Raw genomic sequence first — 144179 nt, 5'->3', positions numbered from 1 at the left:
GCATCACTGATTCAATGAACACGAACCTGGGCAAATTCCAAGGATGGTGAGGGACAGGGAGGCCTGGCGTGCTGCAGTCCATGGGGTCACAGAGAGTCAGACACAACCGGGCAACTGAACAACAACAAGGAAACATATATTATCCTTATTACATTTAACATCTGAAGTCATTATCTGATTCTCATAAGGAGGTGCTCCCATGGTGGCTTATCGGTAAAGAATCTGCCTGCCATTGCAGGAGAAGCAGGAGACGCGGGTTCAGTCCCTGGGTTGGGAAGATCCCCTGGAGGAGGAAATGGCAAATCTGAGTATGTTTGCCTAGGAAATCTCATGGACAGAGGAGCCTGGCAGTTCATGGGGTCACAAAGAGTCAAACATGTCTTAGCAACTGAACAACAGCAACTCATAAACAGATCAGCTTTGACTTTTTTTTTTTTTTTTTTTACTGAAGTTTCTGAGTTTAAACTCAATTTTAATTAACAAAATTGTGTGCTGAAAACATCCAAAGCATAAGGTGCTCTGAGATGATTTTTGTTGTGTGTAGTTTCTATTTTGGTACCTAGCATTTCTCCTGACATGTTGTGGGTTTTGTATTATTCGACTGTATTTTTTTCCAGGAAGCAACACTTAAAAAAACAAACAAAAAAAAGCACTGCTGATATCAAAATCCCAACTGAGCTTTATTCATTTTGATTTATCCCATAACTAGACTCAATGTCTACAAGCAATGTAAACTGGAGAGTTGAACAATTAGCTACTGAACACTGTCCCTGAAGCTACTTTTCTCCCAGTTGTTTCTTGGTGTCATGATTATCAGAATAATTACTTTCTCTTTTTTAGTGTAATTGTAGCCATATCTCAGTGCCTGTGGCACAACTATTTAATAAAATGATCTTGGGGGTCTTACAATTTGATTGCTGGGAAAACACAGCATCTTATCAAGCTCCTATAATAAAAGCATTAATTTTATGTATATAATATCTTGCCTGAAAGTTACAACAGAGAGAGCTTATAATTTCTGACAGGATTTTTCAAGTTGTATCTCTGAATACATCTTCAATGAAGGGATAAAAAGGTTTAAATTTGTGTTTTAGTCACTGAGTAAAAATGGGATAGAATCCTATCATACAAAGTTAGGTTCAGATGTCAATGCTGATGATGCCCCCCACACATAAGAATGTATGAAAAGGTTTAATACTCACTGAATAAGCTTTCTGGGCAGAACAGTGTGGCTATTGAGCAGATCCAAAATGGCTTGAAAGAGCAGAGGAAGGAGACTGGCTTGGGCTTTTCATGGTGGTTAAGGATGGTGGCTTGGGGTGAAGGGTTGGGACACGGGGCTAGTGTGGCTTAAACTTCTTGCCAGAGGGAGCACTAAGCTTTCTTATCCACTTGCCCAGAGGGAGGGCAGAAGGTGAAGAGAGAGGAGCATAGCTTAAAGTCTTCACCAAGCAAACATAAAAAATGGAATCAGACTGTTGAAATTTGCATATAGCATTCTATTCCTAATGAATATTTTAGGTTAACTTACTGATCATAATATGCAAGGTTCCTAGTTGTTAACTAAAACTGGTAATTTTTAAAAGATGAGATATTCATTAATATGGTTTATCAAATAGAAATAAATGATATGCAAGTTGTTATCTATAATGATGATTTGCCTATTTAATTTTTTTTGAGTGTTTGTTTATGGCCTCTGCTATACAGAGCAGAGGTTTTGACACTGTAATCTGGCTAAAAATCACCTGAGAATCTTGTTAAAACACATTGCTGGATATCATCCCCAGAGTTTCTGATTTAGTAGGTCTGAGGTGGGGCCCAATAATTTGCATTTCTAGCAAATTCCCTGATGATGCCAATGCTCTTGGTCCAGGGACCACACTTTGATAATGACCAATCTTGAGTTCTTGATTTTAATAATTTGTTTCCCAGTATCTTGTTCTTTTGAGAAATTTTAGCTTTTTGAATGTGATTAGATGATAAGCTTGGGGTGTTCATATTAAGTCATACAGATGGCCAACAGACGCATGAAAAGATATTCACCTTCACTTATTGTTAGATAAATGCAAATCAAAACTACAATGAGATATCACCTCACACAAGTCAGAATGGCCGTCATCAAAAAAATCTATAAACAATAAATGCTAGAGAGGATGTGGAGAAAAGGGAACCCTCATATACTGTTGGTGGGAGTGTAAATTGATACAGTCATTATGAAAAGCAGTATGGAACAGTCACTTTGGAAAACAGTTTTTTAACAGTTCCTTAAAAAACTAAAAATAGAACTAGCATATGACCCAGCAATCCTACTCCTGGGCACATACCCATGGAAAAACCATCATTCAAGAAAGATACATGCACCCTGATGTTCATAACAGCACTATTGACAACAACCAGGATATGGAACCTAAATGGCCATCAGTAGAGGAATGAATAAAGAAGACAAGGTACACATACTGGCTTCCCAGGTGGTGCTAGTGGTAAAGAACCTGCCTGTCACTGAAGGAGATGTAGAAGATGTAAGTGCGATCCCTGGGTCAGGAAGATCCCCTGGAGGAGGACATGACAACTCACTCCAATATTCTTCCCTGGAGAATCCCATGGACAGAGGAGCCTGGCAGGCTACAGTTCATGGTGTCGCAGAGTTGACTAGGACTGAAAGGACTTAGAATGCACACATTCCCACAAATACAATGGAGCCATAAAAAGGAACTAAGTAGGGTCATGTGTAGCAATGTAGAGAGACCGAGAGAGTGTCATACAAAGTAAAGTAAGACAGAGAAAAACAAATACCATATATTAACACATATATGTGGAATCTAGAAAAAGTGTATAGATGATCTTATTTTCATAGCAGAAATAAAGGCACAAAGAGAAAAAAAATGTACGAATACAAAGGCAAAAAGAGGGAGTGCATGGAATTGGGATATTGGGGTTACCATATACACACTTTGATACTATGTATAAAGTAAACAGCTAAAGAGAATATACTGTGTAGCACAGGGGACTCTGGTTAGTGCCCTGTGGTGACCTAAACGGAAAGGAAGTCCTAAAGGCTGACTCATTAAAGCAATTATATGCCAATAAAAATTAATTTAAATTTTTTTTTTAAAAAAGCAAAAATATTTCAATGTTAAGAATTATTTGGTTACTTCGTAATGTAGGAAACTGATTTAAACATATTGTGACTTGGTAAGCCTTGCTCATTGCTTACTGATTCTCTTCTCACCCAACAGAGAGAAGCACTTACATATCAGACACACTCTTCGCATGAATTACATCATCCAACTGGAAGGGAAGATTTAATTATTGTCACCAACAGACATGTTGTCACATGTTTCAACTCCATCTAGACCTGTGGATAATAGTAAAATATAAAAGATTTAATTAATAGAAATTGTTATAAGCAGATAGAATGTAATACATCAGAATATATTTATCATTTACTGATTATTAGCAGCAATTCACAATTTTTATCATCACAACAAAAAGTTACATGACAATTGGTTCATAGAAATTAGGACTAGGTTCGTAGTATCAGATCCTTTTTCAAAATAAGTTTACTATTATTAAACAGCAACATTTAGAATCTGAGAAAGAAATATACAATTGGCATTTGAGCAAGGAGCACAAACAACAGAATCGGAATCTATGTTTTGGGCCTAGTGTGTATATTTTAGGTCACTACACTCAACATTCAGATGTGTAGATTAGTCAAGAGGGGGCACATCATGTTGTTTTACCTAGAGATGGATTCATAAAAAGCACTGGAACCAGAACTTGGAAAGAATTGGAACAACTTCTCAGGTGAATCATTGTTGGGGAGTGGGGATTGAAATGAAGAACAGGGTTATAAATGTTGGGTTTCCTACAGGAGCTGCCTTCTGTCTAACTACTCTGGCTTCAAGCATCATTCTTCATATGGCACGTAAGGATTAATATATGCTTTCATACTTAAGGAACTGAACCATACAGACTGGGTCCTGTGAGTTTCAAAGAGCAGGCACACTGTCCTTCAGGTGTCATGGGGAGTTACCACAGTTTTAATACCACCGTGTTGATTCCCTGTCAGATTTCTTTCTCTACTCTTGTCAAATTAGGCTTTTTATTTTCTGTCCACTCCTCTGTTACCAGAGGAAAATATCTGTCTCTCCTCTGAATTAATAAAGGCATTTACTATTTGGGTTCTTACCTGTGTGTGTTGCAATAAAGGCCAGTAATATCCCTTAAAAGTTTTTCTTTTTTTAAATGTATATTTCCTGATTATTAGCATCTAACATAAAACCCAATAGTTAATAAATGATGAACACCTTGGTCAAATTAACATTATCTTAAAAGTCTAGTGATTTAAAAATAAATTGAAAGATACATCTTCCCTTCTTTGTTTAATGTTCTCTGGATTTTCACTCTGGTTTTGGTATGAACCTCAGGTTAGTATTGTCATCTGTTAAGGAAAAAAATAAAGCAAGTAGTCCAACTTGTTATTTTCTGGGGAATCTTCCTTTACCCACAAGGTTTAGATATCTGTTGCAATAGTTTTACCGTCTGAACCACCAGGGAAAAGTATAGAACATGTACTGAAAAGAAAGGCTTTTAATCTGATGTTTTAATTAAATTTAAAATAGGAACATGTTTTTTCATGTTGTATAGGAGAATTCACATTTGATTTTTCAAATATATTTTCTTACAGTGCAGATCAGATTTGTGTTAGAGTACAAAAATCTTGAGTCTTTTATGCAAATCTATTTATACTAAAATATTAAATAATTACATATAATTTATCTTTCAATAATAAGTTTCTAATTCTCAATCCTGGCACAGTCTACAATATGAGAGTAAGAACTGTGTTCCCACTGAAAGCAGACTTAGTGATAAGAATGTTTGTTATTTTCCTAAATATAATCTGGGTAAGCAATAATATCAAGTCAATTTATTGACTTGATAATAAAAACAAATCAATAATGTCAATGTCATAGATTTCAATATCATGGGTCAAAAGATGAATTCATTTCCAGTTTTGCTGCTTCTAGCCTGATTTCTTCACCAACTTTTGCCAGAAAATTCTTACCTGAGAACACAATTCTTTTCCTTGATCAGCATTTTCAGTATTTAAACATTGCCAAAAAGATAACATCAAAAACTTTTTTCATGTCATATAAAGTTCTTCACAATAGGCTTCTACCTCTCTGTCACTCTCATCTCTCACCATTTTCTGTCTCCTTGTACTTATAACTGAAAAATACTGAACTGCTTCTCTTTCAACAAAGAGCATGCTCTTCCCAAATTCCTTTCCAATGAGCATCTTACCACTTCCATTTGAAATCTTTCTACATGAACCAACTTAGGTATTTCTTATTCACTTTTTCTGTTTCAGTCTAAATTTTTCTGTTTTGTTTTGCCTTCTGAGGAACATTCTCAGACTTTCACTAACAGAGTAGTGCTTCTTTGTTTCCATGGTCTTAGTACAAATAAGTATCTCAAATTTTGGTAAATTTAATATGAAATGCAGAAATCTGATGATCTGTTTTTCTATAGGTTATGCTGTGAGAAAATTCTCTATGATTTTATCATATTCCTGCAGGATCCAGATCTAAACAAATAGCATGGTGAGGATGGTCATATAACAGACAGCCATGGAAACTAGATATTTTGTCTTTCCAAAGATAAAATCTCCCTCTTTAGAGATGCCTTCTCTCTCTCTCCTTCCATGGGAATTTGTTTAATGAGTAATCTCTTTCTCTGGGGGAGAGGATGGGAAGGTGTGTCAGCAGTCTATAAAATCTGAACGTCTCCTAATTTGGAAATCCTTACCCTATAATACAGACCCACTCCATGCACAGATAAACACTGACCTTCATCCTCTTGCTCTATGGGGATAGTGGCTTTGAGAACCAGAGCTAGAGTATTGTTCTTATCACTGCTTTTTACTGTGACTAATAAAACACCTGTGTTTCTGACCCAGGGTCTTGTGTTCCTCAGCATACACACATGAAACACTGGCAGGTTAACTTGTTAGCTTGCAAGTGGGGTAAAATCTCAGACCCTCCTCAGTTGCTTACTTTATAAGCTCAATACCTGAGTAGTACCTTGCATGTAGTGAATTCTTAATAAATGTATATTAAATGAATGATTGGGCTAGTCAGTGAAGGGTAGAGGAAGACTTTCACTGATATAGCCATATCAGTAAAAATTGTGAATGATATTGAAATTGACTATAAAGATTTTGATGTATGTATCTAGCACACTCTTCTGGGATATCTGCTTATTTCATTGTCGCCAAACTATTTTATTAATCTGTACTGAAAACTGATAGTAATGCAAATGAAAACTCTTTATCCATAGAAAAGCAAACTAAATTTGTCTGGTGAATACGGACCAGTTTTACATCCATTTGTAGATTCATGTCAGCATTGTAGGCTGCTGAAATTGCCTATAGTGTATACTGCCTACATTCACACTTATGTTTGTTCAGATTTTCCTTTGAATTGATTTTAACATCTTATTAGAAAAATCTTGGATGTGTGTTCACTTTATAGTTAAAGTTACATCAATTAAGTTATGATAAAGTTATACTAAAGTTAAATTTTTAAAAGTATCCCTAATACCAGTGATAAAGCCTTTTCTGTGTGTGTGTCAGTGTATGTGTATGAAAGAGCTATTCTATTTCTCTGTTTTAGACTGTCCCCATTTTCTTTCTTTGGCATTTTCTAAACCTACAGATCACAGAGTGTCTATAATCATTGCAATACTTAGACTACCTTGTGGTTTTCATATGTGCTGTAGATTTTGTTTAAATTGTTTTGGGAAAAATACATGGTAAAGTAAACAAAGTGACCTACAAATCTGACCAACCCATTGCATTATAAATCAGAATAATATAGATTTTAGGTTTGTAAAATAAATAAATGAGCATTCATGATACTTTTTAAAACGGAGTCTAAGTATAGCCAGCAAAGGAATAGAAAATATCTAGGTAGAATGAATCATAGCCATGCCTTGACATGACTGAGCACCCAGAAGGCATGAATGTTTGAACGGCTGCTGAGAAGATTCACACTGCTGGCTGCAAATCTTGCCAAAAGCAAACTTATTTCCAGGAAATTATGAAGTTCTTTATCCCAATTCCCCTTAAATAAACCAGTGAAAAGAATGTTTTCCAGAAAAATTTGTATTCAGAACATGAAATTAAAGATAGAAAGCCCTTAATCACTATCACTATACAGACAGATCCTTCTATTTATAAGAAGTAAATCCAATAGAAATAGAAATTCAAGTATACAGAAAAATATTATATTGCAAAGCAAGAGAAACAAACAATAACTACCTTTTAAAAAAATAACTAGTAAATTTATTCTAATTTTATCATTTTTTTTTTCTTAACTAATGTCCTTGAGTTCAGGATCCAATTCAAGATTTCAGACTGCATTTAGGTTTGTTTCTCCTTAATCTCCTTTCAACTGGGAAAGTTCCTCATTCTGCCATGTCCTTGGCACATTTAAAAAGTTCTAGTCTGGAATTTTATAGAATGTCCCTCAGTCTGGGACTGTGTGATGTTTTTTCACAGTTAGATTGCTAACTATGAATAGTAATGTTTTATTGGGATGAATACCAGAGGGGTGATGTCACTTCTGTTCATTACATCAGCTGTTGCATCATGATGATATATTTTCTTACTGGTGATGTTAACCTTGACTGCTTGTCTACAGTGATGTTTCCCAGGTTCCTTCACCGTGTAGTTAGTATTGCTCTCTTTGTAATTGGGAAGGTAAATATTTTAAGAGAGGTAACTGGAGTCTGTGCAAATATCCTATTTTCTCATAAAACTTTGATTCTATTTTTTAGCACCTATTGGTAGATCTTGCCTGTAAGCCAATGCTGCTGAGGACATCTGCTTGGCCATTTTCTATTTTCCTCAGTCCTTCTATGTGTATTGATTGGAAGTCTTCTCTTAAGAGTTGCCTCTTTTCACCCATTTGTTTAATCAATTATTTAGGAATATTTTATTCTTTGAGTTATGATTCAATACGGTCAAAAATTATTTTTTGCTCAAATGATTCCAGCTATGGCCATTTGGAGCTCTTCTGGATTGGCTTCTGTGCCTTCCAGTTTATCTTCGCATTTTTAAAAAATTTTTGGTAGGCAGGTGGGGTGGTGTTTCAGCACAATGATATACTCCAGTACTCCAACATTATTTTATATTTTTCCTTGCCTCAGCCTGAAATCAATCACTTCTCTAAAGAACCTCGGTCTGCTTCTTAGGATATGAAGAATATCTTTTTAAAACTTACTAATTTGATAAATGATCTTCTTCAAGGCTTTATGCAGGAATTTCCTAGTATTTCATAATTGTTCATGATTTTATTGAGATATTCCTGTATGTTTTCATTAGAAAACAATATAAGTAGAGTAATACAAATGAGAAGATACCTGATTTTATGTGGTGGTCTTCTATGAACTAAGAAAACAAAAAAAACTTTTGTTTTCTTAAAAACAACAGCAATGAAGAAAAATAAATAAATTGGAAGTTTCAATTTATTGAAACTTGAAGGGCAGTCAATATTTATTGAATTCTAACCTATAAAGAGTACTGTGGGAAGTGCTGTAATAAGCAAAAAGGTGGCCCCTGCCCTTAAGAAGTTGTGTGGCCACAGTGAGACCAGGTAATCATTTAATAAACAAACAAGTGCTAGGATACTATGGGATCACATAGGTCACATGTTACATTGTTCTCAATGTATACAACATTTCAACATCATATTTTTCCTTCAATTACTTTTATTAGATCTCTTCTCCTATGGAAGAACACCTGCACTTTTTAAGCACCACCTAAAATCCAATTCTTTCAAGAATTTTTCCTTTATGAGTTCATCTGTTCCCAAGATACATACCAAACATCTACCATTTGTAAAGCAAAGAGGACAATATGGCAACTAAGATATCTTCCTTGACTTTAAGGAATGTTTAACTCATAAGGACCAATCCTTTCTGACCCCTCAAGTCCATGTTGTTTCATTTTTTTAATTCTGAAAATACCTATGCAAAGTAATAAGCCTGTGAGAATATGCATGACATTTTCTATTTGCATTATTTTCTATTTAGTCCATGTAGGTTTACTTCATCTCATCATCTTAGAGATTTAATTTGCTTGAGTGAAAGGTCTATATCATCTCTTTTATCCTCACAGCATTGACCAGTGGTAGTTAGCTAATAGATGGATAAAAATGCTAATTATCATTTCCAACATCAAAGGCATTAGTAAACAGAATGTAAATCTGCTGGATTAAAAAAGCTGTCCTAATTTTCTATTTGCTAAACTGTTGATAATACTTCATGGGGTTGCCATGAGGATGAAATGAACTACATATCACGTAACATTTGGAAAAGAATTTAGAACATAGTAAACATTTAATGTTATTAATTTTTAACATGAATTTATGAGTAGCATTAATATTATATGTGATAAAGAGCACAGCCTCTTTATGAGTACCGAAGAGGAGAGTAATAACGGTCAGGTGTGGATAACGGAAGTATAATCATGGACCAACGCCAATGTCACACTACTTGACTCTTCTGTCTCTGTTCAACATTCTCACAAACTTAATTTTTCTTGTTGCAACAGTGTTTGAAGAATTGACTTTTCAAGTAAAATTATTTTTATGAGCTCCATTAAGTTAGTGAGGTCAGTTTTGTTATGCTCACCCAGTGAAGGCAAATGCCTTCATCCTTCCAGGCTCCTCTCAATATTAAGGGTTTGGACCCTTTAGTAAACATCAATTTTCAAAGATGCACACAATGGCATTCAAAATTAAACAACTTTAAATTATTATTATTTAATGCTAAAAGATACAAGTACTTATGACTGGTACATAAAGTATAAAGAACATCTACTACCTACCTAATTTATAATAAATAAGTAAGAAATTGGATTCATTTGTGTAATCTTCCTTCATTCCATCACTTGCCTCTTTTTTCAAAAAGGACTGAATCCCTGAATTGTGTGTTTATTACTTCATCGTTTTTCCTCAAATGTTTAAAATTAAATTTGTATGTCTGAATTTGTCCAATTTTGCAGATTCTTTGATATTGTATAAATGAACACATACTGTATATAACTCGCTCAGTTCCTCAGAATAATGTCAAAACTTATGCATTTGTTTATCTGCAACTATATTTTATGCATTTTACTGCTGTAAAAAAGTCTAATGTATGAATATACCACAGTTTTTTCACAACAACTAATGCTAGAAATTTTGGTTTTCAAGGTGTTTTCAGTACTTTTTTCAGCTTTATTGCATATAATTTTAGTATTCATGGAAGAGTTTTATTGTAAATGTGTTGACTCCATATTGTAAGGTTAAATTATCCATACCTTAAACTTAACCATAGAATTTGTTGCTGTTGTTCAGTCACTAAGTCATGTTTGACTCTTTGCAAGCCAATGGACTGCAGCACATCAGGCTCCTCTGTCCTCCACCATCTCCCAGAGTTTGCTCAAATTCATGTACATTGAGTTGGTGATGATATCTAACCATCTCATCCTCTGTGGCCCCCTTCTTTTGCCTTCAATCTTTCCCAGCATCAGGGTCTTTTTCAATCTGTCAGCTCTTCATATCAGGTGGCCTAAATATACCATAATACTTAATTTGTTAATTCAGGGTACCAATTTACAGTGCAAAAAATATTTCTGTTACTCCTCATTCTTGCCATTAGCTTTCAAGTTTTGTCAATACATGAGGTGTGAAATTATCCTTTGTACTGTTTTAACTTTACAGTTAACTATAATTTAGTAATGAGATAATGTTTCTTATGTTTATTGGCCAATTAGAATTCCTTTTCTCTGAAATGACCTTTTGCATTTTTTATTTATGCAGGAATTTGATATATTGAGTCATCCTATCTATAAATAAACTATATTTCTTCACTTATTTTAATTTTTAAAAATGTTTTTCAATAACATTTCATAATTTCTTATACAAAGATTTTACACATCATTTAGGTTTATTTGCAGGTTTTCTGCTCAGGAATTTACTTCACGGAAGGTATTTGACTACTGCCTCAAATTCTTTAAGTCTTTTCTGGTGGCTCAGCTGGTAAAGAATTCGCCTGCAATGTGGGAGACCTGGGTCCTATCCCTGGGTTAGGAAGATGTCCTGGAGAAGGGAATGGCTACCCACTCCATTATTCTCGCCTGGAGAATTCCATGGGCTGTATAGTCCATGGGGTTGCAACGAGTCTGACATGATTGAGCGACTTTCACTTTTAATTCCTTTAAGCTATTCCAGTCTTTTTCATCATAATGAGTAATTATAATTTTATCAAAATTTTCCATTTTTAACATTTTACATTTAATATAATCTTATCATAACATCACTTTTATATTTGTAGTGCAATTTGTCCCTTTCTATTTGCCTGATTATCTGTTATTTGTTCCACTTCTTCCTAGAAATCAGTCTTGAAAGTTTGTCAACTTTATTGACCTTTTCAAAGGTCCTATACTTTGATTTTGTTGATCTTCTACTTCTTACTCTACTAATATATGATGTTCAATACTTCTTTCCTTCTAAAACTTTAGACTTTTCCTCTCCTTTCCTCTAATTTCCTTACTTGTATGTTTATCTTATTATTTCCATCCTTTTATTTTTTTCTAAAAAATATTAAAGATGGGCTCAATGTTTTCATTTTTAAATCAATTTTGATGAATTCTACAAATTCAACATGTATGATTTCCATTGTCATTCAGTTCAACATATTTTCTAGTACTCTATTATTAGTTTTCCTATCTTCTACAAGTTCCTGTGAAAAGTGAGTTCACTTCTATACATTCTGATTTTATAGTTTATTCTGTTTTGTTTTATTTAAGTCTTCTATAGCCTTTACTGATTTATTTTTCTTCATTTATCAATTACAGGGAGAATTTGGTAATAATACTTTATTATGGCAGTGGTGTCATCAACTTTTATTAAGATCTACCAAATTTTATGTATTTTTGCAATATTGTTTAATGCATCAAAGCATGTAACTATTATATACTTCTGATATATTGAAACATGCATTGTAAGTTGGTGGATCTATCTTCAAGTTTAAGGGGAAGTCACACTTCTAGAGGGCTGCTCCCAGCCAATACCAGTATAGCTGGGGTACACTGCCTGTTGGCCAATTTCTGTGAAACACAAGGTTTTACTGATAGGCAACTCCTCGTTGGCCAAATCTTTTTATACCTGCTCTTCAGTCTGAGTCTCTTTCTACTCAATTTTCTTTCTTTTTTCCTCTCCTTCAATAGAGTCAGATAGGCTTTATGAAAATTTTATACCTTTTCTTGCTCCCTCTCTTTCATTTTTCACACTTTTCCCCAAAATATTCTCTTGCACATCTAATCCCATTTTTGACATCTGATTTTCAGGGCAGTGCTATGTGTATCGTCTCTTATTCATGTTTCTATTTCTCTTCTCTTTGCATATCTCTGCTAGATTATTTCTCTCATTACATTCTCTTTCCCACTATTTCATTAGAAGTTACATAGTCTATGTCTTTATTTTTAATGATAACATTAAAAACTGTAATGCATATTTAATTATAAAATATAAACTTGATTATTTTTAAGCCATATAATATATTGCTGTTGTTATCACATTACTTGGAACAATGAATGAGATATATCTCACAATGATATATCAAACTGGATTTCTTTTTATTTATTTTTTTCCCCTACTTGGACTTTCGTTAGTTTTCTAAGTCTGTAGATCTATGGCTTTTCAGTTCAGCTCAGTTGAGTTCAGTCACTCAGCCGTGTCGGACTCTTTGCGACCCCATGAATCACAGCACGCCAGGCCTCCCTGTCCATCACCAACTCCCGGAATTATCCAAACTCATGTCTATCGAGTCAGTGATGCCATCCAGCCATCTCATCCTCTGTCGTCCCCTTCTCCTCCTGCCCCCAATCCCTCCCAACATCAGGGTCTTTTCCAATGAGTCAACTCTTCGCATGAGTGGCAAAGTTATTGGAGTTTCAGCTTCAGCATCAGTCCTTCCAATGAACACCCAGACTGATCTCCTTTAGGATGGACTGGTTGGATCTCCTTGCAGTCCAAGGGACTCTCAAGAGTCTTCTCCAACACCACAGTTCAAAAGCATCAATTTTTCAGCACTCAGCTTTCTTCACAGTCCAACCTCACATCCATACATGACCACTGGAAAAACCATAGCCTTGACTAGACAGACCTTTGTTGGCAAAGTAATATCTCTGCTTTTTAATATGCTGTCTAGGTTGGTCATAACTTTCCTTCCAAAGAGTAAGCGTCTTTTAATTTCATGACTGCAATCACCATCTGCAGTGATTTTGAGCCCCCCAAAATAAAGTCTGACAACTTTTTCACTGTTCCCCATCTCTTCCCATGAAGTGATGGGACTAGATTGCCATGATCTTAGTTTTCGAATGTTGAGCTTTAAGGCCAACTGTTCACTTCTCCTCTTTCACTTTCGATCAAGAGGCTTTTTAGTTCCTCTTCACTTTTGCCATAAGGTGGTGTCATCTGCATATCTAGGTTATTTATATTTCTCCCAGCAATGCTTGATTCTAGCTTGTGCTTCTTCAGCCCAGTGTTCTCATGATGTACTCGCATATAAGTTTAAATAAGCAGGGTGACAATATACAGCTTGACGTACTTCTGTTTCCTATTTGGAACCAGTCTGTTGTTCCATGTGCCAGTTCGTAACTGTTGCTTCCTGAACCTGCATGACAGGTTTTCAAGAGGCAGGGTCAGGTGCTGGCTGGTATCCCATCCTTCTTTCAGAATTTCAACAGTTTATGGTGACCACAAGCAAAGCAATTGGCAATACTCAATAAAGCAGAAATAGATGTTTTTCTGGAACTCTCTTGCTTTTTTGATGATCCAGCGATGTGGCAATTTGATCTCTGGTTCTTCTGCCTTTTCTAAAACCAGCTTGAACATCTGGAAGTTCACGGTTCACATTTTGCTGAAGCCTGGCTTGGAGAATTTTGAGCATTACTTTACTAGCGTGTGAGATGAGTGCAATACTGTGGTAGTCTGAGCATTCCTTGGCATTGCCTTTCTTAAGGATTGGAATGAAAACTGATCTTTTCCAGTCCTGTGGCTACTGCTGAGTTTTCCAAATTTGCTGGCTTATTGAGTGCAGCACTTTCACAGCATTATTTTTCAGGATTTGAAATAGCTTAACTGGAATTCCATCACCTTCATTAGCTTTGTTCACAGTGATGCTTTCTAAGGCCCGCTTGACTTTGCATTCCAGGATATCTGGCTCTAGGTGAGTGATCACACCATCGTAATTATCTGGGTCATGAAGATCTTTTGTGTACACAGTTCTTCTGTGTATTCTTGCCAACTCTTCTTAATATCTTCTGCTTCTGTTAGGTCCATACCATTTCTGTCCTTTATTGAACCCATCTTTGCATGAAATGTTCCCTTGGTATCTCTAATTTTCTTGAAGAGATCTCTAGTCTTTCCCATTCTATTGTTTTCCTCTATTTCTTTGCATTGATCGCTGAGGAAGGCTTTCTTATCTCTCCTTGCTATTCTTTGGAACTCTGCATTCAAATGGGAACATCTTTCCTTTTCTCCTTTGCTTTTCACTTCTCTTCTTTTCACAGCTATTTGTAAGGCCTCCTCAGACAGCCATTTTGCCTTTTTGCATTTCTTTTCCATGGGGATGGTCTTGCTCCCTGTCCCCTGTACAATGTCATGAACCTCCGTCCATAGTTCATCAGGCTCTCTGTCTATCAGATCTAGTCCCTCAAATCTATTTCTCACTTCCACTGTATAGTCATAAGGGATTTGATTTAGGTCATACCTGAATGGTCTAGTGGTTTTCCATACTTTCTTCAATTTAAGTCTGAATTTGACAATAAGAAGTTCATGATCCGAGCCACAGTCAGCTCCCATTCTTGTTTTTCACTGACTGTATAGAGCTTCTCCATCTTTGTTTGAAAAGAGTATAATCAATTTGATTTCAGGTTGACCATCTGGTTATGTCCATGTGTAGAGTCTTCTCTTGTATTGTTGGAAGAGGGTGTTTGCTATGACCAGAACGTTCTCTTGGCAAATCTCTATTAGCCTTTGCCCTGCTTCATTCTGTACTCCAAAGCCAAATTTGCCTGTTACTCCAGGTATTTCCTGACTTCTTACTTTTGCATTCCAGTCCCCTATAATGAAAAGGACATCTTTTTTGGGGGGTTAGATCTAAAAGGTCTTGTAGGTCTTCATAGAACCATTCAACTTCACCTTCTTCAGTGTTACTGGTTGGGGCATAGGCTTGGATTACCGTGATATTTAATGGTTTGGCTTTTAGCAGTTTTGAAAAATTCATCACATCAAATACTATTTCCACTCAAATTCTGTCTTATCTTTCTGTAACTTTGTGTAGACATACTTTAAATTATTTGTTTTATACTTTATATCTTTTCATTTATCTCTTGTATGCCCCATCTCTATCTTTCTGGGCTGCATTCTAGGAAATAATTCAAATTTATATTCTGATTTATTGAATATTTAGCTAATTTTGTTAATGTCAAATCTATTGATCTTTAAATGTATATTGTTGCATTTTTTACTTCTACAAGTTCTATTTAGATCTACTTTTCATCAGTTAGGTGAATTTTTACGATTTTCTGCTGTTTACTTATATTTTTAATCCCCGTCTTTATCTAATAGTTCTAATATGTATGGTCTCCATGCATCTGATACTGCTGTTTATGGTTTCTCTCATTTATAGTGTCTTGTTCTTTGTGTTTTGTAACTTTTGCCATACTTTTGTGGTTTTTGAAACTTTGTGGAAATTACCTGAGGTTTGCATTGAAGGCAGGCATGTAAACTTCTGCTCTGGAGACCAGTAGGCACTTCAGTTCAGTCGCTCAGTCATGTCTGACTCTTTGCAACCCCATGAATCGCAGCACTCCAGTCCTCCCTGTCCATCACCAACTCCCGGAGTTTACTCAAACTCATGCCCATCGAGTTGGTGATGCCATCCAGCCATCTCATCTTCTGTCGTCCCCTTCTCCTCCTGCCCCCAACCCCTCCCAGCATCAGTAGGCAGAGATCACCTCAAACTATAATAATTCATTTCATTGTCTCACATAGGAGACTGATCCAAAATACCTATTTTCGGGTTTGAGGAGCTTGAAAGGGACTGTTGAGATTCCTTTGCCACCTGATTTGGTTGTGACAATAATGTCTTCTTTGTCATTTTGACTTGTCCCACTTGACATACCGTTTTACCTGCAGACATCCATTAGGCTGTCAGGAGGCTTTTATGTCCACAAATTGTCAAACCTATGTCAAAGTCTCTGCTTGAGACCCCTCAGGCCACCAAGGTAATATGAAAAAATGCTGCATAATTTTTGAATGTCAGATTATAGTTACAGCTGTTCAGGAGACACGGCTTTCTTCCTTCCACTAAGCACCAAGGTAGGGATTTCCTCATTTGGAAGAAACCGTGGGTTTCACTATAGTTCTCCCTTTAGGTCTCTTCTACTTATGTACTTACTTAGGTAGTCTTTGGTTTTGACTTTTTTCTGCTATGCAAAAGGAAATAAAAAAACCCAAGTTCAAGTTTCCCAGGTTTGGCAAATGCCAAAGTACCCTCTACAAAATCAGTTTCTACTCTGTTTCTCCTCTGACTCACTTTCCCCTCCTCTTATGACTCTGCTTTCCTCCTCCAGCGTCTGAGAAATACCTAATGTTCTAACTCACATAAGGGTATTCGTGTATTCCAGGTGTGCAATATCTATTCCAATACCTAGTTGTTATCAGTAGACAGGTCTTCCAGGCTCTTAGATAACACAGTGTGAAAAGTGGAAGTCTCATCTATGTTCCAGTGGAGGGTGGGGTGGTGGGGGTTGCTGAAATGAGGTTGTTTTTGCCAATTTGACACTGAGAGAAAACACATTTCTAAACAGTCAGGACTGAGATGTTGGATCACAAACTAGCCAGGCTCTTTCCACTGCTATCTGCTCCTACACAGTGTTTACTTAAAATCTTAGGCAACAATGTGAAATTTTTATTTTCAGAATCTTATTATGAAATACATGTTTTCTTCTGCTCTGGACCACTTTGTGTGGGAGTAGCTTCTTTCCACTTCGTTCCTCATGTGTGCTTTGGTTAAAAAAATAAAAATAAAAAGCAGATTAGAGAGGAAGGCTTTGTGAGTGGATGTTTTGTTTTTACCTAAATAGAGGGAAACCTGCTGAAATGATACCATGCAGAGAACATGACATCTCCAAATACTTTCCAAATTGTAAATAGTAGAGGAGAAATAGTCAAAAGGGTTTATATCATCTATTAAAAACCCTCATGATCTTTTAAATGCCTCATAGGCTTAAGGTAAGTATCTAAACAAAGTAACCCCAGTAAAGAACCAAGGGATCCTCTATAAATAGTCATGGGAAAATATGTGGTTCTATCCATTAATTAAAAAAAAAATACTTTTGCACTAATTAAATGGTTAAATGGACATAATGAAAGACACTGATATTATCTTTCCAACCTTCTTCACTGGATCATGATTTCCTTTTTTTAAAAGGATTATGTTGCATGTGCGTGCTAAGTCACTTCAGTCATGTCCAACTCTCTGCAACCCTATGGACTGCAGCCCACCAGGCTCCTCTACCCACGGGGTTCTCCAGGCAAGAATACTGGAGTGGGTTGCATGCCCTCCAGGGGATCTTCTCAACCCAGGGATCAAACCCAGGTCTCCTGGGTCTCCTGCAGTGGCAGGTGGGTTCTTTACCACTAGCACCACCTGGGATGCTCTAGTATGAACATAGAAAGGCCTATTAAAATTGCTTAGGTTTAAATTACACTTAGTATATTTAAATTAAAACTGAAATCACCTAAGCTTTAGCTTATTAATATTTTCCATTTACAGATGTAGTCAGTTTTATATAAAAAAGGCTATATTTTTCACTTCTCTGATAAATGCTTGGTTTCTCAAGTTTAACTGATTAAAATTCCTTAAAAACTAGTCTCATTTATAAATGTATCTGTACTCTCTTGAACATACTAACACAGCATTTTAGATTAATACATTTGATTTTTTAAAAAAGCATTTTAAGTGACTAACAGGACAGCCATAACAATCTAACAAACAAGTTCACCCTGGGTCTTAAGCAACTTTTATGAATCGGATAACTCAAACTGATAAAGGTAGTAGATCATTTTCTCTTACATTGTTAAATGCTATTAACCAATGCTTCAAATTCTTACATTCTCCAAATTACAATCAAAAGCCTGAAACTGATTTTAAGAACAACATTAAAATAATAATACTGATGGATTATCCAAAAATATTAATGCTTTGGATTTTGATTAGTATATCATAGCTTATATTTACATCCTTTTGTGTGTGTGTGTGAAGTCATTTGTTCACTGAAAAGAAGTCAGTTTTACTAAATTAGACAATCTGAAGCTGCAGGATGATAACTGGGCCAGCCACAAGTTACCCGGACTTCCCAGGTGGCACCATGGTAAAGAATTCGCCTGACAGTGCAGGAGACGAGGGTTCGATCCTTGGTTGGGAAGATCCCCTGGAGTAGGCAATGGCAACCCACTCCAGTATTTCTGCCTGGAAAATTCCATGGACAGAGGAGCATGGCAGGCTCCAGGTCCCTGGGTTCTCAAAGAGTCGACACGACTGGGAATTAGGCACAAACACACAAGGTTACCTAGAAGTTGGGGACTCAAATTTAGAACCTGAAACTGGGCAGTACATACTCCCGTATGGATATCCTCAACTCCCTTTATAGATGACTTACAATTGCCATGTCAAGTAGAAATTCCATGCCAAGATTTTAACATGGGGTGAGTCTTATATCCACCTTATTTGCCAATTTTCTTAACTGTTTTGTTGGGTTAAATTAATTTCTTTATTAACTAAATATATCAATCACTGTTCCATACTCACTTTACATCTAATTTGTATTCAGTGATGGTTTGAAAATCATTCCTTGATAGTGTTATCAGATAAAATACTGAGTAGGCAATTAACTTTAACTTCCAGATTAACAGCAAATAATTTTAAGTACATTTTATGCTATACTTGGAATCTTGTTATACTAAAATATTATTTATTATCTATCTGGAATTCAAATTTAACTGGGTATCCTATATTTTTATCTGCTAAATTTGGCAGCCCTTATCCTCAACATAAGATTTCCAGAAGTTATTGTATAAGTTTTACTTTTATTAATATTAAGTTATTTTCTTACGTTTTCTATAGACTCATGGAGTTAAAACTCTGTTCTTCTTCCCCCTCACCTTCTGGAAAAATACATGACCTCAAATAGACGTTCAGTGAAAATTTGTTTATGAAGCCATCTTCTGAGAATTTAATTTTACTGCCAGCCTCCAGATCAGTTAGGAAATTGTACAAGTGTTGGGATGGCTGATATGAGTCTATAGGGAAAAAAGAAAATACACAAAGTTACTGAAAGGTATGATGTGCCTTCAGACCCACTCGTGTGGTAGCATAATGTCACATGGAGGACAGGTACATACATTTGTATGTTCAGTCAGTTCAGTCACTCAGTCATGTCCGACTCTTTGCAACCCCATGGACTGCAGCATGCCAGGCTTCCCTGTCCATCACCAACTCCCAGAGCTTTCTAAAACTTATGTCCATCAAGACAGTGATGCTATCCAACCATCTCATCCTCTATCATCCCCTTCTCCTCCAACCTTCAATCTTTCCCAGCATCAGGGTCTTTTCTAGTGAGTCATTTTTTTACCTCAGGTGGCCAAAGTATTGGAGTTTCAGCTTCAGCATCAGTTCATCCAATGAACATTCAGGACTGATGTCCTTTAGGATGGACTGGTTGGATCTCCTTGCAGTTGAAGGGACTCTCAAGAGTCTTCTCCAACACCACAATTTGGTTAATACAGTATTGCTACTAAGTGAGCACTGAAGACCTATTTTGAGCAAGTTTGCTGCTGAGCTATTCAAGGAGCTGCTGACGCTCCTCTCTAGGCAGATCATGGTCTGCTGGATGTGGTCTGCAGAGCCCCTCATCAGGGGTTAAAGCCATGCTTCATTAGCAGGTTCCTCCTACCAGGACTTCTCACCAGTGCCCTCCCCACTGTAAAATGCATACAAACTATCTAGTAGCTCTGATTCCTGAGTGGCATGTATATGCTTGATTTAAGAGATTAATGACAAGGAGAGGGGTCTTTAGAATACATTACAGAAAAAATGCAGGACACTGAAGGAGACTGTCCAGAATACCCAAAGTTTGTTCTCAGGACCAGAGCAGTTTTAGAATTAAAATCTCGGGTTTGAGAACCTTACTGATTTTTCCCCTGTGCAGTTTGAAAAATTCTTCAGTGATCCTAGACTTACTGGTATTTCAGATAAGAGTTCAGGGGATGAATGGGGAATCAATATTCTTTCTAGAAACAACCCCAAATCACCTTCAAATGACTCTGTGAATATGTCAAACTATCACTAAGACTGTAGGAATGAAGAGGGCATTTATGAAGATATAAAATCCTCACAATTATGGAATATATAGCTACAGAGATCAAAAATGCAATTTACAAAGAGCACCTAACTATAAAAATGCTTTTTTTCTTTCATTATCTGAATAGAACATAATCAACGTGGAATAATATAAAATTTTAGGGCCAAAAGGAACTGAGCTTATTCAAACTGCATTCATGAAATTACAGGCACTGTTAGCAAATTTGATGTACTTATCTTCACAGTTTTATACACATATATGGCAAAATGGGGTTCCAACATATATTGTTTTATTAAATAATTAATGTACTATTTTATAAATGTAATTAACATGCATACTTAAAATTTTCTGTATAAATGAATATAAATATATGTTATCACATGAACTATTGAATAGTATACATTTTTTTACTTTCCAAAACCAATTTAACCAATCTCATGTGTCAGGATATTAGGATTTTTTTTCTTTTTCTCTTAATTAACAATTAATATTTCAGTGAATATCCTTGTGCAACACCTTTGGATATATTTCATTTATTTTCTTAATACATATTCCTGGTATATTGTTTTTCAGTTTTATATTGCTTAAGTTTTTTTAAGATGTATTTTCACATTGCCTTGTCGAAAGTTTGCCTTGGGTAATGCCACCACCAGAGCCTCTCTCCACAAAGTAAGATTGTAAAGCAGAAAAGGGAGGAAATCCTATGTCTGCAAGTGGGGATGGAAAGTTTTAGAGAATTTAGAACTTAATCTGGGCTTAAAGAATAAGAATTTCAAGGGGGAAAAGACAAATCTTCTGTAATGTTTTGATATTGTTGTTATTCTTCTTTTAAATCACATCTGAGTTAGAAGAATTTCAATGTGCAAACTGGAAAGAAGCTTCATCCTTATGCTACAGGTCCTTCCTCCTTCAGTGTTCTAGGGCATCACGGCAGGACCCTTTCTTCTGCACACAGCTGGAGGGAGGGTATGCTCTCCACTCACCTTTCTGTTTCAGTCATTTCAAGTCATCACTTAACCAAAACAAAATTTTATGACAAAAGCAAGGACTTTCCAACATTAAGGTGAAATAAAGTGATCAACTCAAATGTTTCCATGCTCATTCACTCATAGTAGACACTTATGTCTACATTCTGCTCCTTGTCCCACGGTCTCCCCTCAACTTGCCTGTCAGCCATTTAGCTTTCCCTGGTTTCTTATATACAGAAAATGGCCCAAAGAAAAAAGAGAAGGGTCACAATGGTAATAATAGTTCCTTCTCAGTTATAAATTTGTTCTTTTGCCAGTACAGGTTCTCCACAATTGAGAGCCAAAGAATGTTTTCCAAGCAGTGCTTGACTAGGAGGAGGAACATGAATAATTTTTAAGCCTAAATAACTTTTCCTTTCAAGTTCACCTTCTGTATGAAAAAATGCTATTACTAGTGTGCTGGTAAACAGCCTCCTCCTTCTACTCGGAGTATATTCAGAAAAAGTAGAACAACAGACAGCCTTTGCTGCTCTTTTGCAATTTTAACAAATTGCCATTTGTGTGTGTGTATAAGCAAATGCAAAACTCCTCCTTTTGTAGTGATCAAAACTTAACAACAAAGGCTTGTTGATTGACTAAGTTTTTCAATTTCTAATTAGCGAATTTTGTTTTCACCTTTGCAAACACCATAAATAAACCCCTTTTACTTGGAAGCTAAAAGGCAAAGATCCTTTGAATCTCTACCTTATGACACATACTAAACAAAGCAAGTCTAGGTTTTGATGTTTTCTTTGGTTTAAACTTACACTGCAAACAAAAAGAAGTTAACACCTCAGCCATCAATTCTTAAATCTTACAAAAGGAAATTAACCCCTTTGGAAAAGGACTGCCTTCTTCTTCCAAATAAAGATTTTTTTTTTTTTTTTGTGGTAAAGAAAGAATGTTTTATTAAAAGCCTGTTAACAAGCAACAACAAACAAAAAGGAAACAAAAAGACCTTCCATTTACCAAGGACTTGCCATGTCCAAGGCATTGTGGTATAGCAGTCATATAGAGAATTTTTTCCCACAGAACTTTTACCACAGCTTAACAAATTGACTTTATTAGCCCCCAGAACAAGCTGAACGTTAAGAGACTTAGAAACTTTCTCATGGTCACATGGTAAGACATAAAGCAAACATTTGAGCCCAGATATATTTCACTCCAATACCCTGTCCTTTCTATTCACATTATAATATTACAGACTAGGACATAAAATATAGAACAGGCTTCAAATAACTAAATGAACTCATTTTCCTTTGGGCAATTTTCAAGGGAAGTGAGTAAACATGAATAGAAGTTGAGATACTTTTAAACTTTCTCTATGTAGTTAACAAAAGTTACTGGGAATTGACTGTTTTTTTGGGCTCCCCAGGTGGTGCTAGTGGTAAAGAATCTGCCTGCCAATGCAGGAGACATAGAGTGGCAAGTCTGATCCCTGGGTTGGGAAAATCTCCCGAGGAATGGCATGGCAACCCCCTCCAGCATTCTTGCCTGAGGAATCCCATTGACAGAGGAGCCTGGCCACAAAGAGTTGAATAGGACTGAACTTAGCATGCATGCATGCAATTGTTTTATCAATGCAATAGAAAAATGATCTTTTCTTTGAAAAGGGGAGTATGCTAAAACTTGCATTTTAAAATGTTGATCCTATCCTATGCAAGATGAATATAGTGTGTCCAAAAATGAGGTAAGGATGTTCTGAACATAGTTTTGGTAACAGGAAGCAACTAAAGAATCTAGGAGATATTTCCCAGGAGGATATAATGGGATTTGATGTTAGATTAATCCTGGGGAGTATAGAGAACCATGTTAAAAATCTAAAAGAATGTGCATGTCCTTATTAGAAATCAGCGGTTGATAGACTAGAGAATGCATGTCTCCATTTAGGGCAGTCCTTGACAGGGGATGGCTTAGTGCTTGATTCCTCAAGGGATTAGAGAAATATTATTTACCATCTAAACTTGAAATTTGGATAGAAGTTGTGAGATTACTGTTAAGGACCTGAAGTTTATTCATCATAGAATGGAAAATGAAAATTACAGTGCTTGTATTCATAAAAATCCTGGCCTCAAGGATTGCATCTACGAGTCCTAGAAACATGTGAAAGTGAAGCTTGCCTGGAAGAAACAATCGTCAAAAATCCAAGACTACACAATCTGCTGTAACTTCATGAGGTAAAGATTTTTAATTAAATCAATAAAAGAAACTACCTTTCATCAGTCAGTCTCCTTACTCCTTTTTCTCAATTAGCAGTTTTAACTTGCCCTCATTTATATAGATATATATCCAGGTCAAGGGCTTCCCTAATAGCTCAGTGATAAAGAATCCAGTCCATAGGGTCGCAAAGAGTCAGACACAGCTGAGTGACTTAGCACATATGCACATATCCAGGTCAACTGCTTGACTCAGGTCATGTTCAGGAAGCCAAAAACCTTCCTGTCTTTTTTACCCCTTCATAATCCACATTAAGTTGTATTAAGTTAGGAAGTTGACTCTAAGATAGTAGTTTCAGTCACATTTGAATCATATGAGATGAAATAAAGGAAAAAGAAAAGAAAAAAATTCTGATGCTCAGACCATTCAGATGCATTAAATCAGAATCTCTGCTGATGGCAGTAGGATACTGAAATTTTAAAAATATTCCCCAGGTGATAATGATCTATAGACAGAGTTGAAAACCAGAGCTTTAAGGAAGCTATAGAAAATATACTTCTTTCTAGAATACCATTCTAGAAAATACACTTCTTTCCCGATCTTTATTCTCCTCTCCTAATTAGTCAGCCACTGATGCTTCTCATCATGGTAAGTGATACACATTTACTCTTTTTCTCCTCAGATAAGATTTCTACCCATTTTTAAGCACTTGTGACTGCTTAGTTAATTTATTTTCATTTACACATCAACATTGAGACACCACATTATGTTTTAGAAAAAATTTATCATGGAGTTTTATGTTTTTCAGAATTGAATCTTCAGTGTGGATCCATCATCAGGTTTCCCCCACCTCCTGGGGTTTGATTGGCAGGAACATATTTTCTCATGGAGTCCTGCCAATAACATTTATGTACAACAAACAAGACCAGGTCTCAGGAAGGGTTTGAGTTGGTGGACATGACAGACATTTTGGCAGAAGCTTTCATTATTTAGCATGCCATTTTGAATTATTAATAAAATGGCATTGTGAGGCCCTAGAAAAGTTGAAATGGTCTTGTGAATCTTGCAAATGTTAGGGTTCAATATATTATTAATTAGATCATTAAATAATAGAATATGTAAATATTATATAGGAAATAGTTGGCTATGGCTAATAATGGCAAACTTTACTTGATAATTTGCATGTTGTACACTAAGTATAGAAAGTAATAGATCTGGAGTGGTTGACCTCACTATATGAGAGAGGTTTTCAGGAACATAAACTCTAAGAAAAGAGTAGGTGTTACTCCCAGAGCTTCAAAATTACTTCATAGGAAACATTTCTCAAAAGATCTCATAGTAGGCTGATATAATAAGGGCTTTTAATTTACTTACTGTGTTTTCTAAATTTTCTTGTTTCTCCCTTTTAAAGCAAGAAAGAAAATCTGTTTCAAGTCAAAGTCTCTATCCTTTCTATGACAATATTTTATTGAGTTCTCTGTTCCAACATTACCTTAGACCATTAAAAAAAAAAAAAAAAAACTGTTGAACAAAATATCTAGAGACCTAGAGGTTTTGCCACTGACACATTGTCTAACAGCTTGAACCTCCTTTTTTTCATGTGACTAAATAGATATATTACCTTATTTCCCCTGTTATACAAAATAGGTGTAAGTATAAAAGGAGTCAAAATGTACAAACATGCTACGCTTAGAGAACATATGAACTTATTTTGGGGTTACATATATTGCCACTGGGGAGGAGCCCAATATGTGAATACAAAATATGTTATTTTGACATGTGGGTTGTTGTGAGCTGAAAGCAATCAAGACCCAGAGATTCAAGAAAAATTTCTACTTCTGTTTCAACTACCTAGAAGAATTTAGATAGCGAGCTTGGCTGAGAAATAGCACTATTACCAGAAATAAAGTTTTTATCTGAATGATCTATCTGTATTGCAGGAAAAACATCTGCTATTCTTATTGTCCTGTCAATAACTTTCCCTTCTCTGAAGCCTCAGGCTCCTAACCTTCTTGGTTCAGGATGGCATATAAGCCTCAATTGTCTGACTTACAATGTTGGATCTAACATCTTGGGGCTCCCATGCATACAAAATTAAATTTATTTTTCTCCTGTTAATCTGTCTTACATCAATTTAATTACCAGACCAGCAAAAAAACCTAAAAGGGAAGAATGAAAATGTTTTTAGCACCTATATCACTTTTACAACACTTGTCTCCTATATGTTTACCTGAAATCTCTTATTGGCACTCAAATATACGTCATCTTTCTTATCTGAACACACACACATATAGACAAACCAACACTTCTTCAGCATTTATATCCTCCTTTATTTATGAGGTAGGTCTTACTCTCTCATCCCCATTCATTTTTTTAGAAGTTGACCATATGTATTGAATCTTTATTTCCTACTTCAGTTTGGCTTCTACTTCCATAATTTAGCTGACACAACTCTTACTAGGGTCACTAGTGATCTTTTATGTTATTAAATCTAAGTAATGTTTTATGGTCTTTATCTTAATTTTTAAGAGGTTTTAACACTGTTACCTATGCTTTGTATATTCTCTACTTCTCTGGATTTACTTTCTGATTTCCTCTTATCTGTCTGAAAGATCATTTTCATTCATATTTAAAAGACCGTCTTCTTTTACATGGCTATTGGCATACAAACAAATTTGGAACTCTTCTACTTTCTTCTCCATACTACATTATTTTCTCAATAGATATTGCTAATCTCCCCACCCTTGTTATCTGACTTTAGATATATATTCAGGTCCACATTCACATAGCTAACAAAAATGATCCTCAAAACCATCAAGTCCAGTTTTAACTCACACTATTCCCTCTATTATGTTCAAACTACTGCACAGTTGTACTCATCTCACATACTAGCAAAGTAATACTCAAAATTCTCCAAGCCAGGCTTCAACAGTAAGTGAACCGTGAACATCCAGATGTTCAAAATGGATTTAGCAAAGGCAGAGGAACCATAGATAAAATTGCCAACATCCCTTGGATCATCGAAAGGCAAGAGAGTTCCAACAAAAGATCTACTTCTGCGTTATCTACTAAGCCAAAGCCTTTGCCTGTGTTGATCACAGCAAACCATGGAAAATTCTTAAAGAGATGGGAATACCAGACCAACTGACCTGCCTCCTGAGAAATCTGTATGCAGGTCAAGAAGCAACAGTTAGAACTATACATGGACCAACAGACCAGTTCCAATTTGGGAGAGGAGTACATTACGGCTGTATATTGTCACCTACTTATTTAACGTATTGCAGAGTACAATATTATGCAAAATACGGGGCTTTATGAAGCACAAGCTGGAATCAAGATTGCTGGGAGAAATATCAATAACCTCAGATACTCAGATGACACCACCCTTATGGCAGAAAGCAAAGAACTAAAGAGTCTCTTGATGAAAGTGAATGAGGAGAGTGGAAAAGTTGGTTTAAAACTCAACCTTCAGAAAACAAAGATCATGGCATCCAGTCCCATCACTTCATGGCAAATAGATGGGGAAACAATGGAAACAGTGAGACTTTATTTTGGGGGGCTTGAAAATCACTGCAGTTAGTGACTATAGCCATCAAATTAAAAGACTCTTGTTCCTTGGAAGAAAAGCTATGACCAACCTAGATAGCATATTAAAGAGGAGAGATGTTAACTTTGCTGAAAAAGGTCTGTCTAGTCCAGGCTATGGTTTTTCCAGTAGTCGTGTATGGATGTGAGAGTTGGACTAAAGAAAGCTGAGCGCCGAAGAATTGATGCTTTTGAACTCTGGTGTCGGAGAAGACACTTGAGAGTCCCTTGGACTGTGAGGAGGTCATACTAGTCCTTCTTAAAGGAAATCAGTCCTGAATATTCATTGGAAGGACTGATGCTGAAGCTGAAACTCTAATACTTTGGCCACCTATGTGAAGAACTGATGTTCTTGGAAACATTGGAAAAGACCCTGATGTTGGGAAAGATGGAAGGCAGGAGCAGAAGGGGACAACAGAGGAGAACATTGTTGGATGGCATCAGCAACTCGATGGACATGAGTATGAGCAAGCTCCAGGAGTTGATGGACAGGGGTGCCTGGCATGCTGCAGTCCCATATGCTCACAAAGAGTCGGACACAACTGAGTGACTGAACTGACTGACTGATTTCCTCAAAGTCTTTTCATAGTCTCCTGTCTCAATAAATGGAAACATACATTTAGTTCTATGGATCAGAAAGTATAGTCACAGACGGTATCACTGTTTCCTTTATACTTTACATTTAACTTATTATATTTTTTTAACTTTTTAAATTTCTAGATCTCATCTATTCTCATATTTTCACTGCCTTAACATTAGTCCAAGATACTGTCTTCTCTTTCCTGTACTAGGAAAAGCAGTCTCCAAAATATTCCCCCCACATCCACTCTGTCTACTTGTCATTGGTTCTCCATACTGTGGTATGACTGGTCTTATCAAGATGGGACTCAGTGCATTTGACTTTCCTCTTTGTTTAAAATATCTCAATGGTTTCACATTGTGTTAAAGATAAAGATGAACATTATTAAGGTGAACTAAGATGCCTGAATAATCTGATCAACCCCTGTCTCTTCGGTGTCATGTAATGACACTCTAGTCTTCATTTACTGCCCATTATGCCAGCTTCATTCCGTTTTTTCATTGATACTCTTTTAGAGAATTTTTGGGGTTCACAGCAAAATTAAGCAGAAGGTACAGAGATGTCCCATGTACCCTTGCCCCTCCCCAACAGTCATAACCTCCTCCATTATGAATATTACCCAACAGAATGATACAATTGTTACAGTTATGAAATTAAATATTTCCTGACAAATCAGTGGACACAAAATGTCACAGCCATCAGCGATTTCTGGCCGCCTAATGTGAATGAAGGCTCTCAAAAAGGAACGTGATGCCTGCAATCCAGCAGATGCCACTCTCTCATCGCTATTGCTGAGAACCTCGGGGTGGGGGGTAATGTAAGAAGCAGCCAGCTGCCATACCTGCCAACCCTTATAGTGATAGGTAACAGGATTTGGCCCCAGATAGCTGAGGTTCATATGAAAGCAATGAATTCAATAAGTCAAGAGGCTTGCATCTTCCCATACACAGAACTCTAAATTCCTCAGCTTGATATCTGGGTTTCCTTACTACTTAGCAATAATCTGTGATGTTCAGATTGCCTGCTCCCTTTGTTGCAAATTTGTATATGGCCTGTCTCCCTCTGCTGCCTCCTCAGAGTAGTATTTTCAGGGCTACTGAGATGCTGTCTCCCTGGCTTGGAGTCCTTAACATTCTCACCAAATAAAGTAACTTTCTACTTTCAGGTTGTGACTATATTTTTAATTGACACAATTGATTAGCTTATATTTACCCATTATAATCACCCAAAGGCAGTAGCTGACATAAGGATCCACTCTTGGTACTGCTCATTCAAAGGGTTTGGAAAAATTTATGACATGCATCCACAATTATAATACAGAATAGTTTCACTGTCCCAAAATATCTTCTGTGCTCTGCCTATTCATCCCTCCTTCCTCCTATAACTCCTAGAAATCATCAATCTTACTGTCTCAATAGTTTGTCTTTTCTGGAATGTCATTTAGTTGGAAGCATACAATATGTGGTCTTTTTTGGCTTGGCTCATTACATTTTGTTGTCATTTAGTTTCCAAGATGTGTCTGATTCTTTTGTGATCCATGGACTGTAGCCCACCAGGCTCTTCTGTCCATGGGATTTCAGACAAGCCTGCTGAAGTGGATTGCTATTTCCTTCTCCAGGTATCTTTCCGACTCAAGAATCAAACCCGAGTCTCCTGGGTTCCAGGCAGATTCTTTACCACTGAGCCATGAGAGAAAGTTGTTACGTTTATTAATACATATTTAAGGTTTTTCCATGTCTTTTCATGGCTTGACAACTCTTTTCTTTTGAGCACTGAATAATGTTCCATTGTTTGGGTGTACTGCAGTGTATATATCCATTCACCTACTGAAGGATATCATAGTCACTTCCAAGTTTTGACAATTATGAACAAAACTGGTAAAAATATCTGTGTGCAGGTTTTTGTGTGGACATAACATTTCAGTGCATTTAGGTAGATACTAAGGAGTGTAATTGCTGGACTGAATGGTAAGAAGATGCTTAGTTTTGTGTGAAAATAGCCATACTATCTTCCAAACTGGCTGTATTATTTCGTATTCCCAACAGTAATAAACAAGAGGTTCAACTGTTCCACATTCTTGCCAGCATTCAGTGATGTGAGGTTATGATTCTATGGTGGTTTGGGAAAACTGCCTGGATCTAATCCTTAAAGAAATACGGTAAACTTCTATATTTAAAATGGATAAGCAACAAGGACCTATTTTATGGTACATGGAACTCTGTGCAATGTTATGTGGCAGCCTGGGTAGGAGGGGAGTTGGGGAAATGGATGTATGTATATGTACGGCTTAGTCCCTTCACTGTTCACCTGAATCTATGATAACATTGTTAATCAGCTATACTGCAATGCAAAATAAGAAGTTCAAAAGAAAAAATAAATAAGTTAATTAAGAGAGTCTTAGTCCAAGTCAGCCTAAGCGAGGAAATGTATCAGGGAATCAAGCATAGCATGGAGGAACATGCAAAGAGACCCTTGGCGGCCGAATGAAGCATATGATTGGATAACTATAAAATATATGCTGCACCCTTTAAAATTGTGCAGTGATGTATGTCAATTAATTTCAATAAAACTGGAAAAAATATAAGAGATACAACTCCTCTAGATTCATGACAAATGTTAGGAGACAAAGCAAGTATGTCATTGTTCGTAAGTTGGTAGAATAATTTGCTACTTTTGCAAACAAGGCCTAAGAACTGCATAACTACATAACTTCACTTATTTTAGAAGGATCTGAAATTGTACTTAGAAACACAAGTTATTGATAGTAAATATTATTGTTTAGTTTTAGTTTAATTCTTTTTATTCTTTCTAGAGTTTGAGCCATAATTTTGAAGCTCTCAGTCTATGCCTGGTGCTATTCTAGAGTTTTTACATTTATTATTAATTCACTTTCAAAATAATTTGAGGTACTGCTAATTTTTAAACTTTATAGATAAGGAAATAGGAACAAAGAAGTAGAATGACTTACTAGAGTCAAACATAAAGGAAGAATTGTAAACACTATTGGAACCTAGGTTGTCTGCTCTCAGAACTGCTGTTCTTAACCACTGTTTCAGATTCCTTCTATATTATAACTTTTGTTTAATATTTGAACACTCAGAACAGTGTCTGCTACCTACTGAGTATGTGATAAATAATTCTGAAACTGATGAAAGTCTTAAAAGAATAAGATAAATCACCAATAATATTTTTCAAACAGGAATATGTAATCCATTTGAATTCTAAGCATCCAAAATGGATATAAACTGGGCCATAGGAAGCTAAGGTAATTTGCCACAGTTGTAAAGCTAGTAACTGTCAGAATTCTGATTTTGACACCCCAGAGACTGGAGTCCAGAAGCTCAACTTAGGGCTAACCTGTGTTAGCTATGCAAGCAAATGTGAAAACATGTTAATATACATGCTCTAAACACTCTTTTCTCAGCCAACGGTTGAGTAATTTAGGGTATCTTTGCACGTTGTCTTTTTCCTTTTGAAGTTCCTCTTTCCTCCTATTCCTGCTTCTTAAAATACTGACCTCCCCTAGGAAGCCCCTGCAAGGTAATTTATGCTCACTTCACTATAAATTCTCTCATTTTTCTCCTGCCACTAGCATCATAAAATCAGAGAATCTTTAGCCTCAGAGATCTTAAACACCATAGATCCTGAGGGACATTGGAAATCACGTCTGAGATGAAAATGAAGGTCATAGTTCAGTGTTTTGCTCACACAGCTATTTAAGGATAAAAGTTGAACTGAGATATACTCCTTATAATTCCCTTACTTGGACTATTTCCCACATAATTTTCTACCTAAATATATCTAGTTCTTTTTCCCCCTGGTTTACATATTTCTTTTTACTATACAAACTAATTGTAATTAGATCATTTTTTCTATTCCTCAACTTTATATTCTCCCCAAAGCAAATAGACATTCAGAGTGCAAAATTCAGGGCTCAGCACAATGTTGTAAGGTCACACGGACTGCTTAGAATAATGCACGCAAAAATGAAGGTACGTCAACATAAATTTTTAGTTAGAAATTCATCATGGAGATCAAAGACGGGCTTATGACATTTTGATGATTGTGTATTATTATGAATTATAAGGACATTTCACTATTTTAAAATTAAAAACAGTTTTATCCCAGATGGAAAATTCAGGAAATTTCCCCTAGTTTCTCTTACAACTCAGATTTAAAATCTATGGGAACATTTTGATTATGTTATGCTAATAGATCACATCCGAATGTATGTCCAAAACAATTTCAGAGAAATAAATCATACCCCTAGGGCAGCAGCATGCAACACAAGTCTGTCAGCCATTGTTTCACTTATTTTCACTCTTACTGATTGCTGAAATTTCAGAGGAGATAAGTGAAGGTCAATGTACCTAGCATAGAGTGGCTAACACTAACCAGTTAGGTTTGGATCTCCCAAATGGTAGTTTCCTATAACATTACAACATTCTTCATAGCAACAATAATTTTCTGAGTTTATCAATGATATCTATTCATCAAACAAACTCAATTTGAATAACTTAATTTAGACCATTAGTGACTGCAAGGAAGGATTTCTGTAAGGATTTTTTTTTTCTTTTTAAACTTCTTAGTAGACTCTATTTCTAAAAGTTTTGGTTTACAAGTTGTATGGATGCTTACTAGTTGAAAATACCAAACCAGAAATTATCAAAAATATATGCTTTGGCATATGCCTATAGCTTATTACTATATTGGTCAAAATTATTAACTGTCATACCTTAAACAATCAACACAGAATCTGAAACTTGCTAAATAAATGTCTGGTCAAACATGTCATTGCTAAACAAATATTGGTTGAAATTTAAATAGCAGGACCCTAATTATCTGCACATCAACAGTCCTAGATTTGTTCATAGGTAAGAATTATGTGGCTTTGAAACTCCTCAGTTTTACACATTTTGTGGCCTTTCTTTCCTTCTGATGGCCCTCTTTTAAATAAATTATTCCTTTGTTCTTGACCTTTCAATCATGGAAAAACAACTAAGGCATTTTATGGTGATTATATAGACTGAAGCAACTTAGCACACACACACACACACATACACACACACTTTCTACAATAAAAATCTGTGTTTTGAAGGGTTTTACCAAACATAAAGAGCCAAGATCTTGTGGATGGTGAACAATGTACTTTTTAGAGTAAATTTTGAAACAGGTGGCTAAATGGAAAGCAAAATTTGAAAAATCAGGGTAATTGGACTTTACTTTTCCCTTTAATTCCTGCCAACCCAAAAATGATGCTACCATATTGTCAAATAGAACTAGGCTCTGCATTTAGGCTAATTTTTAAAAATTATATAATGGTATTATATTTCATCACAAAATTTATGAACATATTTTCAAGTAAATTAAACTATATTCATTAGATTCTCAAAAGTTCTCTGGCAAGCTTCTTTCCATCTCTCTCCTTTTTCTGTATGTTGACCTCATTATTTCAGTTGGCATTTTAGTATACATGGAGGTAAGCCCATAAACATCACAATTCTTTTTTTTTTTTTTTTTACTGTAAATTGTACACATGTTTTACTAGGTCAGTCTCCCAAGGCAATAGAAATAAAATAAAAAATAAATAGGACCAAATCAAACTTACAAGCTTTTGCACAGCAGGAGAAACCATAAACAAAATGAAAGGACAACCTAGAGAAGGGAAGACAGTATTTGCAAACAATGCGACTGGTAAGGGCTTAATCACCAAAATACACAAACAGCTTATACAACTCAATAGCAAAGAAACAAAAAATTCAATTGAAAAATGGGCTGCGGCAGCTGCTGCTGCTAAGTCACTTCCGTCGTGTCCGACTCTGTGCGACCCCAGAGACAGCAGCCCAACAGGCTCCCCTGTCCCTGAGATTCTCCAGGCAAGAACACTGGAGTGGGTTGCCATTTCCTTCTCCAAAACATCACAATTCTTAAAGTTTTATCATCAGAGAGAAAATAATTCTTTATTTTCAGGTCAAATGAGAAAATACTGAGGGAGGACACCAACTAATTAGTGATTTGCATGGCCCATCAGTTGTACAGATCACTGTGGCTAGGGGAAGCATTCTGGCTTTCTCTTTATGGCTATTAATCAGATTAGAGAGACACCTCAAGGCTGAAGGAGCTTCGCCAGGCCCCTCTCCCACAATATGCATTTTTGAGATAGGATGGCAAGAGATGTGTCATCCCCCAGCCATAAAACAATTGATATGAATACTGGTTTGTTGAGCTATTATCAGCCCAAGGTTTGAGAAAAAGAAAAAGTTAGTCTTAGGTGGAACCATTTAGAGGAAAGACAAATTCCAAAGCAGATACCTAGCTTCACTAACATAGCTTAAGAAAAACATTTCCATAAGAAAAACACATTTGTTAGCTCAGGTCTGAGAAAAGTTAAGTTCAGGTGGAACCAGTTGTTATCAGAGCAATAGAGAATTTTAAGAGATACTTGCAGCCTATTTCCTCCATTTGGAGACCACTGGCCTTCCTGTCTGTTACCCTCTCACCTGGCTTGGAGAATTTTGAGCATTATTTTTCTAGCATGTGAGATGAGTGCAATTGTGCAGTAGTTTGAGCATTCTTGGGCTTCCATTGTGGCTCAGCTGGTAAAGAATCCGCCTGCAATGCAGGAGACCTGGGTTCAACCCCTGGGTTGGGAAGATCCCCTGGAGAAGGGAACAGCTACCCACTCCAGTATTTTGGACAGGAAAATTCCCTGGACTGTATAGTCCATGGGTTCATTAAGAGTCGGACATGACTGAGCAACTTTCACTTTCCCTTGAGCATTCTTTGGCATTGCCATTCCTTGGGATTGGAATGAAAACAGACCTTTTCCAGTCCTGTGGCCACTGCTGCTATTTCCAAATTTGCTGGCATTTTGAGTGCAGCACTTTAAGAGCATCATCTTTTAGGATTTGAGATAGCGCAACTGGAATTCCATCACCTCCACAAGCTTTGTTCGTAGTGATGCTTCCTAAGGCCCACTTGACTTCGCATTCCAGGATGTCTGGCTCTAGGTGAGTGAGCACACCATCATGGTTATCTGGATCATGAAGTTCTTTTTTGTATAGTTCTTCTGTGTATTCATGCCACCTCTTGAGTAAATCTATATATTACATTAGGCTGCCATTTATGTACTTTTGAACTTTCAGCTGATTGCCTTGCCTCATCTCACTGTTTAGTTTTTAAAACTTCCCCTTCATCTGTATCATGCCCCATGGGTGTTCTTAACCAACTGCCATAATATTCTACACACAGAGAATGTAATTTAGCTTTCTTTCCTCCAGTGATCTGTTAATGTATTATTTTTACTTAAAATCCATATAAGCACAGCCTTTTCTGCATAGTGGAAAAAGGGTAAACAGAAAAACAAAATAAATGCTTGATTTTGATTATATTCTTTGTACTATTCCCATAGAGATCTAGATAGCCCCAGGGAGGAAATATCGAGCGAGTAAATGAATGAGCAGCAAGTGTTCAAAAAGAACTCAGAGTGAGAATCTATTTCCATTTTTCTAGACAGAAACATACAGACCAAACCTCCTGTCTTCTCTGGTCTTATATCCACCGTGGCCTCCAGTGTTCTAGCATTCCCAGTTCGTATGTATGGGCAAAGTTAATCAAATGAGTTTATATTTTTAAACTGGAAGAATGAGAAAGGTCTTACTATACTGGAAAGATAATTCCATTGTCCACTTAGATAATCCCTAGTGAAGTGCTCTAGTGAGTGTCCAGTTGCTTCTTTGACAGGGCAAGACCATCCCTTCGGCTATGGATATGTGAATTTCAGCTGCAGATGCATTAGAGAATCAAGTTAAATGCTTTCATCCTGCTTCATAGCTGCTTCATACAAAATGCAAACAGAGAGCACAGCTTCACTGATATATTTTGATCCCTTTGGAGAAAATAAAAAATCCCCCAAATGAAGAGAAATGTGGTCATTTTAACCAAAGCTACACATGCTGAGTGACATAAAGAATGGTGATAATTCTTTGGATTATTTAAGTGAAAAACGTTTTCTCTTGTAGCCATTAAAGTTGTGTCTTCAAAGACCATTTAATGACATGGGAAATACTCACTACATATTTGGAAACCAAAAAAATAAAAAGTTAAAACCCTATTTGTGTGGTTCTAATCTTGAGAGAGACAAGCTTTAATAAAGACAAAGAGAAAAATTCACCAATACATTACATTGTTTTACCTAGGTGACAGATTTAAAGATGATTTTAATTTTATTCTTTCTAATTATACCTATCTTTCAACCAACCTGCATCAAACTGGTCTTTTAATATAATGATTAATAGTTTGGGCTCTGGAGTTAGAATGACTGTGTTTGAACTCAAATTCAAACTCTTACTAGGGGGATGATATTGAACAAGTTACATTTTCCTCATTTTTAGAATGTCAACAATACTGACAACATTATAACAGCATATCTGTGAGAATCTGAAGTAAAAAATATAACTTCTAACCCTGCCTGGCAACAGAGTTAAGTTCAACAAATGCTAGCTATTTCTGCTGTTGATAGGAGAGTTATTTTTTCAAGTGATTTTTTTTTTTTTTTTTTGCCTAAGAATAAACATACGTACGTTGTCCAATCTAAAACAAATCACTATGTTTTAAATGTATTAGAAGTTCAGCCATTCAATATTTGTTAAGACTTAAGATCTCTTCAGGGGCTCAGCTGAATACAAAACTTCCATTCTTGTATAAAGTAAAAGTGTAGCTAGAGCCTTTGATTTAGCTGGGAACATTTATGATGGGTTCTTACTAGTCACTGTAAAGCAAACATCTGACTGGAAGTTTTATTCATAAAGGAGCAGCATGCTCTATTAAGATAGTGTTCAAGGTTCCCATTTGTTTCAGAAAGGAGAAAAACAAGACATTCATTACTTTCCTAAAAGAAGAGGAAGTAGCTTGACAGTCTTTTATGTAATGATTTCCACACTTGTAAGACACAATGTCTTAAAGAAAGAAATGGAAAAAGTTAAAGATAATCTAAATTCTGGAGTTGTGAGTAATTCATACTGTTTTTATGTTAATATCTGAAGTTGGGCTAAGACCTGAATGACTTATAATCTTGTGTGTCTGGAAATATATGAGGAGAAAATATTGATTAATTCCTATTGCTAGACCATATGCCAAAATGAATGTGATTTAAATCAAACTCCAGAAAATAGAGGAGGACAAAGCAACCTGACATGCTACAGTCCATGACAAAGAATTAGATATGACTTGGCAACTGAACAGTAACAATAAATGTCAAAGTATCACTTTTGCTGTTTTGATTTCAATTCTAATAAATAGTAAGATTCAGGCAAAAGAGCTTCCTTGATAAATATTTCTTAAGTACCAGTTGTGTGTGTGTGCATGTGCACATGTATGTGTGTGTATTCCTAATATGCTGGATATACTTCTGAGGATGTGAGAAGAATATTCATATTCTTAAATACTTTGATTAAGGATTTTAAAAAGTGTATTACTCATCTATTTCCCCATTATTTACCACTATTATCTAATATGGACTAAAGGCAAATATTTATCTGGTAATGGGTCAAATATTATGGACAAGTTAAAATGATTTGATAATTCACTAACAATTAATTTGCTCTTATATATATCTGATTAAATAGCTGTTCTTTTTCACAAAGACTTGGACACAGCTTAGCAACTGAACAACAACAACTCCTTTCTTATGATCCAATGGATACCAAATTGATTAAATGTGTTGTTTTCTTTATTCTCTCATCACTGGATTATACACATGTTGTAAGTTGTAAAAGTTGCTGGAAAAGGTAGTTTTCATTCCAATCTCAAAGAAAGGCAGTGCCAAAGAATGCTCAAATTATCACACAATTGCACTCATCTCACACGCTAGCAAAGTAAGGCTCACATGTTCAAGTTGGATTTAGAAAAGGCAGAGGAACCAGAGATCAAATCGCCAACATCTGTTGGATCATTGAAAAAGCAAGGGAGTTTCAGAAAAAACATCTACTTCTGCTTTATTAACTACACCAAAGCCTTTGACTTTGTGTGGATCACAACAAACTGTAGAAAATTCTTCAAGAGATCTGAAGACCACCTCACCTGCCTCGTGAGAAATCTGCATGCAGGTCAGGAAGCAACAGTTAGACCTGGACATGTAGCAATAGACTGGTTCCAAATCAGAAAAGGAGTACGTCAAGTCTATATATTGTCACCCGGCTTATTTAACTTCTATGCAGACTTCCCTGTAGCTCAAACAGTAAATAATCTGTCTGCAATGCAGGAGACCAGGGTTCGATCCCTGAGTTGGGAAGATCCTCTGGAGAAGGGAAAGGATCCACTCCAGTATTCTTGCCTGAAGAATCCCATGGACAGAGAAGGCTGGTGGGCTATAATCCATAGGGTTGCAAAGAGTCAGACACAACTAAAGGACTAACACTTCACTTCTTCATGCAGAGTACATCATGCAAAATGCCAGGCTGGATGAAGCACAAGCTGGAATCAAGATTGCTGGGAGAAATATCAATAACCTCAGATATGCAGATAACACCACCTTTATGGCAGAAAGCAAAGAAGAACTAAAGAGCCTCTTGATGAAACTGAAAGGGAGAGTGAAGAGTTGGCTTAAAACTCAACATTCAGAAAACGAAGATTATGGCATCCAATCCCATCACTTCATGGTGAATAGATAGAGAAACAATAGAAACAGTGAGAGACTATTTTTTGGGGGCTCCAAAATCACAGCATATGGTACTGCAGCCAAGAAATTAAAAGACACTTGCTCCTCAGAAGGAAAGCTATGACCAACCTAACAGCATATTAAAAAGCAGAGACATTACTTTGCCGACAGAGGTCCATGTAGTCAAAGCTATTGTTTTTCCAGTAGTACTGTATGGATGTGAGAGTTGGACTGTAAAGGAGAATGAGCACCGCAGAATTGATGCTTTTGAACTGTGGTGTTGGAGAAGACACTTGAGAGTCCCTTGACTGCAAGGAGATCCAACCAGTCCATCCTAGAGGAAATCAGTCCTGATTTGGAAGGACTGATGCTGATGCTGAAACTCCAATACTCTGGCCACCTGATGCAAAGAACTGACTCACTAAAAAAGATGCTGATGTTGGGAAAGATTGAAGGCAGGAGGAAAAAGGGCCAACAGAGGATAATATGGTTGGATGGCATCACTGACATGATGGACAGGGAAGCCTGGCCTGCTGCAGTCCATGGGGTTTCAAAGAGTCAGACATGACTGAGTGACTGAACTGACTGACTGACTGTATGTTGCAAAACTTCCTCAAAAAGGCTCTGTTCAGCTATTCTGATTAAAATAATATACTCATTAATTTTGCATTTTAATATGCTTTGCAGTTTTGTTGTTGTTGAATGCCATATATGATACACTAAGTCAAAGGAACTCAGGAAATTAAGCCTTCAGTAGTGTGTTGCTAAGGTGTCAAGGGAGGGGAAGTGTTTTATGGTTCTAATATTGAGTTTCTGTCTTTTAGTTAGGCTGTACTTCTGGACCGTGAAATTGACATGTGCTTCTCAATCCAACCCCCTGCCCTCCCCATCATTAGGTAAGACAGGATGGCTGGAGGGGGTGGGAGTTTCTTTTCCGCACGTTGGTTAGGCTTTGATAACAATACAACAGGTTTGGTTCTAGTTAACTAGGTTCTCCTGAGGGTAGGCCTTGTTAAGAACAGAATGCTCAGGCTTATTTCAAAATGATTATTTTTCCCCTCTTTCGGCTGGAAATCTAAGGGGAATTTCCTCTTATCTTCACTGTTAGTAACTGGTAAAACTCACAAAAGCAGACCTCTTTGCCCTAAAATTGGTTCCCCCTCTGGAGTTTTTAACTCTCAGACTTGTCTACCTGAACTTTTAGAAATTTTTCAGTTATGATTTAAATTTTGCTACAGTAGTATTGGTTCCTGCAGAAGTTTCAGCTCACAGATTTCCATCCAGTAGGTTGTGCCTATCCGTCTCTCCAATTTTGGGGGCAGTGGTTTGCCTCGTGATCTCACTTCTCTAATAGATCTAAGAGTGGTTGATTTTTCAAGTTTGTTCAAATGTTTGCTTCTTGTTAGGACACAGTGATAACTTTCAAACTCCTTACATACCAGACCAGAAGCAGGAGATTTATTCTCATTACTTTTCAATACAAATGATAAATATTCATGTTTAAAACATCAATTACACCTCTAAAGCTTAAAATGAAAATCAGTTCCCCCCACTACCCTCCTTTTTGCTGCTCACCTATCCAGATTCTCAATTTCCCAGGGAAACAACTTTCCACACTTGAAAATGTTTCTTCTGACTTTACCTCCATTTCTTCTGAATCATCCCCTCAGAAGAGCTTTTAAAATTTATTTTAAAATTTTATATCTGGAAGATTTAATAAGCTATGTGTCAGTTGTATAAAAAAAATAGATTAGGTCTCAAAATTTCAAAACTCCACACTCTCAACCCCTACCCTTCAGTTCAGTTCAGTTCAGTTCAGTCGCTCAGTCATGTCTGACTCTTTGTGACCCCATGAATCACAGCACGCCAGGCCTCCCTGTCCATCACCAACTCCCGGAGTTTACTCAAACCCATGTCCATCGAGTCAGTGATGCCATCCAGCCATCTCATCCTCTGTCGTCCCCTTATCCTCCTGCCCCCAATCCCTCCCAAAATCAGGGTCTTTTCCAATGAGTCAACTCTGCATGAGGTGGCCAAAGTATTGGAGTTTCAGCTTCAGCATCAGTCCTTCCAATGAACACCCAGGACTGATCTCCTTCAGGATGGACTGGTTGGATCTCCTTGCAGTTCAAGAGACTCTCAAGAGTCTTCCTTCTCTAACACCACAGCTCAAAAAGCATCAGTTTTTTGACGCTCAGCTTTCTTCACAGTCCAACTCTCACATCCATACAGGACCACTGGAAAAACTATAGCCTTGACCAGATGGACCTTTTTTGGCAAAGTAATGTCTCTGCTTTTTAATATGCTATCTAGGTTGGTCATAACTTTCCTTCCAAGGAGTAAGCGTCTTTTAATTTCATGGCTGCAAAAAAAAAAAAAAAAATTTCATGGCTGCAATCACCATTTGCAGTGATTTTGGAGCCCAAAAAAATAAAGTCTGACACTGTCTCCCCATCTATTTCCAATGAAGTGATGGGACCAGATGCCATGATCTTAGTTTTCTGAATGTTGAGCTTTAAGCCAACTTTTTCACTCTCCTCTTTCACTTTCATCAAAGGCTTTTTAGTTCCTCTACACTTTCTGCCATAAGGGTGGTGTCATCTGCATATCTGAGGTTATTGATATTTCTCCCGGCAATCTTGATTCCAGTGTGTGCTTCTTCCAGCCCAGTGTTTCTCATGATGTACTCTGCATAGAAGTTAAATAAGCAGGGTGACAATATACAGCCTTGACATACTCCTTTTCCTATTTGAGACCAGTCTGTTTCATGTCCAGTTCTAACTGTTGCTTCCTTACCTGCATGCAGGTTTCTCAAGAGGCAGCTCAGGTGGTCTGGTATTCCCATCTCCTTCAGAATTTTCCACAGTTTATGGTGATCCACACAGTGAAAAGCTTTGGTGTAGTCAATAAAGCAGAAATAGATGTTTTTGTGGAACTCTCTTGCTTTTTTGATGATCCAGCAGATGTTGGCATTTGATCTCTGGTTCCTCTGCCTTTTCTAAAACTAGCTTGAACATCTGGAAGCTCACAGTTCACAGTTCACATATTGCTGAAGCCTGGCTTGGAGAATTTTGAGCATTAGTTTACTAGCATGTGAGATGAGTACAATTGTGCCTTTGTTTCTGCATTCTTTGGGATTGCCTTTCTTAGGGATTGGAATGAAAACTGATCTTTTCCAGTCCTGTGGCCACTGATGATTCAGATGGCAAAGAATCTGCCTGCAATGCAGGAGACCTGGGTTTGATCCCTGGCTTGGGAAGACCCCCCTGGAGAAGGGAATGGCTACTCACTCTTGTAGTCTCTCCTGGAGAAGCACCAGAGACACAGACCCCACTCTGCTTACATTCCAAGGACCCACCCCTACCCTTAGAATTTATATAATCTAATTTGATTGAATTAATTATCTTTATTATAGAACTTTGTAGATATGGTTCGTAGCAGGGCCATATAGTAAGCTATGATTGCATTTTCTGTTTTTCTTTCTTTCTTTTTGTTCCTTCTCTCTTTTCATTGACTACTCTTCCAAAGTTAGAAAGTTGCCTCATGTTTCCTTAATTGTTTATTTACTTGTTTGGTTTCTATCCAGAAACCAATATCATCTTGGGTATTCCCTTGATTCTGTACCATCCTCTTTCTTGATTAATTCTTTCTTGGGTCTATATGTGCTATTGTTGCTTATTCCTTTGAACTACTGTGATCTTGGAATGCCAATTCACATTTAAGAATGAAGCAAAAAGAGCTGATGAGGAGTTCTATATTAAAGGTTTGACTTTTGGATTTTAGACATTTTGCAGAGAAATTGGACAGGACTTAGCTTTTTTTTTTTTTTTTTGACCAAAAAGTTTTAATCTCTATGGATTTTGATCTCTTGGCCCCGTTTCTTCTGAGAAATCTGGCAGTTGGTGTTTTGAGAGACAAGTGGTAGGAAATGTCTGAGAGGCTTACTGTTTAGCATTTGCACTTTTGGTAAAGCCTGTGTTTTCAGTAAAACACCTTACCTTTTTCATCCTTGACTTTCACTGTGTCTGATATCTTTGAATTTCTCTTCCTGGTGAGTTGTCTGCTTGTCTTTTTTTTTTTTTTTTTCCCCTCTCGCTGATTTGATATCATCCAAATAACTTGATTTTATTCTTCTTCCTTCTTTCCTTCCTTCCCTTCTTTCTTCTTTTGTTTCTCAATTTATATATTTCTTTATGTTTTGTTATCAAATACTTCAAACTCCAAAGTAAATTAAGGTCATTAGTTAGCTAGAAAAAACCTCAAAGAGTAAAAGTAATTTATGCTGATCATATTATTCAAAAGCAACAGTATCAATAAAAGATCTAAGAATTCTCCTTTGAAAAATAATGAAACCTCTATTAATGCAGCAATTTTAATTTTAGATTCCTAATTAACTCTTAATTCTAAAGGTGGTGTAGTGCCTAAAGCTTCAAAGAGTAAGGATGCTATAATTGTATTTTTTTTGAAACTACAATAATTAACATTTAATTCATTAATGTATTGCTGAGGCAGAGCTACTCAACTTGATATTCAGAATGTACTTATAATCTTTTCTTCTCAAGCAAAAGAAATAATATTTTGTTATAAATATCAATGTCATATGCTTTATTTTAAATTGTCATTGTTCATAACATTGAAATAATATTATCACTGGATGATTTAAGTTTAGTAGTATTCTTGCCTGAAGAATTCCATGGATAAAGGAGCCTGGGAAGGTTACAGTCCAGGGGGTTGCAAAGAGTCAGACATGACTGAGCCACTAACACTTTCACTTTCTTTTATATTTTTATTTCACTAGAATTTGAAGTATTTGATTGCTTATTTTAAATAAAAAAGCCCCAGTTCTATTCACACTGTTCTGGGGCTGATGAAATCCTAAATATCAATGAAGAAGCTATTTTGTAACTTGAACTACTTCTTTAAAAAATTTTGTTGGTTCTCATATTTATTCTTGTCTGTAGAAACTAAGATACTATTCCTCAACCAGGAAGAAGTACCATTGAAGTAACAGATAATCAAGTTTAATGTTTCTCAGCATAATTTATGTAAATGAAACATTTTTGGCATTCATTAACTTCAAGGCTTTTGGGCTCCTGTCCACCTCGTTGAGACTCATGTCCTTCATGTGCCCAGAAGATCTATGACTTCAGAATACATGGAAAGCTGCAATTCCTCCTTAGAAACATTGTTTGCAATATCCCTTCTTTTCCATTTTTCCCATCCTGCCTTATCTTCAGCACCCTTTAAGAGCCTCCTCATCTTACTTTCTGACTCCAAATCAGTCCTGCATTTGTTTGTCTTTGGATCTTCTTAGAGAATGCTTCTATCGAATGTTCTATGGTTGCCTGGTGGCTCAGGCAGTAAAGAAGCTGCCTGCAATGCAGGAGACATGGGTTCGATTCTTGGGTCAGGAAGATTCTCTGGAGAAGGGGATGGCAACTCACTCCAGTATTCCTGCCTGGAGAATTCCATGAACAGAGGAACCTGGTGGGCTACAGTCCATGGGGTCACAAAGAGTTGGACACGATTGAGCATCTGACACACACAGCCAAGGGGGAGGCAGAGTAGGGAAGGGATGGACTGGGAGCCTGGGATGAGCAGATGCAACTATCACACATGGTATGAATAAATAACAAGGCTATACTATACAGCACAGGTAACTATATCCAGTACCCTATAATAAACCATAGTGAAAAGAATATGAAATATATATATATATTTCAATCACTTTTCTGTACAGCAGAAATTAGCACAACATTGTAAGTCAACAATAACTCAACCAAGTAAAACTTTTACAAAAGAATGCTTGTATTAAATTACCCTTAAAAACATCATTGCTTCTTATTTCATTCCAAATTCATTACATGTTAAGCTTCAAGTTTCCCTGAATGATTCTTAATATTCCTTTTTCATTATTGCCACACTGCTGTTTCTACCATTCAACATTTCATACCTGTTTTCACCATGTGTTTACTCTTTGTTGTTTGTTTTCCTTTAGAAAAACCCTTCATTTTCCTTTGAATTTTCCAAGTCTTCCCCGGGTGTCAAATGCAGACAAATTTCTAACTTTTGTATACATATATATGATTTAATCCATAATTGATATCTTTACTCTGAGTTATTATAAATAAAATACTTTTCATGTAAAATCTTATACACTTTGCTTACAGCATTATTTTCCCTTTCTTTCCTTTCTTCTATTTCTTCCTTCCTTCCTCCCTTTTCACTCTCTTTTCATCCTCTGTCCTTTTCATTCCACCTACACTAATACCACACAAGTTATAGTTATTGTACATTGGTAACATCTGATCATGCCAATTACACATTTTCTCCTTTTGCCTTTCAGTTACTAAACCCCCTGACTTTTAACGGAGCACATGACACCACACCTACATGTGGGCATGTGATTAAGTTCCAGTCACGTGGATACAAGGAAAAGTGACAAGTTAGGTTTGTGGTCTACATTCTTGCACTTTACTCCTTTTTTCCTTCCAATGGGCTAAAATATGCAAAATTATTTTACCTGAGGAGAGGGACATGGCAACCCACTCCAGTACTCTTGCCTGGAAAGTCCCATGGATGGAGGGACCTGGTAGGCTGCAGTCCATGGGGTTGCAAAGAGTCTGACACGACTGAGTGACTTCACTTTCACTTTTCACTTTCATGCATTGGAAAAGGAAATGGCAACCCACTCCAGTGTTCTTGCCTGGAGAATCCCAGGGACAGAGGAGCCTGGTGGGCTGCTGTCTGTGGGGTCACACAGAGTCAGACACGACTGAAGCGACTTAGCAGCAGCAGCAGCATTTTACCTGAGCCAACTCTGTCCATCAAGAAGAAGACAACCTCATAGAATGAGTATGATTTACAATAGACCTTGAAGAAGGAGTGCTTTATTAATTTGTCTTGAGTGTATTATTCCACTCTATATTTTTTGGGGGTGCAGAGACTACATCTTTTATTTCAATATTTATAAATGTGTAGCAAGTTTTTGCTCAAAACTCTTGTTCACATAAAAAGGCAATGTTCATAATGATTTAAATTATTGTTAGGGTTTATGTAGAAATGGTATTCATTAGGGATTAAAACCTCGAATTAAAGTAGATTTCCAAGTTAACATTGGTCAGTAGTGAAGATTTGTCTGGATAAATAGAAATATCTAACAAGTACTTGCTATATACTAGATACAACTTATCTTACATGTATCTAGTTATGTTACAAGTATCTCTTTAAAAACCTGTGAAATTGTTATTATTTCCAATTTTGTATAAGTGGATGGTGGCCAGGAAATATGAAATAATTTTCCCATGGTCATACTATTGGTAAGAGGAAAAAATGGGATTTGAATGTATTAATGCTAGATCTAGATTCCACCCTCTTAACTAGTGTGCTGTATTGAATGGGTACAGCATAGGTCTCATATCCATGGAACCAAGTCCCTTAGTCAATTAACTACTCTACCTGTAACTCAGATCAGGAAATTTACATATAAGTAAAACACTGAAGTAAAAGAACTTGCACAAAATCACCCTAGGAAAGTGAAAGTTGAGAAAGTAAAACAGGAATTTTGTATTTATTGTAGAGGAAAAAAGAATACTAGAGAGAATTTTTATGGAGATATATTTCAGGTTTTCATTTTTGCTCCATAAAAATTACATAATGGTTTACTTGGATTGAGGACTGAAGAAGTTTAGGAGATGCAACCTGAAAATTCACCACTTTATACATTGATTGTTTTGAGCTGAAGGCACTTGTAAAACACAACATGCAGGGAGAAACTTTCTCTGAACTCCCTTTTCTTTTTTTTTGCCTAAAGACAAATTCTCTAGAAGAAATCCAATTGTCATAAATCCCTCCCTGGGTGTTTCATAAACCAGAGAAGGTTGACTCATCACAGGAGAGGAGACTAGGGGTGAACATCACATCACATCCAAAAATTTGTCACAAACTATCCTAGCTCCCGTTAATTTTACTGGGGCCCGTTTATTTTCCTAAGATTTATTGACTCTTTCCTAAGTCACCTACACCTCCCTTCCCTTTCCTCTATTAACATGGTATATAAGCTCGCAAATCTCACTTTTTTTTTTGGGGGGGGGGGTGGTATTCACTTTTTTCCTGGTGCCCTGTACATATAATATTAAAAATTAATACACTTGTAGAACTCTTAATCTGTTAATCTGCCATATATCAGTTTATTTCATAACCCCAGCAATTGTAACTAAGAGGATGGACAGAAAATCTTTCCTTCCCTACATGATCATGCTTTAATATTTAACCACCTTCTGTATATTCTGCTCTTCCAAATAACAAATCTCTGCTAAGAACTGACACATTCACTTGAGGGCAACACACTTAGAATTCAGGCACCTCCAGATAAGCCTATAATTCTTTTGATTCTCATTGTTTGTTTTGTAAGCAAATTGTGTCTACTTTCTGACTGAGGGGGAAGCATCTGGCATGTCCTTATTTTTTTCTTATTTTTAAGGGATGAATTTTTAAGACAACCATTGTGGATTCTTAACCACTGAACCACCAGTTTAAATGCCTTAACCAAGTTGAACTTTTTTGAGTCCTACTTACTCAATATCTTTATGTGTACCATTTTCTCTGGAAAGATTTCTCTCTCACTAATTAAATACTACTTAGGTTTCAAATTTCAGCTCACATCAAAGCTAGCCACTGCCAACCCCCAAACTACCCATCATATCACAGCCATTGATCTAAAAATGCAGGAAGGGTTATGTTCCTCACTTGCCTACATTGTTTCAAACATTTTGCTTTTAGAATAGAGACCAAAACCCAGTATTCAGGCTTGCAAAGCTCTTTACAAATGTCAGCCACCTTCTGCCTTCCCAGACACAAAATGATCTGTTCTGTTCCTCACTTTAAGTGTCTTAATAGTAGTAGTGTTAGTCACTCAGCTGTGTCCGATTCTTTGCGACCCCATGGACCGTAGACCACCAGGCTCCTCTGTTCATGGAATTCTCCGGGCGAGAATACTGGAGTGGGTTGCCATGCCCTTCTCCAGGGGATCTTCCTCACCCAGGGATTGAACCCATGTCCCCTGCATTGGCAGGCAGATTCTTAACTACTGGAACACAAGTTTAAATGCCTTAGCCAGGTTGAACTTTTTTGAGTCCTACTCACTCAAGATCTTTATATGTGCCATTTTCTCTGGAACAATTTTTCTTCCACTAATTAAATACTACTTATGTTTCAGATTCTAGCTCATATATCACATTCAAAGGAAAGTTTTCACTGATCTGATAAACAAATTAAACTTTTCCTATTATTCACTTTCCTTACTCCAGTAACTTTATTCAACACAATTAATCACAGTTTAAAATATGTTAATTCACATAATCATTTGATAAATGTCTGCCTCCTCCAGTCAGTAAGTTTCTGGACAGCAGGGATTGTACTATCTTATTTAAGATTTTAAGATGCCCTAGCAGAGTGCATGACTTACAGGTATACAGTAAATATTTATTGAATAAATGAAACAATAGGAATTGAGAGTATACAACTTAGTTTTTAAACAATTAGAAAATAAATTGTGTAATGAGGAAATATTAGATATGCAGGTCTCCTAAAGTTCATAGAAAAATAATTCATTATTAAAAGTAAACTAATTTTTTTTTATTTTAAATGGCATGAGCAATTTAATGAGCAACAACGATCAAAGGCAGGAGGAGAAGGGGATGAGAGAGGATGAGATGGTTGGATAGCATCACTGACTCAATGGACATGAGTTTGAGTAAACTCCAGGAGTTGGTGATGGACAGGGAGGCCTGGCGTGCTATAGTCTATGGGGTCTCGAAGAGCTGGACACGACTGAGTGACTCGACTAAACTGAACTGAACTGAGTAATCTGATGAAAAAGAGAGTAATTCAGATCAAACCTGTCACAAGCAGTTCTTTTCTTATAAACTCACTTTCTGTGTCTAGAATGAAAATGAAGGGGGTTATTGTACCAGTACAAAGTGTGTGTTGGAGGAGATTCTGCTGCAGAAGGAAAAAGATGATCCTTACCAGGGTGGATCAGCTGTCTGAGTATTCAATAAATTTCTCTCCTATCCACTCTAAGCATGTACACAGAACTGATTCCAATTTAGTTCTAAATAGATTAAAAAATAATTTAAATGGACAACTTTGTAAATTCTATTTTGGTTTCCAAGAGCATGTGCAGAACTATTCAGGACAGTAAATTCTTGCAACCAAAGTGTGAAAACTTAAAGGAAGTGAGAAAAAAAAAATAGAAATCTTACTCTGAAAAATATCATTGTTTTAAATATGAACATTTGCTTAGTCCACAAAAATATGAATAAAATCTAAAACTTTCTTTAAATTATTAAAGTAATAATAAAAATGCTCATTCACTGCTCTGAGGGCCAGATTTTGGCAATGGGGTATTGACAATGTCTTCCAGGCAGAGGCAATAAATGTATGCATAACAAGATGTGGCCTGAGGTGATGGAGGCAGGAAAAGTCAAACATGATTTCAGAGACACACCAGAACTTTATTAAATTTATTTACATATCAGGCAATTTTTTGATGCTATATTGGTTTAAAGTGTTAGTCGTTCAGTCGTGCATGACTCTTTGAGACCCCATGGACTGAAGCCTACCAGGCTCCTCTATCCATGGGATTTCTAGGCAAGGGTACTCGAGTGGGTTGCCATTTCCTTCTCCAAGGGATCTTCCCAACCTGGGGATCAAACCCGGGTCTCCTGCACTGCAGGCAGATTCTTTACTGACAAGATGCCTATAAATTCTTGGTTGGATGAAGTCAAGATAGAAATATGGCCCAGTCCTAAAGTAATCTAATACTATGGCATTATGAAGTATTTCTAAATGAGTGTCTGGTACTAAATGACAGATGTGTGAATAGCAACAGAATTCCATCCATTTCTTAATGACTTCCTTGGACAGATATTTACCTTAAGATTTTTTCTGAATGAACCATGAAGATACAGGTTTTATGAAATGAGTTCTTGATGGAAAAGTCAGCTAAGAAGTCAGTAACATTTGCTTATGGACACTAACTCTTTTAGGTCCTTTTTTATCCCATGAGGAGAGAGGCTTGCACAGATGAGAGTAGATATATTTTAAATGGCCCTAATGTAAAGTCAGCTAGTTTATTATACAATAAAGAAACTTTAGGTTGCAGAGTAGTTTTCTTCCTTTAATACTTTGAAAGAAGTAGAGATTGTGTCCTGGGGTGGAAAATGTCTATATGGTTGTTCAATTTTCTGTAGTTTTCAAATACGTTGAAAATATATTCCTTTTCCTTAAAAAAATTTCCATCAACATAAGCATTTTGTGGTAAATCCCAATGAAGTTAGCTTCATAAGAATGATATATCTTAAATATAAAAGAATGTCAAACAGTTTCTTTAAGCTAGGGGATCACATATTTTGGAATAAAAATATTCTATTTGGCATCTTTTCATTAGGAGGAAGTTGAGACTATTTATAAAGTTGTTCCTATAAATAATGTCCTTTGTTTCAAAGTATAATGTGATTTTCATTTTAAGCCACCTGACTATAATGCTTTGAACATTCCCTTGGAACAGATTACAGTCTGAGAAGGGAGTGTGCAACTTTGTCTCAATCTGCCAAGAAATTTTACACAGGGAGCTTTTTATCTTGATGTTAACCAAAAGTGTTGTTGAGATTACGAAGTTAGAAGAATCATAGAAAGAATCAAGTTAAATGATCAAGTTGAATAATAAGACAGAAAACTCAAAAGACAAAACAGTTGTGATTTCTATTCATCCAGTGATGGTATCTGTAAAACATGTCATAAAGAATTCTAATTAAAAAGAATAACCTATCCACTCATAAAGAGCACACACAGAACAGAAGAATATTATTTTGGAAGAATGTTAGTGCAGTATGAACTGAAAGATGAAAATGTTCTTTTGATATCTAGTGGTAGTTGCTCACTATACCTCATGAGAAATATTCATTTTCACTTCAGGTCCCATTTTTATTAAACATCAGTGTGGGGCAAAGTCCACATTTTAACTTACTAATTATAATTAAGGAGATAAGTTATGGCAAAATAGGACTGACTCAAAGGAAAAAAAAAAAATCACTGTTGCATTGTACACAGATTTTGACCCTGGGTTCTAATTCCAATCATTTTACTTTATGTGGATGGTGTCCTTAATTAAGACACTTCAGCTCTCTCTGTATTAATTTTATTATCTGAAAAGTAAATGAGTGGTTTCAGTAAAATCTAGAATCCTTTCTAGCTTCAATTGTTTAATACTGAATGTAGATATCAAGAACAAACTAGTGGCTTCCAGTGGGGAGAAGGAAGTGAGAAGGGGTGAGATGGGAGTATGGGATTAAGAGGTACAAACTATTATGCATAAAGTAAATAAGTACCAATAATATATTGCATAACACAGGGAATATAGCCAATATTTGATACTAGCTTTCAATGAGGCATAATCTATAAAAAAATACTGAATCTCTACATTGTATACTTGAAACAAATGAACAAGTGAAATTTGCCTAGTCATGTCTGACTCTTTGCGACCCCATGGGCTGTAGTCCGCCAGGTTCCTCTGTCCAGTGAATTCTCCAGGCAAGAATACTGGAGTGGCTTGCCATTTCCTTCTCCAGGGCATCTTCCTGGTCCAGGGATTGAACCTGGGTCTCTTGCATTGCAGGCAGACTCTTTACCATCTGAGCCACTGGGGATGTAAATCAACTATGCTTCAGTTAAAAAAATACTGACTGTGTCTCACCAGCAATCATGGTGAATGACTCAGCTTCTAGAATATTCTCAGCATTTTAGTGAGTAACCACTTTAGTTTTAGCTCATTACATCATAATTTTTCAGCACCAGATTAACATTTATATTCAGTAAGGATTTGTACCAACTCAGTCTCAGACCATAGTTTTAATAATGTTAGAGAAATAATTTATCCTTGCCAACAAAAACATTTCTCCAGACTAATATAGAATTCAGAACACAATATGTAACTGGGTAAGCATTAACAGATCTATATGCATATAAGGAAGCACAACAGTGACTATGAAGTTGGAACAAAATTTCACATATGTTATGTAGCAGTGAAGATGATAGAAAAAGGATTCACTATCTTGTTGAGAGACTAAGGGCTGTACTTTCTGATCCTCTCCCATACATTTCATGAGGAATCCCTGAGCTATTTAAAGGCACATTTTGACATATGTGGAAGTCATCTGGCCTGTAAATTTAGAGATAGGCCTATATTGTGAATACTGGAGAATTGACTTAATTCCTAGAGAAATTTGTCTCTATTTCAAAAATTATCATGACTTAAATTTATTATGTTTCCAAGGGAACATGCACACACATAGATATGGGAGAATTGGTCTAATAGCCCTTTATAGCAGAGAAAATCATTTTTATTTTCTCAAAGTATAAAGAAACTCATTTGAATTTAATTATTTTGACTTCAAAAAAATAACACAGTCTTATTTTGAAACTAGAATTTCAGTGGAAACATGATATATAATCACAAAGGGTAAAGTGCAAAGCAAACACCACCAAATAGGACTTCAACCTAGGAATTGGTTGTAGGCATTGTATAATAGTGTCACAAATTATCATTCTCTTTGTTTCATATTAATTTTATTTTAATTACATTTGCCCACAACCTCCTATGTCTTGACACTTATCCACATCTTGAAAAAGAAAAGCACTTTCTTCATTGTTCTAATTCTTTGTTGTTCAATAAAGATAAAATTTAAGCTACGTGTGGAATTTTGAATTTTCTAGTATCTATATTAAAAGTAAAAAGAAAAACATGTAAAGTTAATTTTAGCAATGCTTCTTATTTAATCTGCTGCTGCTGCTAAATCGCTTCAGTCTTGTCCGACTCTGTGCGACCCCATAGACAGCAGCCCACCAGGCTCCCCCGACCCTGGCATTCTCCAGGCAAGAACACTGGAGTGGGTTGCCATTTCCTTCTCTAATGCATGAAAGTGAAAAGTGAAAGTGAAGTCGCTGAGTTGTGTCTGACTCTCAGCGACCCCATGGGCTGCAGCCCACCAGTCTTCTCTGTCCATGGGATTTTCCAGGCAAGAGTACTGGAGTGGGTTGCAGTGCCTTCTCCCTTATTTAATCTAATATATCTCAAATATTGCCACATCAATAAATAATCAATATAAAAATTATTGAGATATTATATTCTTAACCAAGTCTTTGTAATATGGTGTGTATTGTATTAATACATTTATAGCCCCTCTCGATACAGATCACCCACATTTCATATGCTCAGTAGCCACATGCAACTAGTGGCTATCATATTAGACAGTACAATTCCACCCAAATACATAAGGAACATGTGATGCGTGCTCTGTGATGATAGCATACATAGAATTTTATTCTGGGATTTTAGGTTACAGGCCAATGAGATGATATTTTTCAATTTCTATTGTTGTGGTTTGTGGGTAATGATTACAAACATTCCTTTCTAACCTCTGAGTTCCAAAGTGAGAACCAGACTCAAGTTTCATATAGATATAAATCAAAATATCAGCTTCAATTAAAAAAAAAAAAGCAGCATTGTGTACTACAGCTTAGATCTGTCCCTTCATTACACTTCCCAGTCCTGGTCACTAGGTCTAGCTTTAGGGCTGTCTGTCTGCATGGGGATATAGTGAGTGAACTGAACTCTTCCTTGAGTGTGCTTCTCTTGGAGAAGAAGAAAAGAGGATGGGTTCTGTCTCCTTGCAATAATCAGATTTTTTAAAATCCCTCTTTTTTTTTTTTTTTTAAAGAAGAAGGGAATTTGAAAAAAAAAATTATTTCCAATACTATTTTGCTTGGGGAACAGAATGAACAGGAGAATAGTAAGTCTGTAAAGCTATTCCTAAATTCCCAAGAGGAATAAGATTCTATTATGGAGAACTATGTAGCAGCATTTTAAAAGGAGGTACACAAAAAGCTTTTAGCTAGCATTATGAGTGACTTTTACTTCTAGAAGTAGGAAAAAATACAAACTATGTTAGAAGAGGAAGGTTAAAATTCTTTTAACTAAAATTACAGAAGTTTATTTGAATATTTACCATACCATGCGAATTAAAAAAACAACAACAATTTCTTTTCCCATTTAGGTTATTACTGAAATTGAAAAAGAATATATATGTATAACTGAAGCACTTTGCTATATACCTGATACCAGCACAGTATTGTTAATTAACAATACTCCAATATAAAATAAAAATTAAAATAATAACAACATGCATATAGTATATCTATTTAACTTTCCAGGTCTCTGTTTCCTATGACCTTCAGGAATCTGTCAGAAAATGACTGATTAGACTGAAAATAAGCTCCCTGGGCCAGACATATGTTGTTAGGGTGACTTGTCTATTGTTGATTACAGCTCAGTGAAAAATGGCTAACATTTCATGCCCCAAAGTGTGTGAGTAGCCTTATTGAAGCTTGCTTTTTTATTCTTTTGTTTTAATGCTGAACAATCAGTGACCAACTGATATGACTTAAAGAAACTGGTTTCTTCCATTTGTCCTCCTTAGTAGTTTTTTATGTTGAAAGTAGCCAAACAAACTAAATTCAAGTTCAGCTTTGCCTGATCACCCTCCCCACCTGATAAATGAATATCAGGTACAGTCACAAAGATATCTGAATGGGGAGGAAAACAAATGCGTTTATTATTTTTCTTTAGTTTTCAAGCTTTATTCTTTTTTATTTTTTAATTCAGTAATTTTTTTCAGCATATCAAAAAAAGATAATAGGATCTGATATTCAGTCAAATCTGAGGTTATCTGTCTTGAACAATCATTTAAACAAATCATTTAAACAATCATTTTTAAAAAATCATTGAAGTTGGGAATTAGAAAGCTATAAGTAGTTTCAGAGAATGTAGCGGACAAATTATTAAAGCCCTACATAACTGACCCACTGAGTTCGGAGAGGAAGTTGACCTGAGAGACAATGGAGGGCCACTGGAAACTTAATGACGGCACAGTTTTTGTCAAGATCATATATTATTTCTTCTACTACTTGATACCATTATATAACACCCTTCCTTCATGTCTTTATTCCACCTCTACTAAATACCACCCACTTATTCAAAATCACCTGATAATATTTTCCCCTAAATGGGAGTGTTAACCCGAACCTTCATTTGCCTCTTGGCAGATGTCAAGTCAGAAGAAACAATCAAGCCAAAGATTGAGAGAAGAAGGGATTTATTACTCTCAGCCAGTAAGTAGAACACAGGGAACTTTCTCAAAGTTGTGACATGAGCCAGCACTGCATTGATTTTTTTTTTTTTCTTTCCTGGACATATACACCAGAGATGAAAAGCAATGTGAAACTTATGAAATATTTGGATATAATTAAGGGCAGTGAATTATTTTAATAGCTATGTTTGCATTCTTACTATATGACTTACATGCTAGACACACTAGTGATATCAATGTAAGATATTAGGTCCTGACTTTAAAGATTTCAAATCTTATCAGTTAGATTGTAATAAATATGTGGACAAAATGTTCTGTTAACACAAATGAAGGAGGACACTCTCCTCACAAAATATCTTCAGAAACTTTCTTTGGAAATCTGAAGGAAGAATATCTTTCTTCCTTCAGTGTAGCACAGATTGACTACAAAGAAAATCTTTGCAAAGGAAATGACTAATGGGAGTTTCAGGTAATTCCTCACTTGATCTGCCCAAATAAATTTTAATTTAATGAAAAAGTCAATTTCCATCTGTTCTTTGGCATATTATAGACAAAGTTTAAAAACCTGATAACCTCAATGTCTACAAACTATCTGATGCCCGACAAAGCAATGAAAAATATACAGTTGACCCTTGAACAACTTGGAGGTCAGGGGGCGCTGACCCTCTGAAGAGTTTAAAATCCACATATAACTTTGGACTTCCCAAAAACATCCACTCCTAGTTTACTGGTGATTAGAAGCCTTGCCAATAATATAAATGGTTAATTAACAGATATTTTGTATCTTATATATATTGTATACTGTATGCTTCCAATAAAGTAAGTTATAGAAGAGAAGATGTTATTAAGGAAATGATGAAGAAAATACATTTATAGTATTGCAATGTATTTATTGATAACAGAAATTTATATTATCTGTCTATAAGATGAATCATCTCTCAGTACCTACATTTATATTGTTATATGATACAAAACAAAGTAGATGTTATCCTACTAACATAGACTTAATCAAAAAGAAAAAGATAATGTGAAAAAGATTATTTATTTACAAGTATAGCCATTTACATTGATAAAGAAGAAGTAGCAATATGATCACTTTATGGTCACCTAACCTAAACACTAATGAGTGGATCATTATAAAATTTTCATGGCATATAACTATAAGGCATATAACATATAGCATATTATATAACACATAACATGGCACATAACAGCCATACTCATAATACAGTACTGGAAACATTTTACATTAAAAAAATAATAATAACAAATGCCTATGATAGGCTAATGCCCAGTTTTTCCAATTGCAAGAAGGAAGCATACTACACAGTAATGTAGTTCTTTGAAAGCTAAGTTATAAAACCATAAGAAAGCTAACACATATTGACTAGTAGCTACATATATTTTATGCATTCATGACAAAACTTTTCCCTAACATTTTTTGGCATTTCTAGGCTATACAGTATATTTGCAAGTTTTTTTTTTTTCTAACTGTTGAAAATCTCCAAAAGAATTTCCAATATATTTATTGAAAAAAATCTATATATGAATGGATCCATGCAGTTCAAGCCTATGTTGCTCGAAGTTCACACTGTATTTCAAAATTTGGCATGTAGAAAATATACCTAAGCAGTTAACTCATTTTCAGATTTGTTGATTGGGCCAGGGAAGGGTTATTGGCATGGAGAAATGGGGGATTGAGGAGGGCAGGATGGTAAGAGAAAACAGAGTTAAATAGGATATCACTGTCCAATGGTCACCTCCAACTGTGGGCCCGGCTGAAAAAAAGACACGCTCACATGAGGGAATCAGAATGATGGAATTATTAGCACACAGTGGAAGAATACTATAAAACAGTTTTGCATTGCACTAGTTCAGAATAGTGGTACAGATATTAATTAGTGTTTTAGTGGAGAAATAGTGAGTCCTTTGCTATTTCTGTTGTGGCATATCTACTGAAGAATAACTCACACCAGAAATTCATTTTCAAGAAACTAACATGGAAGATAAGCTAAGTATGCTGAGTAATTTTCACACATTTTTCCTGCTTTACAATTCTTTTCATGGCATCCCTGGCTGTATCATAGTAGAATAAAACTCTTCAAGCAGAGCTTAATGTAATATAAGTACACTGGATTAAACACTCAAAAATTTATTTTTAGCCCAAATGAGTTGCAGATACTGGATGTTAGGTCTTCACATTCATTTGGGGCAAATTACTATAAAGGAATTAATTCACTTTTGCAAGGATGACTGTAATTAAATTCTTACCAGTATGTGGCTCCAGAAATTACTGTAGTGCCACAATACATTTAATTTTTGCTTCTTTGCTCTTTCTTTACACACAAATGCTCCTACATATAAAGTGAGACCCTCATAGCTAGTAGATAGCTCACATTAAATTGACGTATCATAGAGAAGGGTATTTACTGCTCACCTGTTTCAAGGCAACAATATCTTAATTGCTGGATTATGGGCAGTTTTTGAGCATATGCAAATTACTGAAACAAGATCTTCTGTTGTTCCTTCCTTAATTTTCCTGAGTGGGAGAGCTTCAGACCACACATGAGTTAATTTCTATTCCTTATGGTTTAAGACTTTGTGGTCTTAGATCAAAGGATAGTGAAACCCCTTCTTAAGAAACTCCAGAGGCAAAGTGGCCTGGCTTGAGGAGGTTTCAGGGACCACAAAAAACTGTAAGGATGAAGACAAAATGACAATTTCATAATTCTAGTAGTTTTGCTTCAAAGGCTTTTAGTCTTTATCCCTGGTGTATTTTTCCTTATACCTCATATTCAAACTATGTTTACCTCTTCATGAATCCTGTTAGTATTGCCTGACTTAATACCAAATCTGTCTTAGTCTCTTTTCTTTCATAGTATCATCTTCTAATACATATTAAAATTTGCTTGTTTTGTAGTCAACCACTGTTTTTCCTCACTACTAGAATATAAGCTTTATCAGGGCAGGATCATTTGTCTCTATTATTTCCTGACTTACATGAAATTCCTAGAACAGTGCTCACCTCATAGCAGTGTTCAATAAATATTTATTGTTTGGCAACTCAAGGCTAACATCTGAACAAAGATAAAAGTGTGGTAAAGGAGACCATGTGGCTATCTGCAGAGACCTTGTAACAGAAAGAGGGAACAGCAAGTGTGAAAAGCCAAAGATAGGAGTCACAAGCAGCCAATGCCAGTGTAGCTAGAAGTGAATGACGGGTAAAGTATAGGAAGGAAAGGCACATACTAAGTGATGAAGCCTAAAGTTAGGCCCAGACAGCCTGATTTAGAGGCAGACTAATTTTAATAAATATTAGACCTCTTCCCACCTCACTTCCATACCTGGTTTGTTTAGTACACTGTAGTGGTTTAAGTTAGAGAAGAACTCTTAAAGAAAAAAAGTTCACCAGTCCCAAATCTAAACCTAAAAAAAAAAAAAAAACGATGATCAAATCTCACCCACTAAGCTGATATTAGAGAATATTCTGAAGGACTATGAGGAAAGAATAAATTCTCAAGTAAACTCAGGTCAAAACGAGCTGGCACTTGATCAGTTGTCTCATCAGGAATGACTCAGGGATGGACAATGAATTTTGAGTAATGACTTAGCCTGCTCTTAGCCTTCAGGTAGCTGAATTTCCCATTTAAGAAAAGTCTGTGGTGAGAGATAAGACCCCAGGGCAAAGAGAATCCTAATTGCAACCCTAGGCAGGGGACTTCCATTTTATACTGGAAGGAGGAGGGGAGAGTGTTCAATGCCAGTTGTATTTCTTATACCTCTTTTCAACTTCTAGGAAAGAAATTAGTGAGCATTTACTTAATGCACTGAAGATAATCTTCTCTAGGTAGTGTATGGATCCAACAACTTCAAGTAAGATTCAAAGAATTAGCGTTAAAGACCTGTCTATCTCCAATAACCCAGAATATTTCCCTATTATAAATATAATCCATGACTGTGTTCAACATGAAAAGTATTTTAAGTCTCACATTTAGGGAGAGGATGACATTGAAATATTATCTACAAATTTAGTGCTTTAAAATTGTCTTCAGTGGTTTCTGTGTGTAAGTTTTGCTCTCCGGTTAGAAAGCAAATTCATTTATTTAGCGCTCTCCCTTTCCTGTCATAGCTGCTCCTCCTTCCCCAACCCCTAACAGAATGACACAGCTCATATCACAGCTCTATATATGATGAAAATCTTACTATTTGGTTGACTTAGAAATGAAGAAAGAAAGCTATTCATTTAGGTAAAATTTCAGAAGAGGAAATGCAGTCAGGCAATAATAATCAGGGCTAATATCCACTGAGCACAGTAAGTGCTATTCCAAGAGTTCACAATAATTTTAGGAGCCCACTATGAGGGATGAAATAAATCTTTCCCTCCACTCTTTCTAAGTTCTTCTGGCTAGTTTAAGATTAAAATTGAATGAGACAAATCAAGAGGAGAAAATCAATGTACTTATGTATGCACAAGGGTTCCAATAGGAATACGGGGTCCAAGTGCATAGTGAGCAGTTGAGATTTATATGCTATCTGAGAGAAGGAGAAGACAGTAGGGGTTTGGGACTTCAAAGAGAAGGAAGGAAGTTCATGTGGAGATGGAAAAGCAAATGTCTGGTAAACAAATGTTCACTGTGCCATGAGAGACAGTGGGACACAGAGAGGACTTTGGTCTTCAGGTCTTGCTGGGCTCCCCTGCCACAATTAGCCCATATTCTTTGTAGGTATCCCTGGTGATACTGCTCTGCCTGTACCAGACTCTTCATATAAATATTTTAGGCACCTAGTGGGGAGGTAAAAAGGTAGACTTTTTGTATCTAATCACACTGAAATAATCTTCATACCACAAAATGCATTTTGGGGTGGCAAATTTTGCTTTCCTATACCATGAAAATATTTTAACTTCTTTTAAAATCAGAAGAAAAAGAAATATTTAGGTCAGAGAAAATATTCTGATAATGGCATTAATATATGCTTTTTACTAATGTGATTATAAAATGCAATTTTCATATTTTTCTATGGAGGAAGGCAAACATGTTTAAGGCCCATGTAAGTCATGAAGTAACTCTGAACTCAATATATGTCTGATGTTTAGAATATAAACATTGTCAAGCATTCTGGTATAGCTCTACCAACGCCCATTTATTTAAGTACCTCTCTTCTTATGGAGAAGGAAATGGCAACCCACTCCAGTACTCTTGCCTGGAAAATTCCATGGACTGAGGAGCTTGGTAGGCTACAGTCCATGGGGTTGCAAAGAGTCAGATATGACTGAGCGACTTCACTTTCTTCTTTTAGAGTCCATCAAGAAAGTAGGAAGCTGTATGCAGAAGGTTTCTACTAGGAGGTAGGGTCAGATTGGCAAAAACATCCAGTAAGTGAAGTGAGAGACTCGGATCTCAGCACATGTGCCTCCTCAATCCAATTTTGTTCTGGTCCCTGAGCCTCAACAATGACTTCACTGTTTCCATTATGTTCTTAACCTGAGTTTGGTAGTCTGTATCTCATTTGCTGAGGTTTTCTTTAAATTACTGACTTTGCTTCACCCCAAACTTGCCCTTTTTTGCCCAGAGATATGATCTTCAGGCTTAAAAACAAAGGCTAATTCTAAGAAATTTCTTTCTAGAAAAGTTGTATACTATATATCTGGATTAACCACCAAACCATATCAATTTTGAGTGAATGGGTGATGCTTCAAGTCCTGATACTGAGTGTGAAAGAAAATCAGTTCAGTTCAGTCGCGTCCAACTCTTTGTGACCCCATGGACCGCAGCACACCAGGCCTCCCTGTCCATCACCAACTCCCGGAGTCTACTCAAACCCATCACCATTGAGTCGGTGATGCCATCCAGCCATCTCATCCTCTGTCATCCCCTTCTCCTCTTGCCCTCTATCTTTCCCAACATCAGGGTCTTTTCCAATGAGTCAGCTCTTCAAATCAGGTGGCCAAAGTATTGGAGTTTCAGCTTCAGCATCAGTCCCTCCAATGAATACCCAGGACTGATGATCTACTTCAGGATGAACTGGTTGGATCTCCTTAGAGTCCAAGGGACTCTTCAAGAGTCTTCTCCAACACCACAGTTCAAAAGAACCAGTTTTTCAGTGCTCAGCTTTCTTTATAGTCCAACTCTCACATTCATACATGACTGGAAAAACCAAACTGGAAAAACCATAGCCTTGATTAGACAGACCTTTGTTGAGAAAGTAATGTCTCTGCTTTTCAATAGGCTGTCTAGGTTGGTCATAACTTTCCTTCCAAGGAGTAAGCCTCTTTTAATTTCATGGCTGCAGTCACCATCTGCAGTGATTTTGGAGCCCAAAAATATAGTCAGCCACTGTTTCCACTGTTTCCCCATCTATTTGCCATGAAGTGATGGGACCAGATGCCATGATCTTAATTTTCTGAATGTTGAGGTTTAAGCCAACTTTTTCACTCTCTTTCACTTTCATCAAGAGGCTCTTTAGTTCTTCTTCACTTTCTGCCATAAGGGTGGTGTCATCTGCATATCTGAGGTTATTGATACTTCTCCCGGCAATCTTGATTCCAGCATGTTCTTCATCCAGCCCAGCGTTTCTTATGATGAACTCTGCAAATAAGTTAAATAAGCAGTGTGACAATATACAGCCGTGATGTACTCCTTTTCCTATTTGGGACCAGTCTGTTGTTCCATGTCCAGTTCTAACTGTTGCTTCCTGACCTGCATACAGGTTTCTCAAGAGGCAGGTCAGGTGGTCTGGTATTCCCATCTCTTTCAGAATTTTCCAGTTTGTTGTGATCCACACAGTCAAAGGCTTTGGCATAATCAATAAAGCAGAAATAGATGTTTTTCTGGAACTCTCTTGCTTTTTTGATGATCCAGCAGAGGTTGGCAATTTGATCTCTGGTTCCTCTGCCTTTTCTAAAACCAACTTGAACATCTGGATGTTCACAGTTCATGTATTTCTGAAGCCTGGCTTGGAGAATTTTGAGCATTACTTTCCTAGTGTGTGAGATGGAGTGCAATTGTGCAGTAATTTGAGCATTCTTTGGCATTGCCTTTCTTTGGGATTGGAATGAAAACTGAGCTTTTCCAGTCCTGTGGCCACTGCTGAGTTTTCCAGATTTGCTGACATACTGAGTGTAGCACTTTCACAGCATCATCTTTTAGAACTGAAATAGCTCAACTGGAATTCCATTACATCCACTAGCTTTGTTTGTAGTGCGAGAAAATATTGTCCCTCAAACTGATGTAAGTCTAACTATAAAAGAAGCTACTTCTCTGTAGTGATCTCCAAAGATCACAAAATTTCTACTTACCCCTCACAAAGGGAGAGTTGAGGATGTGATGTTTTTTGTAATTATTAATTTTTAGATTGTTGTGATTTCACAATTCTAGCCCTTGTTCTGCAGCAGGTTGTGTAAGGGATGACTATACAATATTAGGTTAATATTTTTTCTTATAATGAACAAAAGAAATCAGGACTGAAAAATCTAATTCTAAGAGGTGTGTCTTTTTATTACATCCTTTCATTCACAGATTTATTCAATCAGGTATTTAGTAAAAAATCAAGGTATATTCCATGTCATGTATGGCTCACATTCCTTGTATTCATTTTGTACTCTATTGGTCCTATATCTAAATTATTCAGTGATTGATATTTTATATAACTTTATATTAAACATATTTGATAAATAAAGTTAGTTTACATCCATCTGAGAAGGGTCTTCTGCGGACTTAATGGACATTGTTAATAGGATCTATCCATTGATTTTAATTTGTCACTCTTTCCCTCTTTCTCTGGGATTGAGCTAGGATGCTTGTAAAGGTTTACACTGAGGAAACAGCATCAGGCCTCTGAGTCAGGGCTACTAAGTGGAGATTCAGAGAACAAAATTCAAGATGATACAAGTAAATCAGACAAATATAAAATTTACATGGTTAGACCTTTTCCAGTCCTTTGAGGATATGCAGACCTTTTAAGGCATGCAAGGAGAGCACAATAGTTAATAAACAGGATTTTATTTCTTGCGTTATCCAGGAGATGACATGTTATGAAACATTTGTATTGGTCATGAAGAAGAGAAACTGGAAGATTGTGTAGGCACTTTCACAGCCTCAGTCTTGCATCAGTACACTATTTTTATTCACATTTTACTGGCCAGAATTGGCAGTAAATTCTGCCTGGAGAGCATATCATTCTTATTTTCAGGGTAGAGTTGCCAGATTATGTATGCATAATGTATATACTCACAGGCCATTCAGTTAAATTTGTACTTCAGATAAATACAAATAATTGGCATATACTAAAAATTGTCCTGGTTTATCTGAAATTCAAATTTAACTGAGCATCTTGTATTTTACCTGGCAACCCTCCCATGCAGGTAAGGGGCCTTGGTGAACACTTGTAATCGCTACTTTAATAGTCTAATCAAATGCCCTCAGGCATTTGCTTTTGTTTGGGGAAAACATTCCCCTCAACTCCCCCAGGAAATCCTTCTGGTGACCCTCAAAGCAAGCCCCCTGGACTCTATCTTGGGTGACTGAAGAAAGCTCTTTATTATTTTTATTTCTGTTCTTTTCTAATAATCTATTTCTGTAAAAACTAGCATTACAGTGACCTATATGGTGGCAGAGCAAATTTAGCTTGCTAAATTGTGTCCTGAGGTGTCTGCAGATAGTGCCTATTGACTTTTGTTGAAGGGCAGAGTTTGACTCATAGAGATTGCACAACTTGCCCCTAAGGCTATATTCAATGAACAGAGCAAAGTTTAGAATGGATGAGCAGTTTTAAAGTTACACTAGAACTGAAGCAATGCTCCAGGGAATCAAACTTTTAGAAACTAGCTTAAGAAGTTGGTCTGAGGAGATGTGCATGAATGTGGATTTTAGGGGAAATGATTTATGCACAGAGGAAGAAATATCTGGGGAAAAGAGGTGAAAGTTCATGTGTCAGGAAAGTGTATTCCATGACCATTTCTATGGTTTGGAGGAGATTCATTCCTAAACTCTAATTAGATAAAAAGACAAAATGAACAGCATAAATAAGACAAAACAGACAAGACAAAGGATCTGGGTACAACATTAAGCGAGATGGCATAGACACCCTTCTTGGTTCAGTTGCTGACTTAAAAGGCTTGTAAGGGTCTAATAATTTTATAAGCCATTATTATTCACTTTCATAGATTTCAAGACATTTTTTCCACCATTAAAACTCACTTAAAGTCATGTTACTTAACATCTATGAAGTCTTAAAATTGTTTGATGCCAGGTTGTAATGGTGACTTATTGGTGTAAAAACTTTAACACCTGTAGTAAGATCAGAAGTTTGCATCAAAGTGACCATGATTAGAAAAAACAAAACAAAACATATTCTTTTATTAAACCAAACATGGCTAGACTGCTCGCAAGAAATACGGGAGGATTGTTGTTTAGTTCCTAAGTCCTACCTGACTCTTTGCCACTCCGTGAACTGCAGTACACCAGGCCTCCCTGTTCTTTGCTATCTCCCAGAGTTTGCTCAAGCTCATGTCCATTGAGTTGGTGATGCCATCAAGCCATCTCCTCCTTTGCTGTCCTGTTCTCCTCCTGCCCTCAATCTTCCTGAGCATCAGGACATTTTTCAATGAGTCGGCTCTTCATATCAGGTGGCCAAGGTACTAGAGCTTGAGCTTCAGCATCAGTCCTTCTGATAAACATTCAAGGTTGATTTCCTTTAGGATTGACTGATTTGATCTCCTTGCTGTCCAAGGAATTCTCAAGAGACTTCTCCAGCATCACAATTTGAAAGCATCAATTCTTTGACTCTCAGCCTTCCTTATGGTCCAACTCTCATCTTTACATGACTACTGGAAAACCAGAGCTTTGACAATACAGATCTGTCAGTAAGTGATGTCTGTGCTTTTTTTTATATAATGTCTAGGTTTGTCATAGCTTTTCTTTCAAGGAGCAAGTGTCTTTTCATTTCGTGGCAGTCACCATCCACAGTGATTTTAGAGCCCAATATCAGTGTTTCCACTTTTTCCCTTTCTAATTGTGAAGTGATGGGACTGGATGCCATGGTCCATTTTTTGAATGTTGAGTTTGAAAGTCAGTTTTCCCACATGGGAGGGTAGAAAGAGCAAATGAAATAAATAAAATGCCTACACGTTAATCAGAGTAATGATAATAGACATTTCACATACAGATTCAATGTTAGCTCCTCTCTCAAAGTATACACAGCTTTGGCAAAGGGGTAGATGGATGGGAGGCAGATAATCAAAGTTTGGGGCCAAGAATTCTAAGAACTGAGAAAATGAGATCTTACATAACTTAGAGCTGATTTTGTTTTTCCCTGTGTTTCCCTCAATAATTGCTCATTTGTGTAGTTTGCTAACTACAGTAACAGGATTTTCAGTAGTTTACTAATTGTAGTAACGATTTTCAGTAATCAACATATTTTGAGGGGATTATAGAAAAGGGTTATTATGCAATATAAATGAGGTGATACATGTAAAGCACCAACAATGTGGCCTGCCACCGCATCAGTAACAGTTCTTATTATTTTTTAAATTTTGTTTATTAATTATATCACTATTATTTTAATATAATGGCTCCTCAGATTTAGCCACATGAAATTAATAAAAATATTTGCTTCATTTCTTTCTCCCTCCCCCTAACATCCTACTAACCTACACAAACCCTCTAGACAGTATCACCTGATGATACTTTTCTCATTCTTATCTCATTTCCTTTAACTGGGCCCATATCTAGCCTCTTCAACTAAGTTCTATTTATAGGACAATGGCACATACATTTCACAATATCAGGGTATCCATCTTGAGGGTCCCCAGAGATCTCTGTCTTCTCAATCTCATTTGACACATATTGCCTAGACAGTATTAAATTCTAGCTCCTTGTATTACTAACTGAAATAATTACATTTTTCTCATCTGTAAAATGGGCTTCCCTCGTGGCTCAGCAGTAAAGAGTCCACCTGCCAATGCAGGCAATGCAAGTTCAATCCCTGGGTCAGGAAGATGCCCTGTAAAAGGAAATGGCAATCCACTCCAGTATCCTTGCCTAGGAAATAACATAGACAGAGGAACCTGGTGGGCTCCAGTCCATGGGGTTGTGGAAGAGCTGGACATGATTTAGCAACCAAACATCTGCGAGTTGGGGATAGTAATTATTACATATCTCAAGAGGCTGTGAAGACTAACTTATAATATCAGTTGCCTGAATCAGTTCAGTTCAAACCAGTTCAATCATGGAGTCATGTCTGATTCTTTCGACACCATAGACTGAAGCATGCCAGGCTTTCCCTGTCCATCACCAACTCCCGGAGGCCACTCAAACTCATGTCCATTGAGTCAGTGCTGCCATCCAACCATCTCAACCTCTCTTATCCCCTTTTCCTCCCCATTTCAATCTTTCCAGCATAAGGGTCTTTTCAAATGAGTCAGCTCTTTGCATCAGGTGGCCAGAGTATGGGAGTTTCAGTTTCAGCATCAGTTCTTCCAATCATTCAAAATGATTTCCTTTAGGATGGACTGGTTGGATCTTTTTACTGTCCAAGGGACTCTCGAGTCTTCTCCAACACCACATTCAAAAGCATCAATTCTTTAGTGCTAAGCTTTCTTTATAGTCCAACTCTCATATCCATACATGAATACTTGAAAAACCATAGCCTTGACTAGACGGACCTTTGCTGGCAAAGTAATGTCTCTGCTTTTTAATATGCTGTCTAGGTTGGACATAACTTTTCTTCCAAGCAGCAAGTGTCTTTTAATTTCATGGCTGCAATCACCATCTGCAGTGATTTTGGAGCCCCCCAAAATAAAGTTTGTCACTGTTTCCACTGTTTCCCCAACTGTTTGCCATGAAGTGATTGGACTGGATGCCATGATCTTAGTTTTCTGAATGTTGAGCTTTAAGCCAACTTTTTCACTCTCTTTCACTTTCATCAAGAGGCTCTTTAGTTCTTCACTTTCTGCTATAAGGGTGGTGTCATCTGCATATCTGAGGTTATTGATATTTCTCCCAGCAATTTTGATTCCAGCTTGTGCTGCATCCAGCCTGGCATTTGTCATGATGTACTCTCCATATAAGTTAAATAAGCAGGGTGACAATATACAGCCTTGATGTAGTCCTTTTCCTATTTGGAACCAGTCTGTTATTCCATGTCTAATTCTAACTGTTGCTTCCTGACCTGCATAAGGTTTCTGAAGAGGCAGGTCAGGTGGTCTGGTATTGCCATCTTTTTCAGAATTTTCCACAGCTTGTTGTAATCCACATAGTCAAAGGCTTTGGCATAGTCAATAAAGCAGAAATAGATGTTTTTGTGGCACTCTCTTGCTTTTTTGATGATCCAACAGATGTTGGCAATTTGATCTCTGGTTCTACTGCCTTTTCTAAATTCAGCTTAAACATCTGGAAGTTCATTATTCATGTACTGTTGAAGCCTAACTTGCGGAATTTTGAGCATTACTTTGCTAGTGTATGAGCTGGGTGCAACTGTGTGGTAGTTTGAGCATTCTTTGGCATTGCCTTTCTTTGGGATTGTAATGAAAACTGACCTTTTCCAGTCCTGTGGCCACTGCTGAGTGTTCCAAATTTGTTGGCATATTGAGTGCAGCACTTTCACAGCATCATCTTTTAGGATTTGAAATAGCTCAACTGGAATTCCATCACATCCACTAGCTTTGTTTGTAGTGATGCTTCCTAAAGCCCACTTGACTTTGCCTTCCAGGATGTCACAGTCTAGGTGAGTGATCAAACCTTCATGATTATCTGGGTCATGAAGATCTTTTTTTGTATAGTTTTTCTGTGTATTCTTGCCACCTCTTCTTCATATCTTCTGCTTCCATTAGATCCATATCATTTCTGTCCTTTATTGGGCCCATCTTTTCATGAAAAGTTCCTGTTGTATCTCTGATTTTCTTGAAGAGATCTCTAGTCTTTCCCATTCTATTATTTTCCTCTATTTCTTGCATTGATCACTAAGGAAGTCTTTCTTATCTCTCCTTGCTATTCTTTGCAACTCTGCATTCAAATGGGTATATCTTTCCTTTTCTCATTTGCTTTTCCTTTCTCTTCTTTTCATAGCTATTTTTAAGGCCTCCTCAGACAATCATTTTGCCTTTTTGCATTTCTTTTTCTTGGGGGTGATCTTGATCACTGCCTCCTGTTTAATGTCATGAACCTCTGTCCATAGCTCTTCAGGCACTCTGTCTATCAGATCTAATCCCTTGAATCTATTTCTCATTTCCATGGTATAATCATAAGGGATTTGATTTAGGTCATACCTGAATTGTCCAGTGGCTTTCCCTACTTTATTCAATTTAAGTGTGAATTTGCAATAAGGAGTTTGTGATCTGAGCCACACTCAGCTCCCCATCTTGTTTTTGCTGACTGTACAGAGCTTCTCCATCTTTGGTTGCAAAGAATATAATCAATCTGATTTCAGTATTGACCATCTGGTGATGTCCATGTGTAGAGTCTTCTTTTGTGTTGCTGGAAGAGGGTGTCTGCTATGACCAGTGCATTCTCTTAGCAAAATTCCATTAGCCTTTGCTCTGCTTCATTCTGTACTCCAGATCCAATTTGCCTGTTACTCCAGGTATTTCTTGACTTCCTACTTTTGCATTCCTGTCCTGTATAATGCAAAGAACATCTTTTTTGGGTGTTAGTTCTAGAAGGTCTTGTAGGTCTTCATAGAATCATTCAACTTCAGCTTCATCAGCATTACTGGTTGGGGCATAGACTTGGATTACTGTGATATTGAGTGATTTGCCTTGCAAATGAACAGAGATCATTCTCTCATTTTTAAGATTGCATCCATGTATTGCATTTTATGTCCTTTTGCTGGCTATGATGGCTACTCCATTTCTTCCAAGGGATTCTTGCTCACATTAGTAGATATAATTGCCATCTTTTAAATTCACCCATTCCAATCCATTTTAGCTCACTGATTCCTAAAATGTCAATGTTCATTCTTGCCATCTCCTTTTTGATCACTTCCAATTTACCTTGATTCATGAACCTAACATTCCAGGTTCCTATGCAGTATTGCTCTTTACTGCATCAGATTTTACTTTCACCACGAGTCACATCCATAACTGGGTGGTGTTGCTTTGGCTGCATCTCTTCATTCTTTCTGGAGTTATTTCTCCATTGAACTCCAGTAGCATGTTGGGCACCTACTGACCTGGGGAGATCATCTTTCAGTGTCCTATCTTTCTGCCTTTTCATATCGTTCATGGGGTTCTCAAGGCAAGAATACTGAAGTGGTTTGCCATTCCCTTCCCTGGTGGACTACGTTTTGTCAGAACTCTCCACCGTGACCCGTCTGTCTTGGGTGGCCCTACATGGCATGGCTCACAGTTTCACTGAGTTAGACAAGGCTGTGGTCTATGTGATCAGATTGGTTAGTTTTCTGTGATTATGGTTTCCAGTCTGTCTGCCCTCTGATGGAGAAGGATAAGAGGCTTATGGAAGCTTCCTGATGGAGAGACTGACTGAGGGGGAAACTGGGTCTACTTCTGATAGGCTCAGTAAATCTTTAATCCAATTTTCTGTTGAAGGGCGGGGATGTGTTTTCTCCCTGTTGTTTGACCTGAGGCCAAACTATGATGGAAGTGATAAAGATAATGTTGACCTCCTTCAAAAGAGCCAATGCATACCCTGCTACACTCAGTGCCCCCAATCCTGCAGCTGGCCCCTGCCAACCCAAGCCTCTGCTGGAGACTCCTGGACACTCACAGGCATGTCTGGGTCAGTCTCTTGTGGAGTCACTGCTCCTTTATCCTGGGTCTTGGTGCACACAAGTTTCTGTTTGTGCCCTCCAAAGGTCTGTTTCCAGTCCTGTGTAAGTTCTGGCAGCTCTATGGCAGGGTTAATGATGACCTCCTCCAAGAGGGCTTATGCCATACCCAGGTCTGCTGCACCCAGAGCACCTGCTACTATACCTGACTGCATGTATTTAATAAATATTGTTTCCCACCACAATTCTTGGTGGTGGATATTGTTAGCAGTTTGTAAATTTACATACTTTCTGCCCAACCTATTTTGATTTCCTTAAAAACAGCCAACTTACTTTTATATATGTATGCATCTCTTCTGGTTCTTATTACCATGCATTTCATTTAATGTGTTAAGCCAATACTTGTAAGATATTTTGATTCACGGATTTAAAATGCTTTGCATGACCAGGGATCTTTGTTGTGATGGAATGCTCTGCATCCTGATTGTATACATATCAACATGGCTGTGACATTGTACTATAATTTTGTAAGATATTACCATTGTAGACTTTCCTGGGGGCTCAGACAGTAAAAAGTCTGCCTGCAATACAAGAGACCTGGGTTTGATCCCTAGGTGGGGAAGATCCCCTGGAGTAGAAAATGGCAACCCATTTCAGTACTTTTGCCTTAAAAATCCCATGGGCAGAGGAGTCTGGCAGACTATAATCCATGGGGTCATAAAGCACTGGACTCAACTGAGGATGCACACACCATCACCACCATTGGGGGAGACTGGCAAAAGACGTGAAGGATCTCTTAGATTATTTCTTATGACTCTATTTGAATCTATACAATTATCTCCAGCTAAAGTTCAATTAAACAATATATTGCATGTCGACTATTGTTGTTTGGTATTTCTTCTGTTGTGGCAGAATCTTGTTTTTCTTGTTTTTTATATAAACTGAGAGGCTACAGATAAAAATATCTTTAATAAAATATACTAGAAAGAATAAAGCACAAAGATTTAGGTACTGATTCATGTAAGTATGTTTCTTTTTGCAAACTGTTAAAACCACTTAAGTCATCTAAAATTGTTGGGCACTTGGGAGTATTATAGATTCAGTGGTCCCAGTTAGTTTGTGTCTTTTAATTTTCACTTCTTTTGCCAACCAAATGCCTTGTTTGCCATTGTCAGCGCCTCTCCTCGGGAGTTATTTCACCTTCCCAAGCATTTTATCACCTCAAACACAACCCATCTGTGTTGTTTCAGGCCAAGTGTAGCAGAAGAGAGCAGTGCCAAGCCTTCTGTGGATTCAGGTACTTTCTTCTGCCCTTGAGCACCTGGAAATGACTTTATCTTTCTTTTTTTTTCTGAATAAAACACAAAATAGCTTTAATCGTCCAGCCCTGAAGATCTGAACAAAAGAGGTCAAGGAGATAAGGGAACATTTTGCTAAGATCTCAACCGTCACTTCAGACAGCCAGTGAGGAGGACCTTAATTAAAGTCAAACCTGGGAGATGTCCTTCTGGGGCTGCTGTGTCCTTGAAATAGGATCAGATTTCATGATCTCAATTCAGATATGCCATGACCTCATGGCATATCTGATATTCTCCTGTATTATTATCTGAAGCATGTGCACCTACAAAATCCAGGGAAAATTCAATCACAAACAGTGCCCTATGTGTTTGGATATATATTCAGGAGATAGTGGTTTTATAATATAGCTTTGGGTTCAAGTATTTTGCTAAAATGTGTTCTTCTAACAGTGAATTTGGAATTGCAACATGATTGAGAGCTGTCTTTCTTAGAGACTAGTACTCCTGAAATAATACTAATACCAGCTATCCAAAGAGACAGCAAACATTGCCATATATCATCTATTTTGGAAGTCTTTATCCCCGGGATGCTCCAAACTGAGGTACTAGCTTGACTTTCTGAGAGCTATCCTAGTAGAATTTTGTAAAGATAGGGAATAGAATAAGGAAAAGGAGGACAGAATTACATATACCAACTTTCCTCCTTTACGCCTCAGCCACTCGTCATCGGAAATATGAAGCATAACATTCTTCCCACTCTTTCACACTGCAAACTATAGAACATCCCTCTGTAGCTTATTATCTTCTTCACTGAACTGTGTGTTATGTTTCAGTTAAACAGACTTGGATAAATAGTTGTGGCTGGGTGCACAGTTTGAATTGCCCATGGCTGATCCTTCTTTACATGGTCTGGATCATAGAAAGAACACTGGAGTGGACATATATGTTAGTGTCTTTAACGTATACAAGGAGGTTTGGAAGGATACACCCAACATGATAATTTTATTGAGTGGAAGTAGGGAAGTCAAAATTGAGGACAAGTAGGAAAGCCAAAAGCGAGGAGTTTAAAGGATATTTTAGTTTCCTTTATTTATAAGAACAAAATAATTATATATTATATAGGGAAAATACTAAAAGATATTTACAAGGCAGTCTTCCTCTGAAGTATTGTTCTAATATCTATCCTTGGGTAGATAATCTCAGAATGCACTTTTGCAGAGCCATGCATCTTGGGAAATACTAATGAAGTAGTTAAGGGATCACCTTCCCCACTTCCTCCTCAAATCCTAGATGCTAGCAATGACTTCAGATCTGCTTGCAAATATTTAAATAAATGACTTGATAAAGTCAATTGATAATGGTCATTTAATTCTGAGAGTTTAGAAATCTTTGAGTGTTTTTAAAGAGGTCTCTTTCTGTTCTGTTAAAGCTACTGTTATTCACAAACTGAACAGATTACATCTAAAAATGTGTGAGTAAATCCCACGGTAACATACTACCTATATGATAATTAGGACTTGACCAAATTTTGGCTGTTTTTCCATTTATTTAAATATAGCCACGATAAACAGAATGGGGGCATGTTGGAATAAAATATCAGGCTTCCTTTTGTTGTTTTTCCCTTCTGTTGTTGCTACTGATGATTGGTCTTATTGATCTCTGAAATACCTGTAATGGTCCAAAGAAAGAGACATGTAGGCCTAGAAGAGAGTAGAACATATACTTTCCCCTCCATTGGTGTTGATCTCAAGAGAGCTCTTTAATAAACTTCCTACATGCCAATTTCTATCTCAATCTTTATCAACTTCCTGAGGAACTCAGCTTGTAACATACTGTAACCAATATCAAAAGACAACTTACAACCTGGAAGATAATACTTACAATATTTAACACAGATAAAGGACTAAGGAAAAGAACAACCCAAATAGAAAAACAAGCCACAGACATAAACAGACAATTTATGTATAATACATAGGAATGGCCCTTATACCTGTGGCTAGATGTTCACTACGCATTACAAGAAAAATTCAATTTAAAACTATATTAATATACCATTTCTAAACTAGCATACTGACACAAATGTAATATTTGATAATACATTATATTTTTGAGGCTGTGGAAAACTGCTGGTGAGAACGCAATCTGGTACAAACTGTTATGGAGAGGAGTTTTACAATATATAAATAAAACTACACATGCGCTTACTCTTTAACCTACAAATCCCACTTCCGTGAATTTATCCTGAAGATACAACTCCAACAATATGAAAATGTATATGCAAAAGGTTATTTTGTCTAGAATTGTTGGTAATTGCAAAATAATGGACCTAAATGTCCATATGTAGAATATTGGTTAAATCAAATGTGTTTATACATTGTTAGTACAATGCATCATAAAGAAGAATGGAGGAGATCTCAATAAATTAATACACATATTTTCTATATGTATAATATTAAGTACAAAAAGCAGAGTGCAAAAGACCAAATGCAGGATGTTAGTTTTTTTGTGTAAGAAAGAAGGGAAAATCAGAAAATATGCATTTGCTTATTTGTGCAAAGAGAAACACAAGAAGTATGAAGCAGATAGTAATGATATTGGTTAAGTTTCATTGGTAGGAATAAAGTTGAAGGATTTGAGGTGTGAGATTATACTTGCTTGCCTAAAACTTTTATATGGCATCAACTTTGGAATCATTGATGTTTTTCATATTCAAAAATAAACACCAGGAGGAAAATAAACAATTAGAATATAAACAGAAATAAATGAATTTAATTGTATTTCAGATTAATATATGTTAGTAATATATATATATGCACTTAAAATATATATCAAGTAAGGGGGAGGAAGAATTAACCCAAGCAGCATTTGAATATAATATTAACTATTGTTGGGAATATATAATTGAAAACAAAATCTTCTTTCAACACAGAAATGACAAAAGTGTGTAAGTCACTCAGTCGTGTCCAACTCTTTGTGACCCCCTGGACTATAGAGTCCTTGGGATTCTCCAGGCCAGAATACTGGAGTGGGTAGCTGTTCCCTTCTCCACGGGATCTTCCCAGCCCAGGGATCAAACCCAGGTCTCCTGCATTGCAGGTGGATTCTTTACCAACTAAGGTACCTAGGAAGCACTTTCAACCCAGAAAACCCTCCAAAAAGGTGGCAGGGAAAAAACAGTTTTATTATTGTATAAGCATTAAACCCTAGTTTGGTGTGCATCACAGGCAGTTCATTAATAGACCACAAAGACAGGAAGGAATCTCACCCTTTTACATAAGCAAGCAGATAACATCCATCTCAGACATTTTCTTCAGATAAACAATAACCAGTCCTTAAGCAAAGGATTTGTACCATCTTTAACCACATATAAGTGTTAGCCACTTAGTTGTGTCCAATTCTTTGAGACCCCATGGACTGTAGCCCATCAGGCTCCTCTGTCCATGGAATTCTCCAGGTAAGAATACTGGAGTGTGTTGCTATTTCCTTAACCAGGGGATCTTCCCACCTCAGGGATCGAATCACATATAGTTCATCCTAAATTTAACTGACTAACCTAGACAGTGTATTAAAAAGCAGAGATATTACTTTCCCAACAAAGGTCTGTCTAGTCAAAGCTATGATTTTTCCAGTAGTCATGTATGGATGTGAGAGTTGGACTATAAAGAAAGCTGAGTGCTGAAGAATTGATGCTTTTGAACTGTAGTATTGGAGAAGACTCTTGAGGGTCCCTTGGACTGCAAGGAGATCCAACCAGTCCATCCTAAAGGAGATCAGTCCTGGTTGTTCATTGGAAGGACTGACGTTGAAGTTGAAACTCCAATACTTTGGCCACCTGATGTGAAGAGCTGACTCATTTGAAAACATCCTGATGCTGGGAAAGATTGAGGGTAGGAGGAGCAGGGGACGAGAGGATGAGATGGTTAGATGGTATCACTGACTCAATAGATGTGAGTTTGAGTAAGCTCTGGGAGTTGGTGATGGACAGGGAAGCCTGGCTTGCTGCAGTTCATGCAGTCACAAAGAGTCAGACGTGACTGAGCGACTGAACTGAACTGAACTGAACTGAAATTTACTTTAGTTGGGGTAACCATCTGTATTAGTTAATTGACCTGATACATACAAGAGAAAAAGAAGCTTCTATCCTTATGAAGAGCTTCCCTGGTGGCTCAGTTGTAAAGAATCCACCTGCCAAAGTAGGAGACTTGAATTTGATCCCTGGGTCAGGAAGATCCCCTGGAGAAAGAAATGGCAACCCATTCCAGAATTCTTGCCTGGGATATCCCATGAACAGAGAAACCTGGCGGGCTATAGTTCATTGGGTTGCAAAAGGGTCAGACAGGAATTCACGACTAAACAACAAATCTTTATGAATGGAGATAGGTTTGCAATTTGGAGCCAGGTGTCAGCTGAACTGTCAGATGTCAGTTCCCATGCTCCTACAGAAACTGATGATAGGGGCATTATCTCTTTTGCTGTTTGTCAAGGTTTTTAAAAAAATATTCCTAGGATCTTGACAAATACTTTCCTGGATTGTAAAACTGGCAACAGGCTCTAAAAAAGAGTGGGGGCGAGGGAGGAAATGGTTCTGTCCCTGTTTTTATTAGGGAGAATCAGGCCTCTTATTTTTAAACTTTGTTTTCACACTATCATCAATCTAAAGATACAGAGCTATAAACAAATACCAATCTGCGGTTATTAGTAGGACTGTTTTTCACAGTGATACGAAACAGCAATTCAGAAACTGCTTTCTCTGTTTTCTCTGATCGAGAGAAAAAACATACATATTAAGGATAATGAGAGCCACGTTCCTCACTGATAGGGAAGGGAGTAACAAATACTGAAGTGAGAATATTTCAAATGCACTGTTTGGTGTTGGTTTGGAGTTGGAGGTATTAGCATCAATATTCATATATTTTTAGTATATAAAAGTAGATATAGAAGAAGATACAGAGACATGCACATGTCTACATTCAGAAACTGACACTTCCTAGCTCAGCCATTGAGAAAGCCTAGATGAGATAATGCTCCAGTGGTAACATTTGTGCTTATAAAATATTTTGCCTTGAAAAGAGTCTAGTCTCCTTGAGGAAAAAGGGATGATTACAGAGATGGAATTGGAAAGGAAAAGATAAGGCAGAAACATCTTTTTGATTGAGAAGGAAAGGAAATTCTCAAATAACATGAGAACGTGTCAAAGACATAGTAGTCAGTTTGAGGAGATTCTCACTAAGTTCTAGACAACTTGAGAAACAAAATTAACACTGAGAGTAATGGATTATATAACAAATGTAATTACAATCTCTGTGTCCATAATGATATAATATGTAAATGAGAGTACAGAAATACATGGAGGAGAACCGAAATACATGAAAGGAGAACCTTTCCCTTCAGGAAAGGTACAAGGAATGGCAGATATCAAAATCATAATTTGGCAATTACCAGAATAGTCATTTTTCTTGGAAAGGCCAATGAAAAGTGGACACTGTACAATAATGTGGAATGGAAGAGACCATGGAGCATCCGGAATTAGTCAACAGAAAACACATAATCTTCCATCAGGATAAGGCAAGACAACTGTAATCAAAAAGTTATATAGTAATAACAGTTGATGAAGTTGTAGAGAAATTGGAATTTTCATACACTACTTGTGGGGATGTAAATACAGGATCACTTTGGAATATAGTGTGGCATTTCCTCAAAATGTTAAACATAGTGTTACCATATGACTCAGAAATTCTACTCTTACACATGAGAAATAAAACAAAATAAAACAAAAAAATTTTGCATGCAAATGTGTATAAACAGCATTATTCATAAAAGTCAAATGACAGAGACAAACCAAATGTCTATTAACTAACAAATGGATAAAGGTAACATGGTAATTCATATAATGGAATACTATTTGACCACATAAGAGAAATAAAGTACTAATACATGTTGGGCTTCCCAGGCAATAGTGGTAAAGAACCCACCTGCCATGGCAGGAGATGAAAGAAATGCAGGTTTGATCCCGGCATTGGGAAGGTCGCCTGGAGGAGGGCATGGTGACCCACTCCAGTGTTCCTGCCTGGAGAATCCCATGGACAGAGGAGCCTGGCAGGCTACAGTCCACAGGGTTGAATAGAGTCAGACATGACTGAAGTGACTTAGCACACATGCACGCTCTAACACATATTCCAATATGGATGGACCTTGAAAACATTAGGCATGTGAAAGAAGCAAGTCATTAAAAAATAATAATAATAATATCATATGACCCTATTCATATAAAAATGTCCAGCATAGAAAAATCTATAGAGACAGAAAGTAGACTAGTGGTTGCTTAGGGTTAGGGTGGGTGGAAGATGAGGGAATAGGGAGAGTGACAGTTAGAGAGTAATGCTACGGCATTTCTGCTTGAGTTGACAAAAGTGAGGTAAACTTGCTATATGATGGTTGCACATATCTGTGTGAATATACTAAAGAAAACATTAAATTGTTTATTTTACATGACTGAGCTTTAGGCTATATGAATTACATCTCAGTATAGGTACTCCAAAGGGAAAAAAGAAAAAAAAAGAAGAGACATAAGAGGAAGAAGTGGAGGAGGGGGAGAATGGAGAACAGAGGATAAGGAAGAGGAAAAGAAGATGGAGGAGGGAGATGGGACAGGGAAGAGGGAGAAGGAGAAGAAATGGAGGAAGAGGAAAAAGAAGAAGCTAGGAAACAAAAGAAAGGTCTGCAGCCACTCAGTTAATTCATCACATTTTCTAAGCTTGGTGAGGGACAGGGAATGTGGGAAGAAAGACATCCTGCCCAGCTAGGCAAATGCATTAAATCGCAGCAATGTGAAACAAGTAGAAGACTCAATCTTTTAGAAATTAAAAATGACTTACTTACAAGAACTAATGTGATAATGCTCTTCATATCAGATAAAAGACATGAGAAAAATAGAATGTACGATATTTGATAAAGTATTGAACACTAAATATGTAAAGATATTTAGTATCAGAGAGATGCAATGCAGAAAAATGTTGGATGCTACAGATCCATCATAATTCTGTAAACAGTTTCAATTATAATTCACTTGCAATGCTACACTAATTTTTTTGTTTTGATTCATTACAAGATGTGTTTCCTGCACTCAATTAGGTTTTCAATGGATATATAACAGTAAGAATTCTGAGACCAGAATTTTTTTTAATTAAATGAGTTAATTTCTAGTTAATTACAAAAGAGGTATAACATTTTATTGGGCGAATAGATAATATAAATGTATTGAAACATAATGAATACTTCTCTGAACTTCATTAGGCTTTCAAATACCCATTTCTATTTAATTATAACTAAATCACCACCATTTATTGCTGAGTTGGAAACACTTTCAAATAATAGCCTGGTTAGTACTGAATTAAAGCACAATCCTATGGAAGTCTCTACATAAAGACAAATGAATTAACTAGGAATAAATTTGTCACTATAAGTACTAGACGAGTTATTATAATTAAGTCTTTATTTCAAAATATGCAGAAACATTTAAAAACCTGTAGGCTCAAAACAAAAAGGTTGTATTTAAAAAGCTAATTTTTGCTGTGCTAAACGGTTTCTCATATCAGTATTTTGCTTTAGACCATTTGTTATTTGAGCGGTTTTGTACTAAATTCTGGAGAAGGAAATGGCAACCCACTCCACTATTCTTGTCTATAGAATCCTGTGGATGGAGAAGCCTGGTGGGCTGTGTCCATAGGGTCGCAGAGTCAGACAGACACAACTGAAGCGACTTAGCATGCATGTATGCATTGGAGAAAGAAATGGCAACCCACTCCAGTGTTCTTGCCTGGAGAATCCCAGGGACAGAGGAGCCTGGTGGGCTGATGTCTATGGGGTCGCTCAGAGTTGGACATGACTGAAGCGACTTAGCGGCAGCAGTGGCAGTACTAAATTCTCCAGGCCCCTAACTGAAAGATATTTCAACAGTTATAGATGAAAATAAAGCATAACTAATTTAAAGTGACTGGATTAAAAACATTCATCATTATAACAAAAATTATAATATACCATACTGGAAGAAAGTTTTAATTCAGTTTTCATACATTTGAAATATAAGTCCCTTATCAGATATATAATTTCCAAATAACTGAACGCTACAGATTTTACTACTCATCAACCACTAGAACATAGTACCAAGATTACCTATGATTAATGGTCACAGCTCCATAGTGATATTTTAGTGATATTCTGAACCCAGTTACTAGATTAATTCAGTCTTCATTTGGCATTTATTTCTTGTGTTTGAAATGAACACTAGTAAGATAATTTTAAAATAAAATTGTAAATAGTATATATATCAATACAGAATACATTAAAAATCCTAACTTCAATATTAAGTCCCTGATACTTTGCATAACAATAAAATTCCTTAAGGAAACTACAGTAATGGAGAATTACAGTCTCCATAAATAGATTTTCTTCTTCTGTCTCTTAAGAAGTTTGTCAATGAGCCTCATCATCAAGGAAAAGACTTTAAGTATTTCAAGGAAAAGAAGTATTCCACATCTCAAAACAATCAAATAAGACTCAAAGTTTTTCTCATATCTAACTAAACTTATGTGTATGTATGTTACTTCTATGTAGTCATCACAAGTACATATTCTGTTCAGAATATCTTCTTTGTAGGAAGGGTTCAACAGTTGAATCTGGAGACAGTTTCTGAAGCAGACTGATGAGTTTACATCAACCCATTCACATTATCTCTATTTAGTTTCCTATATTTTTATAGGATTCAGCAGCTAGTGATGGAGTCTTTGAGTCTAGGACACAGCAGTACTGACTGGGTGACACTGGTTTTTTTGCCCTTTGCTTTTCTGACATCAACAGAGATAACTGATCAAGTCCTTGCTTATCATTTGTCTTTTGATTCCATACTACTCAACTGATTCACCCTAATCACAGATCCTGTGCTAATGGTTATTTCAAAGTCATCACTCAGCCACTATAGTAGAGAAAGTTCTAGTTTATTTTTGAGATTATTCATGAGGTTTTATATTCCCACAATTATGCAGTTGTATGATGCTTTCCTGGACATGTTTCAGTGGGTTGCTGTCCATTATTAATAAATGTGGTCTATTAAACCAGACTTTATACTAATCAGCAAATAACCCTCCTCACTCCAAATGGAATTAGCACTTGCTGCCCCTGATATTCCCACCCATTGCATTATTGTTGCTTTTGTTTAGTCACTAAGTTGTGTCTGACTCTTTGTGACCCCATGGACTGTAACCTGTCAGACTCCTCTGTCCATGGGATTTCTCAGGCAAGACTACTAGAGTGAGTTGCCATTTCCTTCCTCCAGGGTATCTTCCTGCCCAGGGATCAAACCTGTGTCTCCTGCATTGGCAGGCATGTGTGTATATCAGCTCAGTTCAGTCACTCAGTCGTGTCCGACTCTTTACGACCCCATGAATCACAGCACACGAGGCCTCCCTGTCCATCACAAACTCCCGGAGTTGACTCAAACTCAAGCCCATCGAGTCGGTGATGCCATCCAGCATCTCATCCTCTGTCGTCCCCTTATCCTCCTGCCCCCAATCCCTCCCAACATCAGGGTCTTTTCCAATGAGTCAACTCTTTGCATGAGGTGGCCAAAATATTGGAGTTTCAGCTTCAGCATCAGTCCTTCCAATGAACACCCAGGACTGATCTCCTTCAGGATGGACTGGTTGGATTTCCTTGCAGTCCAAGGGACTCTCAAGAGTCTTCTCCATCACCACAGTTCAAAAGCATCAATTTTTCAGTGCTCAGCTTTCTTCACAGTCCAACTCTCACATCCATACATGACCACTGGAAAAACCATAGCCTTGACCACACGGACCTTTGTTGGCAAATTAATATCTCTGCTTTTTAATATGCTATCTAAGTTGGTCATAACTTTCCTTCCAAGGAGTAAGCATCTTTTAATTTCATGGCTGCAGTCACCATCTGCAGTAATTTTGGAGCTCCAAAAAATAAAGTCTGACACTGTTTCCACTGTCTCCCCATCTATTTCCCATGATGTGATGGGACCAGATGCCATGATCTTAATTTTCTGAATGTTGAGCTTTAAGCCAACTTTTTCACTCTCCTCTTTCACTTTCATCAAGAGGATTTTTAGATCCTCTTCACTTTCTACCATAAGGGTGGTGTCATCTGCATATCTGAGTTTATTGATGTTTTTCCCAGCAATCTTGATTCCAGCCTGTGCTTCTTCCAGCCCAGCGTTTCTCATGATGCACTCTGCATATAAGCGAAATAAGCAGGGTGACAATATACAGCCTTGATGTACTCCTTTTCCTATTTGGAACCAGTCTGTTGTTCCATGTCTAGTTCTAACTGTTGCTTCCTGACCTGCATAGAGGTTTCTCAAGAGGCAGGTCAGGTGGTCTGGTATTCCCATCTCTTTCAGAATTTTCCACAGTTTATTGTGATCCACACAGTCGAAGGCTTTGGTGTAGTCAATAAAGCAGAAATAGGTGTTTTTCTGGAACTCTCTTGCTTTTTTGATGATCCAGCAGATGTTGGCAATTTGATCTCTGGTTCCTCTGCCTTTTCTAAAACCAACTTGAACATCTGGATGTTCATGGTTCATGTATTTCTGAAGCCTGGCTTGGAGAATTTTGAGCATTACTTTCCTAGCATGTGAGATGAGTGCAATTGTGCGGTAGTTTGAGCATTCTTTGGGATTGCCTTTCTTAAGGATTGGAATGAAAACTGACCTTTTCCAGTCCTGCAGCCACTGCTGAGTTTTCCAAATTTGCTGGCATATTGAGTGCAGCACTTTGACAGCGTCATCTTTCAGGATTTGAAGTAGTGCAACTGGAATTCCATCACATCCACTAGCTTTGTTCCTAGTGATGCTTTCTAAGGCCCACTTGACTTCACATTCCAGGATGTCTGGCTCTAGGTGAGTGATCACACCATTGTGATTATCTGGGTCGTGAAGATCTTTTTTGTACAGTTCTGTGTATTCTTGCCACCTGTTCTTAATATCTTCTGCTTCTGTTAGGTCCATACCATTTCTGTCCTTTATTGAGCCCATTTTTGCATGAAATGTTCCCTTGGTATCTCTAATTTTCTTGAAGAGATCTCTAGTCTTTCCCATTCTGTTGTTTTTCTCTATTTCTTTGCATTGATCGCTGAGTTAGGCTTTCTTATCTCTTTCTTATCTCCTGGCTATTCTTTGGAACTCTGTATTCAAATGGGAATATCTTTCCTTTTCTCCCTTGCTTTTAGCTTCTGTTTGTTTCACAGCAATTTGTAAGGCCTCCTCAGGCAGCCATTTTGCCTTTTTGCATTTCTTTTCCATGGGGATGGTCTTAATCCCTGTCTCCTGTACAATGTCACGAACCTCCTTCCATAGTTCATTAGGCTGTCTGTCTATCAGATCTAGTCCCTTAAATCTATTTCTCACTTCCAGTGTACAATCATAAGGGATTTGCTTTAGGTCATAACTGAATGGTCTAGTGGTTATCCCTACTCTCTTCAGTTTAAGTCTGAATTTGGCAATAAGGAGTTCATGATCTGAGCCACAGTCAGCTCCTGGTCTTGTTTTTGCTGACTGTATAGAGCTTCTCCATCTTTGGCTGCAAAGAATATAATCAATCTGATTTCGGTGTTGACCATCTGGTGATGTCCATGTGTAGAGTCTTCTCTTGTATTGTTGGAAGAGGGTGTTTGCTATGACCAGTGCGTTCAAGGCAAAATGATAGGATACTGAAAGAGAAACTCCCCAGGTCGATAGGTGCCCAATATGCTGCTGGAGATGAGTGGAGAAATAACTCCAGAAAGAATGAAAGGACGGAGCCAAAGCAAAAACAATACCCAGTTGTGGATGGGACTGGTGATAGAAGCAAGGTCCAGTGCTGTAAAGAGCAATATTGCATAGGAACCTGGGATGTTAGGTCCATGAATCAAGGCAAATTGGAAGTGGTCAAACAGGAGATGGCAAGAATGAATGTCGACATTCTAGGAATCAGCGAACTAAAATGGACTGGAATGGGTGAATTTAACTCAGATGACCATTATATCTACTACTGTGGGCAGGAATCCCTTAGAAGAATGGAGTAGCCATCATAGTCAACAAAAGAGTCTGAAATGCAGTACTTGGATGCAGTCTTTAAAACGACAGAATGATCTCTGTTTGTTTCCAAGGCAAACCATTCAATATCACAGTAATCCAAGCTGATGTGTGTATACATACATACATATATACATACATATATATATTACTACTGAGCCACCAGGGAAACCCCATTCCATTACAATATTGAGCTATCTCAATCTTTTGTCCATCTAACTCTCATGGCTGTATACGCTTGTGGAAACTAATTTCTTCACTTCTACACTTTCTCTACTGATAGGAAATCTTTGACCTGTACCTTTTTCTATGGTTTTACTTTTCTTAAAAATTACATCTCAAGCTCAGGTTTAAATTAGATCTGTATATGATTCTAGTCAAGGTGACACATGCATCTGCTTACAAAATGAAGTGCCACAGATGGGATCTTAGTATACTAACTCTCATCTTGGGTGTAAACATGGTTACATACAAGGAAATATTATTAAGACTAAAGAAAAGAGAGGAGAAAACCTTTATTTCTTATGATATTGCTGTAACACTATAGAGTATAAGCACTGACATACAAGGCATTTCCTGAAATTTTTGTGAGCTTGTTTACTTTATAACTTGTCACTACAGTTGCTACATCTTCTGGACAAAAACACTTTCCAAAGTTCCTTTGCTGACTAAATAACATTCCTTATGCCATGCTATTGATTTTACAGGGCTACACTTCAGCTTCCTTCAGGCCATTTCCTCCAGGCTACTCTTTACTTCCTAAGGCAATAACCATTTTTAATCTTGCCAACCAAGCAAGAGATGGCTTGCTGACAAGAACTCAGCTGCCAAGCCCCTAGCACACTCTTAGTTCTTCAATTGCACTCAAAGAGTAATGTGACAGATAAGCAGTAAACTTCTTGTTTTGTTTTCAGATTAACCTACTACTCATATTTCAGGGAAAAAAGAAATTTCTTCATATTTGAAAAGACAGAGTATAGAAACTTTAGATAATTTAGGTTGCTTCGCTGGGGATCAAGAATTCCAAACCATGCATTTCTCTCCCTCAAACCTTCTTCAATTCTCACCACTTATGCATCCTTATGCTGTCTCTAATAATCAAGGTGAAAAGTCCAGCTATATATAGATTGATTATGTATCCCACAAATTCATATGTTAAAAACTTAATACCTAAGGTGATGATACCACCACCACAGAGGCAGGGCCTTTGGGAGGTGATTAGGTCATTGAGGCAGTCTTTGTGAATGGGATTAGTGATCTTGTAAAAGAAGTCCCAGAGAAATATTTGCCCCTTCTACCACATGAGGACACAGCAATAAGTCAACGGTTTGCAACCCCAAAGAAGGCCTTCACAAGAACCCAACAATGCCTCCATCCTTATTTTGTACTTCCAGCCTCCAGAACTGTGTTCTATAAGTGCCTAGACTGTGATATTTTGTTATGGCAGCCTGAACAGACTGACAGGTCCTCAGAATTATAATCACTTTTCTTTTCAACAGGAAAATGGAGGCCCCAAAGTGAGAATTTGTTTTAAAGTAAAATAATTCATGGCAAGAACCATGTTTATAGATATGAGAGCATAAGAAACAGAACAAATTATTTTTATATAAAAACACTTTGATTTTTAAATAATTCCTAATATAGCATGGGATAATATTTGTTGGCAAGATCAATTGAGAGATGATGGGCATCTGATAAATAACAAGTACATAATAAAGGCATTCTATTATGATTCAATAAGAATAGCAAAACAATTCACAAATTGAAGCATCACTGTGGAAAGGTAACTCTATGTAGATTATGGTGTAATACTTTTTCCTTTCTATTTTGAAAGGCTTATAGATTCACAGGTAATTGCAAAGAAATGTATAGAGCGGTCTCTAACATCCTTGTCCCGCCTCTCCCAACATTAACAACTTACATAAGTATAATACAACATCAAAACCAAGTATTTGAAATTGGTGACAATGATGGAGTTTTTTTTCACATTTTACCAGTGCAGATGCACTAATTTGTGTGTGTGTATATGCAGTTTTATCCCATGCATAGCTGCCTATGTCTACCACCACATGCTCTCTCTCCATTCCAAACCCTGGCAACCCTTAATCTGTTTTCCATCTCTGTAATTTATTTATTTCAAGAGTGTTGTGTAAATAGAATTCTATAGAATAAACTTTTGATATTATCTTTTTAAATTCAATATAATTTCTTTGAGACTTGTCCCAGTTTTTATATGTATAAATAGTTTGTTCCTTTGATTGCTAAATACTATTCTGTGGAATTGATATGTATTACAGTTGACTCATTGGAAAAGACTGATGCTGAGAGGGATTGGGGGCAGGAGGAGACGGGGACGACAGAGGATGAGATGGCTGGATGGCATCACTAACTCAATGGACATGGGTTTGAGTAATCTCCGGGAGTTGGTGAAGGACAGGGAGGCCTGGCGTGCTGCGATTCATGGGGTCACAAAGAGTCGGACATGACTGAGTGACTGAACTGAACTGAACTGAACTATGGTTTTAATTTTAATTTTCTTAATGGCAAATGATGTCAACCACCTTTTCATATGCTTATATGTCGTACATAAATCTTCCTTGGTGAAAGGTCTCTTCATGTCTTTTGCCCATTTTACTGACTAGATTGTCTAGTTTTTTTCTTTTTTTTACGTTGGCTTTTGAGAGTGCTTTACAATCTCTAGAAACTATTATTTTTTTAAACATGTTAATTTGAAAAGATTTTCTCCCAGTCTTTAGCTTTTCAATTTATTCTCTTCACATAAGTTTCACAGTGAAATTTTAAATTTTTGATGAGACTCTCACTTATGACTTTTAAAAAATGGATTGTGCTTTTGTTGTCTAGTCTAAGATTTCCTTGCCTAGTGTCAGGTCCTGAAGAGTATCACTTATGTTTTTTTCCCCAAAGTTTTATAATTATGTTACATTTAACTCTGTGATTCACTGCCCATTTCTGTTGAAAATACTATACGTCCTCCACTGATTTATCTTTTTATTTTTGTCAAAAATCAATTTTGCATATTTGTGTGAGTCTCTTTCTTGGTTCTCTATCTACTACATTGATCTATATGTTTATCTTTCCATTAGTACTATACTGTCTTGATTATAGTAAGAATATAGTAAGTTTTAAGACCAGTAAGATTGATTCCTTTCACATTATTTTTCTTGTGAAAAATTGCTTCAGTTATTCCAGGGTTTATGTATTGCCATGTAAATTTTAGAGTAAGTTTGTCTGTGGTTAAAAAAAATGCTGGAATTTTGATAGGAGCTTTAGATCAATTCAGGGAGAATTGACATCTTTACTATATTGAGTCTTCCCATCCATGAACACCATAAGTATATCTATGAATATATGGCTTCTTTGAGCTCTCAATCAGCATTTGATAACTTAAAGCATATAGATTTGTGCACTGTTATATTTATACCTAAGTAGTTCATCTTGTTTGGGATAATTTTAAATGTTATTGCATTTTATCTTGAATTCCAACAATCCTGCAAAACTCATAAATTCAAAGAATTTTTTTGGTAGATATTTTTGTAAGTTTCTACATCAACATTAATGTACTCTGCAAATAAAAATAGTTTTCTTTTTTTTTTTTTCCAACTTGTATGTATTTTAATTATTTTTCTGGCTTTTTTTTTTTTTTTTTTTTTTTGCTATTTAGAGCTTTCAGTTCAATGTTAAAAGTGGTCAGAGCATAAGTCAGACTTGTTCTCAAACCAAGAGGAAAAGCAATCAGTCTTTTATCAGTCTTTTGAGTATGATGTAACTCTTTTTTTTAATTCATTGATGGATTTAATTTGCCAATATGTCATTAAGAATTTGGGCGTCTAAATTCATAAGATATATTAGTCTATAGTTTTCTTATTTTGAACTCTTTTTGTGTGTGGCTTTGGTGTCAGGTAACATTGGCGTCAAAATGATAGGAAGTATACCCTTCTTTCCTATTTGGGGGAGGGCTTTATAATTACTAATTAAATTTCTGGCCTGGTGTGTATGTCTAGTCTTGCAACCCCATGTACTATAGCCTGCCAGGCTCCTCTGTCCATGGAATTTTCCAGGCAAGAATACTGAAGTGAGTTGCCAAATGGTAATAAAATTACACAGGTTGGGTAAACTATTTTTCCTCAAACTTATTGATTTTACCTTCTGTTATCTCTACTTTACTCTGAGACCCCCTAGCAATGTTTTTACTTGTTTATTATATTTTTCAGTTCTAAAATACAAATTCTTTTTTTGTATTTATTTTCTAAGATTTTCTATTTGTTTCAAGAGAGCTTGTAACTACTTCTTAAAGCATTTTTATAATGACTGCTTTAAAATCTTTGTCACATAATTCTAAGAGATGAATAATCTCTGTTGATGTCAATGATTGTTTTTACTTTTCAAGTTGTATTTTTCTTAGTTCTTGATAAGAGATTTTTTTGTTTTATCCTTGACATTTTGCACATTATCATAGAAGACTCATTTTCCTATCTAAAACTTTTTTATAGCAGGTAGTCAGTCACATTATTAGGCATAACATGCAGGTCCCTGACTATTTTTGTAAAGTGTAAGCTTAGTTTTCAGATACTTGGCAGTGATAGTCTTCTGATGCGTTTTCTTCTTCTGTGCTGTACACAGGTACCAGTTGGGCTTGCCAGTGGGAATGAGCTTGGTATGATGCAACCCCAGTCAGTCTTTGCTGATGCTACCACTCTGGCTGTATTGACCCACCTCCTGTCCCAAGTGTGGCATAGGGAACCTGAGGATACTGATACTTTAGTGAAGCAGGCCTGTCATCCTGTGCCTGTATCCTGTGGGTCAGGAAACCTGCTGTTGCTGTTAGTGAAGCAGATGAAACTGCCAGTGCTAAGGTATGTGGCAGAAGATGGGTATCTGTCTGAGGTCTACTTGGCCATCATCAACAGATATCAGAATGTGTAGTGTGGGAAATGGGTTGGTTTACCTGGATCTGCTGTTATCATCATGTGTAGATCAGACTCTTAGTGTTGGTGGATGTAGATGCATGGTGGGGATGGGTTGGCCTAACAGGACTTTGCTGATATTACCATTCCAGGCAGATTAGATGTACAATGAACTTAAACATCATCATACACAACAAAATTAAGTAAACATGCAGTTGAATACTTACATTATTTTCTTTTAAATTCTCCATATTCAGATTTTGCCATAACCTGTGGCTAAGTGTGATTTGGAGATTTTCTCTTTTGTGTTCTCATCCAACAATTTCTGCTCACGTTTTTCATGATCTTCCAGTTCTCTTCTGCATGTCACCTTTTGTTGCTGCACTTCATAATCTGTCCTGAGAGACCCATGTCTTTCAATATAACTTCTGTTACTATTTATAGAATTTTTAATGTCTGTACATCAAAGTTAATTTTAAATATCATTTTCCCACTTTTATAATAAGAAAGCTATACTTTTCTTAAATATGCTCTGCAGATGCCTACTAGTGCTACTTACTGAATTTTCCTAAATGTATGGTGATAAACTTTGTCTTATGCCTCAATATCTGTCTCTGTTTACCTATTATTTAGTAACAGAGATTATATAGTATGAAAAGTAACCTCCTGATTATAGTCCAAAATTGACTCTTCTGAGCAGAAATAAACATGTCACCACATTCTATCTTTAATTACTATGACTTATCTTATGAAAGAGGCATTCAAGACATTTTACACTGGGTCTGTTTCATACTCAATGAGAAACTAGCTTTGTAAGCACATATACATCTAATTATATGGCCAGATAGACATGATTGAGTATTAACTGGCGTTTTACATTATTTTATCTTCCTCTATAATTTCTAAATGTGTCTATTCAAGATTCAAGTGTTTTTATTCCTAATTTCATCAAACAAATAAAGTTACAAAAAATTCACATTCATTTGACCTCTTACTCCAGTTCTCAGTATCAATTAATACTTTTATACAATTTAATATTAAATGTATTTCAGAATGTTGTATATTTAATTATCTATTTGACTGTTCAAGCCTATATTTTTATTAGTAATTCAGAATAAATGCTATCTCAGGCTATCCTATAAAATAACAGAGATAATTGAACCATATATCAACTCAGTTTTCTTCCAGAAATAGAAGAAAAATTTATAATCACTTTTGCTTGAACCATAATACTATTTTTCAAGTCGCTCAATCAATACAGGAGTTAAGATAGGAGACTTTGAGGAATCAATACTAACATGCAGCTTTATTTTCATTTTAAAAAATCTATAAGAACATATATATTTCAGAGGAAAGACAATATTGAATAAATTAAAAAGTGATACTTCAGTTTATAAATATTAATTCTGTAAAATTCTGAATCTCTTTAAGAAAAGAAATAGTTGAACAGATCAAAATGAATTAAAAGGCAAAGCATATTCTATTTGTCATCTATGTTTAAATGTACTATTGCCTTCTGTTGAGCAGCTAACTGTTTGATTTATTATTACTCTCCCAACTTTAGCAACTGCTTTTGCAATTGTGTTTTTCTCTGAAATGGCCTTTTCAGCCCTAGCTAAAACATCACGTGGTGGGAGGCTTCTCTTTTTACCTCAGTTCAGTTCAGTCGCTCAGTTGTGTCCGACTCTTTGTGACCCCATGAATAGCAGCAAGCCAGGCCTCCCTGTCCATCACCAACTCCCGGAGTTTACTCAAACTCATATCCATCGAGTCGGTGATGCCATCCAGCCATCTCATCCTCTGTTGTCCCCTTCTCCTCCGGCCCCCAATCCCTCCCAGAATCAGGGTCTTTTCCAATGAGTCAACTCTCTGCATCAGGTGACCAAAGTACTGGAGTTTCAGCTTCAGCATCAGTCCTTCCAATGAATACCCAGGACTGATCTCCTTTAGGATGCTCTGGTTGGACCTCCTTGCAGTCCAAGGGACTCTCAAGAGTCTTCTCCAACACCACAGTTCAAAAGCATTTTACCTCAGTGGGAAGTAAATTCTTTCTTTCAGTTGCATCATTTGTTATCTGTTTCTCTTGTATTTCACCTGTTTTCAATGAAGCCTATGTTAATGTAGCTGTTGCTTACCTTTGTAAAAAGAAAATTGTAATATTGAGATTTCATTGTTGTAATTAATTTTAAGTAATCTTTTTGCACACACACTATATACATACATACATATATGTGTATGTACATACATATATGTATACATGTATATATATATATATATATTTTTTAAAACATATTCAGTGTTTTTATTTAATTTTTTTCAGCAGACAATTTACATACCTCCCCACCCCTTCCTTTAAGTTAGTGTTGACAACGTTCCATAATAAACTACTTAAAGAGAAGCTTTGGTCAAGAATGGAATGAAATTGCAAACAAAACAAAACAACCCCCCAAACAAAACCCAAATCACTGCTGCTTTAAAAAAACCAACACTTTCACCAATTATGTTCAAACGAAACACACAAGGAGGTTTGCGCCATGTGCGTCTTCAGTGTTTGCTGGCGGCGGGCTCCCCTCCCCGTGCGAATGGCGGAGCTGCCCCGGCGCAGCCAGTCCGTCCTCATGCTGGGTCTGGAGGCTCGCTCAGCTTCACATTATCCGAAGACCCTGGATGGAAGACTCTAAGGTCTTGAAATCCCAAATGGTCATGGCTCCGTCGATGCCAGTAGTGCAAAATTTGCGACAATCTTGCTTGTCCACCTCATAAATAGACACTTGGGTGATGCTGTTCTGGTGTAGCGTCTCCAGCGCCGTGTTGCGGTCCTCGGTCGTGGCCCGCTTGTCCATGTTGCGGAAGCGCTCCATGGCCGACATGTTGCGCTGGATGCTCTGTTTAGGGATGTCCAGCTTGGAGACAAAGGTCAAGCAGCCGCGGTCGTCGTAGTTAAAGAGCATGGGGCAGCAATCGTGGCCAGCAGCCACGACGCTGTTCTCTGAGACGAACGACACACTCAGGAGGGGCAGGAACTCCGTCTTCAGAGTTGAGACCTGCACGCTTTTTGAGGCGTCGGCAACAGACACGGTGCTGTCGTGGCTTACCCAGGCCAGGCGGCTGCCGCTGGCCGAGAAGCTGACCCAGTGCACCCAGCCGCCGGTGCCGCTGCCACCGAACTCAGACATCAGCTGACCAAAAGGCATCTTGCTGCCCCAGGGCGTGCTGGCTGGCTTCTCATCCACTTCTTTAATGTAGGCAGAAAACACTCTGCACTTGAAGTCGCAGGATCCCGCGGCCAGCAAGACGTTGTTGGGATGCCAATCCAAGCTGAGGACCGTGGAGCGGATGGGCTTTTTAATGTGCTTGCTCACCCACCAGTCATTTTCAGACTCGAAGTAACAGACGGAGATGAGTCGTGCTCCGCTACCCACAGCAAACTTGTTCTCTAGCGGGGACCACTTGACAAAAGTGGCCGCCCGGTTAATTCTCAGGATCACCAGGGTTGGCTTCCAGACACCATCCTTCTGACTCCAGACGTAGGCGTTGCGGTCAGCCCCGCAAGTGACGATGCGGTCACTCTTGGGAGCCCAGTCGATACCTGTGATGTGTCCATTGTGTTCCTTGAGTTCATGAGCTTTCACCCACTGGCCCCCGTTCTTCTTATAGATGTGGACTTCGTGATTATTGGGGCTAAGGGCGATCTGGGTACGATCCCTGTTCCAGGCATGACAGGTGATTGGCTCCAGTAAAAACTGATGCAGGGACATTATTCTTAGTGTTTTCAAAGGATAGAAAGTTCTTTATTTATGGCTGCGCTGGGTCTTCACTGCTGCAGGAGGGCTTTCTCTAGTTGAGGAGTGGGGATCATTGCAGAGCACAGGCTCTAGGGTGCACAGGCTTCAGAAGCTGTGGCAAGCAGGCTTAGTAGTTGTGCATGGGCTTAGCTGCTCCGTGGCATGTGGAATCTCCCCAGACCAGGGATCAAACCCATGTCTCCTGCATTGGCAGGCAGATTCTTAACCACTGGACCACCAGGGAAGTTCAAGATCATTCATTTTTTTTCACTTGTACATGTTCTGCAAGTTGCAACTCACATTTGAAGTCTCTAACTGGGATCGGGGCGGTCCGGACGGGCTCGGAGCGTTGAATTCGCGGACTCTGGTCAGTCGACGCGAACAGGCTCCGGCGGGCGCGGGCGGAGGACCCTATATATATATTTTTTAAGGCTTCCCTGGTGGCTCAGATGATAAAGAATCTGCCTGCTACATATATTATTTTTTTTGCTTTGGCACTAGTTAGCATATACTAATTAGCTTCTATGTCACAAACTCTTTAGTAGTATATTTAGCATTGAGTTAGTTAGACTAGATAAAATTTTGGAAATTAGTGCACATTTTATAGACAGTAAAGATAGGAATATGTGTAAAACATAATATAGGGACATATTTTGTAGTCATCCAAGTGTGAACAGTAAAGAATACTTAGCCCTGGGGCTTCGCTGTTGGCTCAGTGGAAGGAACCTCCTGCCAATGCAGGAGCCTTGGGTCCCATCCCTGGAGGACTGCACGTGCTGTGGAGCTCCTCTGCCCACGCACAACAACTACTGAGCCTGTGCTCTAGGGCCACAAATACTGACCCAGCACAGCCAAAAATAAATAAATAAAATTATTAAAAAAAAAATAATACTGAGCCCTATTCCCTTGGCCTGTCCTTACAGGTTAGTTGTGGGATTTTTTTGAATATTCTCCAATAACTATAACTGCGGATAAGCACCAGTGGATCTCTGGAAGACTGCAGCATTCTTCCTCTTTGCTGGCGCAGTTGTAATAAAATTTCACTATAGTTAAGAGCATCGACTTTAAAGAAGAAAAGCCTAACTCTGAATGACAAAAATTTTCCAATATTAGTTGTATGACACTGGCAATTATTAAAACCTCTCTTGGCCTTAGTTTCCTCATGTGAAAATAGGGTATTGATAAAAGTACATATTCATTGGGATGTGATAAATATTAAATGAAAGTGTGCAAACTGTTTAGCATTGTCAATGCCCATTAAAAGCATCTACTATTATTACATATTAATATTTGGATTCTTAATATAACATTTGCACCCCCTATTTCACACTGCAATTTTTAAATTTAAAATAGACAAGAGTAAAGAATAACATTTGTTATTGGTTTCATAGAAAAAACTTTCAGGGGATTAAAGAGTAACATGATTTTCTTCACCTTTTCTTCTAAGATTTATTGATCACAGACATTATCTAAATTTGACCAAGTTATTGCATATGATTTGTAATTCAACAATCTAAGAGTCGTGAAAAAAGCAAAATGTTACAGAATTCGAATATTCTAAAATATTTATAGAACATTACAATTAGTTACATAAAAAGCCAAATGAAAAGAATAACATAACACTTGAAATGGGAAAGAACTAATACAATTGCAGAAACATATTACAGCTAATGTATATAATTTTAACCTGCTGTGAAATCCAGTTTCTGGGATTGCTTTTCAAGTCATGTTAGCATGTTCTCTCAAATGGAAAGATAATTGATTTGGGGATTTCACACCATTGATGGATTGCAAATGGGAACTTCTGGTTTGATCACTATGCCCATTGGCTATTTCATATACCCTTAAAATAGGCTATTCCTCTAAAATAATTTGATCAGTTGATCCCTTGAGGTAAGCTGGGAGAAACTAAGTTTGACAGGAATAAATTACTCAATCATTTTATGTATTTCCATCTCCAGTTTACTATGCATTTAGAAGAAGAATTTGAATGATATAATATGGGTAACTCATCCAGCAAACATACACAGAGTGAGCACTAAGATTAAAAACTATTATAGTCCTGAGGCATACTTGTGTGGCCCAGATAGACCCAATATCTCTTCTAGTAGAGCTTATATTTTTAGGAACGATAAAGATAAAGAAAATGAATAATAATTTAAAAGCCTAGAATAAAATTTACTAAATGATGATACCAAGAATAAATAAATAAATAAAACACCTGACGTAACAGTGTAACTGGGGGAATGATGGTGGTTTAACGCTAGGACAGTTGGGGACAGCCTCCCTGGGAAGCTGAGATCTGAATGAGAAGACGCAGCTGATGAGTCACCTGGTAGTGGAATATACTACTGTATAGAGAAAGCAGTAATTATAAAGTCCCAAGGTGGGCACCAGGTTGCTGTGGTAGGCTAATGAAAAGATAATTGGCTATAGATGATATTGGAGCGCAAACACCCCAGGTCAGGCAAGGCATTTTAGGCTACTCTAAAAGCTTGAACCTGATACTGAATATAATGGAATACAACCAAGTACTGTAATTTACTAATTCAGTAAATTATGTTAAGCATCTATTCTATGAAAGACACTATAACTGATGCCCTGGGAAATTTGGAAGTGAAATGAAGACATAGGGAATGTCATCTAGAGATTCTATGTGGGAGACAATATATAGTATAACATTGCATAAAAAAAATGTGAGCAGAACACCATGAGAATTTAGAAAAGAACACATCTGATTGGGCACTTTGATGCATCTTTATTAAAGGGATAACATATGAGTTGAGTTCTTAATAATTAGTAGCACTTAATTGAGCTGAACAAAGACAAGAGAAAGTAGGAAATGAAGGATAGTATTAGAGAGAGAGGTTACATTTTTATGCAACAGTTTTTATTTATTTTATTTCCCCAGTCTTATTGAAATAAAACTGACAAAAATTGTATATATTTAAGGTATACACCTTGATTGTGATGATTATTTCATAAGAGAGAGGCTACTGTTACTGAAATACAAAGTAAATATACAAATGTAATGAATCTGGAAAGATAATGGGGTTCGATCACTATGGCTCTTAAATGTCAAGGTAAGAAGACAGGATTATTTTTCTTTCAGTTATGGCAGAGGAGCATGTCTAGTTTTGAGTAAGAGACTGCATAATCCAAGATGTGCCCCAGAAAGAACCTAGGAGGGCAGCACTTTGAAATGCTGTCAAAGCAAGGTGGATTAGGAAGAAAGGTGATTGAGGGATTGCATAGTGATCTGGAGAGTCTAATTCTAAAATAGCCCTTGGGACATCCTTTCCATTTCTCACTGCCCTAATCAGTGTTTCACAGTTGGAACACTGTACCCATCTGTATCTGCCTCCTTTTTCTCTCCCTACAATGTCACCATAAAAATCTATCAAAACACATGTGTTTTCATTAAACAGGTGAAAAACAGCAAAGGAACTTCTGGGACTAAGAGGATAAAGCCTAAACTCCAATATGATTTTGAAATCCTCTAAAATCTTGCTTCTTGCAATTGCACCTACTTTCCCTCACTCACTGGGTGACTTACAGTTTCATAAACATCTCAGGAACTTCAATTCCTCTCAGTCTTTGTTTATAACCTCTCAATAACCTAAGATATGCAGATGACACCACCCTTATGGCAGAAAGTGAAGAACTAAAGAGCCTCTTGATGAAAGTGAAAGAGGAGAGTGAAAAAGTTGGCTTAAAGCTCAACATTCGGAAAACTAAGATCATGACACACAGTCTCATCACTTCATGGCAAATAGATGAGGAAACAGTGGAAACAGTGGCAGATGTTATTTTTGGGGTCTTCAAAATCACTGCAGATGGTGACTGCAGCCATGAAATTAAAAGACACTTACTCCTTGGAAGGAAAGTTATGACCAACCTAGACAGCATATTAAAAAGCAGTGACATTACTTTGCCAACAAAGGTCCGTCTGGTCAAGGCTATGGTTTTTCCAGTGGTCATGTATGGATGTGAGAGTTGGACTGTGAAGAAAGCTGAGCGCCAAAAAATTGATGCTTTTGAACTGTGGTGATGGAGAAGACTCTTGAGAGTCCTTTGGATTGCAAGGAGATCCAACCAGTCCATCCTGAAGGAGATCAGTCCTGAGTGTTCATTGGAAGGACTGGTGCTGAAGCTGAAACTCCAAAACTTTGGCCACCTGATATGAAGAGCTGACTCATTTGAAAAGATCCTGATGCTGGGAAAGATTGAAGGTCAGAGGAGACGTGGATGAAAGAGGATGAGATAGTTGGATGGCATCATCGACTCAATCAAGTGGACATGATTTTGAGTAAACTCTGGAAGTTGGTGATGAACAGGGAGGCCTAGCGTGCTACAGTCCATGGGGTTGCAAAGAGTCAGACATGACTGAGTGGCTGAACTGAACTAACTGAACTTATGATAAACTTATGAACTGAGCTTATGATAAACTTCTTAGGTGGTTCAGTGGTAAAGAATCCACCTACCACTACAGGAGAAGCAAGAGACATGGGTTAGATCCCTGGGTTGGGAAGATCCCCTGGAGTAAGAAATAGCAACCCACTCCAGTATTCTGGCCTGGATAATTCCATGGAATGAGAAGCCTGGCAGGCTACAGTCCATTGGGTGGCAAAGAGTCGGACGTGACTTACACATTCACTATTTAACACGTTTCCAGCTTATAGAAAGAAAATAATTCCAGAAAAATAACAAGAAAAGTGGCAAAGACAACACCTACATGTAACTTTTAAAAACCTAAATAACGTACAGTTCAGCATTATTAAAATATTACCAAGCAGTGTTATTATTGGAGTAAAGAGACCAATGATAAGAAATTTATTACTTTAATTCAAAATATTAATAAATTAAAGAACAAAAAACATTAAAGAACAAAAAACAAAAACCATCTCGAGAGATATCTTCAAAAAGAACTAGAAAATAAAAAGCAAAATTGTTTCTGACTAAAAATTAAGCCCCACACAAATAGAAATATGAGAACATTTAATTAACATGACTTCGCTCATTCTGTAAACAATCTCTAAATTCTTGATTTGGGGTAAAATGCCTAATCATTCTGAAGTAAATTAGTAAGAAAGAAAAAGAACTTTTATCACTACCATTAATGTTTTCTTTAAGAAGTTTTAGACAATGCATAAAGACATTAGAATAAAAAGTTACATTTAGGGAAGGAATAAATGTACCTATATTTACTACTGATATCATTACATTCTCAGAAAATCCAATCAAAATAATAAATAAGAGCATTCAATAAAGTGACTGACAACACAATTAAAATTTAAAAATAAGAAATATTTTATATAAAATTGTAACCTCTTATAAATGCAATGGTGGAAAGATTCCATTTATAATACTCAAAAATGATATGAAAAAGTAGGTTTAACAAGAAAATTGCTAGACCTATCTAAGAGAATGTCTATACTGTGGAACACAGAAAGTAAATTAAAAACTTTTGTTTCAAAATTGATCAATATTGGTTGAAAAATAATTAGAGATATTGGTCAATTGCTCCACTTACATTTCAGGAGAATTCATAATCATCTCATAGCAGTGCTAAATAGGGTTAATGTGATCCAAAAAGCTTCATTTTCCAACAGTTTCAATATATGAAACTAAAGAGAGAAAAAAAATGTGTGATCTTAGAAAGGATAGGTTGTTTACATTTCTCTCTATATGTGGGCAGTGTTTCTACACATTTCATTATAGTCTAAAAATAAAATGCTTGAAAACTCAGTTCTTTTTATGCTTAGAAACTAAATCTATACTTTTTCAGAAATGAAATAAATTAAGTCTATACATTTTTAGAATCTAAGTAAATTTAACCCTGGGACAAGATAAATATTCATTGAACCAAAGTATAATTGAGACATCACTCTAAAGTAATCCAAATGAAAGATGTAATAAAACAATCATTTCAGCACAGAAGACATCTTATATTTTTATATAGTGCGTAATAGATTCTAAGTACAATTAAAACTGATAAACCATGCTACCTCTAGATATTTATTTTATTTATTCATCTATTTTTTCCATAATAGATGTATTCTATGACAATAAGGAAAGCACTGAATAAACTTTGACAACACAGTAAATATCCTATTATAAAATGTGCACAATGATATATGTATATATATAATCTTATGTGCAGTGGGCTTTTGAATAGTTATATTCTGAATTATGCATATTTTGAACTAACCTTTAAGGATTTATTAGGATGTTTCTTTGTAGGCAATGTATTCTTCAGATACTTTTGGTTAGTGAATTCTTTGTTTAAGTTAAGTAATTATGGTATAAAATTTAATATTCAACAGATTTAGGCATAAATTAATCCAACTAAGTTTAGGATTAACAACTCTGATCCCATTCAATTAATGAAAAAAAAAAAAAAGGAGTAGGAAGAAGAGAAGAAAAAAGATGTGATAGTAGAAAACAAACACCAAAATGGCAGACAAAATCATCCGTATCAAAAGGCAGAGACTGTAATTTGAGAACTGAGATACAAGTAAACAACATGTCATGTGCATCTGTCCACATGTCTGCTTTCTACAGGAGTCAAACTGTGTGATATATGCATACAAACAGCAACCATATGACAGCTAATATGGCTATATCGACATCAGACAAAATGGAGTTTATGATGAAAAGTATTACTACAAATAAAGTGGGACATTTTATAATGATTAAGTGTTTAAAAAATTAGGAAGACAAAACAATTATAAACTTACGGACCTAAAAAGAAGCACTTCAAAATACATGGAGCAAAAATGAATATCTTTGGGAGAAGAAATATATAATCAAAGATAACAGTTGAGATTTCAAAACTAGTGTTGAAATAGTTGTGATTTCAACACTAGCAAGGATGGAGCCACTATGTTGAAGGTTAATCAAGAAATAGAATATGTAAATAGCAGCATAAACCATTTAGACCTGAAGACATTTAAGAACACCTCATACAACAGCAGTAGGACACACTTTCATCTCAAATGCACCATAAGTTAGATGATAAATCAAGTCTCAATAAATTGAAAAAAGATTAATATCTGTTTGGCAACTAAATACTACTAGAACTTATGTAACAGTTCAGCAATGTGGCAGGTTATAAGATCAAAGAAAACATCAACTATATTTCCACAGGGTAGTAATGAATCATAAATGAATTTTTAAATATTTCAATTAATATGAGCAAAACAAATAAAATTAAAATCTTTTTTAAATGAAATAAAAATTATTCCATTTTAGTACTATAGCATAAAATAGAATGAAATGTCTAAATATAAATTTAACCAAAAATGTAAAATTATGTAACAAGAAGCCTGAAACACTGGTGAACAAATAAAAGAAGACCTAAGTAAATTGGAAGCTACCTCAAAGATATTTCCAACAATACTCATAAGAAGACTTAACATTGTTAAAATAGCAATAGTCCTCAAAATAATTTATGGATTCAATAAAATCCCTGTCAAAATCTTATCTATCCTTTTGAAAAAATAAATAAGTGGTCCTAAACTTATATGCAAATGTAAAGAAGTAATAGTTAAAGAATATTTTAAAAGAAGAACGAAGTTGGATGATTCACACATCTTGATTTCAAGAACTTATCTTAAAGATATAATTATCAAGATAGTGTGATGCTAGCATAGGATAAAAATATAAATTAATAAAATAGAATTTGGAGTTCAAAAACAAACTCTTACAGTTATTGGTTAACTGATGAAAAGTTTTCCAAAACAATTTAATGAAAAAATAATAATATTTTCACTGAATGGTAGAGGGACAAATGTTTATCTACATGCAAAAGGATAAATGTATGCCTCTAGTATGCCTTCTATTTTATTGACTACACCAAAACATTTGACTGTGTGGATCACAACAAAATGTGAAAAATTCAAAATAGATGGGCATACCAGACCACCTTACCTGCCTTCTGAGAAAAGCAACAGTAAGAATTGGACATGGAACAAAAGACTGGTTCCAAATTGGGAAAGGAATATGTCAAGGCTATATATCATCACTCTGTTTATTTAACTTATATGCAAAGTACATCATGCAAAACGCCAGGCTGGATGAAGCACAAGCTGGAATCAAGATTGTTGAGAGAAATAACAATAACCTCAGATATGTGGATGACACCACACTTATGGCAGAAAGCAAAGAAGAACTAAAGAGCCTCTTGATGAAACTGAGAGGAAAGTGAAAAAGTTGGCTTAAAACTCTACAGTCAGAAAACTAAGGTCATAGCATCAAGATCATCTCATCACTTCATGGCAAATAGATGGGGAAATAATGGAAACAGTGAGACACTATTTTTTGGGACTCCAAAATCACTGCAGGTGGTGGCTGCAGCCATGAAATAAATGGGTACAAGATACAAATAGATATTTTCTAGGGATAATGAACAACTGACCAAGAGATACATTAAAACATACTCAAAATTATTAGTCATTAGAGAAACAAAAATCAAAGCCATGTTAAGACACCACATCACAAACACTAATAAGGCTATAAATAAAAACACATTTAATAGCAAATGTTGATGAGGATATGGAGAAATTTCAACATTCATGTAATTTTGATGATGGAAAATTGTGCAGTCACCCAGGGAAATAGTCTTAGGTTTTCAGTTGGTTAAACTGAAGAAGTTACCATACATCCTAGCAGTTCTACTCCTAGGTATATTTTCAAGACAAATAAAAGCATATGTCTACCCAAAAACTTGTGTATGAATATCAAAAGAAAAATGGTCATAATAGCTAAAAGCAGAAAAAATTCAAATGTCTTTCAACTGGTGAATGGATAAATAAAATACTGCAGGCACATAAATGAAATATTATTCAGCAAAATAAAAGGAGTAGAGTGTTGACATATGCTGCAAATGGATGAACTGTGGATGCATTTTGTTAAGTAAAATACATTTTGCTAAGCAAACACAAAAGGCTACATTATTGTAAGATTTTATTTATATGAAATATCCAGAATATACAAATATAAAGAGACAAAAATTAGATTTATTGTTCTCTAGACATAAAGGGGTAAAAGGAGATGAAGTCACTGCTGGTGTGTTTGGGGTTTCTTTTAAGTGTAGAAAACATTCTATAAATGACTATAGGGATGGCTATACAATGTCTTCCAATACAGTAAAAAAAAACTGACTTGTACATTTTAAATGGGTGAATTGTATATCATGTGAATTTTATCCCCATGAAGCTGTTAACAAACAAGGAAAAGATCACAATAATTAAGAGAAATTCTTTGAACTCTGTCCCTATCTTTAAAGGGAAAATTTAGCTTTCCTTCTTTAGTGGGGAAAAACCCAGTTCTTCCTTACTCTGTATTTCCTTCCTGTGAGTCTCCTTTGCTATTCTAACAGAACCCTTCACTTCTGACACTTCTGGTCAATAAATATGTGAAGGTTTTCCCCTACAGTAAGCGATTCTCTGTAATGGCAGCCAAGTGTCCCATATTTGTGTGTTATGGCTTAGTAGTGTCCAACTCTTTGTGATCCCATAAACTGTAGCCTGCCAGGCCCCTCAGCCCATAGGATTTTTCCAGGCAAGAATACTGGAGTGGGTAGCCATTTCCTTCTCCAGGGGAAATTCCTGACCCAAGGACTGAACCCAGATCTCCTGCATTGCTGGCAGAATCTTTACTGTCTGAGCCACTGAGGAAGCCCATATTATTTAACTCAATTCTAATGCTATCTGCCTAGAGATACTGTCAGATTCCACAAGTTAACACTCAATCTTACAAGTCTGACCCCTCATCCCCTCCACACATTTCAGATGCCAGTCAAAAACCCAGGTTATCACCCATGCTTCTGACCAGTTAGCTAAAGATCAGAGATTTCAAGGACCTTCAGTCAGTTCAGTTCGGTCTCTCAGTTGTGTCCTACACTTTGTGACACCATGGATGCAGCACACCAGGCTTCCCTGTCCATAATCAACTCCCAGACCTTGCTCAGACTCATGTCCATCAAGTCGATGATGCCATTCAACCACCTCATCCTCTGTCGTCCCCTTCACCTCATACTCTCAATCTTTCCCAGCATCAGGGTCTTTGCCAGTGAGTCAGTTCTTTATATCAGGTGGCCAAAGTTTTGGAGTTTCAGCTTCAGCATCATTCCTTCCAGTGAATATTCAGGACTGATTTCCTTTAGGATGGACTGGCTTGATTTGCTTGCAGTCCAAGGGACCCTCAGAACCACAGTTCAAAAGCACAATTTTTGGCACTCAGTTTTGTTTACAGTCCGACTCTCACATCCATACATGACTACTGGAAAAACCATGGCTTTGACTGGACGGACCTTTGTTGGCAAAGTAATGTCTCTGTTTTTTAATATGCTGTCTAGGTTGGTCATAGCTTTTCACCAAGGAGCAAGTGTCTTTTAATTTCACAGCTGCAGTGATTTTAGAGCCCAAGAATATAAAGTCTCTTACTGTTTCCGTTGTTTCCCCATCTATTTGCCATGAAATGATGGGACTGGATTCCATGATCTTAGTTTTCTGAATGTTGAATTTTAAGCCAACTTTTTCACTCTCCTCTTTCAGTTTCAAAAGGCTCTTTAGTTCTTCTTTGCTTTCTGCCATAGTATGGTGTCATCAGTATCTGAGGTTATACATTTTTCTCCTGGCAATCTCGATTCCAGCTTGTGGTTCATCCAGCCTGGCATTTCTCATGATGTACTCTGCATATAAGTTAAATAAGAAAGGTGACAATATACAGCCTTGACATACTCCTTTCCCAAATTGGAACCAGTCTGTAATTCCATGTCCGATTCTAACTGTTGCTTCTTGACCTGCAAACAGAATTCTCAGGAGGTAGGTCAGGTGGTTTGGTTATTTCCATCTCTTGAACTCTCGCAGTTTTTTGTGATCCACACAGTCAAACCCCAAAGAAAAGCAGTGCCAAATAATGCTCAAACTACCACAAAATTGCACTCATCTCACATGCTAGTAAAGTAATGCTCAAAATTCTCCAAGCCAGGCTTCAGCAATATGTGAACCGTGAGCTTCCAGATGTTCAAGCTAGTTTTAGAAAAGGCAGAGTAACAAGAGATCAAATTGCCAACATCCACTGGATCATCAAAAAAGCAAGAGAGTTCCATAAAAACACCTACTTCTGCTTTATTGACTATGCCAAAGCCTGTGATTGTGTGGATCACAATAAACTGTGGAAAATTCTGAAAGAGATGGGAATACCAGACCACCTGACCTGCCTCTTGAGACATCTGTATGCAGGTCACGAAGCAGCAATTATATTGAAACTCTGCTTATTTAACTTATATGCAGAGTACATCATGAGAAACACTGGGCTGGATGAACCACAAGCTGGAATCAATACTGCCAGGAGAAATATCAATAACCTCACATATGCAGATGACACCATCCTTGAGGAACTAAAGAGACTCTTGATGAAAGTGAAAAAGGAGAGTGAAAAAGTTGGCTTAAAGCTCAACATTCAGAAAACTTAGATCATGGCATACAATCCCATCACTTCATGGCAAATAGATGGGGAAACAGTGGAAATAGTGGCTGACTTCATTTTTTGGGGCTTCAAAATCACTGTAGATGGTGACTGCAGCCATGAAACTAGAAGACACTTACTCCTTGGAGGGAAAGTTATGACCAACCTAGACAACATTTTAAAAAGCAGAGTCATTACTTTGCTAACAAAGGTCCATCTAGTCAAGGCTATGGTTTTTCCAGTGGTCATGTATGGATATGAGAGTTGGACTATAAAGAAAGATGAGCGCTGAAGAATTGATGCTTTTGAACTGTGGTGTTGGGGAAGACTCTTGAGAGTCCCTTGGACTGCAAGGAGATCCAACCAGTCCATCCTAAAGGAAATTAGACCTGGGTGTTCATTGGAAGGACCGGTGCTGAAGCTGAAACTCCAAAACTTTGGCCACCTGATATGAAGAGCTGACTCTTTTGAAAAGATCCTGATGCTGGGAAAGATTGAAGGCAGGAGGAGAAGCAGATGACAGAGAATGAGATGGTTGGATGGCATCACCGACTCAGTGGACATGATTTTGAGTAAACTCTGGGAGTTGGTGGTGGACAGGGAGGCCTGGTGTGCTGTGGCCTGTGGGGTCGCAAAGCGTCGGACACGACTGAGCAATTGAACTGAACTGAACACAGTCAAAGGCTTTGGTATAGTCAATAAAGCAAAACTAGATGTTTTTTTCTAGAACGCTCTTGCTTTTTTGATGATCCAATGGATGTTGGCAATTTGATCTCTGGTTCCTCTGCCTTTTCTAAATTCAGCTTGAACATCTGGAAGTTTATAGTTCATGTAATTTTGAAGCCTTGCTTAGAGAATTTTGAGGATTACCTTGCTAGTGTGTGAGCTGGGTGCAATTGTGTGGTAGTTTGAACATTCTTTGTCATTGCCTTTCTTTAGGATTGGAATGAAAACTGACCTTTTCCAGTCCTATGATCACTGCTGCTTTTTCTAAATTTTCTGGCATATTGAGTACAGCACTTTAATAGCGTCATCTTTTAGGATTTGAAGTAGCTCAACTGGAATTCCATCACTTCCACTAGCTTTGTTCATAGTGATGCTTCCTAAGGCCCACTTGACTTCTCATTCCAGTGTGTCTGGGTCTAGGTAAGTGATCACACCATTGTGGTTATCTGGTTCATGAAAATCTGTTTTGTATAGTTCTTCTGTGTATTCTTGTCACCTCTTCTTCATATCTTCTGCTTCTGTTAGGTCCATACCATTTCTGTCCTTTATTGTGCTCATCTTTGCATGAAATTTTCCCTTGGTATCTCTGATTTTCTTGAAGAAATCTCTAGTCTTTCCCATTCTATTGTTTTTCTCCATTTCTTTGCGTTGATCACTGAGGAAGGCTTTCTTATCTCTCCTAGCTGTTCTTTGGAACTCTGCATTCAAATGGGTATATCTTTCCTTTTCTCCTTTGCCTTTTGCTTCTCTTCTTTTCTCAGCTATTTGTAAGTCCTCCTCAGACAATCATTTTTCCTTTTGCATTTCATTCTCTTGAGGATGTTGTTGACACTTCCTCCTGTATAATGTTACTAACCTCCATCCAAAGTTCTTCAGGGACTTTATCAGACCTAATCCCTTGAATCTATTTGTCACTTCATTCTATAATTGCAAGGTGTTTGATTTAGGTCATACCTAGATGGTCTAGTGCTTTTCCCTACTTTCTTCAATTTAAGTCTGAATTTGGTGATATGGAGTTCATGATCTGAGCTACAGTAAGCTCCCAGTCTTGTTTTTGTTGACTGTATAGAGCTTCTCCATCTTTGACTGCAAAGAATATAATCAATTTGATTTCAGTATTGACCATCTGGTGATGTCCATGTGTAAAGTGTTCTCTTGTGTTGTTGGAAGAGGGTGTTTTCTATGACTAGTGCATCCTCTGGGCAAAACTCCATTAGCCTTTGCCCTGCTTCATCTTGTACTCCAAGGCAAAATTTGCCTTTTACTCCAGGTATCTCTTGACTTCCTACTTTTGCATTCCAGTCCCCTATAATGAAAACAACATCTTAGTTCTAGAAGGTCTTGTAGGTCTTCATAGAACCATTCAACTTCACTTCTTCAGCATTACTGGTTGGGGAATAGACTTGGACGATTTTGATATTGAATGATTTGCCTTAGAAATGAACAGAGATCATTCTGTAGTTTTTGAGACTGCACCCAAGAACTTCCTTTCAGACTCTTTTGTTGATTAAGAGGGTTATTCCATTTCTTCTAAGGGATTCTTGCCCTTAGTTGTAGATATAATGGTCATTTGAGTTAAATTTGCCATCCCCTGACCTTGGATTCTGTTAATTTGTTAGAGTGGTTCCCAGAACTCAGAGAAACACACTTACTAGTTTATTAAATAATATTACAAAGGATATCAGGTGAGAGGCAAGATGAAAGAGATATGAGGATTACAGAAGGGCACACACTTTTGGAATTTTGTAGAGGCTTCATCACATATGCGTGATTGATCATTAACTCAATTTTCTGCCCGTCTCCCTTTTCAAGAAAATGGTGGAGGGGGACTAAAAATTCCAAGTCTCTAACTACAGCTTGGTTTTCCCTGTGATCAGCCCTCACCCAAGAGCCATCCAGGAGTCCATCTGGAGTTGCCTAATTAAAACTAAAGATACTCCTTCCTATAACCTGGAAATGACAAATACCCATTGGAAGACTGGTGCTAAAGTTGAAGTTCCAATATTTTGGCCACCTGATGTGAAAAGCCAACTCACTGGAAAAGAGCCTGATGCTGGGAAAGATTGAAGGTGGGAGAAGGGGATGACAGAGGATGAGATGGTTGGATGGTATCACCGACTTGATGGGCATGAATTTGAGCAATGTCCGGGAGTTGGTGATGGACAGGGAAGCCTGGTGTGCTGCATCCACGGGGTCACAAAGAGTCGGAAACAACTGAGCAACTGAACAACAACAGATTTTGTTTTGGTTTTAAAAACATAGATTTTGTTATTTTCTGTTATTTTCTACTTAAGTGTTCTTCACTTAACAACTTAGTAATTACTCTAAGAAAAGTTAAATCCTAGCCCTCTTGCATAAAGTCCAAGGAGATATGACCCTTGTGTAAAGACCAATTGAAAAAAAAGAAGAGATATTTATTAATGGTCATGATTTATAGAAATAATCTGAATATTGCCTCATTCCTTTAAGATAATATACTTAATTTTTTAAAATAGAAATGATAAATTAATTACAAGTTTCTTTCTTAGAGTACCTAAAGATGTTCATCTTCAGTTCTCATGAAGATATAAAGACTAAATTAAGTCAAAGTGTTAGTCACTCAGTCATGTCTGACTCTTCAAGACTCCATGGACTGTAGCCCACCAGGCTCCCATGTCCATGGAATTCTCTAGGCAAGAATGCTGGAGTGGGTAGCCATTTCCTCCTCCAGGGGATCTAACTGACCCAGGAGTCAAACCTGTGTCTCCTGCATTGCTGGCAGATTCTTTAGAGTCTGAACCATCAGGGAAGCCCACATAATATTCATGTATTCTTTTCTTTGTCAGAAACTGAGAGAGTCAATTTCTAGGTAGGTTGATAAGAAGTCCTGGGTCCCTGAGGAGGTTCTTTTTTTTTTTTTTTTTCCTTTTTTTCTTTATTAGTTGGAGGCTAATTACTTCACAACATTTCAGTGGGTTTTGTCATACATTGACATGAATCAGCCATGGAGTTACATGTATTCCCCATCCCGATCCCCCCTCCCACCTCCCTCTCCACCCAATTCCTCTGGGTCTTCCCAGTGCACCAGGCCGGAGCACTTGTCTCATGCATCCCACCTGGGCTGGTGATCTGTTTCACCATAGATAATATACATGCTGTTCTTTCGAAACATCCCACCCTCGCCTTCTCCCACAGAGTCCAAAAGTCTGTTCTGTACTTCTGTGTCTCTTTTTCTGTTTTGCATATAGGGTTATCATTACCATCTTTCTAAATTCCATATATATGTGTTAGTATGCTGTACTGTTCTTTATCTTTCTGGCTTACTTCACTCTGTGTAATGGGCTCCAGTTGAATCAGTTCTAATGAGATGGACGAAACCTGAGGAGGTTCTTGAAGAGCAGATAGGGTCTGGAATTCTCAAAGAGGAAAAAAGGACAAACATCTTTTTTTTTCTCTACATTCCTTAGTCTTAGTCACAGAAAACTTTTTCTTTAAGCCCAGAACTGATGATGATACAATAAAACAACTCAGTTTAAACTCTGTACTAAGGATTATATAACAACAATGTATCCTGCTTGAGGACAGGTTCTCCTTCTTGAAAACCTTCTGACTGTTATCTTAAAGTGTAAATTAGGGGAGTGGGTCTGGTAAGATCTTTAGAACCTTGAGACATTCTTTTGACTAATTGTAATAACCAATTAAAAAAGTATATAGCTCTTTTGCTAAGACTGGGTCACTCTCCACCAGTCTGATGTCTGTGTCAGAAGCTTTCTCTGTCTCTTTTCACTGTAAATAAACTTCTGCCACACAAGAGCCCTGAGTGGTCAAGCCTGGTCTCTGGTCCTGAGGCTAAATCTTCTTCTTCAGAGATCATGAATCCAACATCGTTCACCATAAGCTATCAAAACAACGTTATTTTTCTAATGAAAGTGGGTGATCTAAGACCTGTTGTACATGTTTTCCCAGAGAAGTTCTACCCAGTCGGTGAGCGCATAGCCAACAGCAAGAAATACCCCAGCTTTTCTTCTGCACAATGGCTCACGGTTCTCTTGGCATTTCCATTCAATTTTGTCCTACTAGTTTTTGAGAAGATGAACACAGTATTCTTTGAGACATACTAAATCTTTATATTTGGCCAGAATAAATGACAAAGTAAAATAAATTTTAGGTTGAAATATAATTTCTTGTTGTATGTGTGTATATCTGTTAGGTGTCAGACACTATGCCAGCTACTAAGTATCCATCCTCTATATGAAGATAATAGATATTAAACTGAGATGTGATAGGTGTATAGCTAAATGAATGGAGAGATATATAGGTGATATATAGATTTTTTTTAGAGAAACAATTGCCTTTTTAGTTAATCAGTACTAAGAAACTGAACAAGTTATTCTATTTCTAAAATTCATCTTTTCACTAAAAATAGCTCTCCAGTAGGACCCTAAACTTGATATCTTTTATTTTCAAAAAGCTGAAGAAAAATTTTAAAAATGGTGTATCTTTTAAAAACATCTGGAAAAAAATTTTTTTATTTACTTATTTAGGCTTTGGATAAAATGTACATTGTTTTGACTTTCCTGGAAGAAAGAAAAAACATAAAGTGGGTACTGATCATGTCTCACCAATTCTAATTGTTCCTCAACAGTATCAAACCAATTTAGACAGCATCACAGAATTTTTAATTTTCTTACAGAAATGAGAGAGGTTGGTCCACCTCCCACTCCACTACCCTGAAATATAGGATCTTTCTTTAGTTCTTTTTTTTTTCCCCCAGCAAAAGCAAGACTCATCTTATCTTCATGTACTTATTGCATCTTATCTTATCAGTAGATTGGAACAGTAAAGCTGATATGAATCTCTGATGCTTTCAGACTTACATCACCTTAAATTTAGGACTTCTAAAGATCTAATCTTAATTCCCATCAATCAGAAAACTAACTGTTTGTTTAAGCAAGTCACACATTTTAGATAATGCATGCTCACTAACCTTCTGTCTACAGTATTACCTGTTTTATTCTCCATCTCAACTTCATACTTTTGTGGGCAAAACCACCAGGGAAATATATTTCAATGACAATATATGATAATGCTGCTCTCTGCACTTCATTTCATTACAGAAGCCTTGTCTTTCTAAAATAGAAAATGGATTTATGTGCCATAGTATTATTTCTGCCACACACTGATACAGTGAAACAGCATTTGGGTGGCTTCAAGTAAATTTAATTTTCTTTGGCTGCTTCATGAAATGTGAGTCACTCTGAAGCAAATGATGTCACTTTCAATTTTTTTTTTTAATAAGGACTCCCAAATTTAAGTGCTTTTTGTCTTATTTTAGTATGGAGCAGATATCATCTGACATTTTCGGTGATCTTAAAAGTTATTTCAGTTTGTGACTTCCCTATAAAGAGTTTAAAAGCTTCAAAAAGTATTCTTGTATATTTTCCTGCCATTAATTAGGGCTGCATTTAATCTAGTCCAGGAAGGAGTTATTACTGTTATCAAAGAAAAACTGCATAGGATAGAACAAGGTTTTTTCATGACTACTGGAATATTGTCTAGATTATTGCAATAGGGGAGAGAGACTGGTCTCAACAATTTTGAAGCAAAATTTAGTCACTCGGTCGTGTCCAACTCTTTGTGACCCCAAGAACTATAGCCCACCAAGCTCTTGCCTGGAATTCTCTAGGCAAGAATACTGGAGTGGGTTGTTATTTCCTTCTCCAAAGGATCTTCCCAGCCCAGGGATCATATCCAGGTCTCCCGCATTGCAGACAGACTCTTTACCGTGAAGGAATTTTAAGCACAGGGATGAGCTAGTGGGGAAGTACTGCAGAACTTTAGGTGGGGGAGTTGACCAATGTGAATAAGCCATCAGTGTTTGCTAACTGGCTCTCATCTAAGTCAAGCTTCTATCATCCCACAGAGACCAAGGAAAGGGGTCCTGTCTTTTTTGAAGATTACATTTTGAAGGGATGGCTTCCAGGTCCTGGAGAAAGATACTCCTCTCCTACAAAACTGGCAAAGACATTGGGGGAAAAAGAAAATTATACTTCAAAGGGGTAGAGAAAGAATTTACAGTGGCAAGTAAATGCTCGAGGACAAGGGTTGTCAAGGACTCATAGTAAGAAAGCTGTCTCTAAAATTTAGTCATATGGGAATATTAAGGCTGTCTTGGTCACTGTTCTTTATGAAATACTATAATATAATCCTTTGCATACTGATTTAATTTATTACTTCCAAGATCAGAATACTTCTTTTTTTTCTTTATATATGATTCTTTTCCAAAAATTTGGAAAGATTGAGGAGACATTTGGGATAAAGTAAGTGCACCACATAGTTAATGATATAAACAATTGAACAAATCTTAGCATTTTGGTTTTAGACACTTAAAAATGCTATGTCCTAAATAGATCTTGATAGGAATTTCTTTTGAGCAAATAATTTAAAGAGGACTGGAAAAAAATACAGAAATAAATATATATGTTTAAATTCAATATTTTTACAGTATTCATTTATTCAAGCTTTCAATAGCAATAATATTAGGTTTAGTGCATTTTTAAAAATTATTGCCCAGCAACTTAAATCCTTTAATTAAAAAAAGCATTAAATTATATAATATGGCATGAAATGTACTCAACCTAGCCTTTAGACTTCTGTTCTCCCTATTTCTCTTTTATTTTTCATTGTTATTCTTATGTGTGAAAAAAAATAATAGATAGCATATATGAATTTTGAAAACTTGTGATACAATTTCAGACTATCTCCACTGTTATAGCCCAATAAAATGTATTCAAGTATTTCATTTGCTACACACTATATATCTAATTTATATTGAATATTTTCAAGACTAGAAATATTCATTTGATTCTGTATAAGAAATCAGATGGAAAATAACATTTATTGTTGTATATGGTACTCTGCATCAAATATTTTGGGATTTCAGTTCTCTTATTTCAATTCTTTTAACCACCCTATAAGGTAGACCTTAATATATACATGTATATTTTTTTTAATGTATGAAAAAGTTTCTAACTGTAAAGTCTATTTGGTTAATTTAACCAACTGATTCTTTCTGTTCCATTCCCATAGTCTGATTAAAATATGAAAACTAATTCAAGCTGCTTCACCATCTGTGAACTTTGAGAAATGACGACATTTAGTTAGTCCAACACTAATGATATTTAAAGACTATACATTGAGTATATATACATTGTATATTTATTCCCAACTTTTTTTGCAAGAGACTCATCCATTCCAATCTTTTGCCTAATGACTTGCCTTTTGTTTGGGGAGGAGTCTATGTCTCCATGATATTGTTTGGGGCTTACCCAAGTTTTAGACAGTGAAATGTATGACATGACATGTACCACATCTGAGCAGAGACTTTTAAAGCCGTTATGTTTGCCACCAATCCACTTACTCATTTCCCTAAGCTATAGGAATATTATGTTTCAAATAAGGATTGCTCCTCAATTCTGGAATTAAAGGACACATAGAGCAGACCTATCATAGTTGATTCATAGCCCCAACTATGTGACATAAATAGAAATAAATAACTGAAATTTGATGAATTCATGTCACAGCAGCAAAATGATAAATATAGTATATAACTTTAAGCAAATGTAGTACACTGTTGATATATCTATTCATAAAAAGTAAAAATTCAAATGCTATGTTAAACCTTATTGTGTGATGGAAATTCTAAGCACTTACTGTAATTTTATTGTATAGAATAGAATTTAAGATGTATTGAAAAAAAGAAAACAAATTGTGAGTGAATCCTCTGAATACATGGATATATAAGGGCTTTCAATATAAGGGCTCCCATTGCAATAAAGATTGGCCCATTTCCGTACTTACAACGTGCTCAGTTGGGCTTCCGTGGTGGTACAGCAGTAAAGAATCTGCCTGCTGATGAAGGAGACATGGGTTCAATTCCTGGGCTGTGACGATTCCCTGGAGTAAGAAATGGCAACCCACTCTAGTATTCTTGTCTGGGAAATCCAATGGACAGAGGAGCCTGGCGGGCTATAGTCCATGAGGTCACAAAGAGTTGGACAAGACTGAGCAACTAAACAACACACTATACTCAGTAATTACATTTTCAATATTTTCAATATTTCTTGTGTATAATAAGATCCACTTGTTGATGTGCTACTCTGTGATGAGTAACTGCCAGTATTTTCAAGGAAGAGACTGTGTTTTCACCCTCTATAGATACTAGGAAGCAGCTGAAGAATGTGGGAACCATGCTGTTTGCCTCATTTGGCTCCCTCTTTCTCTGAGACACAGACACATTCAATCCACTCTGCTAAATTCTTATTTGCTGAAATGTATGACTTTCCCAGTAGCATTTTATATTTGATTTACTACACCCTGGGTGCTAACTCTACCCCTTGAAAGTAGAGATTATTTTCAGGAGATCTGATTGCAGCTAGATACACCATTATTTCACATTGGAAATAATGGTGATTGGGACCCTTGGCAAATCACAGCCTGAATCCTAGTAGAAATGAATGAAAAGGACAACCTATTGAGTAATATATTTTTTGACTCCTGACAACCTAAGTCATGTACCTGGTTTTGATGAGAGATTTTCTATCAGTGTGACTAATCACTGTCAAGTTAAACAAATACATACTGACTGTCTCCTGAAGTTAAAAAAAAAAAAAAAAGTGTATGGAAGATCAGGGTGGCTTTAAAAACTTTCACAATGTAAGCAACCTTTACCTTATAGACTTCCATGCTACTGGAAGACTTGTCACCCACCTGCACCCTTTACAGATTCCTATTGTTTGGATTTAGAAATGGAGAGTTATTAACCCCCAAAGAATAAAATATATAAATTACAATGAAGCTTTAATAATTTGGAAAGGGAGAAGTTGGTCTGACTGCTCTGTTGGGGTAAGAAAACTAACTTTACCCTTTCTTGGCTCTTGGCTGAGATAGCCCTTGCAATAAAAATATTAACAAAGAAAAACAAATAGAGGTTTAATGCTACATATAGCTTCTGCATACATGGGAGACACCAGGATAACTGAATCACTTTGAAATGGCCCAAGCCACCACCCTATAGAACACACCCAGCTAAAGATAACAGATGTATGGGGGTGAGGGAGGGTAGTTGTTGGATGTTACCAGGAAAAATACAGTAAATCAGGGTATTGTTAAGCAGATTTAAGTCAGTAGCCTTCGCCATTGCTAAGAGTTTCTAGAGACTTAGTCATCCATCTACTTCTGGTACAGAAAGGAAGTTGTTGCTGTTGTAGCTGAGTCACTAAGTCCTGTCCAACTGTTTGTGACCCAGTGAACTGCAGCCCACCAGGCTCCTCTGTCCATGAGGTTTCCCAGGCAAGAATCCTGGAGTGGGTTGCCATTACCTACTCCAGGAGATCTTCCTAACCCAGGGATTAAACCTATGTCTCCTGCAAGTCTCCTGCATTGCAGGGAAATCCTTTATTGCTTAGCCACTGGAGAAGCCCACAGAAAGGGAGACAATCTCACAAATGGCTATTTCCTTCATAAAAGTAAATATCTCTTAGGAAAGAGTAACTCTTATTCCTTTTTTTTTTTTTTTAATTTTTTTATTAGTTGGAGGCTAATTACTTCACAACATTTCAGTGGGTTTTGTCATACATTGATATGAATCAGCCATAGATTTACACTTATTCCCCATCCCGATCCCCCCTCCCACCTCCCTCTCCACCCGATTCCTCTGGGTCTTCCCAGTGCACCAGGCCGGAGCACTTGTCTCATGCATCCCACCTGGGCTGGTGATCTGTTTCACCATAGATAGTATACATGCTGTTCTTTTGAAACATCCCACCCTCACCTTCTCCCACAGAGTTCAAAAGTCTGTTCTGTATTTCTGTGTCTCTTTTTCTGTTTTGCATATAGGGTTATCGTTACCATCTTTCTAAATTCCATATATATGTGTTAGTATGCTGTAATGTTCTTTATCTTTCTGGCTTACTTCACTCTGTATAAGGGGCTCCAGTTTCATCCATCTCATTAGGACTGGTTCAAATGAATTCTTTTTGACGGCTGAGTAATATTCCATGGTGTATATGTACCACAGCTTCCTTATCCATTCATCTGCTGATGGGCATCTAGGTTGCTTCCATGTCCTGGCTATTATAAACAGTGCTGCGATGAACATTGGGGTGCACGTGTCTCTTTCAGATCTGGTTTCCTCAGTGTGTATGCCCAGAAGTGGGATTGCTGGGTCATATGGCAGTTCTATTTCCAGTTTTTTAAGAAATCTCCACACTGTTTTCCATAGTGGCTGTACTAGTTTGCATTCCCACCAACAGTGTAAGAGGGTTCCCTTTTCTCCACACCCTCTCCAGCATTTATTGCTTGTAGACTTTTGGATAGCAGCCATCCTGACTGGCGTGTAATGGTACCTCATTGTGGTTTTGATTTGCATTTCTCTAATAATGAGTGATGTTGAGCATCTTTTCATGTGTTTGTTAGCCATCTGTATGTCTTCTTTGGAGAAATGTCTGTTTAGTTCTTTGGCCCATTTTTTGATTGGGTCATTTATTTTTCTGGAATTGAGCTGCAGGAGTTGCTTGTATATTTTTGAGATTAATCCTTTGTCTGTTTCTTCATTTGCTATTATTTTCTCCCAATCTGAGGGCTGTCTTTTCACCTTACTTATAGTTTCCTTTGTAGTGCAAAAGCTTTTAAGTTTCATTAGGTCCCATTTGTTTAGTTTTGCTTTTATTTCCAATATTCTGGGAGGTGGGTCATAGAGGATCTTGCTGTGATTTATGTCGGAGAGTGTTTTGCCTATGTTCTCCTCTAGGAGTTTTATAGTTTCTGGTCTTACATTTAGATCTTTAATCCATTTTGAGTTTATTTTTGTGTATGGTGTTAGAAAGTGTTCTAGTTTCATTCTTTTGCAAGTGGTTGACCAGTTTTCCCAGCACCACTTGTTAAAGAGGTTGTCTTTTTTCCATTGTATATCCTTGCCTCCTTTGTCAAAGATAAGGTGTCCATAGGTTCGTGGATTTATCTCTGGGCTTTCTATTCTGTTCCATTGATCTATATTTCTGTCTTTGTGCCAGTACCACACTGTCTGGATGACTGTGGCTTTGTAGTAGAGTCTGAAGTCAGGCAGGTTGATTCCTCCAGTTCCATTCTTCTTTCTCAAGATTACTTTGGCTATTCGAGGTTTTTTTGTATTTCCATAGAAATTGTGACTCTTATTCCTTTTCTAGAGTGTCTCCAGTGTCTGCAGTTTCCCAAAAAATAATTAGCTCAAAATAATCCTTATGTCAAAGAGACATATTTTGGAATGGCAAATTCTGCTTTCCTTTGCTCTCTTTTATAGGCAAATAGCACAGAAGTACCAAATCATCAAATGTCTAACATATTCCGTGTAGTTTTGTGTTATGGCTCAATATCCTCTGCCCTTTTGTGGGGAGAGGGTGGAGGCCATTACTGCTACCTCTTTGTTATGCTTCATTAGCTAATATGGGCCAAATATTGTGCAGTACTGGACATATTTATCTCCAATACTCTTGGAAAACCCAGTATAAAACTCCCCCTTTTCTTTTTACTTGTTTACTGCAATGAACAGACATAATGCCTGTCTCAAAACTACAATGTCATTTAAACTTTCCCTTGTAATACAGTTTTCCTTCTGATCTAGCTTCCAGATTTCTGTTTAATCACACTCATAGATCTAACTTTCTAAGGAATTTCCTCTTCTATCAAATTGCATTTCACTTCAGGCTGACAGGCTGCCTTCTCTGTCTCACATGAGCAGACTCTTAACAAGTGGCCACCATCTCTACCCTAAGTGACAGTAAACAAGTAGACAATAATATGTGTGAGAAATGTCAGCCAATTAGAAAAATAATCTCACTTAGTCCTCACAACAAGTCAATAAAGTGGTCACTGCTATGATTCTCATTTTATAGAGGATGGAACTGAAAGACAGAAATATTAATCAATTTGTCTAACATCATACAGTTTAATAAGTGTCTGCACCAGGACTCGAACCAGAGCATTAGACTGCAGAGTCCCTATTCTTAATTACTGTTCCAACCAACTCTAAATTTCAAGCCTGATACTTTGATAAGCCTGGTAATATCTCTGTTTCTGACCACATATTTTTCCCATAAACTATTTGCAACAAGTTCTTGTTGAATGCTGGTTTATGATATAAATGATTACTAAGAACTTCTTAAATTGAACCCAGATAGAACTTAAAGATGAACATTATGTTGAAAATCTTTGTGTGTACTTTTTCTTGGTGGTTTTTGAATTTCTAAATCTATAACGAAACGTTCACTGACCTTATTACTCAATGGGACATACTGATTCCAACAATGTATAATCTTTTAAGAATTTTAAAGTAGTGAGAGCTATTGCCAGGCATAACTATTTAGTTTTGTTTTGTTCATAAGCATACACTGATGTGCATTTAAAAGTCTATTGACATTCCTTTTTCTTCTCTATCTCTACTTCCTCCATCTCTTCTGTCATCTCCTTCCCTGGACTTCCTTCCATGAACAAATCAGGCCAAAAGCCAATAGATGGGCTGAGAAATGCAGGCGTCCTTGTGAATCTGAGGGGACCTCCACAACATGGCACAAGGTTAGAACCAAAGCAGAATAAAGACAACGATGGCAATGATTCTGCCTGGGATGGTAAATACTGAGTAGGTTAAAGAGAATCAGTTTAGGAGGGCAGATAAAGCGGGGCAAGGGGAGTGTCAAAATGGGGTGGCAATAAGAGTAGCCTTGCAATAAGAGTTGCAGGGTGTCAGTGGCCAGCAGAGTGAGCAGAGTGTTCATGTAAGAAGGCAGTGGGCATGGATACCCAGTCTAAAGTGCTGGATTCAGAGTAGGATGAGAAGAGAATATCCATGGGGGTTAGAACAGAGGTAGGAGCAGGTCACTGGTCCATATATAGGAGAGTGTTGATCAAATAAGTATATTTGATTTCTTACTGTCAAAGAATAGTTACAAACATGGAATGAACTCTATGGTATTGGATTTGGATCACTGACAGCATAAATATAGTTATCAATAGAGAGAAGTAGATATAGAAATATAGATATAAATGTGAGTGTGTCTAAAGGAGTATGTATGTCTAAATGCGTGTTGCTAAGGGTTCAATGTTTGGGTGCCCTCAAAATTAAAACTTCTGAAGCTCTAATCCCTGGTATGATGGTATTGGATGTAGTGTCTATGGAAAGTATTGGTATTTAGGTTTAGATCAGGTTATGAAAGTGGGACCCACATGATAGGATTAGTGCCTTTATAAGAAAAAGGGGATACAAAAGTTCTTTCTCTCTCTGTAAGCACACACTGAGAAAAGGCCAGGAAATGGGTTCTCACTAAGTAGTGAAACTTTTGGCACCTCAGTCTTATACTTCCCAGACTTCAAAACTGTGACAAATAAATGTCTATTGTTAAAGGCAGCCGATCTTTGCATTCGTGCATGCTCAGTTGCTGACTGTTTGTGACCTTATGGTCTGTAGCACTCCAGGCTTCTCCATCCATGGGATTCTCTAGGCAAGAGTACTGAGGTGGGTTGCCATGCCCTCCTCCAAGGGATCTTCCCAACCCAGGGATCAAATTGGAGTCTCCTGCATTGAAGACAGATTCTTTACCCATTGAACCACCAGCAAAGCCCAGTCAGTCTATAGCATTTTGCTATAGCAGTCTCAGTGGACCAAGATATATGTATAACAAGGTGAATGGGAGCATATACATGCTGTAAGCCTAGGGGCAGCACCACCCTGTAGTAATCAGTACAACTGATCTTAGTTCTAAATCTTAGATTTTTAAGACAACTGTGGATAAATTTTCATAGATGAGAGATTGTATTTGATCCTAGAATTTGTCTATATGTTCATTTTTTTTAAGGAATTTTAGGATCAAGTAACAGTGGCAGCACAGACAATAAGGTAAAAATGTTTCCAGTTTGGGGCAGTCCCAGGATTCACTGTATGGATAATAAAGAACTACGGACTTACTTTCCAAGGTAAAAATATAACATTTATACAATCACCCCTCTATATTCACAGGTTCCATAGTGATAGATTCAATCAACCATGTATACAATTTGACCCTGTGGAAACGCGGATATGCAGGGCTGCCTCTATCATGCTGTTTATATAAGGGCTTTGGCATCCTCAGAGTTTAGAGTCTGGGACGGGAGTTGGTGGTGGTGGGGGAGTGGAACCAATTTCCTCACTAACACCAGAGGATGGCTGCATATACTTTTACAGAGTTCAAAAAGCCTCAGTGCTCAGCCATTGCCCCTTTCTCCTCATCCACATGCTCTTGGTGGTATGTACTGAGATGTGCAGACTGACTCTTTTCAATATACCAAGTTATGCTAATTATTTGAAGCTAAGTGATAGAGTTTGTCATGATGTATTCTGCATATAAGTTCAATAAGCAGGGTGACAATATACAGCCTTGACGTGCTCCTTTTCCTATCTGGAACCAGTCTGTTGGTCCATGTCCAGTTCTAACTGTTGCTTCCTGACCTGCATATAGGCTTCTCAAGAGGTGGGTCAGGTGGTCTGGTATTCCCATCTCTTTCAGAATTTTCCACAGTTTATTGTGATCCAAACAGTCAAAGGCTTTGGCATAGTCAATAAAGAAGAAATAGATGTTTTTCTTATATGCAGAGTACATCATGAGAAATGCTGGGCTGGAAGAAGCACAAGCTGGAATCAAGATTGCCAGGAGAAATATCAATAACTTCAGATATGCAGATGACACCACCCTTATGGCAGAAAGTGAAGAGGAACTAAAAAGTTTCTTGATGAAAGTGAAAGAGGAGAGTGAAAAAGTTAGCTTAAAGCTCAACATTCAGAAAACTAAGATTAGGGCATCTGGTCCTATCACTTAATGGGAAATAGATGGGGAAACAGTGGAAGCAGTGTCAGACTTTATTTTTTGGTGACTGCAGCCATGAAATTAAAAGACGCTTACTCCTTGGAAGGAAAGTTATGACCAACCTAGATAGCATATTAAAAAGCAGAGACATTACTTTAGATGGACAACAAAGGTCCATGTGGTCAAGGCTATGGTTTTTCCAGTGGTCATGTATGGATGTGAGAGTTGAACTATGAAGAAAGCTGAGCACCGAAAAATTGATGCTTTTGAACTGTGGTCTTGGGGAAGACTCTTGAGAGTTCCTTGGACTGCAAGGAGATCCAACCAGTCCATTCTGAAGGAGATCAGTCCTGGGTGTTCATTGGAAGATCTGATGCTGAAGCTGAAACTCCAATACTTTGGCCACCTCATGCGAAGAGTTGACTCATTGGAAAAGACCCTGATGCTGGGAGGGATTGGGGGCAGGAGGAGAAGGGGACGACAGAGGATGCGATGGTTGGATGGCATCACCAACTCGATGGACATGAGTTTGAGTAAACTCTGGGAGTTGGTGATGGACAGGGAGGCCTGGCATGCTTTGATTCATGGGGTTGCAAAGAGTTGGACACGACTGAGCGACTGAACTGAACTGAACTGAAGTGATGGAGTGGCAGGTCTTGAATGTTAGGACGATAGAAAATACAGAGTTCCAACAGATCAACTTCCCAAAGGAGCACTCATTTCTCAAAAAGCTGAGTCAGGAGTATCAACAAAAGAAATACAGAGGGCTTAAGCTAAAAAAAAAAAAAAAATAGAATGATTATTAAGATGCCCTTTGACAAATCAAATAAGCAGTTATTTTTATTTGCTTTTTTGCTTCTTAGTTTTATTTAGCTATAGCCATAAACTCTTTCCTATCCATAGACAGTCAGAAGTAGAGTACATTTATTATAAATAACAGGAATATTTACCTCATTAAAACTCAAATGGGACTGAGGGGGCATATAGTTTTAATAAGGGATGATTAACATTGATTTTGGGCCACAACACATTACTGTCATTTCTTCCTTAACCATAGTCTTTATTTTCAAGGTGCTGTAATAATTCAGATGATCTTAAATAGCAATTAATTCACTCATCAACTCACATACTAAGTCAGGCACATTGCTGATTGAGTTTAGAGATGAATGAAATAGGTTGTTCACCCTTAGGAATTCATGGTCTAGTTAAAGAACCAAGAAAACAAGCCACTGACAGGATGAGACCTGTTTTCCTGTGCCCGTGTTCTAGATATCAATTGGCATTCTCCCTGCCCAGAAATCTTATCACATATTTTTAGCTCCAGCAAATAAAGAAGTGACCAGAGTTACTGTGGGTGTGATGCAGTGGTCTTCTTATAGCAGAGCTGTTACCTACTAAATATAGGATCTGAGCCATAAAACCATTAATTTGGTTTTTTGGGGGGGCATTTAATTGATTAAGTCTTGCTACTTTCCTGTTGAACTAAAAATACCAATTCTACCCCTAGTGAGTACCATTTGTCTGTCATGTTATGAAATCTGATTTATATCAAATAGGGTTTTAAAATGGAATAATCTGTAAAGAAATACAAGGAATGATCAAATTCAAAAAATATTCTAGAATTGCTGAGTACCAATAAAGTTAGAGCAAGAAAGTTTTACAGGAGAAATGTGTTAAAATTTAAAAACAGTTTTAGAAGATACAGCATGCCATTTTGAACTGTGCAAATTGTTTGGCTGGTGGAAAAGAGATTGATTCTAACATGGTTAGCTCTAATTTTAAAAAGTAATACTACTTACTTGGCAGGTGAAATGATATCTCATGTTCATTTAAAATGAGTTTTAACTGTGGTCATCTTCCATGATAAGATTTCCTTTTTACATCTTGTGCATTTCATAAAAACTCTTGGTAAGTCAACTTTTCTTAAGAAAATGTAAACTTTCTGGTAGGGAAATGTCTTTATAGCTTTGAAAGCCAGTTCTTTTGAAATACCTCAATAAACAAGACCACCATGTGTATTTTATTAATTCCTGGGTTTGGTGGATAGGCTAGCTGCCAAATACTGACCAAAAGTTAAACAGAAAGGAATGAGAAAGGTAAAGGGGTCAAGTAAGCAGAAACTATCAAATTCTGTGACCTAATTAGTCAATTTTAATTCTATTTTTTTCTTGTTATTTTGATTTATCTGGAAATAATATGTAATAACATTGAAACTGCCCAACTTTGGATAACAAACTAAAGCATTCCACAATGATAATGAGAGAAAATTACATGTATATTTAATAGTATATCAACATATGGATCTCACTGCCTTTACTTTTTGGTATGTACTTCTAAATTTGAATTCTAGAAAAGGAAAATCATGTTGCAATGAAATGCAAAATCATATAACCATTGCTCTCTTTTCAATCATGTTCCTTACGAAGTTAATATAATATTCAGACAAAATGATTCAATGACAAAATACTTTGGGGATATGTTGGGCTAAAAAGAATTAAACATTTTTGTACACAAATTTTTAAAGACCTCAGGTATGATAGACAGCATAGATAATATTTATGTAATTAAAGAGTATGTATGCTATCTGCTTTTTCGCGTTAACAATGTATTATTGATACCTGTTCAGATCTCTACATAAAAATCTAGCTCATTTTTTCTTATTGGCTGCCTAGTGAACCTTCAATGATTCAACTTTTATATCCATGGATTTTTTCTGAAGTTTGTTATTTCAAAGTAGCTAAGAAAATAGATGTATGAATAGCTTTGTGTAACCTTGTCTTCTTTAAATAAGAGAGTCCTAGCAGTGGATTTGCATATTTAAATGCTATCCATTCATATATTCTTTCTTCATTTGAACAATATTTACTGAGTGCCTAGTATGTGCCAGGCATAATTGCATGCATTCAAGATGCAGTGATAAAGAAGTACTCTCTTGAAACTTATCTACTATTAGAGGAGACAGTCAAGGAACATGCATGCAAATAAACACAGAATATAATGGCAGGTTGTAGTAACTACTGTGAAAATTTTAAAAAGAAAGGCAAATAAAGCACATCTGACAGGGTGCAGGATTGCTATTTCAGATAGTATGGTGGGAAAAGTCTGAGGAAACAATATTTAGGTATAGTATTCAGTGACTAGTGGCAAACAGTCATGCCATAGACAGAAGTAAAGATTTCAGACAAAAGTAAAAGCAAATGTAAAAAGTAGAGTGAGGAAACTGGTTTGAGGCACAGCAAAAGAGTGAGGCTGAACTTCAGTGAGGAAGCAGAAGAGAGTGCTTAAAAGATGAATTCAGAAAATTACAAAGGGTAACTTGTAAGATCATGTAAGATTTTGTGTTCCATGGCAAAGACAATTAGATCTTACAATTAAGTGTGAAAGAAAGAAATAGGCGAGTTTTAAAAGGGGATTAAGAACTGTGGGAAGGCAGGGCAAAGTAGTGTAGTGGGGAGCGGGGGAAGGTAACATGATCTGATTTGTTCTGAGAAGAACATACTACAGGGAAACAGGTTGGATGTAGGGGATTTTTAGGAGGCTACTGTGATAGTTCAACCTAGAGGTTATGATATGTAGGACTAGGACTAGGTACTACTAAGTACTGGGGCTTCTCCAGTGGCACTAGTGGCAAAGAATCCACCTGCCAATGCAGGAGACCCAAGAGATGCAGGTTCAATCCCTGGGTCAGGAAGATCCGCTGGAGGAGGGCACGGCAACCCACTCCAGTATTCTTGCCTGGAGATTCCCATAGACAGAGGAGCCTGATGGGCTACAGTTCATAGGGTCACAAAGAGTTGGACATGAGTGAAGTAAGTCACGCACTTAATGCACGCACACACTAGTAAGTACTGGTGTACTGAGGATGCATTTTAAAGGTAGAGCAGCCAGAATTTTCTTATAAATTGGGTAGAGTGTGAAAGTGAGGTGGATAACTTCAAATTATAATTATTTTAAACTTTAATGGTCGAACCCATGTCTCTTGTGTCTCCTGCATTGGCAGGTGAATTCTTTACCACTAGTACCATCTGGGAATCCCCTAAACTTTAATAAGTAATGCCTAATTATTTAATGGGCTTCCCTAGTGGCTCACAGGGTAAAGAATCTGCCTGCAATGTGGGAAACCTGGGTTCAATTCCTGGGTTGGGAAGATTCCCTGGAGGAGGAACTGGCAACCCACTGTAGTATTCTTACCTGGAGAATTCCCATGGACAGAGGAGCCTGGTGGACCATGGGGTCTCAACAAGTCAGACATGACTGAGCGACTAAACGACCTGATGTGAAATATTTAACAAAAAATTTAATTATGTGCTTGCTAATGGTGGATAAAGTAATTAATATAACTTTACCTTTACCAGTATTGAATTTATCAATATTCTAACTTTTGCCAATCTAATGAGGAAATGTTATTATTTTAAAATTAGTATTTTCATTACTATTAGAGGAGTTGGATACATTTCGTGTAGTTATTGGTATCTACTATTTCTAAATTGGCTGGAGTATTCTTTGGCTAATGTGGGGGTCTATTCATTGGTGTCATTTACTTATAGAAAATGAATATGTTATTGATATCAACCCCTTCTCTTAAATGATTTGCAAATATTATCGCATTCTCATTTGATTTAAACTTTATAGTGTCTCTTGAAATAAGCATATTTTAAGTTTCTATGTAAATAAAAACATTTCCTGCCTCATTTTCTAACTTCTGTTTTTTGTTTATTTTTTTATTTTTGTTTTATTATGGAGACCTCACCTTACTGTAGAGTATTATTTTAAAATCCTAATTGTTTTAAGAACACACATGATAAATTTCACATAGAACCACAAAAGGCCCCCAACTGGCCAAAATAGTCTTGAGACAAAATAACAAAATTGGAGACATTACACTTCCCTATTTCAAACTATATTACAAAGCTAGAGTAATCAAAAATATAGTATAGCATGAAAGCAGACACATAGACTAGTGGAAAAGTATATAGTTCCTAGAAATAAACCCATGTGTTTGCAGTCAATTAAATTTAACCCAGATGCCAAGAACACACAATGTGGATAGCATAATCTCTTCAATAAATGGTGTTCAGAAAATTGGATATTCACATGCAAAAGAATGAAAATTGGATTCCTATCTTACAAAACTCAGGAAAGTTAACTTGAAATGGGTTAAAGACTTAAATAGAAGACCTGTAACCATAAAATTACTGGAAGAAAACATGGAAAAAGCTCCTTAATGGTGGTCTTAGTGATGTTTTAGACATGATACTAAAAGCACAAGGCAATAAAAGCAAAAACAAACAAGTAGGACCACATGAACCCGGAAAGCTTCTGCAGAGCAAAGGTATCAATCAACAAAACAAAAAGGTAACCTATGGCAATGGAGGAAATATTTGCAAACCCGCTATCTGATAAGGGGTTAATATTTAAGATATGTAAGGAACACACATAACTTGATAGCAAATAAACAATCTCAACAATTAAAAAAATGAGCAAAGGAACTAAATAGAAAATTTTCCAAAGATGGTATACAAATGGCCAGCAGTTACATTAAAAGATTCTCAACATCACTGATCATCAGGGAAATATGAATCAAAACCACAATGAGATGTCATCCCATACCTGTTCAAATGGCAATTATCAAAAATGCAAAAGATGATCAATGTTGATGAGGATAGAGAAAAGGGAACTATTTTATACTTTTGACAAGAAAGCAAACTAGTATAGTCATATGGAAAGCAGTATGGAGGTTTCTCAAATATTTAAAAAATAGAACTATCATATAATTCAGCAATTTCACTTCTGTATACATATATCAAAGGAAAGAAAATGAGTATCTTGAAGAGATATCTACACTTTCATGTTCACTGCAACATTATTTACAATTGCCAAGATTTGGAAATAATCTCTTTTTGATAGATGCATGGATTAAAAAAATGTGGCATATTATTCAATAAAAATTTATTCAAGCCAACATCTGCTAGATCATTGAAAAAGCAAGAGAGTTCCAGAAAAAAACATCTATTTCTGCTTTATTGACTATACCAAAGCCTTTGACTGTGTGGATCACAGTAAACTGTGGAAAATTCTGAAAGAGATGGGAATACCAGACCACCTGACCTGCCTCTTGAGAAATCTCTATGCAGGTCAGGAAGCAACAGTTAGAACTGGACATGGAACAAGAGTTCACGGTTCAAAACTGGAAAAGTAATACATCAAGGCTCTATATTTTCACCCTGATTATTTAACTTATATGCAGAGTATATCATGTGAAATGCTGTACTGGATGAATAACAAGCTGGAATCAAGATTACTGGGAGAAATATCAATAACTTCAGATATACAGGTGATACCACTTTAATGGCAGAAAGTGAAGAGGAACTAAAGAGCTTCTTGATGAGGGTTAAAGAGAAGACAGAAAAAGCTGGCTTAAAACTTAACTTTCAAAAAAATGAAGACCATGGCATCTAGTCCCATCACTTCATGGCAAACAGGTGAGAAAAAAGTGGAAACATGGCAGATTTTATTTTCTAGGGCTCTAAAATCACTACAGATACTGACTGCAGCCACAAAATTAAAAGATGCTTGCTTCTTGGAAGAAAAGCTATAGCAAACCTAGACAGCATATTAAAAAGCAGAGACATCATTTTGCCAGCAAAGGTCTGTATAGTCAAGGCTATAGTTTTTCCAGTAGTCATGTACAGATACGAGAGTTGGACCATAAAGAAGGTTGAGTGCTGAAGAATTGATGCTTTCAAATTGCGGTGCTAGAGAAGACCTGAAAGTCCCTTGGAGAGCAAGGAGATCAAACCAGTCAATCCTAAAGGAAATCAACCCTGGATATTCCCTGGAAGGACTGATGCTGAAGCTTAAGATCCAGTACTTTACTACCTGATGTTAAGAACTGACTCATTAGAAAAGACCCTGATGTTGGGTAAGATTGAGGGCAGGAGGAGAAGTGGGCCACAGAGGATGAGATGGTTGGATGGCCTCGCCAACTCAATGGACATAAGTTTGAACAATCTCTGGGAGATAGTGAAGGTCAGGGAAGTCTGACATACTGCAGTCCATGAGTTCACAAAGAACTGAACACAACTTAGTGACTGAACAACTGAACAATTCAGAAAGAAGAATATTGTTGTTAAACTTTTGACCAACTTAACTCACATTTTTTAAACCTTAAATTTCTTACCTTCAGTGAAGATGCTGAGTGTACTTCTTTTTTTTCAAAAAGCCCTGTTCCAAAATATCACTTACTTAAATCAATGCCTTATGTCAGAACACTGGCACATTTCTAAATGAGGTTTTTTTAAAAAGCATTGTTGTCTACAATGAAATGAAACTATTTAAGTCAAACCATTTGCTCTTTAGACTGAAGAAAACAAATCCTATTATGATCTAGCCAACTGGATACAGTAAGATACAGAACACTAGCTAACCATTCATCCTCACAGCAACTACGTTTCCTGTATAATTGGGTGGGTGATTCCCTGGGTGACTATACAAAACTAAATACCACTGCATAAACAAAAACTTTCAAATTCAAATAGGGAAAAATCTAGGTATCTAGGATACTTCATATCAGTTTTCTTGTTAAAATTAGCAGCAGTATCTCAATACTTTATGAATGTATTCAGCTCAAATTTTGGCTTCTAATACTATTTATACTATTAAATGAATTATAATAACTAACTCAGCTCAGTAACTAGAAATTTCTTCATACTGCCAGAGCTAAAATAAAATGAATGTTCTAGAATCTTGCTGTACAAAGTGTGGTCCATACACCAACACCACAGACATCACTTGGGACCTTGTTAGAGGATCCCAGGCTTCTGGACTGAAAATATGCATTTTTCAAAATATGCATAGAGATTTCAAATATGCATTTTAACAAGATCCCCAGGTTATTTGTATGTACTTCAAAGTCTGAGAAGGAATGTCTTAGGAGACATAGATAAACATATATTCTGCTCCTTCCTGTCAATTTCCTCTAATGCAAATCTCTGAAACATCTCTATTTCAACTCCTCCAGCCACTAGTTATTCACATACATCTTGTTTACAGAGATTCCCTGGGTCCATTTACTTGTTATAATCCTCCTCTCTTGATTGACTATCTAGGTTCCTATCCATTCTCTAAGTCCATAATCAGTCTCTACTTCCCTCATGCCTTGTTGGTTTTCTTTGGTTTATCTACACTATCCTCTGCCTCTCCATGTTTTCCCCACTGTTGGCACATGCATACTTAATTTGAATTAGCTTCATGGCCTACATAAGACCATACTTTTCCATTATGTTCAAATATACGGAAGTACAGACTTCATAATTAAAGAGAAAAAATTGTGAGAGTTTTTTAAAACTGTTTTAATGTGCACCTAACAGTTTGAAGAATACTGAACATTCTTTGCCACACCAAAGACTTTGCCACTTTAGAAGCAGAAATACAAATATAATCTCTTTAAAGGCAAGATGCCAAATAATGTTTAAAATGAAAAAGAACAATCACAGAATTTAACGGTGATGTTATTATATTTCAGTTCCAAAAGTCAGTGTTGATTGGTCAAGCATGCTTTGTGTTTCTATCTCTGGTATTTTGAAAAGTTGATAGACCAGTGCTGACTGGAGTGCAGTCAAAGTCCATATTGATTCAAAGCTATTTATCAATAGCTACTAGCAGTCCATGAATCAAACCACAACTAATTTCATGAAAAATTACATCTAGCATGTTTGATGGAGAGAAAAAAGAATTTATTGTTTTTTGAATTGCTTTTATTTCAGTATCCAGAATTAAACATTTTTTTCTTGACCTAATGGAGACATTTTATTGTTGTTGTTTAAGTCACTAAGTCATGTCCCACTCTTTGAGACCCCATGGACTGTAGCCTACCAGGCTACTCTGTCCATGAGATTGCCCAGGCAAGAATGCTGGAGTGGGTCGCCCTTTCCTTCTCCAGGGGATCTTCGTAACTCAGGGATTGAACATATGTCTCCTGCTTGGCAGGCAGATAATGGAGACACATATTGGTAGAAAATTTACCAAACATTTTTATTTTAAATATGAAAAAAATACAATGATAAAATGAGGTACCTATATATTAGTTCATTTCTGTACCATATATATCACTCTTACAAATCTATGTTAGTTATTTATATTGATGCCTTTATTTTTTGCAGCTTATTTTGTCTTTCTCCTACTAATTAAGTGCGTTTAAGACTTGCTTATGAAGAACAACAAACCATAGATATAGTTCTTGTCTGTAGATGAAACCACAAACAGGCAGTCAGGAGATCTAATTCCAGTTGAGATCTTGAGCTCTGACAAGTAAGATGTCATTTCTGATCATCAAATTTAAGGGCTCATATAGACATTTTATATGGTCTTTGTGGAAAACTCTTGGTTTCCTCCCATAGCTAAGATGTTTAACTCTTTCAAATTTGGGAGAAGTTATTTTCAAAGTGTTTTTTTCTGTGTTTGTATGAAAACTTTTTTTTTTCAGCAATATTTTCCTACTGCACTTAGTTTATTGCTCTGGATTTCTGGGCATAGAGCCTACTTTGATTTTATTTTTGTTTATGTTCATCATCTTTATTCCTATTTTTAAGGCTGAAGCTTCATAAATATATTATTACACACTATAAAATTGGCTAATAATACTATAAAATTGATTTTCTATATTTGCACATTCCTTGAGAACCTTGGGTGTTTACTGCAATTAGTCTAATTCTTCAAATCTGAGTTGTCACCTCCTCCTTTGCCTGAAGCACGGCAGCAGGAAGTACAAATCACACTCAACAGCTTGACACCAGGAGGAAGAAACAAATACCTCTGCATATAATTCACATATCTGACAGTGTGACACCCATACAGAAGTGGAAAAAGACAGCTTTTATTTTAGAGAATCTTGGCATTCTTTCTAGTAATTAGGACAGCAAAAATCAGCTTGTCTTTTACCGGTGGAAAGGGATTTCAAAGATGCATTTTGATTGGCTTCTCTTTATGGCCGCTACACTTAGCGCAGGGCCTGGTGTAGAATAGGCGCTCAATAAATCTTTGCTGAGCAAATGAATTGATGTTATTCTGAATAAAAGTGCATTGTTAAAAATCATAATAACTCCATGTAAGGAGTTTGGAAGTCATTTCCATCCTTGTAATCACACACATCCACAAAAGCTGGACAAACTAAAAATCAATGCATTTTATTGCATTCATTAGAGAACTGAAGTTATAGGGCAGATAGCCACACTGACATATGTTGCAAAAGAAATCAGAGAGTCACAGCTGAGATCTGCTTACCTAGAGTGAAAACTTCTGTAGTCATAAACTGGGAGGAAGAATTAAATAGTTATTTTGACTAATTGCTAGAGGCTGAGTATTGTTAGGGCTAACAGAAAGGCTATATTGTCACCCGGCTTATTTAACATATATGCAGAGTATATCATGCTGGACTGGATAAATCCCAAACTGGAATCAAGATTGCCAGGAGAAATATCAATAACTTCAGATATGCAGATGACATCAATTTATTGACAGAAAGCAAAGAGGACCTGGAAGAGCCTCTTGATGAAAGTGAAAGAGGAGAGTGAAAAAGCTGGCTTGAAACTCAACATTTGTAAAACGAAGATGATGACATCCAGTCCCATCACTTCATGGCACATAGATGGGGAAAAATGGAAACAGTGTCAATCTTAATTTCCTTGGGCTTCAAAATCACTTCAGTATTCATGCATGGGTGTGAGTGTTGGACCATAAAGAAGTCTGAGTGCCAAATAACTGATGCTTTCAAACTGTGGTACTGGAGAAAACTCTTGACTCAGGGAGACAGTGAGGGACAGGGAAGCCTGGTGCACTGCAGTTCATGGGGTTACGAAGAGTTGGACATGACTTAGAGACTGAACAACAAGAGTGAGAAACTGCTGGGGGCTGTACTCTTAGAGGGACCCCCATACTTTTGCCAGGAATCCCACCAGTTTATCTCTGTGAATATTTGAAAACAGATTCCCTCATGAGCCTGAGAGGTGAGGGGAAACTAATCTTTGTAAAATAAGCCCAGAACTTTCTTTATAGCAAAGGGCTACTCTCCAGGGGGAAAGACTACCAGAGCCTTGTCCCGCTGCCATGGGAAAAAGACATTCTTCTCACTCTGGTTTCCTCTAGCCTCCCTGTCTTAAGCAATGGGTTAGGGACTGAGAGACCACGCGAGAAGAAACACTTGTGAAAGTTGCAGGGCAAAAACAGAAGCTCATTAAAAGACAGATATTAAATTGTAAGGTTATGGAAGGGTTCCCTAAAGCTGACTATCACATCAATAGGACTCCAGTGTAACAGTAATGCATTACTACCGAGAGAGCTGCATGACACAGATTCTCTTTGAGGAGGAATATAAATAGAAGTTCAAAGTCAGAAGGAGAAACAAAAATAAAATTACTAGAGGCCTCTGATGCCTACAGCTACAGCAAACAAAGTTCAACTCCCATCCGGATTACCACACATCATTATTCACCTCCGTTTCTGTTACCTGATAAAACATGTCTAGCTTTAAACAACAAAACATTACTACGTACACCAAAAGGTTAGTGAAAAAAACAACTCACAGTCTTAGGAGACAAAGAAAGTATCAGAAGTATAGCCAGATATGGCATACATGTAGCATTCTCAAACAGGACATTTAAAATTACTGTGATTATTATAAGTATTCCAATGGAAAAGTGCATAAAATTCAATAAATTTAGGTTATATAAACTGAGAGACAGAAACCCTAAGAAGGAATAAAAAAAAAAAGTTAGAAATTAACAAAAAAATCCCCAAACCTAAAACAGAATGCTTTACTTCCAGGGACTCATTAGCAGACTGGACACAGGTGAGGAAAGAATCAGTGAACATGAAAAAAGGTCAATAGAAGCTTCCGAAAGTGTAAAAATGTATCAAAAAAAAAAAAAAAAGACTAAACATAGCAGGACATCCAAGAACTTTGGGGCAATTTTTAAAAGATGTAACATATACATACCTAGAATGCTAAAAGAGAAAATAGAAAAAAAAATATCTGAAGTGATAATACAAGTATTAATGAAGTATAATGGCCAACAACAACAAAAAATAATGACCAAGAACTTTTCAAATTAACGACAAACATCAAAGCAGAAACTCAGGAAACTCAGAGAACACTGAGCTGAACAGATAGCAACAAGCTGCACGGAGGCACATCATATGCAAATGGCAGGAAACAAAAAGCGAAGAGAAAATCTTTTTCAGAGAAAGTCAGAGAAAGATTTTGTTACCTACTGAGAAACAAAGAGAGAAAACATGCTGCCAAGAAGAGATGGAATGAAATATTTAGTGAGTTGAGAGAGACAAAAAATGTAGAATTCAATATTCAGTGAAATTGTCCTTTAAAAGTGAATGAGAAAGATTTTTTCCAACAAACAAAAATTGAGGGAATTTATTGCCAGTTGATCTATCTTACAAAAAAATGTTAACATATTTTACTTAGGCAGTAATAAAATTATATTGGTCATAAGGTGGATCTAATTTTATTTAAAGGAATAACATTGAAGAAGGAATAAATAAAGCCACAGAACAACTGCTGCATGAAAATAATTTGCCCTAAGAAATGCCACAAAATATGTTCAATTCAGTATTTAAAAAATCAATAATAGACTTTGAAATTACAACTATTTCTATTAGGATCAGTGATTTAGAATATGTAAATAACTTAAGATACTACCTGTGCTTGACTATGTATGCAACATAATTTTGTTTGATTTCTTAATTGAAACATTGTTGATAGCGCTTCTTGATAGTAGCACAATACTTAGGTAAAATAAAGGAGATGTACAAAACAGTTCCAGGAAAAAAAAAATATGGAGTAAGCCTCAGTAATATTGCTGTTAAGAAAAAAAAAAATGTAGTCAGTGATTTCTAATTGTTTGCAAACACTAACCTAAATAATCTAGAAAAAGTATCTTTCTCACTTTTAATAAGCTTAATAACATAAAAATATAAATGGAGAAATAATGGAGGAAAAAAGCAGTTACCTATGAAAACTTACGGGATTCAAGAAGATAAATAAGGCAAAGTAGAGTTCTGACAAAACATGATACACTGGAGAAAGGAATGGCAAACCACCTCAGTATTCTTGCCTTGAGAACCCCAGAACAGTATGAGAAGGCAGAAAGGTAGGACACTGAAAGATGAACTCCCCAGGTCAGTAGGTGCCCAATATGCTACTGGAGATCAGTGGAGAAATAACTCCAGAAAGAATGAAGAGATGGAGTCAAAGCAACAACACCCAGTTGTGGATGTGACTGGTGATGGAAGTAACGTCCAATGCAGTAAAGAGCAATATTGCATAGGAACCTGGAATGTTAGGTCCATGAATCAAGGCAAATTGGAAGTGGTCAACTACATTACTCCTTTAAAATAACTTAAAAAGTTTAAGTCAGCAATTAAATACAAAATATGATTTGAGATTCACTTAATCACACTTCCCCCTAGCCCTCTCCTCCAAAAATGATATTTATAAGTAAAAAATAAAGTTTTAAATAGTTTTGCACAGTTTTTCACTGAAACTTTTCCCCAGGGTAACAGTTCACTTTTAGATGAATTAAAAGCATAATTCCATTAGTAGCCCTAATTGGACACCGAATGCCTACAGCATGCTCTGTCCAAGCTAAAGGATATCACGGAAAGACAGTGATCCTTATCTTCATGATCCAGGAGAGGATTCTCTAAGAGCTTGTAAATATGACATCAGTTAAGAAAGATTATCAAGGCAATTAATAAAAAGGTGAAGCCTGATAAAGTGAAAGTGAAAAGCAAAGTACAAAAACAGAGGTTTATATTAATACATTTATCTGGGAAGGTTTCCTGAAAAATACAAGTTTTCAGTCAGATTTTTAAAAATCATCATAACCTCCTCCAAACAGTTCTGAATAATTTTTATTTTATTTTAGAAAAAAGAATACTTCAGTCACTTTAATTTTATTCATTTTCCAAGATTATAAAATACATTAATGAAATTGTTCATGTGGGCCTAACTTTTAGTACATGTCCATACTATTAACAGAGGGGCTTTTCTATAAATATCTACCTCTAATATTAAAAACCAGATTAAAAAAAAATGTCCATATATCTTGGCTGCCTATATTAAACAAGAAAAAAAAAGCAGTGCATTGTATGTGTGTGTATGTGTGTGAAAGTCTGAGGCCTTAACAGAATTATGCTTTACTTAAAATAGTAGAACTATGAGGGAATTTCAGTAATGAGGTAAAATTTAAATAAAATTTATCTTGAAAAAGGAAAGTTTATAAATTATAAATGTAAAAGACAAACCCAAAATCAGTTAGCACTGGATAGCCTTCTAACAGGCAAGTAATAAAAATTAAGACTACATCATTAAACAGAAGCACATATATAAAGATATAGGCACAAGAGTTCAGCTGGCTGATGTAGAAAGAATACCAAACGGAATGATTGGCTCCGAAATTCAGGGTGTTCTGTGCTTAGTCGCTCAGTTGTAGCTGACTCATTGTGACCCCATGGACTGTAGCCCACCAGGCTCCTCTGTCCATGGGGATTTGCCAGGCAAGAATACTGGGGTGGGTTGCCATGCCCTCTTTCAGGGGATTTTCTCAACCCAGGGATCGAATCCAGGTTTCCTGCACTGCAGGTGGATTCCTTACTGTCTGAGCCACTAGGGAAGTCCATGAATACTGGAGTGGGCAGCCTATCCCTGCTTCAGGGGATCTTCCCAACCCAGGAATCGAACTGGGGTCTCCTGAATTGCAGGTGGATTCTTTACCAGCTGAGCTACCTGGGAATGTTATTTCAAAGGGAAAGATGTAAGGAATTTAGCCAGAGAACCAATCACAGCCTGAATTCAAGATTATAAGTGGGGGCAGGGGTAGATGATGGGGAGGTAGAACTTGAGACAGAGCCGTACAAGCAAGACACTGCTGTTAGTAAAGAGACAAAGTTAAAAAATGCTGGTTCGTGTGGAGATCCAAAAACAAGAAAACATAATCACTAGACTTACCCTGGGACAGGGATCATGAATGAGAGATCATAAATAAAGGTGCCAGTGATGGAGGACCACGGTTAAGTACTTCCAGTTGTAAGAGACAGAGGAAGACACACAGGTTAAACCATCTGTATACAGGTGGTGGTGCTGAGGTCTGCTAGTCATGAGATCTGCTGCCCACGGTGAGACCACAGTGAACACCAATGGCAGTCCTCAGCAGGAAGTCTTGGGATATTAATGATTCAAGTTTTCCCCAGATTGAGGAAATAATAAAAACTGTTTCCTCTCTTTAGAAAGCAACCTTACGATGAAACACTTGAGAAAGGATGTTCAGGCAAATGAGTTACATTTCCTGAAAAACTATAAAATCCTCATTCAGTCCTTTCTTTTTTTGGTTCTTCCTCTACCCTTGAGACTTTTTTTTTTTTTTTTTCAATCTCAGGAGTACAGATGTGAAAATGCTGTGAAACAGAAGCATTAACTTTCTATGGCTTGGACTTGTTAATATAAAAATAGTAATAACTCTTGCTTTTGCTGGACCAAGGTAACACTGACACTCTGTTCCCTGGCATAGCAATATACTCCTATCCCTTATGGAACAGTAGAAATGTTAGTATTAATTTATTTAAGCAGATTTACTTTGAAGAAAGAATGCTAGAATACTGCATCAGTTAGCATCAACTGTACAAATAACTAGCGATATCTGTTTATCCGGTTACAGACTGATAATATGCTGAAATATGTGGCAATGTGGGAAGGGATGGTAGGAAGATTCTATTAATAATATGTGGCCTGTAAAAATGACAAAATATTTCTCTAAATTAGTACTTTTGCATAATAATGAAATAAAACGCAAATATACCTCATGGAGTATATTTGTTCCCTGTCTCTCTCCTGAAAATCTGAGATACCAATACTCAACTCTCTTTGTGTTTCTTAAGATTTTGAACTCGAGTGATCCCCATCTCTACTCTGGACTTTAGCTTTATAAGTTAGCAAACAACCCTCCAGCAACACCTTCAAAAGACTATAATTACAAATATAGCATAAGACTGTCCGTTTTCAACATTTTAAACGTTGTTTTTAGAAAGCAATTGCTTTTGCTTCCACCCCCACCCCCCACCCCAATGCTCAATGCAATCTATACTGCCTGGAAGCCAGACTTTAAATGAAACAGATGCTCCAAGTCTAAACTCTGCAATGATGGTAAAGTTGTTTCCTAGCAACACAAAGTTATGAAAACTTCAAGAGCACCACTTTACTCAATACAGTTTCTCCCATTTAGTTTCATGTAGTCAGTGGTTTATTATAAAGAACTGAGAATCAAGTCAAACTCAATTGATCCTGCATTAATAAAAATGAAAAACCATTGAATTGATTCTAAATGACAGACACTTTCAAACCTTGGACAGAAAAATCAGGCTTCATACAGTACTTTAAAAGAAAGTTTTCATAATGAAATTTAGGAAGGGCTATATAGAAAGGGGATAGATTTAGGCTGTAAGTGTATGCAAACAGATACTTTATTTTAAAACATCTAGACATTCTGAAGAAGTGGCTAACTTAATCCAGGCAAGTGAAATGGTGTTTAATTGAAATGCTCTATACAGGTATCCTCAAATCTTTTGGTTTTAGAACCCCTGTAGATTCTTAAAAATTACTGGGTATCCTGAAGAACTGTTGTTTATGTGGGTCATGCCTATTAGTACTACATTTGAAGTTAAAACTTAGAGATTCTGTTTTCATTTATTCATTTTGAAATGAACATATAAGTAATATATTTTATGAAAAATTTCAAAACAAAAACAAAGACAGTTTAGTAAGATGAGTAGTGCTGTTTCACACTTTTATATCTCCTTAAGGTTTGACTTAATAGAAGACAGCAAGTTCTTTTCTTCAGCATTTACTGTGTTGTAATATCACACATCATAAAGCTCCTAGAAAATTCCATTGTGTACCACTTTCTCTTTCTCCTCCTTCTCCTCATTCTTCGTCTCCTATTTAAATTGTTTGAATTGTCCTTTGAGAAATGCAGCAATAAGTATGTTTCTTCTTTGTATAAAAGGATTATTTCCTTGTATAAGAATTTCCTTTCATAAGAAGATGATTTTGTTTTTCTTGGCCATTGACATTAGGCAAGAGGGTGAAGTGATTATATTTCAGATTCATAGTCAGGCTTCCTTGGTTTGAGGTTCACTGCTCTCTTGCTCTATGACCCTGATTAAGTTTAAGTTTTCCTTATATCATTTATAAAATGGGTCTAACAGCAACATTATGCCTACAGTATTATCAAGAGAATTAGATAGGACGTAAGTGAAAAATGACGCTCCCTGGTGGTCTAAAGAGAAGTCTTTCTTCTGGAGAAGAAAATGGCTACCTACTCAAATATTCTTGCCTGGAAAATCCTATGGACAGAGGAGCCTGGCGGGCTACAGTCCATGGGGTCACAGAGCTGGACACGACTGAGTGACTAATACTCTGACTTTCAAATGGAAAACACTTGGTTTTTTTCCAGCCCATAAAGTAATCACTGGATAAAAATTGTCCGCTTTTATCTCTGATTTTAAGATTGCAAAATAGAACACTAATATAAACATATCAATAAATCACTCAAATAACCATGACTTCCACCCTAACCCCATTCCTAAAAAAAAAAAAAAAGGAAATAGCCTGAACCTGGGATTTTCGGATGCTTAAGACTTTTATGTAGAGTTGAAGTTTGCTTTATTCTTTTAATATTAAGGAAAGCTTCTGAAACTATGTGCTAATTCTTTCTTATGTGTTTCTTTCCTAACACAATGTCTCTTAACATCATCTAGTAGAGAGAAAGAAGGGTAAAGATTGGTGCCTTTGCTTAAAGAAACTGTGGAAATAAGTACTAATCCAAATAATTTGAAAAAAGCATAGAAACACACAGCTTGGTTTTATTGAACGATTTCTTGTAATTGGTAGATTGCTTTGACCTTTGTTCTGGTTTATATAATGACTCAAAAATTACCACAAGTTTTAATCACATGCTGATTTCTCTCACTTAGTGGATCAATTCCAACCACACCATCAGTAGTATACTCTTTCATAGCAGTTGCAAGAAATATCACACTTGCAACATGAATATCATCTTTCATTCCATAACTTCAAAGCACTCTCAGTATTAGCTCAGTTGTCACAACAACTTTGTAGCTAAATGTGCAGTCTTCAGTTCACTATAAGGAAATTATGAGAATGAACTGGTTTGAGTTTGGAGAAGATCAGACAATAACTCATACTTTTGAGGCATATTCAGTGCAAGATTATGCCTCCAGTTAGAGATCTCCACTGATAGAAATGACCATCCCAGTGTCAATAACCCTGGGAAGAAATTAGACTCAAGGACTAAAATCAGGAACTTGAAAGGCATGACGACTGAGCCCAGGAGGGAAGGCCTTCCCTCTGGGCTTTTCTCCCCATGTTTTTCTCTTTCTGGATCTTGCCCAGCAATTCCCTAAATGTACTGAAAACTTACTTTTGCCTAATGGAACCAAGATAAAACTCTGAAGAAATGGAGCCTGTAGGTACTAGGCAGGCAGATTTCAGAAAACGTTCTAAAGATATTTTATAACCTGTGGGTTTGAGAGAAGTTTTGGAAATAAAGATAAGGTATAAATTATTTTCTGTGTTGTAATTTTCTTCTATTATATAAAGTAAGTATCCTCAAATATGTGTTAACTGTGACCCACACCTTAGTATACTGTAAGTACAAGTAAGATCAGAGGAAAACTTAAACTTGGATTATACAGGTTCAAAGGATCTGTAAACTTTTTAGTAAATGTAAGTATAAAAGCAAGTAGAAGAATAAAGAATATGTAATTATTACTATCAAGGGGCAAGAAGAATTTCTACTTTGGGCCATGATGCAGTAAGAGTTACTAGATTTGTACTTTCACCTTAAACTAGAAAAGTGGAGAAAATATAAAATACCGCTTTGGAATATTAAACAATGGATGATTAATTTTTATGAAAAAAAAGACATTTCTAGAAATTGCCTTGTTGTTCAGTCACTCAGTTGTGTCTGACTCTTTGCAACCCCATGGACTGCAGCCTAGAGCAAGGCTAGGCTTTTTAACCTAGGATCCTACTGACATTTTGGATCAGATAACTCTTGTTAGTGGGGGCTGTCTTGTGAATTGCAGGATATTTATCAGCAGCACTGATCTTAATACTACATGCAGTAGCGTCACTCTAGTTGTAACAACCTAAAGCATTACCAGATACTGCAAATACTGGTAGCGGGAAAAAATCATCTGCTTGAAAACTCTGGCCTAGAAGTCCCTAGAATGTAGCATAGAGAAGATAAATCCAAGTAGAAGAATGAAACAACTCTGCTGATTTAAGAAGATAGAGAGCAAATATTGAAAAGCTCAGAGTGGCTACAGTTTGAGAAACAGACTGCCAGAGAGGAAGGAGCTCAGAGAAAGAGAGAGAGAGAGAGACAGAAAAAGATACAGAAAGCCCTCGTATTTACCTTGAAGTCTCCTAGATCTGATCTGTACCTGTGTGAGAGGAAAATACTCGAACAGGGAAAAAAAAAAAAAAAAGAATGAAATAAGTAAACTGAACAATTCGCTGAATACACCCATATATAGGAAGTTTTTCTTCCCATCAACCAGAATTGAAAGACCCTTAAAACATGGGGGGAACCTCAGAAAAGTGCCACATAAATAAAAGGACTAAATTATCCTTCAGTTGAAGGCTGATCAAAATACAGTCTAAGAAACAAAAGCAAGCATTCAATGATTATAAGTAACTTAACTGTACATCAGTGACAGTTCAAGATGGTGATGTAGGAAGACCCTAAACTCACCTCTTCTCACAGACACAGCAAATTTACATCTACACGTAGAATATTTTTCCTCTTGAAAGGACCTGAGAACTAGATGAACAATGAGTGCACAAAAAAGGCAAAAGAGACTCATCAAGAAGGGCTGGAGAGGCTGAGTCACAGTCTCACCCAAGATACCACTCCAGATGTGGTCACCTACAAATGGGAGGCATCCTGAAAAATACCCTCTAATTTGAAGGTGGAGTATTTCCTCAAAGAATGAAAGAATTGTTCCCCACATCAAGCACACTGATCCCGGAGGCTAGCAATGGAAAGAGTAGTGCCTAAAATGTCTGATTCTGAAAATCAATGGAGATTAAGTCAAGAGGAATCATAGAAGTATAGGAAATGAAGATCTTGTTTCTGAAGGACTCATTTGCAAAGGCATTCACCTCGCAATCCAGCACAAAAGTAACTGGTTATAAAGCACATAGACCATAAGAAAGGGACCTATTTACTAATTTTAAAATGGCTGCTGGAGAGGCAGAAACTAGCATGACTTTTTCTGGGGACAAACACTAGCAGACGCCATTGTTGCAAACTCATCCTAACTTGCTGGTGACAAAGCCAACAAATACAATTTTTGATGCTCACCCTATAGCCAGCTAGCATCAGAGAGCATGCTCTACATCATAACTGGACTGGGTGAGCGCCCTGCACTGTGCCCACCCTATGCACACTCAAAATGCAACTGGACTGGGTCAGCATCCTGAGCACCATGCACCCTGTGCAAAGTCTGATTTTGAAATCAGGACAAGGAAGTGACTCAAACCCCATCCTCCTCACGCAGCAGTTAGTTGCTACTCCAGTCAGCAAGTGCATTCAGCCCCACACAAGGAACGGCCATGGAGGGCCTGGTTCCAGTGGCCAGGGAAAATCGTGATTCTGGGCCACAGAGAACGCTTACATAAACTACTCCCTCCAAGACTGATGGTGCAATCCATTTCACTTAATGTATGAGACAAACACAGAGAGACAGGCAAGATCAAGATGTAGATGTTTCAAATCAAAAAACAAGGCAAATTCCCAGAAAAAAGACTTCAATAAAACAGAGATAAGCAACTTACCTTATAAAGAATTCAAAGCAATGGTTTTGGAAAAAAAAAAAAATTCACCTATTTAGGGAGAAAAATGAATGAGCACAGTCAGAACTTCAACAAAGAGACATAAAATATAAGAAAGTGCCAAAAGAAAGTCATAACTGAACTGAAAAAAAAATACACTAGAGTGGTTCAAAAATAAATGAATAAAATAGAAGCACAAATCAATAATCTAGAAGATAAAGCAATGGGCAACAGAAAAGGCAGCAAAATGAAGAAAGGATCTGAAAATGTGAGAATACCTTAGTGACCTCTGGGGCAATATCAAACAGAATTACATACATGCTATAGATGTCCGAGAAGGAGTAGGGAAAAAGGACCAGAAAAATTATTTGAAGAAATAATCAATGAAAACTTTCCTAATCTGGTGAAGGAAACAGACATCCATGTCCAGGAGTCCCAGATTGTTCCAAATAAGACAAGCCCAAAGACAGAAACGTGAGGCATGTTATATGTTATAATATATGTTAAAGGTTAAGGATAAAATGATAATCTTAAAAGCAGCAAGAGAAAAGGGACTTGTTATGCAAAGGATACCCCCATAAGAATATCAGCAGATTTTTTTAGAAGAAATGTTATACGCTAGAAGGGAATATCATGACATTCAAAGTGCTAAAATAAAAAAAATTAAAAAAACTTACCAACTAACAATTCTCTACCTTACAAAGCTCTCATTCAGAATTGAAGGAGAAAATAAGCGTTTTTTAGATAAGCAAAAGATAAAAGAATTCATCTTTATTAAACTAAATTAAACTAAACTAAAATAAATGCATCATCACTAAATTAAATGCAGTCCATGGGATCACAAAGAGCTGGACATGACTTAGAAACTGAGCAACAACAGCATCACTGAACTGGTCTTATTAGGAATGTAAAAGGGATTTTTCTATGCTAACAAGAAAAGGCCCTAATTAACAAGAGCAGAGCATGGAAAAATAAAAATCTTACCAAAAAAAGGTAAATAAATAATAGAGGTAATATGAAGCAAATATGAAGGGTAAAAGATAAAAGTAGCAAAACTAATTAAAAATATAATAAGTAAGTGATACATAAAATAAAAAGATGTAAAATGTGCAATCCCACTACTAGGCATATACTCTGAGGCAACCAAAATTGAAAAAGACACATGTACTCCAATATTGATCACAGCACTATTTACAAAAGCTAGAACATGGAAGCAACCTAGATGTCCATCAACAGATGAATTGATAAAGAAGCTGTGGTACAAATATGCAATGGAATATTACTCAGTCATAAAAAAGGAACACATTTGAGTCAGTTCTAATGAGGTGGATGAACATAGAGCCTATTATACAGAGTAAAGTAAGTCAGAAAAAGAAATACAAATATCATATACCAATGCATATATATGGAATCTAGAAAGGTGGTACTGAAGAATTTATTTGCAAGGCATCAGTGGAGAAACAGACATAGAGAACAGACTTATGGACACAGAGGAGGGGAGGAGGGAGAGGGTGAGATGTGTAGAGAAAGTAACGTGGAAACTTACAGTACCATATGTAAAATAGATAGCCAATGGGAACTTGCTATATGACTCAGGGAACTCAAACAGGGGCTCTGTAACAATCTAGAATGGTGGGATGGGGAGGGAGATGGGAGTGAGGGGACATGGGTGTATCTGTGACTGATTCTTGTTGATGTTTGACAGAAAATGACAAAATTCTGTAAAGCAATTATCCTTAAATTAAAAAAAAATTAAAAATGTGTAATCAAAAATATAAAATGTATGGGGGAGCAAAAATATAAAGCCTTGGAATGTGTTCAAATTAAATTACTATCAATTTAAAAGTGGCTATTATATACATAGGAGATTACATGTAACTTCACAATAACAACAATGAAAAAAATCTTTTGGTACATACAAAGAAGAATGGGAAAGAAATCTAAACATAACACTAAAGTAAACAATAAAACTTCAAGAGAAGATAGAAAAACCAGGGAGAAACTACAAAGACATCCAGAAAACAAACACAAACAGCAATAAATATTTATCAAGAGCCTGCCAGGCTCCTCTGTCCATGAGATTCTCCAGGCAAGAGTACTGGAGTGGGTTGCCATTTCCTTCTCCAGGGGATCTTCCCAACCGAGGGATTGAACCCGGATCTCCTGCAATGCAGGTGGATTCTTTACCAACTGAGCTACTAGGAAAGCCCTACTTATTAGTAATTACTTTAAATATAAATGGACTAAATGTTCCAATCAGAAGACACAGGGTTGCAGAATGGATCAAAAAAAAAAAAACAACAAAACAACTTTCTATATGCTGCCTATATGAAATTGACTTTAAACCTAAAGACATTGCAGATTGAAAGTGAAAGATGAAACAAATAAACTACAAGAATGGAAATGAGAAGAAAAGAAAGCTAGGGTAGCAATACTTATATCAGTCAAAATATACTTTAAGACAAAAACTGTAACAAAAAATAAAAAGGCATTGAATAATGAGAAAGGGGTCAGTCCAATAAAAATATATAACATTTGGAAACATGTATGCAACTGACATAGAAGTACCTAAATACATAAAGCAAATACCAACAGAAATAAAAGGAGAAATAGATAGAAATGCAATAATTGTAGGGGACTTTCATGAATGAATAGATCACCCAGACAGAAAAATAAGTAAGGAAACAATGTCCTTAAATGATACACTGCTACTGCTACTGCTAAGTCACTTCAGTCGTGTCCGACTCTGTGCCACCCCAGAGATCGCAGCCCACCAGGCTCCCCCGTCCCTGGGATTCTCCAGGCAAGAACACTGGAGTGGGCTGCCATTTCCTTCTCCAATGCATGAAAGTGAAAAGTGAAAGTGAAGTCATTCAGTCGTGTCCAACTCTTAGCGACCCCATGGACTGCGGCCTACCAGGCTCCTCCGTTCATGGGATTTTCCAGGCAAGAGTACTAGAGTGGGGTGCCATTGCTTTCTCCATAAATGATACACTAGACCAAAATAAATTAACAGATATGTAAAGAACATCCTATCCCAAAAGAGCAGTATATATATTCTTCCCAAGAATATACATTATTTTCATTTTAGGCCACAATATAAGTACAAATAAATTTAAGAAGACTGAAATCTTATTAAGCATCTTTTCCAAACACAATGGTTAAGAAACTGTGAATCAACTATATGTAGAAAGAAGAAAACCATAATAAGAAAACTAGAAAAAAAAATCATGCAGACTAAACAACAGACTATTTAAAAAATAAATAAGTCAAACAGATAAATTGAAGATGAAATAAAAGGTCTCTTGAGACAAATGAAAATGGAAGCATAATCTTCTCAAATCTTTAAGCCACAGCAAAAATCCTCAACAAAATATTAGGAAACCAAGTCCAACAATATATTTAAAGGATCATACATCAGGATCAAGTGGGCTTTATTCTAGTGGACAAGGATGGTTCAATATCTGCAGGTTGATCAAGGAGACACACTGCATTAAGAAACTGAAGAAAAAAGAATATAATCATCTCAACATAAGCAGAAAAAGCTTTTGACAATATTCAACACCCATTTATGTTAAAAATTCTCAACAAAGTGGGTATAGAGGAAATGTATATCAATATAATAAAGGTCATATATGACAAATTCACTGCTAACACCATACATGACAAAAAAGCTGTAAGGTTTTCCTCTAAGATCAGGAAGAAGACAAAGATATACACTCTCAGCATGTTCACACAACATAGTATTGGAAGTCCTAGCCACAGCAATTGGCAAAGAAAATTAAATAAAAGGAACACAAATTAATAAATAAAGAAACAAAATTTTCACTATTTACAGGAGACTTAACACTGTAAAGAAAATACCCTAAAGAATTCACCAAAAACTTTTAGAATTAATAAACAAATTCTATAAAGTACAGTATACAAAATAAATATACAGAAATTGGTTGCATTTATATATACTAAAGAATTATCTGGCTTCCCAGGTGGCTCAGTGGTAAAGAATCTGCCTGTCAAGCAGGAGACTTGGGTTCAGTTTCTCAGTCAGGAAGATCCCCTGGAGAAGGAAATGGCAACCCAATCCAGAATTCTTGCCTGGAAAATCCCATGGACAGAGGAGCATGGTGGTCTACAGTCCATGAGGTCACTATGAGAACCATAAAATGAGTTAGTGACTAAACAACAACAACAATAAATTATCAGAAAGAGAAATCAAGTTAACAATCCCATTTACAATTATATTAAAAAGACTAAAACACCTAGGAATATGTTAAATCAAGGAAATAAAAGCCCTATATTCTGAAAACTATAAAATAAATTGTCCTCATGGATTAGAAAAAAATAACATTGTTAAAATGTCTAAACTACCCAAAGCAATCTACAGACTTAATGCAATTCCTACTAAAAATACCAATGTAATTTTTTATAGAACTAGAACAAGTAATTTTTTAAAATGTGTATGGAACCAGAGAAATCTCCTAGTAGCCAAAACAATCTTGAGAAAGAGGAACAAAACAGGATGTCTCATGCTCCCTGATTTCAGCCTGTACTATAAAGCTACGGTTATCAAAATAATATGATACTAGTATAAAAACAGTCCCATAGATCAATGAATAGAGAGCCCAGAATTGAATATATATGGACAATTAATCTACGACAAAGGAGGCAAGAATGTACAAGGGAAAACAGCCTCTTCAATAAACG

The 144179-nt window shown here is 36.7% G+C and overlaps 1 protein-coding gene across 1 annotated transcript; it reads right to left on the bottom strand.

Moving 5' to 3' along the window:
- Nucleotides 1–90000: 90000 nt before the first annotated feature.
- Nucleotides 90001–91447, bottom strand: LOC122441667 (actin-related protein 2/3 complex subunit 1A-like). The gene is given in 2 exon segments (XM_043468552.1): nt 90001–91409; nt 91412–91447. Coding segments are annotated over 2 exon segments (1071 nt in total). The 5' UTR covers nt 91433–91447; the 3' UTR covers nt 90001–90359.
- Between the last annotated feature and the right edge of the window lie 52732 nt (nt 91448–144179).

This window comes from Cervus canadensis, chromosome 5 (assembly GCF_019320065.1).
Source record: "Cervus canadensis isolate Bull #8, Minnesota chromosome 5, ASM1932006v1, whole genome shotgun sequence".
Lineage (NCBI taxonomy): Eukaryota > Metazoa > Chordata > Mammalia > Artiodactyla > Cervidae > Cervus > Cervus canadensis.
This window is presented reverse-complemented; position numbering and strand designations above follow the sequence as displayed.